We start from the raw sequence: 123,517 nt of genomic DNA on the forward strand, positions 1-123,517 counted from the left end.
AGAAAATTATATTATGACCAATGTCTGTGAAGAATAAGCAGTCAGTGCCGCCTCACTATGTAAGATCCCTTGTAACTATATACCCTAGAGCCTCATGCCATGTGCTGGTTTGAGTGTTCCTTGTTTGCAAACTGTCTTTTTGGTTACACATCATAAACTTTTACTAATAACTACTGTAGGGTAAGGTAAAAAGTTTCAGGCTTTTCTGCCCTCCAGCCATTAGGATAGATGATGGAACCCTGTGGTCCTGAATGCATGCCTGATGGTGGCACCTGGAATAGGTTGTGGGCATAGGTAGATGGGATTCACCTGGGCTAAGACTGGGCTTTTAAGGGCGGCGTCACGGGGACACAAGAAGCAGAGAAACGGAAGCAGAACCACGAGAGAGCAGAGCAGCAGAGATCACCAGAGAACGCTGGAGAGCCCAGACGGAGTGAAGACTTGCTGGGGGCTGGGAGGCCTGCCAGCCTCCCGGCCCCCCAGTACCCCTGCCAGCTGTGTACCTGGTAAATCCCAATAAAAGCCTGCAAAAGCCACTGAGGGCTCCAGGACTCTCTCCTCCTTTACCCCATCTGCATAGAATCATAGAAAACCTGCACCGTGCCCATTCCTGCCACTACAACTACTTAGGAGATTATTTGGTTTGGAGTAATTCTAGACTGGCTAGTTGTAGGGTAAATAAAAAGTGTCAGGCTTTTCTGCCCTCCCGCCATTAGGATTGATGATGAATCCCTGTGGTCCTGAATGCACGCCTGATGGTGGGCACCTGGAGTGGGGTGTGGCATGCGTAAGTGGGTACACCTGTGCTGAGAGACTGAGCTTATAAAGGCAGCATCGCGGGGATGCCAGAACCACGAGAGCAGCAGAGAACAAGGCCACCAGAGAACACCAGAGAGCCCAGGTAGCGTGAAGACTTGCTGGGGGCTGGGAGGCTGGCAAGCCTGCCAGCACCCCTGCCTGCTGTGTATCCAGTAAAATCCCAATAAAAGCCTGAAAAGCCACCTAGGGCTCCAGGACTCCTCCTTTACCCCGTCTGCTGAGGTCACAGAGATCCTGCTCTGTGCCCATTCCTGCCTCTACACTAGTCCAAAAGGGAATGTTCAATAGGATGTCATCCATTTCGGGGGAAATAGTGATTAATCAATTAGTTCATTCTTTTCTTAATCTTCAAATGTTTCTGATCTTGCGAACAAAATCACTCCACCCATAAAAGTAGAGCCCATGCTCACTCTCTTCACGTTTCCCACTCTCTTTTCCCTGGGAAATGACCGTGTGGCCTTTTGCCGACACTGCTCCCCTGAAATGGCCATTGTAAAGGTGGTCCTAGTTGGTAAACCTCATGGCTTCTACTTATCCCTTACTCCTTTCCATCTTGCTGGTGCCACCTGATCTTTCTCTTAAGTTGTAATGCTCTTTTCCCACTCCTACTAAATAAAGATCAGCATCCCTTAGCAACTCTGATTCAGTGGATCCAAAATTGAAGTCCCCTTCCCCCAGACATCTCCTTCTCTGTGATCTCTGCTCAGTTTAGGATGCTACTATAAGCCCCATCACTGGGCTGAAAATCTCTGCCACTTCTGCCTCCTCCTCTCAACTGTCCCCCAGCAGCCCTAAGCAGGGACAGATTAGCTCTTTCTCAGAAGACCCACCCTCCCTCCCCTACCACCCATCATGCTGACTGCTACCAGCGGGGTCTCCTGACCCACAGCTCTGACCATTCATTCTCAAAAAATCCAGTGATTTCACAGTATCTACTGAAGAAAGTCCAAATTCATGTGAGCACCCAAAACTTACCACAGTAGCCCTCCAAAACTGTTCCAAACCCCAATCTTTCTTTGCAACCCAAATTTCTTGCTGTGCTTCTGTGCTTACCCTGCACGCCAGACAAATTGAAGAACTGTGTTCAATTCTGGTGCTTGGTGCCCAGAATACGGTGAACTCAAAGTAAACATTTATTAAACAGGAAAGATATATATATTTATCTTGACTCTATATAGTCAAGGAGCAATTATGGAAAGTGCTAGAATTTATAAGGAAGAATCTTCCTAAATGCTTGTTCTCTGTAGAGGTCAAGATGATGACTTTTCCTGAAGAAATGATGAAGAAATTGGCACATGTACTTTCACTGCAAGGTTGAGACTTTCACTTGAAAGGAGAAATTATTTCAGATTTTTGGACAGAAGAGGGTACTTTCATAATTAGAAAAACATCCAACAGACACTAAACTGTAATGCCTTTTATAGGACGGCAATGAAACAACAAATTATAAGGACCATGGTCAGAGAGAACCAACTTATCAGATTTTTGTAATAAAAACTCAAACTTGAGGCAAGTTCTTTTGGGCCCCTGTCCCAATATAATTCCAATTTATTTTTCCATTAGCTGGGAGCAGTTCTTATATTTTTCATTTTAAGTTCATGGTGCCAGGTCCACATACTGTTAGAAGTTTCAGAGTCCGGCTCCCCAGTACTTCTGAATAGCATTCTCTCTATTACGGAACTGCAGCACAAATGTGGTCAGTGAGATAGGATTCAGGTTGGAAAATTAGAAAGCTGATAAAAAGTAATATCACACAGGCAGTTCCAATGAATGCTGAAATACAAGAGGATTTATCTGTGTCATCTCATTTTATAATGTTTTAAATTTGTGGAAAATGAATGGGAAAATTATGATAATCATTATAAGAAATAGATAATTTTTACCCTTTCTAAAGCAGTTTTAGAGTCTGTATTGATAAGTCACATATATATTAAATCTTGGCTTTGCTGGCTCTCTTGCCTGCCTTGATCAGGTTTGGAAGTTTGGCCTTTCAGTCCTCTGTCCTTTCAGTCAGTCCATGTCCAATTGCCTTAAATTCACATTTCAAAATTAAAATAAGCCTAATTACCTGTTCTTTTTTCAAGCAGTGGATGACAGAAGTATGGAATAACAGAGTACATAATATAAAATGTGGATAATCTAGATTTTTTAGATTATATAATATCCACATGATTTTTAGATTATATAATATCCATATTATATAATATATTTTTTAGATTATATAATATCCACATAGATAATCCACATAGATTATATAATATCTACCTAATATAAAATGTGGATAATCTAGATTTTTTAGATTATCCACATTTTATATTATGTACTCTGTTATTCCATACTTCAGTCATCCACTGCTTGAAAAAAGAACACGTAATTAGGCTTATTTTAATTTTGATTCCAAAATGTTTGGGGTTTTATATTTGAACCTACTTGAGTTCCTCAAAATTTAATTTTGATTCCAAAATGTTTGCGGTTTTACATTTGAACCTACTTAAGTGATCTTGTAAGAGCTCAAGTTCCTTCACAAAAAACAGTTAAGTACTATTATGAAGACCCCAGAGTTTTCCTCAAACCCCACCTCTCTACTCTGCCCTTCATATAGAATCATATGATGATTTGGGGAAGAGAAGTACTCCAAGCCTGGGGACTCATGGATAAGTTCAAGCCAGTCTGTCTCTATCCTGTCAGCAGCCAACACCCCTCATAGTCACACACCAGCTCAGCCCCTGGGACAGCTCCAGCGCTTAACTCATCTGTGCCTCAACTAAGCAGTCTCTTCTCCCTCAAACTGCTACTTCTTACCCTTTCAAGGACTTCCCTCTCTACTTTCTGGCTTCTTTGTTATCTGTCAAGCCATTCGCTGTGCCTTTCTGCTTCTGTCCTGACACTGAATTAGTCTGTGTATCTTTGTTTCAAAGGTCTTCAGAGAAGATATTTGATGAGTTCTGTTGGGCTCAGACTAGTTATCCCCACAAGGGAAGTGCTACCAGGCCTGTACCTGGCACAACAGCTAGTCTGCAAACAGCTAGTCATCTTAGAGTTTGCCCTCTCACTCCCGTGAATCAGGACTCTTGATACCTGTATCATTATATTAATAATAAGGAAATGATTACTTAATACATTTAGTTTGGTGGACAAAAACTGTAGATAACATGGAGTCCTGAAGAGGAAAACCAACAGAAACAAAGGTATCTTGGTGAGGTAAGAATGGGGCAACTATTCAGCTGTGAAAGAAGTCAACATCTGAGGAAAGCTGAGCTGGCATGCTAGAAGGTGGCTTTGAATCAGGCCTGGGGGAGTTACAGACTTCAAACCAGAGGAGTGGGTTCTTTGCTCTCTAGAGAAAGAATTCACCAGAAAATGGTGGTGTAATTAAACCAGGCAAGACTTTATTAGAGGCTTGCACATGAGGAAACCAGAATCAAAGAGAAGAATGTAGCCTGGTTCCTTGATGGCAGTTACGTCCTTAAGGCGGGCGGGCAGAGAGCAGCACCATAGGTTGTTCTGGGCTGGGCTTCATCAACGCATGCACTCATGGGTTACATTTCAACTGTGCATGTGGGCTCTGGGCCTTCTCCCTCCAGAAAATTGTGAGATAATCATTAGTCAGTCTATCACTTTTTGCGTTGCACGGTGCCTTGTGGTCAGTGTGGTAGGTCACATTGTTTGGACAAGATTTTGGGACAGGGCTCGCCAGTCCATGATTTAGTCCATCTGTTCAAACAGGGCTTGGGGTGATTCTCATTCTACCTGCTTGAAATTTTTTACCTAGGGTCTCAGGGCCCAGAGGAAAGAAAATGTAACCCATGCAGTACAAGACTTGAGTTCCTCCAAAATTAGTCCTCTATCTTTGTAACTCAACTGTGTTCAGGATTTTTGTACCTCTCTTAAAATAGTCCCTTTGCTCCTTAACTTGGAAGGACTTGCTGGCATTCCCTCTGCTTCCAGGATGAGGTTTAAATATTGCTTCCCCATTCCTTTCCCACTCAGAACTTGTGGCAGATAATTCCCAATGTGTACCCTCAATACATATTTGTTAAGTACATAAAGCAAATTGGTGTCCAAAGCATTTTAGAGAATTTTTTTTAAAAATTAATTTTATTAAGCACTCTGAAGTGTATTTTGGGATGTTTTGTCGATATTTCCATGCACTAAGATTTTATATTTATAGGATATTCTTGATTACTTATGCTTCTGCCTTCCCAAACTCCTTATGTAGAGATTGAATTCAACAAGCCCATTGAGTGGGTTTTCAGAATTCTATAAGTTCTTTTCTCTAAAGCGATAACTTAGTTGTCATTGCAATTTCTTTCTGAAATGATGTGACACTTTCGGTTGTATCTGAAACACTACTATTAGAATATTCATTTAATGAAGAGAACCATCTCTCTACTCTCCTTACCTTATCTTAAGCTTCGTGATAAGCCTGAGACAAAGATACACCAACAACTCCAAAGGGCCCAATATCTGGCAGTCCTTGTCTTGAGTGTATGCTTTGAGTAAAAGTCTTCATCCTATTTCAATGTTTGGTGCTTTCTGTTCAACCACAGTTGAATTGCTAGAACTGGTTTTATGCATGGATGGATTTCAGATGCAGGACTGTTGATCCAGCATCTTTACCTTATCTTAAGCCAGTGTGAAAATTAAAGAAGGAAACAAAATCAAAGCAATGATAAAATATTTACTTAATGCCTCTAGCAGAGGTATATAAACTGGGTATTTGGCAGAAGCTCAGTGAATATCTGATGATCCTAAGACCTGCTTTTTTTCATCCAGGTGAAAATATTGTTCGGTATCAGTAATACAAGGACTCCTCCTTCTTGGCTATTTTTACAATCACATTGCTTTCTTACTCTGAAATCTCAGTGCTTTCTTTTTTTCAGAGCTTAAAGTCCAAATCCTACACCCCTATACAATTTTCATGACCTGTCTATTCTTGTCATATACTCTCTTCCATCTCTCCTTTCCAGATGTCACAGACATCTGCTCAAATCCCGCACCAGTTCTCCAAGCCTCATATCAAGTCTCATTCTGTTCACAAACACAGACTGGCTTCCATGTGCCTGCAATATATTAATAAATAAGATGGTCTCTGCCCTCAGCAGCAAAACATGAGTAAATGAGGTGGATAAATCAGTAGATGATTATATTGGTGCTGCCCAGCTTATTTTACTTAGTAAAACATGGAGGAAATGATACTATTGATTATGGTACTCTAGGCTACCTGTGAATGGAGGATTTCAGTTGCCCCGGGTCTGACCCAACTGCTCCAAAGTCTGAGAGATACTGGAATGTGCCCATCCTCTAAAACCAGATGGGAAGCTCAGGGTGATTCTACAGTCTGATAAATCCAGAGTACAATAGGTTGTTTTTCCAGACTGGTTGGTGTGGGAAGGTTTCCTGGAGAAGTAGCATCAAGCTGAATCTTAAGGATTCAAAGAGGGTAGTGGGGTAAGGATGGGGAATGAGCTTGCTAGAGGTGAGTGCATGTGCTGCTTCACGAAAGGGAGAAGAGGACTCAGGATGGCATGGCTGGGCTAGAAAGACAGAGGCTAGAGGAGGCAGGAGGTCAGGAGGATCCTGGGTGTTCTTTCAGCTGGAATATGAAGTCCTCGAGGGCTGAAATCACATTTTACTATCCCATGTCTTTCAAACTGCTGATCGCATGACAAGGCCTCAATACAGTGTCTTCATTTGGAAAAGAAACCTCTCATTTCTATTGACAGTGTCATGACGACTGTATAGGACATGTGAATAGTCTCTTTTTAATAGTGTTATAAATGTGAAAGGTGTTTTCTAGAGTTCGCAAGAGTTCCACTGGAGTGTAAAGGCCGATTGGCTATCAGTTCTCCATTCCCTTTCATTTCCAGAATAAGCTTCTGGGTTTGCTTTAAAGAATGTCTAGGGCAGGGCCTCCGCTGGTGGTGCAGTGGTTGAGCGCTGGGCTGCGAGGCTGCCTGCAGCCTCTGCAGCGCCAGTTCGTTCCCTGGCCACTGGCGAGGGTCCCACAAAAAAAAAAAAAAAAAATGTCTAGGGCCTCCCCAGTGGCACAGTGGGTCGAGCGCAGTGTTGTGAAGCTGTCCGCAGCCTCTGCAGTGCCGGTTAGATTCTCGGCCAGCCAGGGAGAAACCCACACGCGCAGCAGACCTCTCCTGTCTCGCCCGCTGCTCCCCTCAGCAGTGTTTTCCGTCGTCTGCCTGTTCTACTCCCGGCTCTGTCTCTGGTGAATTCTCTCACCCTCTTGCGCCTCTGGCCTGTACCCCAGTTCTTGTATGAATAAATAAATAAATCTTAAAAAAAAAAGAATGTCTAGCGTGTTGTTTTATTTTGATACTGAATTTGTTCTCACATGCTGCCTTTCCATGCTCTGTTCTCTGATTCTGGGGCTGGGAGTGAGGCTCCAATAGGAACTGGCCCAGGAGTGACTTTCTCTTAGTTTCTGCCAATAGGAGGCATTGGTGGAAGATCAAAGGCAGAGGAAGGAGAGGCACTTCCTGCTCTTGTCTCAACAGTGTGGCAATTGCTGGGGGATGTTGGTAACAGCTGCAAGAGCGGTGGGAGTAGGAGAGTCCTTCCTCAGCTGCCCACGCTGAGACAGCATCTTATCAGGATGCCAAAACCGAGAGAAACAATGCTCCAATAGTGCTTCAGTAGATGCAATCTGGTATCCACTGAGGGGCGTTAACAGATCCTTGAGCAGCCATCCTGCCTCCTCTTTGCTCGTCACATTCCCTGACCCACCACATGCTTTGATTTCTTTCTAACACCTTTCTTTCTAACACCTTTGCGTGAGAGTATGAGACTCCTTCTCTCCAAAATACCTGGAATAGCTTCTGTTTTTCTTTTCTTTTTTTTCCTGATGAGACCCTGGATGATACAGACACTTACTTGTACAGGTGTATATAGTTGCTATAAATGAGTATAAGGAAATGTTGGGGCTATGAAAAAGGTGACATACATAGATTCTGTAGTCCACCCTCCCATAACTCCATATGGGCCAATATTTGGCAGTAATAGTCCCGGGTGTATGCTTTGAGTGAAGGTTTTTGTCCTATTTGAATGTTCGTTGCTTTCTGTTCAACCACAGTTGAACTGCTTGACCTGGTTTTATGCATGGATGGATTTCACATGCAGGACTGTTGATCCAGCATCTTTCACAAGTTCCAAATTCAGAGAAGAAAAAGAAAAGAAAAGAAAAAACAACCCCAAACTGCAATTCTCTAGCACCCAATTCTCTTCCACCATGACTTCTGAGTATACATCAAATGTAATAAAACCAGTGAGTCAGTTTTAATGGTGTTAATACTGGCATGCTACTTAGTCTTGGTTCCCTTGGCCAACAAAAGGAAATAAGAGTTGGAGAAGGAAAGTTTAATTAATTTGTCGACAAATGAGGGCAGCAGACCAGCATCTGAAAGACCACTGTTCTACTGAAAGAGGAAGTTAGGAAATAGGTACAGGTAGTCACTTAGGAAGAGGGTGCCCCAAACCCCCAAGCCCATTTATCAATCTGAACAATCAGCAGGAACCAGGATGGCACCCCCAAGCCCAGGTGTCTCAAACCCATTTATCAATCTAAATGGGGAATAAGCGATAAAAGTCAGGGTGCCCACCACCCCAACCCAATTAAAAATGGAAAGTTCAGGACACCAACATAATAACATAATGTTAAAGCAATAGACCAAAGCTAGTTTCAGGAGGGCAGGCCAGGTAACATGGGAAACTCAGTGGGTCTCAGTAACCTAGGAGACCCTGAGGGCCCCAACCAATCAGCAAGAGACACAACTAGGAGACAGCCAACAGCTGAACACTGCCACTCCTTGTTCACTATACTTACATAAACTCCTGCTTTTTGGCCCCTCATTGGCTACCCACTTGGGACCCTGTTCTTCTCAGAGAGCTTTCCCATCCTTTCTCTTTTCTGTCAATAAATCTCTTGCTTTTTTGCCTAACCCGGGTCTCCATGTTGAATTCTTTCCTTGCCAAAGACAAGAACTGAGAGAGAAGCCCCTGGGGTTCTCCAAGCCCCTGGCCAAATTCACTGCTCTGTAACAGAGAACAAGTTACTTCCTTGCAACTTCTGGGGTGTGGTGGGGGGAGGGAAGTGGAGGGCGGTAGCCAAGAGTCAACATGCCCATCTTTAAGAGGCTAGTTAGTTGTCCCTTAGTTGACCCTAGCTTGCTTTTGCCATCATCTGGTGGTCTGTCATTCTGATAATATCTTTGTAGCAAGGTTCTTTGCCCTCGGAATATAAGAAAAAAAAAAAATAAGGTTTGTTAAGCTAGAGGGAAAGAAAGAAAATGGGAGTCATTATCTAGTGAAACAAAGACATACATGCTTTGTTGCTGCATCAATGTGATCTTAAAGAGTGATCCCTCCAAATCTGAAATTTCTTGCCACAGAGGACTGCTGATTCCCTAACAAAGTGTGAAAAAGCATTTGTTCCTAGTAAGATGGTTGAATTCTCTTGTTTTGGGTTTTTAAAAAAATATTTTAGCAATGTCTTGTACACATATGTAAATGCCACTGGCCACAGACTTAAGTATAACAGAGTCTTATTTCTCCATAATTAGGTAGCCACACAGCTTGATTTTTGTCCAGATAACCTACCCTAGCCATGTGAATGTGAATAAATAGGAAAGGCATTTCTAAAGGGTTCTGTCACTAGAAATGAGGAAAAGTAAGAAGAGAAAAGCCAAAACTTAAAGACAAAAGTCCCAGAGATCTCTGTGTGCTTCATTTGGATGAGCCTTAATACCCACCTAGAGTTGCAAAAAAAAAAAAAAGTGGTGATTTCATTTGTATTCTCTCATTAATTTATTGGACCTAATGTGCCCTATCTGATTACACAACAGAAATAGTTTGCACAATGTATTTGAAATGTTCATTGGCTTTCACTGCCAATCTTAATCCTTGTTTTGCTATAATTTCTAGACAGACGTGATAGAGCATACTGTTTATCAAGTAAAATGAGAAAGTTACTACTACCTGTGCATGAACCACTTTAAAAAGTCAAAAAGAACTTTCTGATGCAATTCCTCTTGAAGACTTTACATTAAAAAAAAAAGTTCTACCTGAGCTGGTGGCCAAGTACCCAGAATCACAGTGTTTATAAACACTCATAAATGATGAATGTTGGATTTATTAATGCATGAAGGGGACTGGAGTGGCAAAGAACTAAAGATTTGTACTTGATTTCTCAGGAGCTGATTGCTGAGGCATGGCCCCAAGAACAACTGCTCACTATCAAAGTGATAAAAGGAAAAGATTAGTTTCCTTTGCATACTCTCCTTTTAGCTCAGCCGTCACTTTCAGGAAGCCGGTCCTCGTCCAGAGGATCTGACTGATTGCTGCATCTTGTCTCCTGTCCTACAACCTTGGGTTGTGATACTTTTGTGGGTTTAATTACTTACCCATTTCTCCCACTAGCCCAAGAACACCCATTGTTAAGTATCAGCTGCTTGATCACATCATAGGCACTCAGACAATGTTTGTGAAAAGAATAGCCACCATATGGAAGTTTTGTTGGGGACAAATTATAGAACGGGGAAGTTAGGCAAAACTTTCTTCAGCATTTCTACCCATTTACTCATTTCCACTGACCGTGTGAATTAAAGTCCTGGAGAAAACAAAAACAGAAACTGCAGTGTAGAGGAGAAATAAAAAGGGTCTGATAGAGAAGAATTGTCCTGGAAAAGATAAATATATAGGACTCTGTGGGGTTTGGAATGACTATTTACCAGATACCATAGACATTGTTGGAAAAATCAGGATTGTGTACCATGTAAAGTTGGGATGAGTATCAACCAATTGTAACCCATATCTTGGAGGCATATATTCCATGCCACTCCAATTTTTTTAAGACAATGAATTAAAATCCAAACTTTCCAGAGCTAAAATGTAAATGGTTTGTGATAAGTTTAAGTGCATCACTAGATTTCTTCCCAAGTTTGCCCTTCTGTTGCCAAATACAAAAAAGTCACTGAAAGGAAAATAGTTGTATTTTCTGCTTGCTTTTTGTGTTCTGTTCTGAGTTTTGCAACTAACCAGCATCGGTGAGATTCCTGCTGTCTTCCTGAATAAGACTAATGAGTCAGTAATTGAAGCTTCTCTCTGCTGGCTCCTCCCACACTTCCCAAACCATGTTTCTGCTTATAGAATGTCTGTGGATGCTTTTATTTTCTTCCCTTGCCAAAAGGAAGAAATGGAGAAAGTGGAGAGGAACATCTTTTTAAGATTCATCCACTCAACAAAGTTTCATCAGTTGCAGATGAGGGGTAGAGATAACATGGTGACATAGGGTACAAATCACCCAGACCTGGATTTGAATTCTGGTTCCATCATTTACTACCTATCTAAATTACTATTTTTATCTGCCAAATTAATCTCTCGGGGTCTTAGGTTCTTCCTTATAAAGCAGAGATCATAAGCACATGTGCTACCTTTTATTAATCAAACAGGCTCGTGTTGTAGGATTTAAGTAGATGTAAAAGTTTTTAGGAAATTGTTTCCAAAGGTTTTTTTCCTTTTTGTAATGTATATTTCATAGAATTTTTTGCTAAATAATGAAAAGTATTCAAATATTTACATCATTCTGCTGAAACATTAATTACTGAACTTAGGTTTACTTTTAGGGAGTTAAAGGAATTTGGATTTATTAGTTCATATATTTTGTGCCACCTTAAAAATATACCTTTAGAAATTATGAAAGTTTTCCAGTCTAAAGGATGCTGGTTAACAGCCAGCTCACAATTACTTACTTCTTGGATTTCATTAAGAAATCAACATTTTAAGGGTTAAGAATTCTAATGAAGAAATTAAAGTTGATGGAATTAATAAGGAAAACAAGTTTGTATGCACAGAAAATAGGACATGTGTGCCAAGTAAGACACAAGATATAAGGAATGGAGACGTGAGTTTGTTTGCTGAAAAGAAAGTTTTGCCTTAAGGTGAAACTGGTTATTTTGGAAAGGGAAAATAGTAAAAAAAAAAAAAACAAGAGGGAAAGGAAAAGGAAAACTTGTACAAGGTTTATGAGGAAGGAATCTTGGGAAAAGAAACTCTGTGGTCAAGCTGGATAAGGTTGAATAAGATTGTTATAGTGATTTAGAGAAATAAACTTTAATATCAGTAATGTATTTATAGAGAAACTAAATCTCAGTTTCCTTCCATCTGCTAAATGGCCAAAGTTGTCTGCTTTTGGTATGATATTATGAAATATTTTTCCTTAGCTTTTAGGTTAGCCTATCTAGAAAGTACTAAGACATTGTGTTATCAAAATAATTTCATGTGTTTCCTGTCATTTTTATTAAGTCCTAACTAAAGTTAGTTTTCTTGATTTTAAAAGAGTTAAGTTTTGTTTGCAACCATGTATGTTTCTATAACAGAGAACTCGCCATTAAAAAGGGGAGGTACAATTAATACTCACTCCCGCCCCTACCCCACTTAATCATGGGCAAGGCCAAATGTCCAGGTGAAGCTACATGACATAAAAGTTCAGGGAGACACAGGAGAGATATGTGAAGAAGAAGGGTTTGATTGTTACTCAGCTTTGAATTTGGGGGCTCAGAGAAGACATGTGGAGAAGAGGCATATAGAGACAGTTGGAAGAGACATATAGAGACAGTTGGAAGAGACACACATGGAGGCTGCCAATGGCAGCTGTTATCCCAGACTTGCTTGGCCTCTTTCTCCCTACTGGTTCCCATGAGAAGGTGCCTTAGATTTATGACAATCTTTTGGGCCTCAGCGGCCCCACTTTAGACCTACCCTATTTTATGGGGCATTGACACAGGGGAGAGGTAAATTTGGGGTGTTTTATTGGGAAACTGTTTTCCTTCTGTTCTCTATGCATATTAATCCTATCAAAGTTCTTTTACACTAAGTATGCTTTGTCTTTGTGCCTGTGGATGGCTGGACCTCTTTAGAGCATGTGAGTTTGGGGGTCTAGGGTGCCCCTCAGTCTGTGTGCTAATATTTTTACATCTGCTTTTTAAGTCTTTCATCTTCACTTTGGTTAAATGGATAATTAACAATTGTTTCATAACAATCTACGATCCCTTTTTCATCAAATGTCCAAAAACCCGTTTGAGACTTTTGACAAAGTTCCCACAATCAAACTCTAAACTCTTTGTCTTGGTAACTCTGAGATGTTTCCAGAAGGCACTCTGGAATATCTCCAGATTTGTTCTCTCTCTGTATGGCAAGAGAGAAATTATTAAGGTTTATTTGGTGTGTTCAATTGCTTAGAGGCATGGTCAAATAAGTAATACTAAACTTCATTGATGTTACAAATTGTGAAATTTCTAAAATTTAGATGTCCTGGTGTAATGTTTCAATGATCTTTATGCAAGCATTGTTAAAATTGGATTATTTCATTTACTTTAAGTTAGGAATTACTCTGTAATTTTAACTTATTCTTTTGACATCACATGTAATAAAAATGTAACATGAAAGAAATTATAAAGGTATTGAATGTAACTTTGAAGTAAGAAATGCTCTTTAAATCCTAAGGATTTTTTTGTGTGTATACATATAACATGTTTCTAATATAGTACATGCATATACAGATTTATTAACAAAGAAATTTAGCTAAATTAAGATTTGGAAAAGTGAAATGTTCTACTTTTAAAATAGTGTACATCATAGGGAAGAGTAGGAATATATCCCCAAAAATAAAAATTAGAGAAAAGTGTTCTTATAACTATCAGTTTGTGTCTGAAATCAACTAACACATCAGGCTATTTGGTACATAAATTACAAAGGTCTATAGTATTTATGTTGACATAATTTCAGTTAAAAACATGTTGGGATAATAAAAAACCCAGATATTTGTATTTTGTTTTGGCATACATTTATTTGATATCACTTTTGGAGGTATCTTAAATTTTACACTAGGTACATACATTCAGCACTTTAAAAAATAGTTTGAGATTAAAATAACTTGCACAGCAGTAATGCAGTCAATTTGTCATATCTGGTCTATATGACATTTTCATTGTGCATATCACCCCAGGTCTTTGGGGTTAATAGAATGCACTAATGGAATAATAAAAATTCAATTCGTCAAACTATTGAAATATACCAATGATCCATCCGTTTTGGCAAACATCAGCTATCCCCATTTGAAATTATTACTGGAACACCTATGCACTTGGATGAAGGGGTTTATGTACAAACCCTTCTCAAAGGTGATATCCTCCATCACTGCCAAAAACTTAAGACTCTGATTAACCTACACTAGTACTAAATTCCTTTCATAGTGTGCTCCCAGAAAACGAAGACACCAAACATCATGATTACCAATCCGGTGACTACTTATGTTGGAGAAATCACCAGGTCTAGGACTCCTTCTAAGCGCCTTGGAAGTGACCATGCCAAATACTCCTAAACAATCCATATTGCTGCTAAACTTAGAGTAATGGACTCATGGATTAATGCTTCTCCTTGCAAAAGGGCCCCTGACTCTGAGTGGACTCTCCAGCCTACAGTACATCTTCAACTGAAATTTACCTGCAATCCAGAACACCTCCAGGATTAGACCAGAGGACTTTTGGGACAACAGCTCTCTGTTCCAGGACACCGGACCAGGTTGTTCACCCTAAACCCCACTTGTCTGTCCATCTTGTTTGCTTTCTTAGAAAGGGTTATAACTGCCAAGTCAAAAGTTAAGACCTAAAAGCCTGACTCTCCTCCCTGACTCTCTCTCCCTGACTCTCTCTCCCGCCCACTAGTATTCAATTTAACCCTTTCCTTCTCCCCCCCAATGCCTGATATCCCTGACATCTTCAGCACTGAAATTGTACTCATCCTGGCTCGACAAACTTTCCACCAATCAGAATGGCACTGACTGAAAACCTGATTTACAAAAAGCAGGCCCAGCCCCGCCTCCTCTGCCGGTACCCGCGCGCGCTCCCCGGGCGCTCCTGGGGCACGCGGACTGCAGTCTGTGCCACCCTGGACTGCAGTCCTCAGTCCAGGAATAAAAGTGAGCTGTAGCACTTTGTGACATCACCAGGCTTCAGACCTCAGCATTACTGTGGTCACACTGAGGGGAGTCATCGTACAAATGGATACCGAAAAAGGTTGCAGAACACTCAAGCTTTCGATGGAGATGGTTATCTACTTGGCACCGAAGCGAATCCATGACTTATGATAGAGGGACTAATACGAATTGTGGGCAAATCAAAGGCTTTCGAATGTCAATCATCTATATTTAAAATCCCGGTTTTCTTTCTTTCTAGTCGCTTAAACTGATCACTGAATCCTGGTCCCCTCATCAGTAAATTAGGGATAAGGATGCCTGTTCCTTGGGGAGGTCGCAGGGCCCAGGGCAGACGTCGGGGTGTCTGGTGTCCGGGGCTGGGGCAGGGAGCCAACACCGGGGACCTGTCACCGGGCACCACGTCCAGGCGCCGCGGCCGGGGAGCGGGCCCGGTTGGTGGGGGAAGGGGCCGCGGCGGGGCCGACTCGGGTATTCGGGGCGCCCGTCCAGGCGGAGGCCGAGGGCCCCCCGGGGTCTTTTGTTGGCAGCCTGAGCTGCCTGTGCACACGCCAGGGAGGATTAAAGCCAGATGTGGCGGCGGGGAGACGCCGAGCCCTCCGAGGCGGGGACCCGAGGGCAGGACGCCGCGGCAGACCCCGCCGCGTCCTGAGAGGAGCGGGGGCGGGCGGGGAGATCTCACGAGAACCGTAGGGCTGCGAGATGGAGCCCCTAAATAACAGCCGGGCGGGCCCCTGCCGCGCGCGGCTCGGCCGCGTGGGGGCGCTCGCGGCCGGGCGCGCCGCCGGCGGCCAATGGCTGGCGGGGCTGCGGGCGCGGCCCCGGGGGCGGGGCGGCCGGCGCTCCAGCGGCGGGGGCGGAGTCGCGGCGGGGAGGCGGGGCGCGGGGCAGCGGCGGCGGCAGCGGCAGCGGCGGCCTCGGCAGCCTCGGCGGCAGCCGCGACAGAGCTGGCGGCGCCGGCGGCGGGTGAGGGGCGCCCGGTGGGGCGCGCGGCGCCCGAGGCGGGGCGCGCGGGCGGCGGCGGCGCGGGGGCGCGGGCTGGCGGGCGGCGCTGCGGGCCGCGGGGCGCCGGGCGCCGGGGCGCGGGATCCACCTGCTGGTAACGGAGCCGCCCGTGCCGCGGCCCGGCCGGGCGCTCGCGCGCCCCTGGCTGTTGCGGGGCGGGCTGGGCCTCGGGGCGGGGCGCGGGCCCCCGACGCCCGGCGAGCCGCCACCCCGCTCCGTCGCTGCCCGCCGCAGCCTCCGCGCCCCGCAGCCCCCCGCGCTGCGCGCTCTCCCGGCGGCGGCCCGGGCGCCCGTGCGCCCCCCTCGCCCGGCGCGGCGGGGCTTGTCGACTTTGGGGCAAAGTGGAGGAAAGTGTGGGTTTGCGGGGGTCTGACTGGGAGGGGGGGCTGCCCGCGGGACGCGCCGCCGGGGCAGGTAGGGCGGGGGCCGGGCGGCCCGGGCCGCGGGCGGGGGGCGCCCCCCGCCCAGGTGGGGGAGGCGGGCAGCCCGCTGCCCTCGGGGCGAATTTCCCGAAGTGCAGACGGCGTGGAAAAGCCCGTCCATCCCCCCGGGCCTCAGGGGCCCCCCTGAGAAAGGAAGCTGCAGGTGGGACCGTTGAGGTTGGGTCCAGGTGATTCCATCAAGTGCACAGGTGACACCTGGAAGGCGTGTTTTAGGAGCTGGCGGTCATGCCACTCCCGCGCCTGCTTTGGTGATGCCGGCGTCCGCCTCTCCCGAGCCTGTTCTTTGCTTCCAAACCGAATTGCGAAATAGCAGCAGGCAGGATGTGTGTTTTTACTGCTTTTCCATACCTTGTGCTGTTGTGCTTTTGTTGTCGGACAAGTTGGTGTAAGATGGTGACAGTGTCGTTGCCACCTGAGGTTAGAATCAAATAGGTGTTTTGAGGTTTGTTTCTTTTTCTGCATGTTTAAAGAATATATTTCTATTAACAGGTTATCTTGGCACAGGTTACTGTAGCCCACATGTGTGAATTCTGAAGCGCGCTGGACGACAGAATTACGTAAGCTCTATCTCGATAACATTGAGCCTTTTGTAAATGTAAAAGAAAATTTAAAATGCCTTGTATAAAGTCACATAGTTTAAGAGATGGATTTCATGATTGTGCCCTTGATTCTTGAGGCACTTCTGTCCTGTTGTGGGATGGTAATTGTGGACTATGCCAAATATTTAGCAAAGTGTTCTCAGCCATGAGAGGTGTGGAGTATTTCAGAGAACACATTAACATAAAGGTTTTGTATCTGATATTAAAGAATAGGATTGGCAGCCCTTAAAGGACTATTAATAAAACATTTTTCAGTTGAGTTGAAAGTTCCATTTCACTTGGGCAGTGTGGAGAAGATGACTAGTAATTTTAACAACTAACTTTTTTGTTAACAGATTCAAATGTGTTAAGTGATAGTGTTGGAGATTATTAAGCTGTTAAGATTATTGCAAATGTGGGTACTGATAAAAATATGGGTCACTTTGTCTCTTGCTTTAGGTAGCCAATCACAAGGGCTATGAACTGCCTGTCCTGGTTTGAGCTGTGAGCATTACTTTTGTTCTTTTCTGGCGTTTTCACTTGTGTAGTTAAACTTCATTAGTTTGGAAGTCCGAATTAAAAATGTATGACCTTATTCTTACTGAGTATAACACTCATGTTTTTCTTAGAATATTTCAAGTCTTGTTACTAGAATTTTTTATATCCAACCAGACCTTAATAAGTTCCTGAATGGAGTATTTAATATTCCTTGTTTTTCATGCATTATCAACAGTGCATCTCTAGCTTAATTTCATTTTAGAGTTCATTCATTTTAACTTATCTCAGTCCATTTATAGTGAATCTTATATGTGCTTTATTTGTATTTAATAAAACTACTTAAAAATATCCTTTATTCTCACTTTACCCCCCCATTATTAATTGCATGCTTATTCTAATAATCTTTATACTTTTAGGTCTTATACTAGTACAAATCCTTTCTGAAGTAGGAGAGGACTAAGTATATAGCAATAAAAAGATACAAGCATTTTTATATAATGCCACGCCAGGATTAAATTCCAAGTTATATAATTCCCTTTAGAGTTTTGTTTAAATTTTGAAAATGCCTTTGACTTTACAACTTATTCCACAATAGATCTATGTTTATTAAGAATATACTTTTTTTTTCAATTCACACTTAAGCTGTTGGGTAAAATTAAATCCTGGGAAGGTTCTCCAGCATAACTTGAGGCTTGGTGTATCCCTAGCATTTCTCTTCATACTGCGGGGTGCCTAGTTGGAGAGCCAAAGATTGGTAGATAGAGCTTACACCTTGGCGTCATGCTAATTACGGTTCTCTCTCTGTACTGATTTCCTTGTGTGTAAAAGGTTAATAATGCCTGCTTTGTAGGATTTTATGAAGATTTAAAACATTGTGGGCCCACCGTATAAGAAACATTCAATGCATCAAAATGTGTTGTTATTCATAATATTATGCCCTACTGCTCATTCTTCACTAGTGGATATTTCTAATAATGTTCAGTTCTTTGTAGTAGCTCAGATGGTAGTTCTGAATTGCCTACAAATGGCCCCTTTAATCAGCAATACTCTTTTATTCAGGGAATTGCCCTCAGGCTTGTTAGGCATTTTTTGGAGGTGCATTAACTTATCTCAGTAGAATGTCATTTAGTATATTGCCAAGTGCATCTTGTGATCCCCTTGAGGCCACCAGAAATCAATCACATCTTGAGTGCCTGGCTTGACCCCAGGTAATGAAACCAGTTGTGCATCTAGTGGATTGAACAAGTGTCCGAGGGCAGACCTTTTGTTTGGTTTAATTTTTTAATACAGTTAACATTTATTGAGAACCTATTATGTGCTAGGCAATTCTGCTTAAGTACTGCCAACGACAGACTTCATTTTATTACGTTTTCTCAATAGCTTTGTTAGATGGGTGGTGAAGGCCTGGATTTCCTGAGTTGAAGTGATGCTAAGTGATGGGTCCTCGCTCATACAGTGTGATGGTTGGATTACTTCTTTTCTAAATGCCAGATGCTTCCCAGTTTACCCACTGGGGATAGGTTAATCACTAAAAAAAACTACATTTACTTTATGATGATTATAAATAGCGATAATTATAAATATTCTAGTTTTGTGATAACACATAAAAGAGGAACCAGGACAGATAGTTTCCTCATTTTATGGGTGAAACTGCAAGACCAGTGACAAACCTAGAGTCCTGTAAGTAATAATTGAGCCATATCTCTAGGAGCCTGGTCTTCTGACCCTTATATATTGCTAGTATGTCAGTTTTCTTGAAAACATTTTTTACATGTTCTTATTGCACAATAGAAAAACTGGAGAGAGTGAAGAGTATGTTACTCTCAGGAATAATTGTGTGATTATTAGCATTTTCAATGTGCAGTCTGGCTTACTATTTATTTAATGAACCCCATAGGTTCCCCCTTTAAGGGAGTAACCAGAACTTTCTTTTCACAGACAAAAAAAAAAACAAGGAAGAGGGAATATAGTTACAAACATTTTTCCCAGAGGAAAAATGCAGAGGATCCTTATAACATGTTAAATGACTTGTTTAGATGTCAGGAACCTACACATACACTTTAACCCCGCCAAATTCTGCTAATATTGGTGATTAGTCAGGAACCTACACATACACTTTAACCCCGCCAAATTCTGCTAATATTGGTGATTAGTAATCAAGAAGCCAATTGTTTGCATTACTGAACAGGTTTTCCTCTTTTCCCACTGATTAGGAGGAAAGGGCCCTGAGCCATTCTCAACCTATGAAGACTGTGGAGACAGCCCTGCTGTGAAGAGAACCCTGAGTAACAATTGTGAATAGTCTTGCAGCTTTGCTTGTTTTGCAGAGCATCTGAAATGAGCCTCTCTTGATGATTTTATTGGCCCCAAGCCAGGAGTACTGTATTCATTTGACTTCAGGATAAGAAGAAAGTCTCAGTTATCATCATAAACATATGAACCAGTGTGATGCTGAAATGAGATGAGGCTCCGAAATGGAACTGTGGCCACTGTTTTAGTATTTATCACGTCGTTCCTTACTTTGTCTTGGTATACTACATGGCAAAATGGGAAAGGTAAGGAAAATACCTCCCAAAGTGTTGTGCATGCTGCATGCTTTCTGCTAGTGGCCCAGCAGTTTCTTTTCAACATAAAAATGAAACTGTTTTCTTGGACGGGATTTTTAATTTGAATGAGGGTTTTTTTTGTTTTCAACTTCTTGTAATTGTACTTGGAGAAACAGATACAGATCAGTGGTTTATATAATACACGATAGCCAAGTTGAATAATAAAAACTTTGTTTTGATGTTTTATTTTTATTAAATACTGCAAGTGTTTAATAAACTTCGTAGTACTGGATGTTACATAAAATGCTTAAAAGGGTGCAGTTGGCACCTTCATGAAATTTAGATGCTGACTGTCCAAATGATTGAGTGCTGTGAAGTTAAGGATTTAAACTGCTTGTGTTGACAGGTTGCTTTAGGCAAAAGTATGAAGTGTTTAAGTAGAAATTCTGATTAGGAAAAAATTTTCTAAATGTGTGTAGACTGTAAAAACTTTTTAAGGAAGGTTATCTGCTCATCAATTGGAACTACATGCAGGGATAGTGCATAGCTTTGCTTTTTTTTTTTTAGAAAGAAGATACTTGGAGTAAATTCCTACCCATGCTTCTTACCTGACTCTTGTCCTTCCATTAAAGAATGTTGTTAGCAAGAAGGATGAAGATATTGAGATGAGTACATATTTGGTTAGGGTCAAGGGTCAAGTTAGAGTAGTAATCACCTGGTTCTTCGATATTTTATTGACTTGTAATGATAAATGAAAAGACGGATGCATAATTTAATTCTTCTGCGTGTCTAGATGTGGCTATGTTCCTGGGAGTCTCTATATAATGAGCTGATATGAATGAAAAATACATGTTCTGTCCTTTGAACAATTATAGTATTTCTTTGCTTTTTTTTTCTGAGTTCAGCTCTAATTTGGGAGGAAAAATGAGTGCAAAATTTTGTGGCCAAATATACATTTTAGATTTGAGTTTTTTAATTGTATCAACAGGAGAAGACTTAGGAAGAGCTTTGACTAGTTAATCAGATACTGAGTGTTTGACATAAACAAAACAGACTATTGGCCTTAAAAGTCTACTTGTGAAATGAGAAAATTGACCATAAGAAGAGTTTATGGGGTTTTTTCTTATCAGGAACTTTATGTATTCAGAGAGTTGTAGTAATGGAGAAACGTGACCCTTCTCACTGTCTTATTTAAGGGATTAGAATAAGGGATGAGCAGTTTTGGAATCTCTGTTCTATTGATTTTGTTTTTTTTTGTGTAAAGGCATTATAAGTAGTTTTTTTTTGTATTAAGCAGTTGTTAGAATCAAAACTAATTAAGAAAATACACATTCACCATGTGCTAGTAGGTTCCCATACCAAGTCTGTTCTCTTTGATTATAACATAGACTCTTGAGCTCTGATTTTTTGCCTAGTATTTTACCCAGACTCAGGTATCAACAGAGGTCTGTTATGGTTATGTAAAATCCTGTGTTTTAATGCTATCATTTATGTAACTGCTGATTCAGGCAGACTGATTCCATGCATGATGCTCTTAGTTACTGGTCTACTCAAAAGAGCAGAGACAGAGATTACAAATTGCTGAGACACTTCACAGAGAAAGAATAAATGTAAAGGCAATGCCAGGAAGAGTAGGGACAGGGGGCAGGTCAGGTGGAGGGAACTTCATGTGCAGCCATGAAGTTCTGAATGGATGTGGAACACTTGTGCTTTGGAATTGTGAGAAACTCACTGTGATCAGCACATGGGATTCCTAGACATTTTCAAGGTTTAGCTTGTCTATCTTTTGTCATGTGGTCTTCACTTACCCCTTAGAAGAATACACAAGCTCGTCTCTGGCATTGGTATAAGTTGAAGGGGGGGAATATCAAAAATTCTGCCAAGGAAGCTGGAGGGAAGGGGCCACTTTTAGCAGAGTATACAGGATTCTCACATTAAAAATAAAAAGACATCCCAAGTAGGATGGGAACATTGTAAGCAGGGGTTTTCTTACTTGCTGCTGGGAGTAGGGCTCCAGTGAACCTCCCAGTTTGGTCAGACACAACCCAGAAGGTGGGCCAGACCAAACAAGCATTCCTAGATCCCCTGCCCATGGGACATACACTGTCCATGTATGTTTCTGTGTGGACATGTTTTCATTTGGGTATTTATCAGGGATTAGAATCCCTGGGTCATACGGCGACTCTGTTTAGTCATTTGAGTTGCTGCCAGACCATTTATCCAAAGCAGCTGGACTTCTTTCTACAGACCTTCCCTCCATCGAGGTATGAGTGTTCTGATTTCTGCACATTCTTGACAACATGTGTTGTCTGACTCTTTGATTCTACTCATCCTTGTGGTTGCAACGTAGTATTTCATTGTGGTTTTGATTTGCATATCTCTGATGACTAATGATGTCTAGCATCTTTTTGTGTACTTTATAGCCACCTGTGTTACCTTCTCTGGAAAAAAAAAATCTCCAGATCCTTCTCCTATTTTTAAAATGGGTTATCTTTTTTTAAGTTGTAAAGTTCTTCGTATGTTCTAGATGCAAATTCCTTATTGAATATAATTTGCATTTTTTCTACCATACTATGAGTTTTTTTTTAAAAGATTTATTTATTTATGCATAGAAGAACTGGGGCACAGGCCAGAGATGTGGGGGGTGAAAGGGCCTGCCAGAGACAGAGTGGGAAACAGAACAGGCAGACTGACTGAAATACACTGCTGAGGGGAGCAGCGGGTGAGACAGGAGAGGTCTGCTGTGCCATGTGGGTTGCTCCCTGGCCGACCGGGGATCAAACTTGTGCTGCAGAGGCTGCGGATTGCTTCATAGTGTGGGGCTTAACTCCTTGCGCCAACAGGGAGGCCCCTCTACCACACTATAGGTTTTTAAAAAATTTTTTTACATTCTTGTTGGTGTCCTATGACACACAAGTTTTTAATTTTGGTGAAGTCTGGTCTATTTTATTGTTTGTGACTTGTGCTTTTGGTATCACATCAAAGAATCCAAATCCAAGATCACAAAGATTCTCCAATGTTTTCTTCAAAGAGTTTTACAGTTTTGCTCTTACATTTAGTTCTTTGATTTTATGTTAATTTTTGTGTGTGGTGTGAGGTAGAGGTCCACCTTTAGTCTTTTGCAATCAGCTGTCCAGTTGTCCTAGCATCATTTGCTTAAAAGACTATTGAATGGTCTTCTCACTCTTGTTGAAAATTAATTGATCAAAGACAGATTCAGTTCTTTCTGAATCTCAGCTCTATGTCATTGATCTTCCTTGTGCTATTACCACACTGTTTTTTGATGCTTTGTAGAAAGTTTTGAAATTGGGAAGTCTAAATTCTGCTACTTTATTTTCAGGATTATTTTGTTTTGGGACTTTGCAATATTGTTTTGGGACTTTGCAATTCATGTGAATTTTAGAATTGTCAATTTACATAAAGAAGTTAGCTGGGATTTCAATAGGGTTTTCACTGAACCTATGATGGTACTGGGTATTATTGCCGTCTTAACAATGTTAGGTCTTATTCATGAACATGGGAAATTTTTCCATTTATGTAGATCTTTCATTTGTTTCAACAATTTTTGTATGTTTTCATAGCACAAGTTTTATGCTGCTTTTGTTAAATGTATGCCTAAGTATTTTATTCTTTTTGATGTTGTTTGTTTTGAATCGAACTGTTTTCTTAATCTCATTTGTCAATTGTTTATTGCAACTACAATTGGCTTTTGTACCTTGCTCATTGCTGAACTTATTAGATATAATAGATTCTTATGAAGTCATTAGGATATTATATTTATAAGATAATGCCAAAACAAAAAGACCATACCATTTATGTATAGAAGTAATCTTTCCTTTCCAATTTGAATGCCTTTTATTTGTTTAATTTCGCTGGCTAGAATCAACTTCTATTACAGTGTTGAAGATGTGGTGAGAGCAGACATCCTTCCTGATTTTGTGGAGAAAACAGCCAGTCTTTCACAATTAAGTATGACATTAACTGTGGTTTTTAAGTAGATATCTTTCTGGATAAGGAAGTTTCCTTCTTTTCCTGCTTGCTAAGTGTTTTTTATCATGAATGAGCATTAGATTTTTGTCGACACTTTTCTTGTGTTAAGATAATGGAATTTTTGTTTTGTGTTTCATTGATTATAACTTTGATTGTTGTTTAGAAATTCAGCCAACCTTGCATCCTTAGGATAAATAACACTTGGTGTTCTCTTATGTACTGGATTGTATACTCTTGTATTGCTGGATTTGGTTTGCTAGTATTTGTTGGAGTTTTTGTGTTCAAATTTTGCAGAAGGGATTTATATCAATACTTTTCTTATATTTTTCTAGTTTTGATATCAGGGTAATACTAGCCTCATAGAATGATTTGAAACATGTTCTCTCTATTTTGGGGGAAGAATCCATGGAGAATTTGTATTAATTGTTTGAATGGTTGGTAGAATCAGGAGTGAAGTCACCTGGGTCTAAGTTTTCCTTGTGGGTAGTTTTTTGATGACTGAGTCACTGTCTTGTTATAGGTGCTTTACCTGTTTCATAGTCTCCAGTTTCTGTATTTCGTGTTCTAGGAATTTGTACAGGTGATCTAATTTGCTGGTGTACAATTGTTCATAGTATTTCTTTATAACCATTTCTATTTTTGTAAGATTAGTAGTAATGTCTCCTCTTTCATTTTTTAGTCTTATAATTTGAGTTGTCTTTTTCCTGGTCATAGTAGCTGAAAGTGGGGCAGTTTTGTTGATCTTTAAAGTATTGGGTTTTGGTTTCTTGATTTTTTTTTTTCTCTTTTCTCTCTTTCATTACTTTCTGCTCTAATCTTAATTATTTCTTCTGCTTTTTTAGGCTTAGTTTGCTCTTCTTTTTCTAGTGTTAAGATGGAAGGTAAGTTTTTGATTTCAGATCTTCTTTCTTAATGCAAGCATTTGCTGCTATAAATTTTCATATAAGCTCTGCTTTATCGTACCTCACAAGTTTTGATAATTTTTTTTCTTTTTAATTTCAGGGTTTTTTTTTTTCTGATTTCTTTTTAAAAGTTGCCCTTTACCAGTTGGACAGTATTGTTTTATTTATTATTTATTATTTATTATTTAGGACAGTATTGTTTTATTTCTACATACATGTGAGTTTCTCAGATTCGTTCCTGTTAATTCCTAACTCCATTTATGATTATAAGACATACTTTTTAAAAAAGATTTATTTATTTATGCATACAAGAACTGGGGTGTAGGCCAGGGGTGCAGGGGGTGGGATGGAGGCTGTGAGAGGATTCACCAGAGACAGAGTAGGGCGCAGAGCAGGCGGATCTACTGAAATCCACTGCTGAGGGGAGCAGCTGATGAGACAGGAGAGGTCTGCTGCACCATATGGGTCACCTCCCTGGCTGGGGATTAAACTAGTGCTGCAGTGGCTGGGGATAGCTTCATAGTGCTGATATTTAACCCCTGGGCCATCAGGGAGGTCCCCTATAAGATATACTTTGTATCATTTAAATCCTTTTGAATTTATTTAGATTTGTTTTGTTACCTAGCTTGTGGCATAGCTTGTAGAATGTTCTTTGTAAACTTGAGAAGAATATGTGCTGTTGTTGGGTGGAGTGATCTATGGATTTCTGTCAGGTCCAGCTGGTTTACAGTGCTATTAAAGGCTTTTTCTTGTCAGTCTTCTGTCCAGTTAACTCCCTACACTGTAGAACTATTGTAGAACTGTATTGCTGCCTTCATTTCTGTCATTTTTTTCTTCATATATTTTAGTGTTCTGTCATTAGTTATATATGTGTTTATAATTATTAAATCTTCTTTATCTCTAGTAACTTTCTGGAGGTTCTTTTGAAGAAATTGTTTATGAGTTCAGTATTTGATATTTGTTCTGACCCCCAGGAGGGTTCCTCCTAGCTGTCACTACCCAGTTCTCTCTTGCAAACTTCCCTACAGTTTAGGCTGTATCTTTATTAAAACCACATTGTCTCAGTTCCCTTCACTGAATTTGACAGGGCTCTTAGCTTAAATCTTCCATTCCCTGCTGTAAATGAAACCAGTTCATTTGGGAAGAGATACCTTTCTTATCAATCCTAGTCCCCCAGACAGCATTTCAGAGCCAAGGCTCTGGAGGTAGGCATGGGAACCCCAACTTCTCTTGGTACCCCACCCTAAAAACTGAGCACTGAATGAAGCGGGGGGGCCTAGTAGCCTGAGGTTGTCTTGGTTCTGCTGCTCCTGGGGTGAAACCATAACTTCATTAGCCAGGAGAAGGACAGTCAGGGCCTCAGCAAGCTGCACCTAAATAGAGCGTTTGTGCATGAAAAGTTCATGAAAAGATCAGATGTCATATCCTGTTAGCTATAAAAAAATAGGCACTAAATAAAGCATTTTGTTTAAAACTATGGCTATTTGCTTATTTGTAAGCAAAAACAGTAAACTTTCACATTTTTCTTTACAAAGTAAGCAAAGCTTTTGAACAAGATATAAGGAAAATTATAGTAAGTCTAGGGTTTAGAGTATGCTATCATCAGTCCACCTCATCAAAATTGTAAAATTATATTTGTTGTGTGCCTTTTGTTGTGTCAGGCACTGTTAGAGATTTGGGACATTGTTGTGAACATACCAGAAAAATCCCCACTCTAGTGTGGGGTGGGATAGGGAAAGGGAAATAGTCAAAGAAACAATAAGTAAATTTAACAATGAGAGTAAAGTATTTTTAAATTTCTTATCTCAAAATAATTTTAGATTTATCATAACATTGTAAGACTATTACATGCAGAATTCTTATTTTCCCTAATAAATGAAAAGGTGTCCTATCTCATTTTCTATCCTGTGTTTATTTTTGTACAAACTGAGTAATTACATGAACATGTCTTATAGCCTCTACATGAAGGGTAGTATTTTACCCCAAATATAAGAAAGCAGTCTTTCTCATGGTGTGTTTAAAAGAATCATATCTTAGATTTTATGTCCATATTGTACTTTTCATTTAGCTTTGCTGCCTGCCTCTTCTCCATCATTTACAGAATGCTGTGTTTACTCTTATTGTACTTAGTGATGGAAAGGCAAAAATGATGAAGACACAGAACCTACCCTTTGAAGCAAATTAATTCAAGGGCAAAATCAATAATCAGAATAAGTGGTGTTATTCATCCTTTTATGGAGGTGTGGACACATTACTATGATAGCATATAGATAGAAACAATTCATTCTGATAAGGGGTTCAATAAAAAACTTTTTACAAGAAAAATAAGTTAGCCTGAAAGATAACTAGGAGCTTGATAGAAGGAGAAAGGTATTGCATGAAATAATAGAGAATGTGCATGTTGGATTGAACCAAGCTGTGCACAAATAGCTATAGATTTGGCTCTGACCTGATGAACCAAAAAGGCTTGACTGAATGGACCAAAGGTCCAGATGCATGAAGGATGGAAAGAGGAAAAGAAAAGAACGGGGAAAGAGAGCCAAAGGACTAGAAGCTTCTGTTAGATGAGAAGCAGGTAAAATGGTAGTAAAGGTGGTCAGACATTTGAAAAGCTAGAGAGACCTCGATGAAGAGTATCTTCTAAATAAAGAGCTAGCCTCTGTCTTTAGATTTGGTTACTTGTTTTTGTAGGTTCTGACATGGTACTTATGCATGGGCATGCGAACAATTTTTTTTCTCAGTATTTAGCTTAAAGGTGCAATTGATTCTTTGAATGTCAAACAACTCAAATCAATAGGATAAAACAAGTTATATTAAATTATCCATGCCATGGGCTTCATTCATTTATTTCTGAACCTTCCTAAAATGTAGTAATTCTTATTTTTATACCTTCCTGAGGTTTTAGAAATCTCAGAAGGCTGGAATGAAAAGTGAGTATCTTCATAGACAACTTGTATTAAACACAGTCAGGGTTATAGATCTAGAGAGTCTTGAGGTGCAGGAGACCTGGTTGCCTCTCTCAAGATGATTTAAATCTGGGCAGGTTGTTATCTAATTGGGCCTTTTTAGGTTAGGATAATGAGGTTCTTTAAGTTCATGTTGTGTGTATAAATATTAGTTTTTTTCCATACTGTTGTTTTCCCCTGGAATAGGATTCTCAAGTGTTCTCTTACCATTTGTCTGAACTGGAAGGGTCTAAAATTCAGTATGCCTTATTCAAATCATCTGATTAGAAGGAAGACAATGTTGGTTTTTTCCCCCTTCTCTTTGAGATAAGGGACCTAGCTTGATCATTTTAAGATACTGAGTATTCTTTTTTTATCCATTTTCTTTGTGTCTTCATTAGACTAACCTCCCTCCCCCCACCCCCTTCTTGTGACATTCCATACTTTGTTATAAAACTGTTGGGCTTGCACAGAATTTCTCCCTTTTCTCCCATTGCATGGTATACATAGATAGATATAAATTTCTATCTATATAAGCAGATTGGCTTTATTAGAGAAAGCAAATAATCAGTATTGACAGTCTTCTACTTACTTAAATTAACAAGTTAATCAGAATATTCTGTACCTCTTTTTTGTATTACCACCTTTTTAATGAACATTTTTTTTCTTTTTTAGTACTATTTACATCCACTAAATATTTATTTTCTTCAAGTGTCCACATTGCCATAACTTATCTACTGGAAGCCCATTTAAAAAAAACGTTTGTCTCACCTTTTTAGTCCTCTTCTTGACATCTTTGAAAGGATCCTTGCTTGCTTATCTTATTTCTGTGCTTCCAATTGCACTTGATTTTTTTTCTCTATCAGAAGATGTGGAATGCCTCACGAGTCCTAGTTTTACCCCCATAAATACAACAACAGTAATAATAAGCAATCCGGGAAATATTTAGTGATGAATAAAAGTGTTGTGTTCTTAGAAAATGGTCATTATTTGGTTTTTCCAATTTAACCAATCTTGTTGCTAAATCGTCCTTTCCTATTTATGTAAGATTTGTTTGATCACTAAGACTTTCTTCCATGTTGATGCATTCCAGCTCTCTAAAAAGTAGTTCCAAGATTGGAGTTTTGTAAGGAAACTGAGCAGCTGGGGACTTGTTACTTAAAGGAGAATCTTGAGTGAAGTAGGAAGGGTTTGCCTACTTGTTTATCTCTTTCTTCACACAGTGGCAAATGGCCAGATGTTACTTGAATTTACTTCTTTTGTTAGTCCTGGCAAGCTTCTGTGTGGAGAAACTTCACTTGGCACTTTGGTTGCTATTTCATAGCACCAAAAATATTTTTCTTTTAAAGCTTCTTCACATATCTGTGAATAAGTTATGGGGAAAGGAAGTAAATGTTCAAGGAAGTGTTCCTAAACTGGGTGTGTAATGCTTTGCAGCCATGATCAATTTTTTTTTGTTTGTTTGTTTTACTGATACCTGTTTGTTCTTCCATTGTTGCCATCACTGTCATCTCAGGAGAAAGAAGCCAACAGTTTAAAACCAAAAACAAACATAGGGTTGGCATTTGGGAATAATGAGTAATGCAGTTGTCGAGTGTGCATTCATGGTCTCCTTTAGTTCTCACAACAGCTCTAGGGAAGTAGGTGAGTGTCAGTACCCTAATTGACATGAAGGCACTCAGGCAATTAATAATTTACTAAATCCCCCTCCATTACCTGACTGGAGAGTGATGGAGACAAGATCTGAACCAGGCTGTGGCTGTTGCCTCAGCTTGTACTACCTGAAGCAGATCTTAAGGACTGACTGCCCCCGGCTTCCTGAATTGGGTCACCATAGAGGATCTTCTGTGGGTCTGTTTTGTTAGTCCCCTAAAGTGACTTCCTCATACGCTTTTTAAAAACAGTAGCTTCTTTGATAGTATTTAATCATGCTCTAGACCTTTTTATGTTGTATTTTTTTTAAGTATGAGGTTTTATTTTAAGAAATTTAGCAGAAATCCAGTTTAACTTGGTTGTTTTTGTGAAAAAATTAGTTCATTCTGCCATTAGTGAAAGATTACTTAATTCGTGCAAATAATCTGTTGTCTCCTTTAGCACTGTTCCCTTTAACCATGGTTGCTGGTGTTTCTGGAAAAGGTGTATATTAATTTGAATGATAATGGTGGATTCTGTTTTATTGCTAAATACAACCATTAAAATGCCTTCCTAGAAAAATGTGTACTATATTATCCTTTCCTCCCCCACCCCAGAAATAATACAGAATTTTAGACTTCAGGAGTTTAGGTTTATTGTTTTTTTTTATTCGATATATAAGTTGTTTCCAATTTTTTATTTATTTTTTACATCATTGTTCATTTTAAACTATTTACTACCCTCCCCTCAGGTGTAGTTCCCATAGAATTTCCTTCACCAGTGCACCATCACCACAGTCCACTGTGCTCCTCCCTCTAGGTTTATGTTTGATGCAGAGGAGGACACTTGTAAATCTGGGGGGTCTTTTAAATAATTTTTTTTTATTGCAGTAACATTGGTACTGTATGTGAGTCAAAGGCTAAGGATACACTTCTTCTGATGCATGTTACCACACCACACCTACCATCAAGACATCCTCAGCTCTCCACCATTGACTATATTAAATTCAGTATTTTTCCCTTTTATTATAGACTTGAAAGACAGCCTTTTGTTAGTTGTGCTCACTAAAGTAAACTTGACATTCAGTAAGTCACAGAGTGGGACGTGATAGGCTTGTCCTAGATATTTTGGTCCATAACAGAGTAAGGTAAATGTAAAACAGCTGGAAAAAAAAATTAATAGGTAGGAAATGTGGTTTTGCAGTGTGAAACTTGTTTACTTTGAAACAGTTTTCTATGAGTGAGTCATATTGAGACCCAGGTATACCATGGTGTGTGTGTGGAATATTTTGACTTCTAACAGATGTTTAAATATTTAGGTTAAGTCATAGAGAATATCAAGAAGTAACTTCAAAGGTAACAAAAAAATCAGCCTTACTCTGGATTAGTAGTGAGAGGCAGGATAGGTGTAGAGTTATTAATCTCTTAAGATATTGTTCTTGCTTTTCTCTGCCTGGGAAACAGTGGGAGTGTTACGTTGGAGAGAAACAAGAATCTAGAATCTTGTTTCCATCTAGAAATAAGAATCTTGAAACAAGAATCTAGAAACAAGAATCTTGGTTCTTATAGCTTGCTCTTGATATTGAAAACATCACTTTAGTTCTCCTGAGGCTTTTGGTTGTTGTTATTTTTGTTTATGTCTCTCATTCCTCTGTTAATGAGCAAGGAAAAATATTAATGATTGGGAGAAGTGCTAGAAGGCAAAATGTAGGTAAACAAAGTTATTTTTGTTTTTTTATATTTAAAGGACAAGAAGGTGAATACTGCAAATCACAGAGCTTGACATTTGGGGCAGACATTAGTTTGGTACTTTGTAGCATGAATACTTGTAAAATGAAGTAGTGATTATTAGCAACCAGCAAAAATTAAGTAGTATTGAGTCTAGACGGGTTTCTTATGGACATTGACCTGTGCTCACCTCACTGTATCCCATTAAAAAAAATTAAAAGTATACAGAGAAATATAGTGAATAATAGAGAAGTATTTCCTAGGTTTCATATTTCCTGTCTTTTCATTTTTAATAAATAAAGCATGGTCAATTTACCTAAAACATCTTGTTCATTTTTTTTAATCTCTGTGCTCTGCCTTGATTGAGGCAAACCACATCATGTATGTGTGTGCTAGTTTATTTTTCATGCATTTATTTATGTATGTACATAAAAATTGATTATATGTCTGTTTTAAAACTAGCATATTATGCAATATGTGATAGTATTATATAAGTATTCTTTATAGAAATGTCTTGCTTTTTTTTTTTTTTTGTGGGACCCTCGCCAATGCCTGGGGAACGAACTGGCCCTGCAGAGGCTGTGGGCAGCCTCGCAGCCCAGTGCTCAACTGCGGCGCCACCAGGGGAGGCCCGTCTTGCTTTTTTTTTAATATCATTTCAGTGTTTCTGAGAAGGGATGTACTCTGGAGGACTCTACTTCACCATTGTCACTTAAATATCACTCTTACGCTTTTTACACCATTCCAGTTCCTAGCAAGACTGTAGCCCAAGTTCTTTTTTTTTTTTTTTTTTTTTTTTTTTTAAACATCCCTTTTTTTTGTACCAACATGCATGGTAGATAACGTTTTGGACAGTCTAGTCACCATCTGTATTTTTTTCGGTTTATTCAGCATCTACATTGTGTCGCTCATTTTCAGTGTTTGAGTATACTTAATTTTTGGTATATAGCAATAGGAATTTTATTGTCAATTGATTTTCATTAAGTTCAGATTATTCCATGATGACTTAATCAGTTGTGTGCCTATAGATAATATTTTTATTTTTATTTTTAATTTATTTATGTACAAGAACTGGGATACAGGCCAGAGGTGTGGGAGGTGAGAGGATTCACCAGATACAGAGCGGGAACAGAACAGGTAGATAGACTGAAGTACACTGCTGAGGGGAGCAGCGGGCTAGACAGGAGAGGTCTGCTGCGCCATGTGGGTATCTCCTTGGCTGGCAGGGAATCGAACTCATGTTGCAGAGGCCATGGACAGCTTCACAGTGCTGCACTTAACCTGCTGCGCCACCAGGGAGGTCCCAAGATAATGTTTTTAATGGATATTATTTCTTTTATAATCTGGGTTATTATATAATTTATTTTCCAAATTGCTGGGGCACTTGAGAGTAAAGGCAATGCTATTAACAGTTTTGCTGGAGTAACAGTTATAAATTGGAACTGTTCTAAGCAAAGATAAGCATGTAGTTAACCTATTAAGGAAGTAAAAGACGTGTAGAAAGTGGCCATGTTCAGATGGACCAGGGAATCTGGATGCTGCTATTGAACTGATTGAATTGTGCTGGGAAACAAAATGCTTAGTGATCTAGAACTCTCTAGAATCATGGTGACCCTACCTACTGGAGAGTGCGTGATCCAGGCATTAATCAAATGTGCACTGTGTTGTAATTAATGCTTTAAGAAGGAAGTATAACCAAGGAGAGAGAAAACATTTCCTGAGGTAGTAGCAAGCATTTGCTAATAGTCATGAAAGAAAGTTACCTTTTACTGTGTGTATTAAGATCAGGATGCTTAATAAACCCTCTTCTCTAGAGCGTTTGCCCTTGTCTACCTAGTTGGATCATATAGCAATGATAACATGGGTTTCCTTATTAGAAAACTAAGATTAAAGATAGAGTGGAAATAAGATGACAGATGTCCTCCTGACAGATGTTCTCCTGTTACCTTCCTTGGGGGAAGTGACTTCCTTACATGGATTATGCCTCTTGTGTGTTTTTTTTTTTAATATTTATTTATTTATTTATTTATTTATTTATTTATTTATTTATTTATACTAGCACTGGGTACAGTCAGAAGCACGGGAGGGTGAGAGAATTCACCAGAGCCAGAGCGGGGAGCAGAACTGGCAGACAGACCGAAGTACACTGCTGAGGGGAGCAGCAGGCGGCAGGAGAGGTCTGCACGCCATGTGGGACCCCCGCCCGGGGGCCGGGGATCAAACCAGCGCTGCAGAGGCTGTGGGCAGCTTCGCAACCCAGCGCTCAACCACTGCGCCACCAGGGGAGGCCCCCTCTTGTGTTCTTTTGATGTATAATCCAGAAGTTAATCTGCTAAATTATAGGGGAGTAACTGAACAATGCCTTTATTAGTCTTAGCACTTCAACTATTGCTGTAATGAATTAGATCTTGAGGGAAATGTACTAATCCTAGTTTATAGGGTATTAGTGGTTTATTGGCATAGTGCTCTTTGATTCTTAAGTGGCTTTCTTCATGTTGCTCTCTCTGGCTCAGTTAATTTACTCATTGACCTAGTGTTAATTGAGCATGTATGAGCTACCATACACTAGACCCCCACAATGAACAGGATAAGTGACAGTGAACAGGAGCAGTGACATCCTTGTCACTTTTGTAGAGACTTTCACAGAGATGTCAGTGGGAGAGGGGAAGTTACACAATAATAGCTGAACAGACGAGAGATTATTTCAGATATCAGTGAATACTGACAATAAAACAGCTAATGTGATGGAGCATGGTGGAGTTGGGAATGAGGACTTTTTAGATACAGGTAATAAAAGAAGGCTTCTCTGAGGAGATAACAATTGAATTGAGGCCTAAATGGTGAGTGGAGTGGAGAGGACCCCCAGCAATAGAAATAGGACATAAAAGTCTGAGACAAGAATGAGCTGGACATGTTGAGAGACTATAAAGCCAGCACAGAGGTGTGTGGGAGTGTGGTAGACATGGCATCAAGAGTTCTGTGATTTGAGATGCTTGAGCTGGAGATAGAAGTTCTAGTATTATTGGTGTATATAAGAAATTTTAAGATTTTTTTTTGTTTTTGCATGAAGAACTGGGTGTAGGCCAGAGGTGTGGGGGTAGTGGGGTGAGAGGATTCACCAGAAACAGAGTGGGGAGCACAGTGGATCTACTAAAATACACTGCTGAAGGGAGAATGGCCGAGACAGGAGCGTTCTGCTGTGCCATATGTGGGTCAGCTCCCTGGCCAGGGATGGAACTCAGGCCATCTGACATCTCCTTCTCCTTCTCACATCTCAGTTTTCTTCAGGAACCAGTTTATTTTCATCTTCTACGTTATCACCATCCTGATTATTTAATATTAACCCCAAATTCTTGCAAATATTCTTCTGCAAACCCTCTTTGCCCCAGCCTTACCTGCTCCTGAGCTTCCAGCTTACATGCCTCTGCACGCCCATGCTCTGTCCCTGCCTTCAGGTCCCTCTCTTCATTGCATCAGTTTCATCACACTTTAATTCTTTAAATTTTTAAAAATATAGTTCTTGTATAGTAGTGTTTTGAAGGTTTCATCTGCTCAATTCAATATCTGGGAACACTCAGAGACTATTTCTGTTGACTGCTTTTATTTTTCCCCTCTGAGCCTGGGTAACATTTTTTTTTTCCTTTGCATGTCTTGTAAATTTTTGTTAACTGCTGTATATGTTTTAAATAATACAGTTAATGCAACTCTAAATTCTTTTTACCCCTGAAGCTGGTGAATTCATTGGCTCATTTGTTTAGCAACTTGAGTGGAGTAAATTCTCCAAATTCCACATCACATAACTATTAATGCCATCTCACCTTTGGCTCAATTTTTTTTTTTTTTAAGCTTGATTTCCTGAAAGGTTTGCACCTTTGTCTTCATGGCATAATTTTCAAAGAGATTGGTTGAAGGTTGTAGTCACACACTGAAGCAGTGATGCTCTAGTCTGCAGATGGGTCCTCGCAGATCCTGGAGCACAGTCACACATCAGGCGTTTCCAAGACTGCCCCAGCTTTATTTTCTTTTGGGTTCCTTTTCAGTTGCTCTGTTCTCTAGGCCAGGCACAGGTGGGTGATGTACCAGTGGTCTGCATAGCCTCCAGTTAGCGAGCAGTGGTCGCTTAGCCTCCAGTCAGCCTTTGAGACAAGTGATGCCCCTTTTAAGTCCCCTGTTGCTCTCTCACTTCGTGGAACTCGGTAACTCCCTAGGAGGTCTGGCTGATCTGCCAGTTTATTGCTGACCCCCAAATGAATGACATCCTCAGCCTCAGGCTAGCCATTGCCCCCCCCCCCCCACTCTCCACCTCTCACTCCCCATTTATTTTCCTTTACAATTGCAACTTTGGTCAGCAACACTCCAAACCAAATTGAGTAGCTTCTGCCAGTGGCAGTGTGCCTGCTAGTCTTGGGCCTGCCCCAGGATTGTTGAACTTCTGGAGTGAGAGAACAAAAGGATGAGGGCAGGGGCAGCTCCTGCAAGAGAGTATTGGTAGACTTAGCTGTTCTGAGCCTAACTGCTGTCGTTTCATGAATAAATGCTTTTCAGTTTGTTGTCTGGTTTGACTTCCAGAGCACTGACATGGTTGTTCTTGACTCTTGTTCAGCTTTATAGATGCTTTTTCAGGGAGAGGGTTTGTGGGACTCCCCATTCTGTTATGCCAGAAGTTAGAAGTCTCTTGGGAATTAAAAAAAAAAAAATGGTTGTCTCAGGTGATGTTAATGTTCAGCCAGCTTGGCCAGCCCTCATACTAAGGATTCTTCAGCTCTAAATACATACACATAAAATCATGACGCAGTAAAGTTTTTGTCATTTGAATTAAAAAACATTTTTAGTATTTGAGGCATTGTAAATATGCTCCTAATTTTAAAATAGGACCTAAAGAAGGGGTGGACTATAGAACTAGAACCTGCCAAGGCACTGGCAGCCTTTTTTGTTTATGTATTAAAATTGGAAGGTTTAGCCCGTGGACTTGGTATGGTATTATTTTATGTTCGGCTTAGCTGGCTAGTATCCATTTCCTAAAACAGTTTCCTAAACTTGTTTTTCCAGGTTGGAAAGCTTCTTAAGTAGTATACGTGCTGTGCTCACAGGTTGTCTGGAATCTCTGCTTGTTGTGTTCTTAACTTTAAAAGGGATATTATTCATGGCTGACATATTAGAGGAGACTAAATTGAGAACATTGGGTTATTACAGAACATTAGTAACTGAATTACCTTGTGCTGCTGTGGAAAGATTTCCAGTCATGTTTTAGGGACTTGAGTAATTGTCCAGTTTGAGACCTGAGTGTATAGAGAAGTACATGGATAAGGGTGTGCTGGACCCATAAGCCAGAAGTAGACAAGAGTAGCATAAAAAAAGAGACTAATACATCAAATTTATCAGACTATAAATGCCTAAAAATCTTTAAGTGCTAATAAAAGGAATCTAGATATGAGAGCAGTGCAAACTTTTTTTGATTTTTCTTTTGTTTTTCTGGGCTAATGGTTCTTAAAATGTGGTCCGAGGACCCATGAGGATTCCAAAGACCATTTTAGGAGGCTCATGAAGTCAAGATTATTTTTATACTGAAATATATATACATATTTTTAAATTTATTTTATACAAGCATTGGATACAGTCAGAAGCGCGGGAGGGTGAGAGAATTCACCAGAGTCAGAGTGGGGAGCAGAGAAGTCAGACTGACGAAGTACACTGCTGAGTGGAGCAGCGGGTGGCAGGAGAGGTCTGCGCGCCATGTGGGATCCCCGCCCCGGGGCCGGGAGCAGCCGGGGATCGAACTGGCGCTGCAGAGGCTGTGGGCAGCTTCGCAACCCAGCGCTCAACCGCTGCGCCACCGGAGAGGCCCTGAAATATATGTATTTTTTGGCCCTTTTCACCGTCATAAGAAATAGCAGAAGCAGATAGGAGAATTAAGCTGTATTTTAAGCCAAATAATAGAGATATTTGAGCAAATGTCACTGTACGAAAAAAAATTAGTAATAGATTTTCTAATATGTTTATGTGAACATGTAATGAGTTCATTGTTTAAAAATAATTTTAAGTAGATATGTAACATGTTTATTGGTTTCATGTCTAATATAGTAAATGTAGGTATAATTCACATAAACAAAAAGTCTTGGGGGGTCCTCCCCTTTTGAAAAATATAGGGATTCTGAGACTAAGAAGTTAGAACTATTGTACTAAATATAAATAAAATGTAATTGCCCTAAGTGGTGCATGTTATGTAACCTACACTTTTGCTTAATATATCATAGATTTTCCCCATGTCATGGTTTTTAGTGCATTCCTAATATGTAATTACCATATTAGCTTAACCTTACAAATAATGTTATGACAAAGTTTGCAAATATTATTGCTCAATTATGATTTTTTTAATTTAAGATTTGTCTCAGCTCACTGGCACAGCTACTAATTACCCGGCATTCTAGAAGGCATTGACATTTTGGGGAAAAACTCTAAAATATGACTCCTGCTGTACAGAAAAGTAAAAAAAAAAACAAAAAAAAAAACAGCAGATATGAGACTGCTTTTCACTAGAAAGTCTACTTGCAAGGTTATAACTGACTGGCATCAGGGCACTAGATTGGTGAACACAGATGTAAAACTTTCCCTAAATGGTAGGGATGACGTTGTGCTGTTTGTACAGGCTGTTTGGTTTATGCTGAACACCTGCTTTTCCCCAGGAAAGTGCCTTGGGCATGAGTCTCTTATGAGCTTCTTTTTGCACATATTGTCAGCAATCGTTGCTGGAAGGAATTAAATGTGTCCTGGCCCACACGACTGAGAAGAGCGCTGGGTTTCCCCTAGTGCTGCACCCATGTGCCTTTTCCCTTTGCTGACACAACTGTGTGCTGAGTCCTGTGAATCTTTCTGGGTGAGGTCTTAGGGGTCCCTGAAACACAACACAGGAGCTTAGTTTAGTGGAGAAAAGGATGTACTTACAGTACAGTGTAGTAAATATAAGATAGGAATATGATTAAAATAAAGATGTGTTTAACAGAGGACATTGTCAGAACTTCTTAGAGGTGGCGACCAGAGTATTTTGAAGGATGAATAGAATCTTACCAAATGAAGAAAGAGGAGGAGTGAGTCTGATAAGAGGGGTAAAGCTGATGGTGTGTTTGGAGATATCCAAGCAGATTGATGATGTTCAAACAAGAAGTGGTCTTGGGTAACATTAAGAGGTAATGTTGGAGAGTTAAGGGGGTCATTTTAAGAGTTTCCAGTTTAGAAAATTAAGCTGTTTAGCCATCCAGAAAATGGTGGGAAGGAAATGCAAGAAGGCATGAACACAAGCTATGTTCTCATCCAGGTGAAGTTTAAAATGAGTTTGCAGTGGCAGCTGTGTGAGGAAGACAGGACAGATGAGCACCACAGTAAGCAAACAGGATGGAATTTCAGAGTAGAGGAGATTCAGAATTTAGAGAGGTGAATGAATGGAACCTAAGGAATTTTTGAGAAGTGTACTCAGCCTATTGATGAGAAATTCAGGTTATTTTGTGTGTGTGTGTGTAGGAAGTGTAGCCTCTGATATTTAAGTAGTGCCATCCTCTCTGATCCCTTACCTTAGTGGCTGAGAGAGAAGCAGAGTTGGCTTAGCAGTAAGATGATTTTTTTAAGAAGTTAGAGCAGAATGAATCATGAGAGGCTTGTTGAACTTTTTACCTTGAGCCAGCATGGTTTTAATGTCTAGAAACCTCAACTTTGAGGTTTCTTCTGTTAGTGTGAGAATGGGTGAATTGTGACTGGAGGAAGTGACAATTTCCCTCAACTCAGTTTTAAAATCCTTATTTTTACCAAGAAATGCATCACTTTTCCCCTCTGAGTCTAATAGACTTCCTATATTTATTTTTATTTTAAGTGAGTTTACAAATAATTCAGAAATGAAAAAGGGATAAGTAAAAAAAGAATGACTTATTATAAATTGTAGTAAGAATTTAAACATAGCAAAGCCAAATTTTTAATTTTATGTATTTCTGATTTGGTTAGGTATATCTGAGTAGCATCCTTTAAGTACAGTTAATTGCTCATCAACTGTCATGTATGAATTTAGGACACATCCTGCTTGTAAATTCTGATTTCATATTTCAGATATATTTCTAATAGGTTTTGGCTTATTATTTCTAGTTCTTCTGAACTTGCATCAAGATGCAAAATTTTTGAAAACTTTTACAGCGATTTTGTTGAAGATATCCACCTTCTTAATTGCAAAATCTTTTAATTAAATTAAATTTATAATACCAATTAAAGTGATGTAATGAAGCTATTTTCGTTTCTACCTCATCTCTTTCTAATCACTTGTAGGCACATCAGCCTTCATCATTTGTCTATTATAAACCTTACCAGTAAATCTTGTTATAAAAGTATATAATAGACAAAAGAATGCTCTTATCTTTTCAGCAAAGCAGCATGTTTTGGTTCTTATGGCAGACTTTGTGATAAAGCCCTCCCAGTTGAATGACTAACTGGGTGAAAATGTTGTATTTCCTTTTTGTCTTTAGAAAGTCTTGTTTACTCATTGATTTTTGTGTGTGTGTGTGTGTGCGTGCGTGTGTGTGTGTATACCTTGTAAAAACTTATGGATTCTTTTTAAAAACAGCTCATTTAAAATAATGATAGAAATATAGAAAAGCTGCAAAAAATATAGAGACACAGTGTTACTTTCACCCATTTACCCCCTATATTTACTTCTTGTGGTAAGTTAGATATGTATAATACAGGAGATTGACAGTGTTACTGTGGGTGTGTTGTCATATTATCAGGTGTGCAGATTCTTTTAACTACTACCACTGAGAAGATGACAAAACAATTTTATCACCATAAAGAGGTCCCTTGATAATGCATACCTGAAATTTCTATAATGTTGCAATGCAGTGTTAACCTCAGTTGGGAAAAAAATACAACTCCTTTAGCTGCTTGGTCATGCCTGCTCCTCCATCCCCCGCCACGCTGACTCCTGACAACCACTAATCTGTTATCCATCACTCTTTGTGCTTTTGGAAATATTACATGAGTGGAGTCACACAGTATGTGAGCTGTTGAAATTGAAAACAGGAACTTGTCATCTCACTAATTTGAAGGAATTTTTGTCATTTATGTTAAAGTTTGAACTAAGCTACTCAGGAGAGCAGTGTGGTGCATTAGGAAATATTGGAGAAAATTCTAGAAGGAGTCACTAGTAACCCTCTATTTGGATGGGTGATGGAGGATAGACTGCCAGGGAGAAGAGCTAGGGAAACCCGTCAATAACTCCTTTCTGTTTACAAGAGCTGGGTGGCATTCGTTAACAGGATTTACTGGGTACTTGACCACACACATTCCTTTCATTGCCTTGGTTTTTCAATGTGAAGTTTGGGCTTGCTGTGACTTTGTGGAGAGGAACCTGCTATTTAATGTGGAAGGGTGGAGTTAGAAATAAAAGACTGATGTGAAAGATAGGGGACATGGCCTATTTGGAACTCTTCCATAGTTCTGGGCTTTGGACTAAGCAGCATATCATCTGGACCTGAACGAAAATGTTTGTGATTTTATTCAGCAGTCCATAGCTACAAGGAAGCTTTCAAAAGCCGTTCACTTTGAAGTAGCGGAGCATTTTGGAAGGCAGCTATGCTCACCACTATACCACCAACGCCGCGGAGCAAGTAGCGGAGCATTTTGGAATTAGGGGTGCGGGATCTCTCTACTAGTATTGGTTAGTTTACCTGCTTGGTGAAGATGGCTTCTGGGAAGGTGGTTTCAGAAAATTCCGAGAGAATGCATGTAGGAAAAGAGATTGCCCTCAGATCCAGCTCCCCCTTTGCCACACGAGAGCTACCGAAGGACTGAACCTCCGTGCCATCCAGTCCTCCTGCTTGCTTAAATAAAACAATCTTTTTATTTTAAAAAGTTTCAAATGAAGAGATTGTTGCAAGGATATATGTTCTCTATGTATTTGCCATTGGACATTTTGCCTCTATCATAGATGTACTTGATTCTTTTCAGACTCATTTAAGAATAAATTGCAGAAATCCTCCCTTCTTAATCTCAGTGTTTATTTCCTAAGAACAAGGAATTCTCTTACATTCTCCTTGTATAAATATAAAATTTAGAAAATTTAACATGGGCACAGTATTGTCTAGTTAGTAGTCTATGTTTCAGGTTTTTTCCCAGTCATTTTCTTTATAGCATTTTGCGGGGGGAGGGGATCTAGGATCCGATCCAGTAATGTGCTCTGCAGTTAGCTGCCCTGTCTTCTTCAGTCGCTTAATCTAGGGCAGCTCCTAAACCTTTGTCCCTGATGACCTTGACACTTTCTATAGTACAGGTTTTTTGTTCTGGATGTAGTTCCTCAAATTGAATGTGTCTGATGTTTCCTTGAGATTAGATGTAGATTAAGTGTGTTCGGCAAGTTTGTCCTGTTACTGCCCATGACGTGAACTTTGGTCAGATGCTTAAGGTGTTGTCCACTAGGTCTCTCCATGGTAAAACTATTATTTTTCCATTTGTTCATTAAGTACTTCCTAGGCAGAGACTGACATTTCAAAGATGCTCATCATACTTTTTTTAATATATCTTTTTTTTTAAGATTTATTTATTTATGCATACAAGAACAGGAATGTAGACCAGAGGTGCGGGGGATGCAGGTGAGAGGATTCACTAGAGAGTGGGGAGCTGAACAGGCAGATCTTCTGAAATACACTGCTGAGGGGAGCAGTGGGCAAGACAGGAGAGATCTGCTGTGCCATATGGGTTGCTCCCTAGCCAGCTGGAGATCAAACTCGTGCTGCAGTGGCTGGTGATAGCTTGATAGCACTGTCTTTAACCCCGCACCACCAGGGAGGCCCATCCTTATCACACTTTGACCAGCTAGCTTTGGCATCCATTTTTGGTGGTCTTTATCGGTTATTGCTATCATGGTTGCAAAATGCTCACTTTCCAATATTCATCATTCATTCTCCATTTATTGGCATTCTGTAAGAAACACATTGGCCTCATCTGTTAATTGATAAGACCTCATCGATTCTGATTTTATTCAACAGATTGTTATCCACTACGATTGGCATTTGTTTTAGTACTTAAATTGTCTGTGTGTGGTCAGTGGAGCCCCTGAAGTAACTCCCTGTGACTTTTGACAAGTCCTGTCTTTTTAAAAAATATCATTTTCTTAACTTGACACAAGAATGCTCCAGATTTTTATCTTTATTTCTAGGAAGAGTTCTAATTCTTTTCAGGGCAGATGTTTAGAAAACACTCTCTTGGGACTATGGAAGTGTTGAGAGGAGAATTCTGATGTTGCTCATATAAAGAGGAAAGAATTCAAAAGGATAGTCCACTCATGCTGATTTCGAACACAGCTTGGTCTAGCTTGGTCTGACTTTGTCCACACTATCTCGATCTGGCTGTCCAGTTGTTTAATTTCTATAACCTTATTGTATGTTCTCTCAGAGAAAGTCCCTCCTTATTTCTACTTTTGTCATTCTTGTTCAAGTAATACTGGTTTACAGCACTGTGTAAGTTTCAGCTGTATTCTAAAAAATTTTTTGGCCCTTTTGAAAACATTCTATCTTCTAGACGAATTTTAGAATCACACGTCAAAAGTCAGTTCCAAAAAAAAAAAATCATTATTACTTTGAAAGGTATTGACTTTATTATTTAACTTGGGGTAGAATTTATCTTTTTTCAAAGGTTGTCTTCCCACTTAGGATTAAAAGACTTCATTTATTCTTCTGCTATAGGCTTCAGTAAAGGACTCACAATTTTCATCACGTACATCTTGTGTCTTATTTTTCTTATAGTATAATTGTTCATCGTTCTGTGTTTTTGAATTTATCGTTTTGTGTTTTTGAATTTATAGTTTTAGGAAATTGCCTAAACTGGGAATGTATGGCAATGAATCATATTTAACCATGACTCAGATCCCACGTCACATAAGTAGACCCTTGATGGCTCTCTAAATGCCTTTTTCTTTCTTTCTTTCTTTCTTTTTTAAATTTATACAAGCACTGGGTATAGTCAGAAGCGCGGGAGGGTGAGAGAATTCACCAGAGCCAGAGGGGAGAGCAGAGCAGGCAGACTGATGAAGCACACTGCTGAGGGGAGCAGCGGGCGGCAGGAGAGGTCTGCACGCCATGTGGGACCCTTGCCAGCGGCCGGGGATCAAACTGGCGCTGCAGAGGCTGCGGGCAGCTTCGCAACCCAGCGCTCAACTGCTGCGCCACCGGGGAGGCCCTCTAAAAGCCCTTTTCTAATTTGAGATGCCTTTCCATTCCATTCCCTTCCTAAAGCCAGCAAAATTAAGGCAAATATAGCTGCATATGTGAGTATAATTGCTCAATATAGGGAAGCATGAAAGTTAAGCAAGAGAGGTTTTGTTCCCCTGCCACAGAATTCTTAAGAGATATCTTCTGTGTGGGCCTTATGTAAGAGACAGGGAACAGTATAATTGACTGTTTTTAGAACTAACTTTATGAAACATGTAGATTTATTTTTCATAGTTTTTCTTACTGAATCTAATCTTGAACTTAAAGTAGAAATTACGTAAAACACCAATCCTTCTAAGGCTTGTTTAACTGAAATGTCAAATAATAGCCTTACATTATTTAGCTTGATATTTAGAAGTAGAAAGTCATTATCTGGTTGATGGAGATGTGGGAATTGCTCAGACTATCCCCACAGCCTCAGCCACCTTCCAGCTCTGCTCATCAAGTCAGCTAATGGTTTCTTTTCTACTGTCTCTTAGATTTTGGTGCCCTGTTTTGTCCTTGGGCCTCTTCTGTGTGTTTTTCTCTGAGCTGCCTCAGGTTGTTGCTTCCTTGCCTACATTTAACCTGAAAAAATCTTTTATTTCCTAGACAGTAAATTTCCTGACCTGTAATTCTAATGTAAATGGGTAACTTTTAATTAGGCTCATCTTAACAATCTATGTGATTGAGTTTTTAGGGAACCGGAATCTGACCAAAGTCTGGTGTAGGAAAATCTCTGCAGAATAGAAAGTACAGAGGGAAATATTTAGCTATGATGATTAGAAATTGTGCTATAAAATGTTCATTATATTATCAGTACATATCAATTTCAGTCCCTCATCTCTCTTCATGCAAATAGGATCTTTATAGTTGTTTCTTGTGAGAAATGTTAATATTATGCTTGAAGTTTTAAAAACTTTCTCCCTATCTGTAAATGTCGGAAGTGTTAAGTAGAAAGTGCTCACATTAGAACAGATAGTTCAAACACTAAACTAGTGGTGGTTTTGTTTTTAACTAGTCAGGGCTCCTTATTATTTTCAGCTGTGTATCAATGAATATTTGTTTCTGTGAAATGTGACCTTAATTAAAATGTCCAGTCTTACAATTCTGTTTTGATTGTTTATTTAGAAATATACTAATAACTTTTTGTTTTGTTTCTAGAAAAACTGATTGCTTATCAACGAGAATTTCTTGCTTTGAAAGAACGTCTTCGAATAGCTGAACACAGAATCTCACAGCGCTCCTCTGAATTAAGTGCCATTGTACAGCAATTCAGACGTGTAGGAGCAGAAACAAATGGAAGTAAGGATGCACTGAATAAATTTTCAGGTACAAATAATATTTTTTGATTTATAAAATGATTATATTATTCAAAGTGTTATATGACATAATTTGTTTGAAAGTTATATAGGGTACTTGGCAGTTAGCATTTCTTATCTTTTTTGGAGAGAAAAATCGTGCAGAACTTTCTATTTTGTTAAATTGTAAAACAATTTTTATTAATTGCTAAATTTGATTTTAAGAGAATAATACTAAGTTAAATTTCAGTTAAACATAATTGACAATAGTGAAGAACCACTATCTTAAAAACATTAAAAATGAGATTAAAATTTGTGTTTGTATATTTATTTGTAACTTGTATGGCCTTAAGATGAACTCTGGAGAATCTGAGCTATGTGAAATAATTAGTGCTATTAAATCTAACTTACAGGAAAAAAATACTTAGTTTTATAATGGGTACTTTTAGGGCTATCTGACTTATTCCCTCTTTAAGACCTTCTCATGAGAATAAGATGAATTATCTTTTCTCAGTTTCTGTGCAATTTTTACTTTAATCATTAAATTTATATGTATATGTACATATAAAATCATCATTTTCCAAGATTAATACTCATTTTCATTTAGCATCACCTCTAATCCTTTGCCATTAATTCCACTCAGCTTAAAATTCACATCTTAACCTTATTTTAAAGTTTTGTGCTCCTTGCTTTCCTTTCTGATTATAAAGTTTATGACATAGCACTATTTAGTATTTTGGAATGGTACTTGTTACTATTTTTTGTTTCCTTCTAGTCTTTTTCTTCCTTGGATATTTTCTTCAAAAGTTATAATTGGGGCCTCCCCGGTGGCGCAGCGGTTGAGCGCTGGGTTGCGAAGCTGCCCGCGGCCTCTGCGGTGCCGGTTCGATCCCCGGCTGCTCCCCGGCCACTGGAGGAGGGTCCCACATGGCGCGCAGACCTCTCCTGCCGCCCGCTGCTCCCCTCAGCAGTGTACTTCGTTCCTTCTGCCTGCTCTGCTCTCCGCTCTGGCTCTGGTGAATTCTCTCACCCTCCCGCGCTTCTGACTGTACCCAGTGCATGTATAAACAAACAAATACAATAAATAAATAAAAACATGCCTCTATTAAAAAAAAAAAAAAAAAGTTATAATTGTGTGTTATAGCCTGATTTTTGAACTTATGCTGTTAACATTTTACTATGTCATTGAACATTCTTTAAAAATGTCATTTTTATTACCTATAAATATGTCAACTAATCACATCATAATATATTAAATTCTTTTTATAATTAGGAAAATAGAACTTCACTGGGTACTTGTCAGTTCAGTTCATTTTCAGTTTATAACTCTGAAGAACATCTTCAATCAATGTATATAAATCAATCACATTTTTTTTTTAATTTTTTTTTAAAGATTTATTTATGCAAGCACTGGGTACAGTCAGAAGCGTGGGAGGGTGAGAGAATTCACCAGAGAGGGGAATAGAACAGGCAGACTGACGAAATACACTGCTGAGGGGAGCAGCGGGCGCGGCAAGAGAGGTCTGTTGCGCCGTGTAGGACCCTCATCGGCGGCCAGGGCCCAGCGCTCAACCACTGAGCCCCCAGGGGAGGCCCATAAGTCAGTCACATTTCTGATAGCTATTACATCATTTTCATGATATTGTGACTTTCTTAAAAACAGGATTCATGTCTCAGTGACTATTGATTTCCAAGAACATGGCACAATGACTGGAACAAAATAATAAATATTTGTTGAAAGCATAAAAGTTATTTTCCTAAAAGAAATTGACCGAGTAAGACAGAAAGGTAGAGTTTTTGATACTGCTCTGAATAGTTCAAACATTTATCATGTTTTCACCAAAATTTAATATTATTTAATCTGCCAATTTGATACAGGTTTTTATTATTATTATTATTATTATTATTTTTTATAGAGGCATGTTTTATTTATTTTTATTTGTTTTTTTGTTTGTTTTGTTTATACATGCACTGGGTACAGTCAGAAGCGCGGGAGGGTGAGAGAATTCACCAGAGCCAGAGCGGGGAGCAGAGCAGGCAGAAGGACCGAAGTACACTGCTGAGGGGAGCAGCGGGTGGCAGGAGAGGTCTGCGCGCCATGTGGGACCCTCCTCAGGTGGCCGGGGAGCAGCTGGGGATTGAACTGGCGCCTCAGAGGCCGCGGGCAGCTTCGCAACCCAGCGCTCAACCGCTGCGCCACCGGGGAGGCCCTGATACAGGTTTTTGATACAGGTTTCCCCTGCTACCTGAAATTAAAACATTCCTATTTGTTATCATTCGATCAGTTATTTTTGGGGGTCTGGAAATGCCTTTACCAGTATTTTTTGGAAACATTTTTGGGTGTTCCAGGGACCCCAAAATAGCCTACTGTCTCATACCAAATAAGAAGAGACTGCTTTTAGATAGCAGAGGAAAGCTGTAAGTAGAAATTGCTGTCTTGTAAATTATGATCATTTCTTTACTACCCATGAGCTTAAACTTTAATGTCATGTATGACAGTCATTTGCATTTCTTCTGTGAATTTTTGATTCTTGTCCTATTTTTAATGAAGTTTTCATATTGTTCTGTATGAAACTATTATTGAGGCCATGAATTTTTACTATTAACTTTCTTAATTTAAAAGGTTAAAGTCTAGTTTAATGGATTTGTAAAACCATATTGCTTATTCTGCCAAGTTTTAATTCACATTACATTAAATGACTCATTGGTGCTTCTAATAGAAACCAAAAAACTGTTTGAAAACTAAGATCTGTATTAAACATTCTCAACTGTGCTATTTAAATTATTGTGCTTGAATTTTTCAAAAAGAAATTCTTCAGTGTTAAAATTTGGTAAAATTTGACAGCATGAAGTTAGTGGTGCTCATTTTTACTACATTTTAATAAATTTGTAGCCTGTTTCCAGTCTGTTTGTAGGACTTCGGTTCTGAAACTTTATGAAAGTGAGCAGTTGACCTTCTGCTTTTTCATGGGGTTCTGGCTGACTTTTGTGGCTCATTCAGACTGGTTTCTCAACATCATGAGTCAGAATCGGTTGAGACTCTGGTTGAAAAGCACCTTATTCACTTTAAATAGAGCTCTCATTTACCAAAGTATGAAATTAGGAAAAAAAATAAACTTTGTTACTTCTCTATTTGTAAGATCTGCAACTTCTGCAAGTAAGATATTCCTGTGACATGGTTATATTTCTGTTTCAGATAATAACCTAAAGCTATTAAAGGAGTTAACAAGCAAAAAACCTCTTCAAGTGCCAAGTATTTATTATCATTTGCCTCATTTATTGCAAAATGAAGGAAGCCTTCAACCTGCTGTGCAGATTGGTAATGGAAGAAAAGGAGGTATGTTTGCTTTGCTTCTTATTGTGGTTGAACTTCTCGTCTTCATTGTGGCATAGAGTATTACATTGGCTTTTAGAAATTTGGTAGGTAAAAGAATAATAATTCTTTATCTGTGCATAGTAACATACAATTCATTCTAAAGTCCACATTCAAAGCAGTTGGGCATTTTTCTCCGTAGACCAGAGTTGAAAAGTCAGTTGAAAAAAGGATCAGGAGAAATCTGCTTCATACCCTATCTCTGCACAAACATGTTTAAACTTCTGTAGTTTTTCTAGGTTCAAAATTTAGGAGATGACTTTCGTATCTTATTTCAATATTAATAGTTCTTAATCTTAGTCAAGAAAGATTTTCTGTCTGCCCCTACTTTTTCTTATAGAGATGTAAGTGTAGTCACTTATATTAGCCCTTCATGCAAAAATAGAATTGTCTTTAACAAATGACAAAAATCATTACTTCATAGATACTGAACTTCCTTTTTTGTGTTCATGTTTTTGAAAAGCCATTTTAGTCATCTTTTGACTCAATAAGTATCTCAGATATTTTTTTTTGGGGGGGGTCACATTTTCTCACTATATTATTTGATCTGAGTTTAAGCTTTAAATTTTTTTCATTGAAGTCACATTGCATTTTAACATTATCATTATCATCTAGGTGAGCATCAGAGAATCAGCATGTATGTATATTCTGCATTAAGTTCACCACTAAATTAGTTGTCATCTTTTTATGAGTCATTTGAAATTATACCCCCTCTTCCTAAGGAGGTGATCACTCTTAAAATATCATGTTCCATCTAACTCATTTTTCCATTTCTTTATTAATTCAAGAATACTTGCTGAATAGATGCTAGATGGACAAAGACCAAGCAGTAAGTGGAGTGTACTGTTTTCCTGAGAACATTGGTCATTAATTATTTCTGAAGTTGATAGTTTCTTTCCCTTTAATAACCATTGTTTGGATAAAATGCCCTAGTCATTCAGTGCATTTATTGGTTTAGATTGTATTTTCATTAATAAGGACATAAAATGAAAAGAAAATGTAAGTATTTATAGTTATTTAAAACTTCTCACATCTCTAATAGTTTTTTCTAATAGTGACTGTTTTATGAACGTGACATTAGCTCTTATTTTGAAGATATTTATCCCATCCCATTTGTTTATCATAGCTATAATATAATCTTGGTCAATAACTTTTCAGTAGTTAATGTTCTTATTAAGCTGACATTTTTTTCAAAGGTAGAGAAAGCACACAATTTGGGGGGAAAGTAAGAAAACCCTCAAATTTATATTTATAGTCTTCCTTCCTAAATTCTTAGGCAGTTCTTATTTTAGAGTCATAGAGCCCTTTGGCTGTTCTAGAAAAACCATCGACCTTCTACCTAGTAAAAGGCACACAGAAAAAGTGATTTTTTTTTTTAAAGTAATTTCTGGGATTTTGTGAAGCCCTAAAACCTATCTTAGGCTTTTTATATTAAGAAGTTTTTTTTTTTTTTCAGATTAAAGAAAAACTGTTTTTTGCTAAAAATTCTGTTCTTCAGTGGTCAATTTGACTGAGGAGCACCATTCAGACCACCAGCCTTGTAAGGCTACAGACAGAGAATAGTCCTCCAGGCAACTGCTAACCCTTCAGAGAGGCACTGGATTTCTCCCATCCAAATAAAAAACTGCTGGCCCATCCCAGCCACACCATCCTCCCACAGAATTTGTAAAAATAGCCTGTAGTAGTAGACACAGCACATAGAGATAGATTAAAGGTCATCTTGTACAAGTAGGGTTACCAGATTTTAAGAAAGCCAACATCATGAAAGACTTCATGTTCAAGAAAATGAAGTTTATAAAGCAAGCAGAATATAATTAAAAAATAAAACACAGTATATTTTTTAAGGGAAAGTAGGGCAACTCATCACTGACTGTTAAGGTCATTTACAAATCTTTGTTTTTATTTCAGTGGTTACATTTAAAATTCCAAGATAGATTTGATCTCCAGAATAACACAGTGGATGGTCACATTTTATAATCAGAAAGATTGAGCTGTATATTCCTTTGTGCATTCTTCTAGAATATAGTGTAAAGAGCACAAAAAAAGTGTGGTGGACATAAGTTCTATTAGTATTCATCTAATAGGAATTTCAGGAGGAGAGAACAGAATGAGTGAAGAGGGAATCAAATGATGGAGGAAAATTTCTTTAAGTTAAAGAAACACACAGGTATTCAGATTAAGAACCCATTCAGTGCTGAACAACGTGATTGAGAAAATACCCTTCATAGGTTACCCACCAAAAAAGCACTACTAGTTGGTGGAGGACAGCAAATGATTCTTTTAAGTATTTGCTGAAAAGCCCATGAACATCTCTATGTGCCAGGCACTGGGCCAGAAATTGTGGTACAGAATTAGGTGTTCGTAGCATTTTGGCTCTCCAGTCCAGTAAAAGAGAACATATTAATCCAGGAATTAAATTTGAGCATTGTACAGTGAAACTTTAGCTGGTAATAATAAAGGTACTTTGACAATAGACAGAGGGGTCATTTGACTTAATTAAGTTTGGGGATGTTTTAAAAAGTACCTTTGACCTGAGATTAGTAGAATATGTAGGTTACTGGTGAAGATGGGTCTGTTAGTTTCCCTTTGTAATTCCCAAGGAATTACCACAAACCCTGTAACTTTACACTTACTATCTTACAGTTTTGGAGATATGAAATCACAAAATCAGCATGTCAGTAGGAATGCGTTCCTTCTGGAGGCTCTAGGGGAAAGCCCATTTCCTTGCCTTTTGCAGCTTCCAGAGGCTGCCTTTATTATTTGCTTTGTGGCTCCTTTTGCTTTCTTTATCCCATCTTCTCTCACTCTGATTCCCTTCCTTTCCTCTTAAAAGAGCCCCATGGGTACCTTAGGCCCATCTGGGTAATTAGGATAATCCTCCCACTTAGGAACCTTACTCCTATCCACAAAACCCCTTTTTGCGATGTAAGATTATAATATAGTCTCAGGAATTAGAGCATGACTGTATTGGTGGGGAGGCGGGTGCATTATTCTGTCTACCACATGGGAGAAAAGAGTATTCCAGAAGATGGAAAGAGCATTACCAAAGTCCTGTGATGGAAGGGGCCATGGAATGTCCTCAAGAACAAAAGATGCCCCCGGAATCGAAGAGTGGAGTAAGTGGAAGTGTGGAGCAAGATGAGGCTAGAGACAGTATGGGGCCTTGCATACCACTGGGAGGTTTTGGACTTTTGTAAAAGCCGAAGGATATCCCTGAAGGGCTTAAGTATGACTTCTATGGATGGCTTTATATGACTTAAATTTTTCAAAGGTTACTTTTGTTGCAATGGGGAGAAAAAGATTGAAGATGTGGGAAGAGTAGATGTGAAAGGTCCTGATAAGAGAAAGTGGGAGTGATCCATTGAGAGAGGAGGAGTCTGGACTAGTGAGCAGTGATAGCAGTGGAGATGGACTTAAGAGCTGCTTGAAATGTATTGGTATATGGGTGGGAGGACAGTAATTTCTAGTTTTCTGGACTGAGGTAGAGGGAGTGGTCGAGGGTAACTTTTAGGTTCTGGATCACATAGCTGGGTAGATGGTGATGCTCTTCACTCAGTAGGGGCGATAGAAAAAGCTTTGCAGCATGATTTGCAAGAGAAGATCATAAGTTAAATTGGAAGTGATTTTGAGTTATTGTGGTGGCACATGGGCAGTTAGATATAGGGTCTCAGAGGGAAAGCTGAGGTAGGTTTTATTGTATGGGTTATATTTGTGAGTAACTGGTTGTTGAAGATACAGATGCATGAGGTCACTTGGCTTTGTGGGACTGGGATGTGAAGACCCTGCAGTTAATTTCAGGAAGGAGAATGATCATGCAAAGGAAGACAGAGAAGGTGCAAGGGCAATAGAAGAAAATGTAGTATCATAGAATATAAGGAAAGAAATCAGGAATAAATTGCTAAAAGTATTTGCCTGTCAATTAGTATTTTAAAAGGAAAGGAATTAGTTTCAACTAAAGACTGAGTAATTGAAATTTGAGACTACCAAAATAAGATTGCTCCTAAAATTTTATTACTTTAATGTAAATAAGTACTAGAATTTGGAAACCTTCCAGGAAAGCTGAAGAAAATTAGGCTACTAGTTGACAACTCTGTCAAACTACAAACACCACAAGGCAGCCTTCCTTATCTTCTGACTGTTTTAGCTTGTCCACTACATAATTGTTATAAATGCATAATTAATACTTGAATGGGAATATTGGACAATTAATCAGTGGAACCCAAATACTTTGGCTCTATTTCTGCTTGTTTCCTTGGCCAACTTTGCTTCTCCCTGAAAGGCCTCATGCTCATGCTGCTGACATCTTCCTTCTGAATGTGTTTTCTAGGTTGTAACTCCTTGACGAATATTGTGCCTGATAAGACAGGCTGGGTTATGCTGTGGTAACTAACAACCTTAAAATCTCAGTGGTTTAAGCAACAAAGGTTTTTCTTTTTTTGCTCAAAGTACATGTTCATTGGGGTTGGCAGGGGCTTGTATATTTCTCAGAGATCCATGCTGACCAAGCCATCTTCAGTGTTGCCATCTTCCAAGTTGCCATCTTCAGTGTTACTGGATGCTCTGCTGAGGAGAAATGCTCCATAGGCTGTCACTGTGGTTCACTGTGCAGTCTGCACTCAGTTACACACACCAGTGACTCATCTTCTCTGTCTAGTACATCTCCCCTGCTACTCTCACCAACGCTAAGAGGATGAGAAGTATCCTAATACCCATGCTCCCAGGAGGCAGGTCATTTTGTAAATTTCCACAGGCATGGATACGCCAATTCTGTAAATTTACCTGAAATTAGCACCTTTATTTTTAGTGATTTTAGAGTTTTTAAGTGCCTTGGTTTACACCAAAGAATTTAAACTCAGAGAGAGCTTAAATTTGGGAAAAATTACTTTTCCTCTAAATATGCTGTTTAATCTTAAAGCAAAAATAAAACAACCCAAGATTCTGGTAAGAGAGAGTTGGTTTTGTTGCTTTAATTTTTTTAATTTTTTTTTTTTTTTTTTAAGATTTTATTTATACAAGAACTGGGCTACAGTCAGAGGTACGGGAGGGTGAGAGGATTCACCAGAGACAGAGTGGGGAGCAGAACAGGCAGACGGACCAAAGACACTGCTGAGGGGAGCAGAGTGAGACAGGAGAGGTCTGCCACACCATGTGGGTTTCTCCCTGGTCGGCCGGAAATCGAACCCATGCTGCAGAGGCTGCGGACAGCTTCATAGTGTGGCGCTCAACCCGCTGCACCACCAGGGAGGCCCCTATTTTTTTTAAAAAGATTTTTATTTATTTATGCATATAAGAACTGGTGTGAGCCAGAGATGTGGGGATGAGAGGATGCATAATTGGGCTCAGCGTGTCTTGTACTTTTTTTAAAAACAAAGTCTAATTTTTATGAATTAACACCTCTTAGGAATGGTTCATTAATTATTACACTAGTAATTGATATCCTAAACATTTAAAATATTTATTTGAATTCCGTAGTCATCGTAAAGTAGCTTGGTCAGAACAGAAATCTTCTTTGGGAGCCCTGTCTGGCTTACTGTGCTGTTCACAGTAGAAGGTTCCCCATACACTCATATTGTCCTTCATTCTTCCTCTTCCCAGACTCTGTATTCAGCCTCCTTGCGAGGGTTTCCCAGATAGACCTCAAACGCATCCATTCCTCTTCATCTTCACAAACGGCCATCAATACCACGCACTGTGTGTTAATTACTGTGGTAACTTTCTAACTAAGCTCCCCTAACTGCTTTTACTCTTTAAACATTTTGTGCCTGTCCTTCACAAAATTTGGCAGTCTTTCAAAATTACGAATTGATGTCACTGCCCTGCTTACAACCTCCAGTGGCTTTCTTTTGCACTCAGTTAAAGCTAAATCTAAGGTTATATGTGATTTTACCTTTAGCTAGTTCTCTGAATCTAAGCTTATTCTGCTTTAGACAAATTCCGTTCTTGTTATGTCTTGATTGTGTTAAGTACATTTCTCTTCAGGGCTTTGCTGTTTTCTCTTTTGGAATGTTTTGCCTCTGCTTTTCCTCAGCATTAACTACCAGCTCTGTTGATCTCAGAGAGACTTTCTATTTCCAGATTTTTCTGTAGCGGTATCTCTCCCTGTCCTACCCCTCAGCCCTTTTTACTAATAATGCCACATTTTAATTTTTATAGTAAATATTGAATAAGGAAGTTAGGGAATGGGTACAGGCTATCAGGTAGGAACAGGGTATCCCAAGCCACAACCCCAGGTGTCCCAAGATCATTTATCAGTCTGAAAGAGGAACAATCAATTGGAACCAGGAGGGTGCCTCCCAAGCCCAGGTGCCTTAGGTCCATTTATCAGTCTGATTGAATTGGTGGGGAACCAGGAAGGTGCCCCAAGTCTGCATGTCCCAGGCCCCCATCAAACTGAATGAGAAATAATTCATGGGAATCAGGATACCCCTCAACTCAATTGAAAATGGAATGTTTAGGATACAGTAACAGAATGCTAAAACAATGGCCCAAAGCTGGTTCTGGAAAGACAGGCCAGATAATGTGGGAAAACTCATTGGGTCTTAGTAACCTAAGAAACCCCACAAGCCCCAACCAGTCAGCAAGAGACACCAAGCAGAGACGTCCAATGACCAAACCCCCCCACTCCCTGCCCACTATACCCTTATAAGTACCAACTCTTTGCCCCTCAGTGGTTACCTGCTCAGGACCATATGAGTGAAATCATCCAGTTTTTAGGACTTAATTATTTTAAAATTGCAAAAATACTATGAAGCCTCTTAAAAAGATGTTATTTTTTAAAGCTTACTATGAAATATAGTCCTGTTACACAATACATGCACTCCTGAAAATTCTTGCACTGTGCAAAATTGCAATAAGATGGGAGATTCCTCAGGATCACAACACTCTAAAAGTTTGCCAGTTAACAAACTTAAAAAAATAAAAAGGATAAGCACCTAGTATAAATGCTAGCACAATTTTACACATGTTAAAGGATTAAGAAATACATAAATAGTACAACAAAAAGGGTACCCTACTTTGAAGAGACCTGAGGTATACTTGTTATTGTGGGCTTCAGAAGAACTGCAGCTTGGAAACTTGTGAAAGAGTGCAAAGTAGATCATCTGGAAAGTGGTGACAGTTCTGACACCAGCTATGGCTAAGTGTGATTCAAAGCGTGCAGTGAACTGAGGCAGCCAGCAGAAGTTGGAGGTCTGTGCATATTGTATATGTCCACATGAGTTTTCTGAACTCAGTTCAAATAGGTGCAACTATCTATGTCCACCTAGTGAGTGTCCCAGAGGAGAAACTACATGTAAGCAAAGGAGAGAGTCATGTTATGCTCATATTGTTCCCAAATATATTAATCATGTTGGAAAAATTGGTGTTTCAAAACAAGTATGGTAATAGAATTAACTGTAATTCCACACTTGACAAAATTGCACAAATGATACAAAGTTTCTATGTACCTTCCCTTAGTTTCCCTAAATGTTCACATCTTATTACATAGCCACAATACAGTGATCAAAATCAGGAGATTAACATTGAAGTTATACTATTAGGTAATCTTAGATCTTACTCAGATTTTGTCATTTTCCATTGGTATTTCCAGAATCAACTTAGGATTCCATATTTCATTTAATTGTCATGTCTCCTGAGTTTTCTTTAATCTTGGGCAGTTCCTTAGTCTGTCTTTGTCAGGCCTCATCTTGATGCTTCAGAGAATGCTGGCTAATTATTTTGTGGAGTAGCCCCTTAATTTGGATTTGTTGGATGTTACTTCAGGTTAGATTGAGGTTATGCATTTTTCTCAAGAAAATCACAGGAGAATGTTGTATTTCTCATCATCATGTACTGAGGTCAAGATGTGAGACAGTTTTTAAGATGTCTTTGAGTGTCCCTTAAGTTCACATAATCACAGCACATACAGGCACAGTATATATAAAATGCTATGTATTTAGGGTCAGACTTATAAATGTAAACCCATATTTTAGTACTGTTTCCAGTGACTGTGCATTTCATATTGTAATTGACAAAGAACTCATTTTAGGTTCTGAAGACCTGAATCTTCCATATTTTATGTATTTGCCTAGGCTTTTCTTATGTATTTTCTAGTTGATGCAGGGTTGAGAACCTTGAGTGTGTAAATAATGACATGATCTAGGATCACTTCCTTGCTGGGTAAAACCAAGACCTTGTCCTACAATGTTCTTTTTTTTTTTTTTTAAAGATTTATTTATTCATGTACAGAAGAACTGGGGTATAGGCCAGATGCCTGGGAGGGTGAGAGGATTCACCAGAGACAGAGCGGGGAACAGAACAGGCAGACTGATGAAATACACTGCTGAGGGGAGCAGTGGGTGAGACAAGAGAGGTCTGGTGCACCATACAATTGTTCATTTTTAACGTGAGGTTTAAAGCCTTTATTTTTTATCAGTTCTTTGATTTTACTTACTTTCTTTTGGATAAGCCATGTGGAAAACAGATGCCATTTTATGGGTATACCTTGATATCTTTTGATTATGTTTCTTTCGGAAACAGTGTTTTGATCTGTTAATTAAACCTGTCAATTTGAGATTATAGCTGTCATTTCTGAAATCGTAGTGTTCTTCTGTAGTATTGTCTTGGTAAAATCTTTTTACATAATTGCTATCATTATTTTGTTTCAGTTTCAATAGTAATGGGAATTCCCACAGTGAAGCGAGAAGTCAGATCTTACCTCATAGAAACTCTTCATTCCCTTATTGATAATCTGTATCCTGAAGAGAAGTTGGACTGTGTTATAGTCGTCTACATAGGAGAGGTAATTATTCAATTGTCACTTTTTCTTTTTTACCACATATAGTCTATGAAAGTTGAGGTCATAATGAACATTTGAGTGTGCTTTTATAAACATTTAAAAAACTCGTGTGAATGTCAGGTAATACATTCCATCTGATATTTAAATGTAAGTCTGACTCGTTTGTCTTGGCTTCACTCTTGCAGTTATAGTGAGGAACAGTGATTGGTTATCAGTAGGATGACATTTTATACACAGGTCTTTAAGAATAGTGAGTCCACATTTCTTTAGGACCTAAATTTGGAGATTCCACTGATGATATTTGTTTGGGAGTTATGAAAAATCTGAGAAAAGTTGGCCTGTGTTGTGGTTTTATCATCTTTTTGTTCAATCCACCCCTTCTTTGTGTTCTCAGGACACAATTACCGTTATTTAAAAAGTCAAAATATTATATAAATGAGGAATATTTATTGTATTTAGAATTTCAGAATGTAACAACATTTAGTGTATCATCTGGTTCTGGCCTACTTATTCCTCGGCTTTCAGTGTTTCCTATTTCTTTTTATTATTTATTTTTAAAAATCCATTTATGCATACAAGAACTGGGATGTAAGCCAGAGGTGGTGGGGGAGTAAGGGGGTGGAAGCACAGGTGGAGGGGAGTGGGAGGATTCATCAAAGAGATTGGGGAGCAGAATAGGCAGATCCAGTGAAATATACTGCTGAGGGGAGTGGTAGGCAAGGCAGGAGTGGTCTGCTGCGCCATGTGGGTTGTTCCCTGGCTGCCAGGGGATTGAACTCCCTGGCTGGCTGGGGATTGCTGTAGTGGCTGGTGATAGCTTGATAGCGCTGTCTTTAACCCCTGTGCCACTGGGGAGGCCCTTCTATTTCTTTTTAAATGAAAATGTTCTCAGTGCTTTTCTCATTATAAAAGTAAACATCTGGGGCCTCCCTGGTGGCGCAAGGGTTTAAGACACAAGCTATGAAGCTATCCGCAGCCTCTGCAGCACAGGTTTGAGCCCCGGCCAGGGAGGAGACCCACATTGCGCAGCAGTTTTCTCTTGACTTGCCCGCTGCTCCCCTCAGCAGTGTATTTCTGTTAATCTGCCTGTTCTGTTTCTCACTCTGGTGAATCCTCTCACCCCCCCCACACCTCTGGCCTATACCCTAGCTCTTATATGCATAAATAAATCTTTTAAAAAGAATAAAAGTAAACATCTGCATACTATTCAAATCATTTATGGAACTGTATGATGATAAAAAATAACCTGCTACTCTTTTATGCAGGTGTAACTATTGATATTCTCAAATATACTTTAAGAGATTTTTCCTGTGTCTTAAATACAAATATAGTAATGGGATCCTTCTGTATTTTTTATTATCATGCATATTTTTCCATGCTAAACAGAATAACTATCAAAGAATCATTCTTTATGGCTACAAAGTACTCCATTATGTAGTTTTAACATTAATTTCTGATTGATAGACTTACAGGCTTTTCCCAAGCTTTTGCTACTATTTTCAACACTGTATTGGCATATAAATTAATGGTAGTGTACTTACATTGCTACTGACATGTGATCAATTCCTAAATGTGCAATTGCTGGGGGGTCAGAGTCCATATATGTTAAAATGTTCATGCATGGCCAAAATACCCTGAGAAGTTGAGAAATGCGTCCAGCAGTCTGTGAGAGAATTCCCCTCTTCCCATGCTCTGTGGATGATAATAGTCTTTAAATTTTTTTGCTGATTTGATGGGTAAAAAAATAAAACATTGCTTATGTTCAGGTTTCTGTAAGTGGGACTAATTAGTTTATATGTGTTTTGACCATCTGTATAATTATTTTTATAACTTTTGCTTATATTTTTATTTGCAATTTTTGATTTGTGAGAAATTTTCATATATGAGGGGAATTAACCCTGACATATTTTGTTCATTTTGTCGTTTGTGAAAACTTTAATCATTTGTCTTTTATGCTATTTTTACATTTTAAATAATCCAATTTGTCAATTAAATATTGAATATCAGTAGAAATTGGTACAGATACCTTGGAAAACAATTTAGCTGGGCTTGGAGTTAGATGACCTGTGTTCAGGGCCCAGATTCTGCCACTTACTGCACTTGAACAACTCAATTTTCCTTTCTTCAGTTTCATTTTCTTCATTTCTAAAATGAGAATAAGACTACTGCTTTGTGCTCACCACTGTTATAGCAAGGGACAGTGGAGCGTGTTAGAAATCAAATGTGCGATAGAGTGTAGCAGTTTCCCATCTCTGAAGATTCTCTTCTGAATTGCAGTATATGTGTATCTATGTAAAGTTTCAATATTTAGAAGAAAATCTGTTATGAACAGGAGAATTAGTTTATGAAATTCATTGAATTGCCTTCAAGCAATATAAGGTTATTAAGCCCTGTGTTTAGTTCTGTTTGACTAGTAGGTTTTTTTTTGTTTGTTTGTGGTTTTTTTTTTTTTTTTTTTTTGGGGTGGGTCCCTCGCCGACGGCCGGTGCTCAACCGCTGCGCCACCAGGGGAGGCCCTTGACTAGTAGTTTTAACCTATGTATATGTGAGCCTGGGATCCACATACAGCTAGTAACAAGGGCATATTTGTGATTCTGACCATAATCCACATGTGGTGGGTGGTTCCGAGGTCTAGATGTCTAGCCAGTTCTCGTGCCCTTGTTTCCACTTGCCTGCTTAATTACATTCAATTGTCTTATGGGCAACCTTTCATCTGTCCATAACAAATTAGTCAACTTTTCCCAAACTGCTGCTCTTCCTGGTTTCCCAGCTGTTAATTAAAGTTCTCTACATCATAGTATTCTTAAGTCCGTGCTCTACCCATTCTCCCCCCCCAGCTCATTGTGTAGATGGCCTGGTGTCCTCTCGCTTTTGTTGTTACTCCTTGGCCTGAAACTTTGCCTCCTCTTCCCCCTTATTACTCACCCTTCAGGTTCCAGCTCATCCCTCTTGACTATTCCTTATCCCCTCCATAGTCGCCCACTTGAAAGTAATCTGAAGTTAATAAGCAAAGGTAAATTTGTCTTTTGCCAACATTTTGAAATAAATCGGGACTATTTGTAAAAGTGTAAATTATCTCTGGTCCGTTTTAATATATGAGGAGAAAAGTAAGAGAAAAACAGGACTGGAGAAGAATACAGATAGCGTAGGGGTTGCTGATCTCTTCCCTGACTTTGTTCTTTATAGTATTTTCTTTCTTCTTTTTTTTTTTTTTTTTTGAAGGGGAGACCATAAAATACTCCTCTGGGAGGGGAAGAGAGACAGAAAAGTAATTATTTGCTGTATTTTTGTTCTTTGTTCCCCTCTGGTGATTTCTCCCTTTGGCATCCCTTGGGCGTATACGATCAGACATTTATAGAATGCAAGATTTTGAACAGTGACTGTTGATGCATTATTTAATTCACTGATCCCATTTTGGAGTTGCAGAAAGATATGAGAATGAGTTCTAGTTGCCCTCAAGGGTCTATGATATGATTCAAGTGTGGTGTGTTCAGATTTTAAGATTATATCATTTTTGTGTTCTTTTACTTAGAACTTAACTGTATATCCTTTGTGGCCTCAGAATTTCTGGTTATGTTATATATTTTATGCTATTTATTATTTATAAATACTTCTTATGCTGTTATTTGTTTTTATTCTTCATGATCATCTATGACAAAATTCATAGACTGTCCATTGTACTCTGGATTTTAGCAAAATATTTTTTCCTGTTCCGTTTTTTTATTTTTTTAAGATTTATTTATTTATTTATACAAGCACTGGGTACAGTCAGAAGCGCAGGAGGGTGAGAGAATTCACCAGTGCCAGATCGAGGAGCAGAACAGGCAGACTGATGAAATACACTGCTGAGGGGAGCAGTGGACACAGCAGGAGAGGTCTGTCGCGCCATGTGGGACTCCTGCCGGCGGCCAGGGATCAAACCAGCACTGCAGAGGCTGTGGACAGCTTCGCAGCCCAGCGCTCAACCACTGTGCCACCAGGGGAGGCCTTCCTGTTACGTTTTCTAAAAAAAATTTTTTTATTTTGTGAATCCTGGTCTCTCTCTCTCTCTTTCTTTTTTTTTAAATGATTTTTTAAAATTTTTTTTTCTTTTAAGATTTATTTATTTATACAAGCACTGGGTACAGTCAGAAGCGCGGGAGGGTGAGGGAATTCACCAGAGCGGGGAGCAGAACAGGCAGAAGGACCGAAGTACACTGCTGAGGGGAGCAGCGGGTGGCAGGAGAGGTCTGCGCGCCATGTGGGACCCTCCTCCCATGGCTGGGGAGCAGCCGGGGATTGAACCGGCGCTGCAGAGGCTGCGGGCAGCTTCGCAACCTAGTGCTCAACCGCTGGGCCACCAGGGAGGCCTCTCTCTTTCTCTCATTATGATGCATTGTCTCTCTCCTGCATGAAAATTAAAAATGCCAGGTATTTGCTTTACCAGTGCAGGCATGTGACCTGGGCTCGGCCACTTGGATATTTCTCTTCTGTTTTTTGAGTGAAGCTTTATTTTTAGATGACACAGAAAATCCGCAAGAACAGACAAATTTTTAGAAATATAGGGACATTTGTGAGGTAGCTAGCTAGTTATATTTTTATGCCAATATCCAAAAAAATATGAAAATATTTTTGGAAAAATGTTTTCTTTAAAAAAAAAAAAAAAAAAGCAGGGTTTGTGGGACCATCCCTTCTGGTGTAGGCTAGTGGTGCCAGAGCTGTCTTTCCCGGGACATACATGAGCAGAATCCAGCAGTGACCAGGCTTATGGTGCCGGGGGTTTGCTGGTTCTGGCATGGCAGCATCTGTGATATCTTTGGGTTGTTTTTCATCCTGTTTTTGTCACCTTGCTAACCTGGCCCTTTAGTCCACCTGGAGGTTCTATGAATTCTGACCCATTGTCTTTCACTAAATTGTTTTTCTATTTGTCTGTTTGTTGCAACTAAGATCCTGACTAACATAGGTTGTAATTTGTTAAAACAAATACAGATAACCTGAATTGTTAAATAACCACCACCTAAATATAACAGTGAACATGGATGTAAAGAGGTTGATGTCTAAATGCTATTCCAAGTGAAAGAAAGAGATTGAGTGAGTTTTTGAACTTGGTTTTAGGTAGAATATTCCCAAAACTATCTTCTGGGTTTATTATTTCTTTTTTTCTAATTTTCAATTTTTTTTTTCTAATTCTCGGTCTGCTTTTAACATTATTTTTTTCTGCTTTTGTTAGTTCCATTTAATAGTTTTTAAAACATTTTAACCAAGCTGTTAGATAAATTTTTATTAATACAGGATTAATTAAAAAAGCATGTTATTACTTAATGTCATAGTCTCTGAGGTATTATTTTCCCCCCACTTTTTTGTAGGATAGGAAACTGAGACTCAGGGAATTGACTGAGTTTATATTACATAGGTCATTAGCTACAGAGGCAAATCTTGAAACCTAGGTTTTATGATTCCAAGCGTAAAAATCTTTCCCTAGAGTATGGTATGTTTGTTTTTTCATCACTTTAGATATTTCTGAGGAAGTAGAAATAGTTTCTGTGTATAAGTTTCTCTTGAATTGCACACAGAAATTGAAAATAATGAAAACTTACCGGTCTTATTATTGTATTAAGTGCTCAGTGGTATGTGGAGATGCAATAAAATGCAAATCTTGTAAGTTATGTGAACATTTAATATAATATTTTAATTATTTAATTTTGAGTTTAGTACTAAAAGTTAAATAAAAATATTGTATATACAATTTTTGTTTTTCTTTCCAGACAGATACTGACTATGTACACAGTGTTGTAGCCAACTTGGAGAAAGAGTAAGTTGTTCTTAATTATGGAAATGAAAATGCTTTATTATCTCAACTTTTTGCTAAAAGAAAATACTTTTTATAGTTCATTTCTCTGTGGAGTTCAGTGTTCTTTGGGCCACCTACACTGTCATAAAGTAGGTGAAAATAATAAATTGGTATATTTCATTACAGGAAAGATTTCAATGAAATATGTATGCAACACTAGTAAATAGTCTTTTATCTTGAAGACAATGAATAGAAAGAGAGAGAGTCATAAGATTACTTAAATCTTTTACCCTCTGTTTATAAAGCAAAAAGTTTCCTGCTGTCAGGTCAGTCAGTCAGGTAGCAGTTTCAAGCCTGAGTGCTAAGCTGTGTCTAAACCTGCCTTGCTATCCTGGAAAGATTAACATTTATTGTAAGGCACATACCAGGTAACACATAGAAAGCTTAGTAAGTTTCAGATTATCATTCATTTATATATACATATATATAAACATACATACCATATACACACGTGTGTGTGTGTGTATGGCCTTAGTAGTTTTAAGAATATCATAAAAATTAGTCTAATTAAAAATTAGTCTTGATAGTGGCTTCTTCATGGACTATATGTATATGTTCCCCCCCAAAAAAAACCTTACCTTCTGTTTAAAAAAAAAAGCAACAATTATTTGCCAACTCTAGATTTATAACTATGTGACAGTGTCTGTCTATCAAATTGGTAAAATTGGAGAGTAAAAAATTATGCATTGCTGAAAACTAAAGTGTGCATTTGTTAAATTTTTCCACCAGTGTCCAGTTTCTTGCCAGCTTCATATAGGCACATTTTAACATAGACCCTTTAAATATAGGTACAGGGCAATTATTACTGATTCCCTTTCCATAGACCACATGAGCAGGTCTGTAGGGTTAATGCAGTGGTCTTTTTTCATTCCCTTCTTTCTCAATGTATCAGAAAACCAAGCCTGAGGAGAGGAAATTTGTGATTAAGTACTGAGAACATTTTTGCAAAGGCAGATAATTGCACAAGCATTTTTTTGAGATTCGCAAAAATGAAACAAGGGAGAATGCAAATGTGAAATAAATTAGATTTGAGTCAGTAGAGATGGATCTAAAAACGTAGAAATTTCCCTCCATGGTGCTGTTGCCATTTGGCCCGAGGATTCTGTAAGTGCTATCCTGTCCGCTGTGTGACAGCGTCCCACGTGTGCACCCCTAGATGTCAGGAAGAAAGCCCATACTGATGACCTTACCCAGTACACTGGTATCATCCCAACTACTTATAACTGCATTTTTTACTGCACCAATGGAATATTTATGCAGAGAAATAAAGTCCCTAGGAATGTGGTTTTGATCCAGAAGTACTGCCCACAGTTAGGGTAACCAAATGTCTTCAGACATTGTTCAGTCTACCTTGGAGAGGCAGGGGAACAAGGTCACCTCCAGAGACATTGGTTTGGAATGTTATGGTCTATAACCCACAACAAAAGCGTTTTAAAAATTGTGGAACTTTGATTTTTGCATAAATACATGTACATAAACACATGCACTTTGTTTTCTTCAATTACCTATTTTACGTGAGACCTTGTTTTTTGTTTTTAATTTTTTTGGATACTTTTTAGGAACGCATTACCTTCAGTTGACCTGAGTCTTCATGCTACTCTAAGATATTTTACCTGGTGCCAGCTTTATTCCAGTGTGCATGAGCCTGCCTTGGCTCACAGGATAGGAAATGTGAATGATGGTAGGGTCAGAAAGTAAAAGTAAATGTCAGCAGTGCATGTAAAACCAAGATACCCTAGATTTACAATAGATAGCACACTTTCTTTAGCTACCTTCAAAGAAATATTTAATTTGAAAATAATAATGTAAAAACTTTTTAACATTTTTAAGGTGTTACTAAAAAAAAAGGTCTTATTGAGAAAATCTGTATTTTCTGTTAAAATCAGTGATGAAATACTTTATGCAGCACATTGTGACCATATATATAAAGCTAACCTTTCTCATAATAGATTTTCTAAAGAAATCGATTCTGGCTTAGTGGAAATAATTTCGCCTCCTGAAAGTTATTATCCTGACTTGACAAACTTAAAGGAGACATTTGGAGACTCTAAAGAAAGAGTAAGGTGAGCCTGTGTTGTTTAAAATCTGCCACCCTTATGAACATAATATTTAATAAATGTATATCTTGTTCATTGAAGCTTAACAGATTTTTGGGTTGAGAAAATGAGAGTTAATGAATTTTGTGTTAGAAATTCTGTGGCGTTTCTGATGAAAAGGTTCAATTTGGTAAGCTATAATTTTTTAAATGATTGGCTTTATGATATTATAAGAGTATATACATTATAACCCAAAAAATAACCCAGATTGAAATCTCATGTCTCTATGTAACATAAATGAGAAATGATTCAATAAAAATGATAAAAACAATAATACTGTTCTGTAGTATTATTTTAATAATGCTTCTAATCAGTTAGATTTGTGAACTCTAAAATTGTAGGACTTAACAAGATTCATTGTACTGTTTACAACAGAATAGTCTAAGAGATACTTGGCATCAGTTTTGGATTTTCTATAACTGGAAAGAAAGGAAAATATCGTTTTGGGGAAGAGATTAATTTCTTGAATTGTGAATTTGTCCCAGAGACAAGTTTGTGCACATACTGGTTAATTGTTTCTCATTAAATGTAATATTAAAAAAGTTTTGTGTTGAATTTGGTAAAAAGATCTAAGTAGTCTAATTAAATTCAAAACTACTTTTTTTAAACTTTTTTTTTAAAGATTTATTTTATTTTATTTATACATGCACTGGGTACAGTCAGAAGTGCGGGAGGGTGAGAGGATTCACCAGAGACAGAGGGGAGCAGAACAGGCAGACTGATGAAGTGCACTGCTGAAGGGAGCAGCGGGCGGCAGGAGAGGTCTACGCGCCATGTGGGACCCTCACCCGGTGACCAGGGATCGAACCAGTGCTGCAGAGGTTGTGGACAGCTTTGCAGCCAGCACTCAACCGCTGCACCACCAGGGGAGGCTCAAATTCAAAACTACTTCTAAGATCAATTTTGGAGATGTTTAGTATGACTCAAAGCTTTGTTTTTATTGTATTTTTTTTAAACTGACTTTTAGAACTATTTCTCATTTAACATTTGTCACTGTTTCATGCAGGTTATCAGGAATTTACTGAAAATGCTTAATATTATAAAGTTTAATATGATATTTTGGTATTTCATTTTTTAGCATTCATATTAACTTATACACACACACACACACACACAGTCCTAGGCACTAGAGCAGTGCTCCACAAAGTCTAATTTTTGAAGTGCCAGTTCCAGAAACATTAAGATGTTACAGAAAAAAGGATCTGTGGGTCAAGGAAGTTTCAAAAATTGGGGATTAAAAATATTTTTCAACAAACGTTTTTATTGCTGGGTATTTCAGTGCCACTGATACATGTCTCCGGAAGGGAAATATGTGCATAGTGTCACCCAAACTTACCTGACCTGAGTCTCCCTTTGGCGAATGCATTTTGATAAAGGCTACGCTAGAGGAAGTGAATTCTTTTTCACTTTCTTCTAAGTAGACATATCATGTATGTCTTTCTATAATAAATCGTAGATATATCATGTATGTAGTATGTGTATAAATTGTTCAAATATGTGGTGTGTGTATTATGTTATAAAATATCATTCATCTAATAGGGATATTTGCTAAATTTGTGTCTGATTCCTAACTTACTTTAATAAATTTTTATTTCAGATGGAGAACCAAACAAAACCTTGATTATTGTTTTCTAATGATGTACGCTCAGGAAAAGGGCATATATTACATTCAGGTAATTGGGTTTTTTTTTTTTAATCTTGAATGTTATTTACACTTTTAAAGAAAAAAGGAATATGAAGGGAATATTTTCATTGAAACAGGGATTTTTGAAAGCTTAAGCTCTCTAAGACTCTAACCATCTGAAACACCCGGCACTGCACTGTTGGGGCTGTGGCTGTCCTCTGGGTTAACACAGACACTGCCTCTCCACTTAGTGCTCTGACAGTAGCTGGTCACCCACTTCCTACTCTCTTCCCCTACCATTTCTTCCATCCCCTCTGTCATTTATCCTCCTCCTCACCACTGTTAAAAAGAACTAAGATTTAATCTTGGGGGGGTGTAATTTTAAGGAAGGATTTTCTCATAAATTTTTTAGTGGTCCTATGGCACGATGGTTCTTTCTTGTATACTGTAATACATTTACATTTATATTGAAGATAGTAAAACTGATATTTAATTTCCACAGTCTGAATCTTAACAGCATGACCATAATGTTGTACAAGTAGATAAATTCAATAATATACTGGTTTTCAGTTAACTATGTAGGCAAGTTAAATAATTCTAGGAAGCTCTTACTACTTCCAAATCTCATTCTTTTTAATGATTGAAGCTTACATTTCATTATTGGAATTTTATCTCTTTAACCAAAAAAGATCTCTACCTTAGTCTCCTTTGACATTGTACTTCATGCCAGCTTTATTGCAATGTGGATGAGCCTTGCCTTGGCTCACAGAGTAGGAAATGTGAATGATGTAGGGTTAGAATGTAACAGTGCACGTGAAAACAAAGATATCCTAGATTTAGATAGCATACTTCTTTACCTGCCTAAGAAAAGGTATTTTATTTGAAAATAATAATTTTAAAATATTTGAACATCTCCCAAATACTACTATAGTTGAACCTATAGTTGAACCTATAGTTGAACAAACCTATAGTTGAACAAACCTGGCTGGTTTGTTCTAGGGCCAATGTATAGATATTAATATTATGATCAAGAACTTTATTGAACAAAGTTAAAAGTGTTACTTCTAAACTTTGTTTTAAATTTCTCTCCCAAAGAGATACTTCATGGAACCTTAAAGCTTTATTTTGGTGGAGTTTAGAAAAAAATATTTAGTAAATGAAGGAGAGGATGGAGTAAGAAAAAGGATAAGATAACTTCCCTGAGGCAGAGTCAGTATATTACAACAATAGCAGTAGCTATGAAGTAACATTTCTTTAATGCTTACTTGGGGTCAGCAATTGTCCTTTACAGTTTATGCTCTCCATATATTCATTTAATACACACCTTCCCTCCACCCCGGGTTTGTTTTCCTTTATAAGAACAGGATCATACTGTGCATACTGCCTTATAAACTTTTGCTGTCATTTAACATTTTGTGGACATCTTTGTTTGCCAGTAATTAGATTTGTATAATTTTAATTTCCTCTTGATGTACCATTATTATTTCATAATGACCACATTGTCAGTTATTTAGACTGTTTTTTAACTTTCTAGCTGTTTCAAAGATGAATCTAATGAACATTCTGAAAATACCCCTCTTTACCCAAAAATTCTGCATCAGAAAAATAGGAGTTTATTTATATTCAGGTCATTACATAATCTCATATGTAATTTCTCTCAGTTAGTTCATTGCAATCTACAAAATATTGGTGGAAAAACACATTAGCCTGAAAAGTTCTCAGCTTGTCGCTGGAAAAAAACTAGAGTGAGGGAGGAGGAAACGAAGGAATTTAACCCACACTTCACAGTTGTCCTAGGGGTGTGACTTTCTGGCTGCCTGTGTTGGAGTTTTCTCACACCTAAGACTTTTAATGAGTGCTTTAAGAAAGGCACATAGATGATTCTTTGATTGCCACAGACGTACATCTAACTGGAAAAGCATTTGTCAACTGTCCTAGTGTTTGTGGAGTGGGATGATGTTACCAGTAAATAGCATCACACACAGTTCATAAAGTACTATATCAAAATGACTTGGAATTGAAGACAGTGTCTTCTGGAAAATTGTTAGATCATTCAGGCTCTTCTTAGGTGGTACTATGTAATTCTCACTGTATCATGCAATGAGAGATACATTGAGTCTGCTTGTTTCACTTTCACTGACGATGAAATTAATCAGTGCTTTAGTTGTGCCAGCCTCACTCTCCTTTATAAAGCTCCCCAGGAGCTATTCCTCCTATGGGGTCAACATCCATCAACTGCTTTCCCCTCTATCAGTTATTGCACTAGAGGTTGCCAAGGGGTAATTTTTAATTCTATATTTTTTAATGTTCTTATAAGCTAAGTTTTCTAAACAACTTTTCCTTTTTAACTGTTTGGTTACCTTGAAAAGTGGTCCATAAAGGAAAGGCAAAATAAAGGCTTCTGTTTTGTTTTTTTTTTTTTTGTCTTTATTTTTAAAGTAGTATTATGAACTCAAGATTTTAAAAATATATTTGATTCCCTGAGTCCTTACAATCCTTATTCATGTTGATGTTCACATTTATACATCATGAGCCCATTGAAATCTTTTCAAATTGGCTCTTGGATTCTGTCCATGTAGTCTGTTAACCTGTGATCACTTCTTTGCTGGCTGCACATCATGCACATTTCCCATCGCAGATCTCGAATCAGCCATTTCCCCAAGGAAGCCCTGTTTTTCCGATCAGAGGTATATGGTATTTAGGGCCACAATTTGGGTGGTCCTTCAGATACTCACTGTTGTTTCTTTGCTTCTAAGCCTTTCAGCAAGGAAGAAATATTTTTCAGAGGAACAAAACCACAAGTTTTATTATATTACCAAATCAAATGTAAGCTCCTGGGTTTTTCTGTTAACATTTTTTAGTTTATACATGAATTTCTTTTACACTTGGTTTTTAATAACATTATCCTAATAACACATTTCGTTAATTCTATGGTATACCTAAAATAGATTCAAAATAATGCCATCACAAGGCTACTGATCTAATTTAAATTTTCTTTGGGCTTCCCCCCCCCGCCCCCCTTAGAATACATTCTGGTATGGATAAACAGTCAAATTTCTATGTTTGAAAGTCACTTGAAGTGATTTTTTATCCTCTGAGTCTACCACCAACCTAATGTGAAAATAGATTTGTTTCAGTTTGTAGGATTTTTTTTCCTTTTTATTTGTCAAAAACAAAACATTCCACAAGTAAAAGTTACATAAAGCAAGATGTATACACAGAACTCTCAGTTTTATCTCTCTCTACTTTACCCTGTTTCCTTCATCCCCCCGGGTAACCCCCATTTGTTTTTGGTTTCTCCTTGTACATTTAAAAAAATTAGGCAAATATGTGTATATAATATTCTACCTCTAATACTATGCTTGCATACTGTAAACAACACTTTGCATCTTTTTCATTTCCCTCTGTAAACTTAGTCAATCGTTAGTCACTAATGAGATATTTGTTAGATTTTTCAAAGAGTTGCTCTTGCTGTGACAAAACACTAATATAGAGAAACAGATTCCTTAGAACCTGTAGACAAAAGCCCATAGCAGCTCTACTCATAAGAGCTCTAACCTGGAAACAGCCCACACATTTGTCAGCAGGTGAATGGTTAAACTGTGCTACTACATTTCGAGTAGGCAATTTGACTGTTTCATCTGCATCTTTATATGTTCACATTCGTCCTAAACTTGATTTTGAATTTACTTACTAGAAAAATTTGGAATGCTTCGTGTTAGGGATCGTCTTTCGTTTTGGCTTCCACAGAGGCTTGTGTGTAGGCCTCTTCTAGAAAGTAAAGTTAGGTGCCAGCAGAGCTCTTTACTCTGGTTAGTTTTTCCTCTAGTGTTCCTGAAAGTTCTCTTTTCTGTTCACTGATGTATGCCCAGGGTTAAATGCAGTGTTTAGGACGTAATAGAGTCTCAATGAATTTTATGTCTCTCTAAATACTACCTGTTTCTTCACAGAGAACAACATTTATAAGACTTAAATACATGAAAAATCTAAATGCTAAAATGAGTAAATAGTACTTAGCAGTTAGCTAGAAATAATAATGTAAACTAAGACAAGAAAAGTTTTCTTGGGATATTAAAATCATCTTGTGACTTTAAAAATTTTTGAAAGGAGATTCTGGGGAGAAAGTCTTTGCATATATTCATGACCCCTGACCTCTATCACCTCCCTTTTGAGCTGGAACATTTCCAAGCATAGGTTACATGGTGCTGGTGGAGCACATGGGGTTAACTGGCACCCTGAGTTGTTACAGCTTCTTAAGTATTTTCAAGATATCTTTAAAATATTAAAAGGGAATCTATCCTCCAGAAATAGAAAACACTAATCGGCAAGTATGAGCATATTTATTGCAGAACTGTTTGTATTGATAAAAAATTGGAAACAACTTGGGTGTTGGCCTGTGAACAGCAATGAGTTGAATGAATTATTGTATATTGATACCCTAATATATTATGTATCTGTTATAAAGTATGTATTCAATATGCCCTTATAACCCTGGAAAGATATTCATGATATATTAAGAAAAAAACATGGTTTCATAATATGAGCCCTTTTTTTTATAAAAATGAAAAGGGGAATGGGAGTTATGGGTGGGTCTAGATGTGCTATGTGTTCATCCAGAAGGTGTCAAGTGTATACATACATCTTTTAACATTGGTCATCTCAACTAGCTGGATAAAGTGCAAAACAGGAAAACTGCTTGCATCTTGTTTGAATTTCTCTTTGAATTTGGACATGTATTATGTAAAAGCAAAAAAAAAATATTAAAAGGTCTACTAAAACCCATTTTCTTTTGAAAAGAAAAAAGGATATTGTGAAATCTTGTCAGGCACTGTAAAAGAACCAGTAAGGGATAATTTATGGAGTGCTATTGTTATTTCCCATGGCAAGGAAGTGGTTTGTTTGACTTGCTAATGCATCTTTCATTTTACTTTTAATAACATTTTTTTCTATTTTCATCATTTTAAGCATTGTTTTATGACTTTCGTTATTATAAAACTGATTTTTTCTATATTGAAGAATGTCCATCTTAAATCTTTCCTTCTGATTTATTAATGTAACTATTTAATATTCTTTAGCTTGAAGATGATATTATTGTCAAACAGAATTATTTTAACACTATAAAGAATTTTGCGCTTCAGCTGTCTTCTGAGGAATGGATGATATTAGAGTTCTCCCAGCTGGGCTTCATTGGTAAGAAAACTGTCAGAGTCATCTACTTTTAAGAAATAACTGTGACTTTTGCAGTCTTAGACTAATTTGTTTATAAATTACAGTTGTATTTTTCTATGGAAAATGGATTGCTTTTGAGAAAATTGAACCTAGGTGAATTTATGTGTTTGAAATGATGAACATCACCCCAAAATAGAATTTCGATGTCTAAGGTTATACTATTTACTCTGAGGCTCTAAGAGACTATTCTGCCAGCTCAGGTCTGCACATAAACCAGCCAGATCCTGGTAGTTGACCTTGACTCCTGACACCTCCAGTTCCACATATGTATAATATATCCCAGTGCTTTTGCAAGATTGGTGTGATTTTAAGAAGAATGCCAAGCCAGTGATTTTCTGATGTGAATCTGAGTGTTTGATGTTCTGGTTAACTTGTATTCATTTGCTACTTTCATTGACTGATCAGGGTGCTCATTTTAAACTTTTTTTTTTGTTAAAGTTCCTAAATTATCCAACCAAAGAGAGTATGCTTAAAGTTAAAGAACTGAAGGACATCTACAGGTTTTTGAAAACTCCCAGAGGATACCATTTTAATTCTTTTGGCACTTTAAACTTTTAAGTTATTAAAAAGTAGACCTTTGGTCCTGTTGATTTTTTTTTTTCCCCCTCAAGTCTTGATTCAGAAAACACCTTTCCTTGTGAAGGTTTCAATGAAGACAGAATAAGTAGTCCTTGTTTTTTTTGCATTTACTAAGGTTTTCTTTAACCACCTAAACCTCTTTTTAAAAAAAAAAAAAAAACTTAAAAAAAAACTATTAAAAAGACACCAGGAAAATCTCTGACTTGCTTTTTGAATCCTTTCAACCAATAGGTGTATAGGTGACAACTCAAGAAAATGTTAAAGTACGTTCATTTTTGATAATACAAGTGGGAAAATTATTCACGGTGATCTGTAGTTGAAAGCATAAGTTTTAGTCTATTTCGTGTACAGATTTCATTTTATATAAGGCATTTGATCCTTGGTTTCTTTATTACAGCTCTTGAATATCTTTTTTAGGTAAAATGTTTCAAGCACCAGACCTCACTCTGATTGTAGAATTCATATTTATGTTCTATAAGGAGAAGCCCATTGATTGGCTTTTGGACCATATTCTCTGGGTAAAAGTCTGCAACCCTGAAAAAGATGCAGTAAGTTAATTTTTTATGAAGGCTTTTCTATATTTCATTAAAGTAACATTTTGGGATCCAGATTTTGTAAAATGAACAATTAAATAGGAAACTGGGAGGGGGGGAAAGGGTTTCCACCTAATGTTTCAAGTGCTTGCCTTCTTTCTTGAGCTGATAGAAAGTTAATTATATTAGAGGAACATTTTAAATATCAGTGGAAAATCCTGTAAGTCAGGAAAGCAGTTCGTATATTGCTGATGAATGTTGGTAGTGTGGTTAGGCCCTGGTGGCTAGTTACTGTTGACTTCAGATGTTGAGCTTGTCTGTCCTGTGTGAGGTATTGTTTCTATTTGTTTTCTTCATATTCTTCGTCCATTTTCTTTTTTCAGATATGTTAGGGGCACTGTCACCTCTAGTCTAGTGTTAGTAGTAGTGCTGATGGTAAAACCTCTTGAGAAAAATTAGTCATTTAACATCCAGTGAATTATGGAAGGTCTTTCAAAGTGGAAATGTCTCACAAATGTCATTTGTAATGTGTTTTTGATCCCAAACTTCCAAAAGTCATTGAAAACAGACTGTACAGGCATGACAAGATAGCCATGGCCATCATGAAGCACTGAACCAGCATGCACCAAGGGCTTCTAGCATCATGGGGTTTTTAGTACTTCGAATCCATCACCTGTAGTCAAGCATGAAGACAGGTTGTCAACTACATTCTCAGCCATAGGCACTTTGAGTTGAAACATAGGTATCCCATAATTGTGCTGAGATGGATTTGTCTGGAACTTTTAATATAATTTACTTGCTTGAGGTGAAATTATCGCCTCAGATTTTCAAATAGGCTTTCATGCAACAAAAGATGCCTTTTATTATTTGCAAATTCTTCACTATTTGATTAAAGCCATTTTGTATATTTGAGCCAATCCTCTACTTTATATTTTCTGCATTTTTTTTAATTTTTTTTTTAAAGAACTTTTATTTTCTTACATGTTAATCTTTTCTTTCTTTCTTTTTTTTTTTTAAAGATTTATTTATTCATACAAGCACTGGGTACAGTCAGAAGCACGGGAGGGTGAGAGAATTCACCAGAGCCAGAGCGGGGAGCAGAGCAGGCAGAAGGACCGAAGTACACTGCTGAGGGGAGCAGCGGGCAGCAGGAGAGGTCTGCACGCCCTGTGGGACCCTCCTCCGGTGGCCGGGGAGCAGCCGGGGATCGAACCGGCGCTGCTAAGGCTCTGCGCAGCTTCGCAGCCTAGTGCTCAACCGCTGCGCCACCAGGGGAGGCCCTGTATATTTTTGTTTTTTTTTAAATTTATTTATTTATACAAGCACTGGGTACAGTCAGAAGCGCGGGAGGGTGAGAGAATTCACCAGAGCGGGGAACAGAACAGGCAGACCGACAAAACAAACTGCTGAGGGGAGCAGTGGGTGTGGCAGGAGAGGTCTGCGCACCATGTGACCCTTGCCAGCGGCTGGGAATCGAGGCTGGGGATCAAACCAGCGCTACAGAGGCTGTGGGCAGCTTTCCCAGCCTGGCGCTCAACCGCTGCACCACTGGCTCCCCATTTTTATTCCTGCATTTTAATATTAAAAGTCAAGTCTTTATTGACATATCTTGAAGGACAGTTGAAATAAATCCTTAACTTTAATATATACATCTTGTCTGTTTCCAAGTAGGTAGCACATCCATTAATGCCTCAATGAGGACCAAAAAAATTTATATATGTATATACATATGAGACTTGGGATTATGAGCTGATGTTCGGATTTTCTTTTCAGTATTCTTCTAAAGGACTTCTCATTTTTCAGATGAGGGCAAGATTGCACTTTGTAATATAATACTAACATGAATGTTCTTTGAATATTTAGAAACATTGTGATAGACAAAAAGCAAATCTGCGAATTCGCTTCCGACCTTCCCTCTTCCAGCATGTTGGTCTGCATTCTTCACTGACAGGAAAAATCCAGAAACTTACGGTTGGTGATTTGATTTTATATTTCTCATGGACATACAATTTGTTATTTAGTGTATAGTCATTTTTCATCTACTAAAGTAAAAATAAGCTAGATGTTGTCTAATAGCATATATCTTTCTTTCTAGGATAAAGATTATTTGAAACCATTGCTTCTTAAAATTCATGTAAACCCACCTGCAGAAGTATCTACTTCTCTGAAGGTCTACCAAGGACATACACTGGAAAAAACATACATGGGAGAGGATTTCTTCTGGGCTATCACCCCAGTAGCTGGAGATTATATCATTTTTAAATTTGATAAGCCAGTCAATGTAGAAAGGTTGGTGATTATTGAGAGAGTTACAAACCAGGTCTCTTATTCATAATGTGACTAAGGATGGAAATTTTTGTGTGTATAACGGATGTGAGGAGACAGTGCATCCCATGCGGGTTATAAATTACATGTCCTACAACTCAGTAACAAAATGGGTGTGCTATTTTCAGATAGATCAGCATTTAGCATGTTTGAAAAATTCTCTTTATAAATGTATATTTAATATAGACTTTTAAAACTTTATGTAGAACTTTATGTAGAACTCTCCCTCAAAATCTCAAATTAGTTTTCATGTTCTTACCCTAGACTATCCCTTAAAATGGAAAACTTTAAAACTTTGAGAGTTTATTGATTAGTTCAGCAGTTTGGTCAAAATATAAATCTGATAGACTATATATACAGTTCATAGTCAGTGGTTCTGCAAATGCTGGGTTATTTTTAGTGCACTGTGGAAGAATTTGTTGTTAGTTTTGCATATAGACAAGATAAGAATGGCCTGTGGTTATATGAACCAGTATCCTAAGTCAAAGGTGCTTTGTAAAAAATAACTCTGAAAATGCTGGAATTGTTGGTATAGCTAAGGAGGAGCTTCTTAGTAGGGCTCCCTAGCCTATGCATTTGAAAATCAAATACTTATCAAAGATGATTTCTGCCCACAAATACCATATTTGAACTATTTTATAACATTGCTGTAACTATTGCTTAGTGGGTATTTTTAACATGCATTGTGCTTTTTGTCAGTTTTCACAAGCTTCTTGGTACAGTCCTATTAGATAGATGGGAATGTCTCCAGGGTACAAAGGAAGCTCAGGCTCAGAAAGCTAATGTTTCATGCTAAAGGGGGAGATTCTAGAAAATGACAGACCCAGGATTTAGATCCAGGTCTTTTTAACTCCTAATCATAAACTATTAAGTTCTAGAATTAAAACTGAAGTGTACTTTGTATGCCCTATCTTAATTTCCACCCTCTCCCACACAGTATCAAACAGTGAGAGCATTATACTCACACCCAGAATATTTTATACTTACCACAGTATGTCTTGTAATCTGTCATTATTCAAATGTTTGTTAATAGAATATTGACAAATGGAATTATTCAGACATTTAGAATTGCCTAACTTTCAGTCTGCTAATGTCTAAAATTATTTGTATTGGATAAAACTAGCCTTTGAACTAGCCATGACCAGTACCTGGCCTGATGAAAATTTTCTCTGATATGATGAAATCACTACAATTTTGATTATTACTCTTCAGATGTTTTATATTTAAACTAAGGTAAATATTGCATTTAAAGTAATGTGAAACTGTCATCATTAAAAATAAATCCATTAAGTACATTATTAAGGAACAAGCAAGCCCCTTCCTGACTGAAGGAACAGCCTATCACCCAGGAGTCACCCCTGGACCTGTAAGTCCCTGCTGAGTGACATGCCCTTACCCCAGACCCGGTTTCCTTGGCTCCACAGTCAGTGTGGCTTGGAAAGCTTTCTCTGAGTCAATGCTGTCATCTTAAATCTTTTGTAAAGTCTAGTCTGATCCCTTATTTTTATGTTTGTATTTTCAGTTATTTATTCCACAGTGGCAACCAAGAACATCCAGGAGATATTCTGCTGAACACAACTGTGGAAGTTTTGCCTTTTAAGGTATGACTAAAATTTTTCCTTACTCTTTCTTAAAACTAATACCTGTAGACTTGGTCTGAGGCTATTCTTATTAATGAGGCAAAAGAAGAGTCCATGATTGCAGAAACTCAGTGGTAAGTAATACTAATTTTTTAAAAAATATGGAACACCTACTGTGTTGTCCTGTTTGCCTTATTCATAGAAAAAGCCTTTATGTTGTTTCCTACTGGGAAATAACTTGGAAATTTGCACTAGAAAAGGAAATCTTTTTTCTACTTCAGGGTTTACCTGCTGTTTGTTTTTTGAGTCTCAAAATGCCATGTAGTTTTAATGCCGATTGATGAATATACAGAATTAATTTATTGGTCTCTAAAGAATGCTTCGGGGCCTCCCATGGTGGTGCAGTGGTTGAGCGCTGGGCAGCAGCACTGGTTCGATCCCCAGCTGCAGGCGAGGGTCCCACATGGTGCAACAGACCTCTCCTGCTGCGCCTGCTCCTCCCCTCAGCAGGGTGCCTTGGTCCTTCTGCCTGTTCTGCTCCCTGCTCTGGCTCTGGTGAATTCTCTCACCCTCCCGCACTTCTGACTGTACCCAGTGCTTGTATAAATAAACAAATCTTTTTTTAAAAAAAGAATGCTTAGAATTCCAGAAGGTAGCACACACGGTTGTTTAATTGTGAATATGTTTAATGAAAAATAGTGTTCTGTTTAACTGACTTAAATTTAAAACAATTAAAATAAAATCTCACCACCAATATGTTACAGACTCAGATGATGGTTACAAAAAAAAATACTTTTGTATTGATGTGCCTTTTAAGGTTCAAGACTGAGATGACATAGCTGTGCCACAAATGTCAATTTTATTTTTATTAAGGTATTTTGACTAACTTAACTTTGTTCTTAAAAGTAATTATTTGTAAAATTAATTTTTTTGTTCTATTTTAGCATGACGGTTTGGAGATAAGCAAAGAGACCAAAGACAAACGATTAGAAGATGGTTATTTCAGAATAGGTAATACCTACTTTAAACTAGTAAAATATCCTTTACTCTCCTTGACTTTACTCCTGAGTAATTTTAAATTCTTTGCAGATGTTAAACATTTTAAGGATTGCAGTTAGCACCATACTCCAAGTCTTTGGTTCTTGTGTTTTAGTACTTATGTTAGTTTGACCAAAATAAGATTTCAGATAAAGGGTTCATTTACTGGTTCTTCTTTCTCCTTCTGCCAGTTATTTCATTGTTGATACTCAGTGTGGATAATCTGCCCTCAGCTGGATCTGCAGCCTTATCCTCGGTAACCTTAGCTACTCTCATTGGCTTAGCAACCATGTACCAGAATCTATGCTGCTAGCCCTCCCCGCCCTCCTGGCCTTTAGATCTACTTTGAAGTGCCGCACATGGCTACCTGGAGGCCACATAGCCACCTCCGAGCATCTGTAATACGGACATTTCCTTAATGGTCATCACATTTTTGCTTTCACTCTTCATCTAGTCACCTAACCTTGGGAGATAGCCCAAACACTCACCCGACAGGACCTGAGCATTAGCATAAAATACGCCGTCTATTTATATAGTCACCCTCTCAGTGCTGTGGTCCTCTGCCTCTGTTTCTGAATCAGTACATGGTTATGTATTTTCTTTTACTTAAAACAAATTAATGCTTTTCTTAGTGGTAAACTAGAGAGAATATTGGTAAATTAATATTGCAAGTATAGTGTATAGATACATTCTTATAACTCTCCAGAGCAGTTTTACATTGGATGAGTGACATTCGGTTGTTGCCGCAATGCTTGTACCATAACCCTGACTAATTTCAGTGTAATTTGGTAGATGAGTTTAATTACTTCCATATTTGGGTTGTATCTTATCTCACCTATAGAAATATTCGTAAAATTAGCTGAGTATTCTGGCATTTATAACCCATATTGTTGACTATTTAATTTCTGAGAATGTGTTCTAGATCATGAAAATTGCTTAGGAAATTGAGACTCTATGTTAAATATCTGTGCAGAAATTTGAGGATAATGACTAACACATAAATTCATAGGTCTTTGGAACTAGAAGATAACTTATGGCTCATCAAACCTAAAACCTTGTGTATCAAAAGCATCAGAAACAAAGAGCAACTAATTTTTTTTTTTAACATAAAAAATGTCGCCTTCTCCTGACCCTGCCTTAGGGAACAGGTGTGTGAGGGACTTTGCGATCTTCTTCCTGGCAAGACAACCATAACTGGTGAAAATTATTTAAAAATATACAACAAATGGAGAAACATTTACTCATGAAAATCTACGAAATTTCAGTAGGAGCATTAAGAATCTGGCCTGTAAGCCGTGACATGCTCCACGTTGCCCAAGTTCAGTGAGACAGAAGCCCTGCTGTCGTGGGACCTAGGACCAAGGACACTAGACTCTCGCTAACTCCTGTCTGGGGCGCATTGGGTATCTTCCTAGGAAGGCAGGTCATCAGCTGTGTTCCAGAGCTGCCCCCCTTCATCCTGACCTCTGTCCCAGGGCAGGAGCTCTGTCGCAGGCACTGCAGGTGAGCCTGTGTACTCAGCCTTTGTGGCCCCCAGCACACCTGTGTCTGCACACTGGGAGGCGCAAGCCGAGAAAACGAAGGGCTGCTTGAAAACCTAGTGTTCTGCTCATGAACCAGAGTGTTCACTCCAGAAGTGGATGGCTGTGCCTGAATGTAGTGTAGAGACTTTCTCCAGGGGAGAGGCAGACCTTAGCGCACACAACTCTGTTGCTCTCCCTAAAGGGAATGACTTATTTGAAAAAGAGCTTGGAAAATTTCAGGCCTAAGGGCATTGTGGAAAAACAGTGGGGATTTTTGGTAGAGATCAATTAAGAGGAGACTGGTAGCAATGTTCAAGCTAAACTTTAGCCCATCCAGAAGTTTGACACAGAGAACCAGGGAGAGAGGGAGCTAATGAGAGCCTCCTCTGGTGGGGACTAGTCAAAAGACTGGCCCTGCAAAGGATCTGGACTGAATTGGCTCAGACTGTACAGCAGCTTAAGCCTGAAGGTGTTAAAAACAATAGACAATCAGCTGGTAATCAGCGGTTGAAGCTGGGGTAGTTTAGACAGGTGTGGTGGGATAGCTGAGGGCAGTCTTGTGAAAGAGATGCAGTCGTCCTCCCTCCTCTGGAAAATATGTTTAAGATTCCCATGGATGCCTGAAAATACAGATAGTACCAATCTCTCTACTGTCTCTTCCTATACATGCCCACCTATGATAAGGCATGATTTATAAATTAAGACACAGAAGAGATTAATAATAATGACCAGCAAAATAGAATCGTTATAACAATATACTATAATGAAAGTTTTGTGGGTGTGATTCTCTCAGTATCCTATTGTACCTTAGTATTTTTGGACAGCTGTTGAACATGGGTAACAAACTATGGAAAGCAAAACCATGGATCGGGGGTACTGCCTAACTGATTTACTGTATGGTACAATTAGGAGAAGGCAAAAGAGTCTTCTACAGTGAAAGACTGGGAGTGGAAGAAGGAAGGAATGGGCCACCAGCGAGAGTGTGGCGGCAGGAGGTCCACAGAGGGCATGACCTCTCAGTGCCAGGATTTGGGAATTTCAGTGTTTAGACACTTTCTCTTCATTATTCCCTTCTTTCTTCTCTTTTAACACCCACCTACTAGCCATTGGGTTACGGACAAAAGTTAAATTTGTTTGGAAATATAACGCATGCACGAGGCACCAAATGCAGATTTAAAGGGGTGAACATAAGTCTGCTGCCCACATCCCCTCCTTCCCAGCGCTCCTCAGGCAAGTCCTACAGTGTGTCCCTCCAGAAATGCTCAGACACAAAAATGAGAGTATATTCTTCAAGACAAACATAAGTAACATACTTTACAGCCTTGTTCTTGTTTCACTGAACAAAATGCAAATGTACATGTGCAAAGATGAACATTAAAAAATATATATTTCCAATGCACAAAAACGCATGCCTATCTAGATAGCTGAGGATTTGCCAGGTTAGTTGTTTTTCCCTAATATTGTTGTTCCCCCTTCCACCAAGGGTGCTACTGTTCTGAATTTTGTGGTTACCATTTTCACATGTGGCTTTTATTATATGTGTGCAGTATATCCCGAACAATACACAGTGTTATTTTGTTTGTTTTTTAAATGTGACATAGTAGGACTCTATGGTTACACTTTGTTTTTTCTGTCACCATGTGTGAGATTCACCCATGTGCAAGTGTATCCTTATGGCTCATTCTCACTGCTGTGTCCATTTCATGGATGAATGTATTTCTGTTTAGTCATAAATTTGTTTCCATCTTTTTGCGATTATATAACAATGCTGAGCTGAATATTTATGCACATGAATGGGAGCTTATCAACAGTATGTACTTAGATTTGGAAGCAAGACTTCAGCTGCATTACCATCAGCTTAACTTCATTCTTTTTCTCCTTCATTCTTTTATTTGACTGTTATATTCTCTTCTACTAGCCTATCATAATTTAGCCAGGTTTGTAGTGTTGGGCAGATTGTTTGCATTTTTTGCTGCAGGGTATATGTATTTCTTTTGCACATGTAAGAGTATATTTACTGGATAAAATTGCTAGATGAAAGTGTTTTAATGAGGCCAGTTATATAATTTGGTAATTATTTTTCCAATGTCATGAGCCTATCAGGTGACAGTATCAGATACCTCATTTGTTCAACTGTTTCAAGCTTCACAGTGCTTTTCAGCCCTGAGTCCCCTAACTCAATATTCAGTACTACTTTTGTGTCGCACATACTCCACCCTATGTATGGAGACACTTTAATGAATTAAGTCTATAGTAATTTGAGTACAGAAATAAGAAGTTTGTAAGTTTGACATTTTACATACAAATGAAAGCAAACCTTTTCTGGTAAAGTCTTCCATTTGAATGTATCTTACCTTGCTATCGGCCTGTAAGACTCTAGAAGAGACTGCATCATTGTTAGCACGATGGTCACAAGTTAGCCTTTGGGCCCTAACTGGCCACTGCCTCTTCTACAGTCCCTGAGCTGACAACCTTTAAAAGATTTTTTTTCATTTTTAAATGGTTGGAAAGTAGAGTTATTTTAAATAATAAACGCGAAAATTATATAAAACTAAAATTTCAGTCTCCATAAATAAAATTCTGTTGGAATACAGCCATGCTCATTTGTTTATGTATTGTCTGTGTGCTTTACTGCTACCCCAGCAGGGATGAGTAGCAGAGATAGAGGGGGTGTTCTCATTGCTTCCAGCAATGAGACTTTATAAGTCACAGTGAAGCACATATAATGTGACCCTGTTTTCAATGTCACACATACCATCATATTGTGATATTTTTAAAAAAAGTACCAGTGCTTTTTCATGTCAGAACAAGAGAAGTGGACTTTGAATTCTGTGCTTTTTAACACAGTGGGATGTGGATTATTTTATAAGATGCAGTATCAGGTCATTAGAGTGATTGTATGCAATGACACAATAGCTAAAGATACAATTCCATACTGTGCACCCAGGATGGCATTCCCAACTCACAGGATAGAAATGACCAGAAACATTAGAAAATGTAGTGTCTCATCACAGCAAAATCTTTGTACAAAAATAAAAATTCAAATGAGGCTACACCTAAAGTGAGCTTCCGGGTGACTCATGTGTTAGGCAACCAGGTTAAACCATTTACCAATGGTGAATTAATTGATCATGTTTCGTTGTAGCAATGAACGATATGTGTGCAAAGAAAATAAACTCAATGAAACTATTGGCTTTCTACAGTAGCAGTTGTTTGAAGAGTGAGGCCATTGGAAACAATATCAGTAATGAAAAACAATACAAGTTATTTTGAGTACTTTTCCTTGACTCTTGATGAATTGACAGATACTTCCCAGTTGTTATTTGGAGACAATGCCAAGTTTGAAGTGACTGAAGAATTGGCCTCTGAATAGTCTATGTGGAACAAGTGTAGGCATGAATATAGTCAAATACAGTCGAGAAAACATAAATTCAGTACAGCCTGAAGTGGAAGCTGCTAAGAGGTGTCACAGCAGATGATGGTAAAAATATCTGGAGAAGGCTTAGTTGGATAAATTTACAAAGCTTGTGAAAATGTAAGATGTTTAAAGCCTATGGTTTATTATTCATCAGTAGGTACTTTAAAGACAATTGAATCTGTCATGTATCATTACTTTATTGAACCAGAAGTGTCAGCTGTGAATTTGATTCACTCTCATGTGCCTTATCATCATTGCTTCTCAAAACTTTTGTTAGAAAAAAAGAAAAATTAGGCACAGAACATGTTACTTTTAATAGAAATTCTTGGTTAGATTCTTATAGGAGAATTTTTTTAGTTGTATTTATAATGAAGTTTTATGTTGGAACTGTCTAGAGGGGGTGTCACTTAATTCTTTCTAGGTGTGACCCTAGAATGAATATATACCTTGATTGAGCTGAAGGCCAGCCACTGAATGTATGTTGGATTAAAACATTGAGGGTTAAATTCAATAATAACAAATTTCAAAGAGGTTAGACTTAGTGATGGTGGAGAGTGATATTTTGGTAAGGTTTGGGTAAGTCACATTTTGCTGAAAACCTGTCTGCTAAAACATTATTGATCCAGGAACAACTATAATTTTGTTTTTTTGAAATTTACTGTAAGAAAAAGTATAGCTCTGCCTAGTGAAATAGGTTGCTTCTAATGTTTAAGCATTTACTACATGAAAATTTGAAAAGCTGAAGAAAACTAGAAGAAAAAAAATTCATCCATGCCCTGTCTAAAGACATCCACTAGAAGTGTTTTGATATTTTCCTTCCCAGCTTTCACTGATATTTTATGTGCAGTTGTTTTAGTGTACCCAGCAAGTGTTGATTTTTATTTTGAAGGAAAATTTGAGAATGGTGTTGCAGAAGGAATGGTGGATCCCAGTCTAAACCCCATTTCAGCTTTTCGACTTTCAGTTATTCAGAATTCTGCTGTTTGGGCCATTCTCAATGAGGTAAGACAGTATACTAAATCAATGAAACAGATACTATATTTTAAACATTTTGATTTCTTGTTTAAGGCATTTTGAAATTCAGAGTTGATAGCTTTATTGTACTTTTCACTCTTGTATTTCAGATTCATATTAAAAAAGTCACCAACTGATCATCTCCTAAGAAACCAATACATTTTTTTCCTGTGAAGCTGTTAAAGTTCATTAAGCATGTACCTTTTTTTTTTTTTTAAACTTGAACACTACCTCTTGTGAAATCTACTGTAGATAAGATGATTGTCATTTCCACTCGGAAAGTGAATCTCCCATGGATAATTGTATTTGTTCGAACCTAAGCTGTCCTCCAATTTTAACTTGACTCAAACATTTTACAGCTATGATAGCCTGTTAATATGACTTGTACTATTTTGGTATTATACTAATACATAAGAGTTGTACATATTGTTACATTCCTTAAATTTGAGAACAAATAATGTTAAATACATTTTATGAAGGGGGTACTTTTGAAGTTCATTTATTTTACTATTATAGACCCTCTTTTATAGATTATCAGGGATTATATATATAAATATATAAATATATAAATATACAGAAAATGCTATGGAGTTAATTTATTAGAAAAACTTAAGAAGTACATATTTTTGTGCAGTAAATTTTTGAATTGATACTTTTTTCGAAAACCAGTTCCTTGCTTTTTTAAGTTCTTTCTATAATTTTCGTTGTAAATGCAAGCATTACAAATTAATGCCATTTTTCAAATGCACTGCCATTTAAGAATGATTCTAGGTTGATTTCCTAACTGAAGTACTTTTATACTCACAGTGATTCTCAACAAAATATTTTCAAAGGCATTTGTCATTCCGTAAAGCCAAGATTTTAAAGACCAATGTCCTTCTTGAGGGTTATTTTACTATACTGTGTATGGTGTATAGCCACAAAAAAAAAAATTGGTCTAATAAATTTTAACTTGCAGGGGTGATGCTTTCAACACAAATGATCATAGACTTAATGCTTTTCCTCTGATATGTAAAATGACAAACTCTTCTTTGATTTTAAATCTCTGTCTTTAATCCATGAGTTAGATGCATTCTCTCTTTTCTCATTGATACTTTTGTATCTATTCTAATGAGTTCAGACAAACTTTTAGAAGTAATGCTAGTGTATTGGTTTAATTGTAATGGGCTTAATTTTAAAGAAAAATTATAACACTGGGTTTTTGGTGAAAATAATTGTAGCAGTTGTATGTTTATTCCAAAATGATTTATTCTATTGCATTATGAACTATAAGCAGCTTACTAGCATTATGACTGTGTCCAAAGAGGTTACTATTCTTAAACATGCAATCCCAAATATTACTATCATAAACAACCTTAGCAATCAGTGATCTTTATGAAGTATTTCACTTAAAAAAAATACATGAATTATCAACATAGTTCCCAGCTAGCCTGCTTTGCTGTGCTCAGACCTCAGGTGTTTGGAGGTTCCATGCCTTTAGCCGGAAGAATGTCACCCAGTTACGCAGTTTCCTGAACAAATAGCTTCCAGACAGCCTCGTTTTTTGTGCCATGTTAGGAAGTGAAAACGGTTGGGGAACACTGATAAAGTACAGTTATTTCCATTGCTCCACATTAAGATAATTTTTAACTACTTTTCATAATTAAAAAGTTACATGTTGCCAATAATGACTTTAATGTCCAAGTTCAGTTAAAAGTTTTTACTGGGGTTTTGAAATTTACTTTTCATTGCTTCTCGGCCTTTTGGCTAAGATCAAGTGAAATTTACTTTTCATTTTGTCCTTTATTCTCAAATGTCCTTGGCCCAGTACCTGTGGGAAAATTTCATTTGAAAAGAATAAAATTCATTATAAACATGCTAAATTATTGTTAAAACAACTAAGTACCAGGAGGTAAAAAGCTGGAGTGGTCTTAGAAGTTTCCTTGTTTCCTTGGTCCTAAGTAGCCAACTTGGATCGCAGGAAGAAAGGCCACGCTCTGAAAGTCTCGGGAGGGCCTAGATTGTAGCTTCTTACCATTTACTAGGACTTCTCCATCTTCAGACCGAGTTGTTATCTAGCCAGCTTTTTCCTCTTTTCATTCTTAGTCTCTCCTCTCAGCTCAGCTGTCCATCCTGATCCCGAGAAGGCTTTCACCCAAATTTTGCCCACCTTGAAATGTCAAGACACTCTTGTGCCCTCCTCCTGTGACTTCATATATTAGCAGTGCCACACAGTGCTGGCACCTGCACATGGCAGATGTCCAGGCATTGTTTGGATGAGGGGACCAACTCACACACTCCAACCCCACATTCCATTCTTCTTCTTAACCCCTTTTACCTACTGCCCTTGCCCCATAGTTTACACATGCTCATCTATCCAGTTTTTGATTTATGGATCTGTGAATGTGCATGTACATGTGTGCACCTGTAATCTGACCAAACTTTACCTCCTGAGGGCAAGCCAGTAACTCAGGCTGCACCAGGTGTTCACATGGTCTCATCGTTAGCTAGCTGCTCTTTCCTCCTGTTCCCACTAGACTGGTAGAAGCAGCCGTGCTTTCCTTAAGCAAAGTAATTATAGCCATCGCCATTAGAGCTCTGTTAAGGAGTGAAGTATTAGGACAGGAGATTAGAGGTGGCGAATACCCAGAATTGAAAGTTAACACATGACATTTTGAGAGGCCACTAAACCACTTGTACCAAAATGGGGAGGGGGAAAGTGTCAAATGGTGGGATGAATCACACGTTCTTATGGCGTGGCTTGGGCATTTGCTATGCATTGTGTATCAACTATTCAGATACTAGGATTGTATTCTCCTATATAATAGCCACTAGACACATAGTGGCTATTTAAATTTACAGTAATGATACCTTCAGCTTCTCTGTCATACTAGCTACAGTTCAAGTGCTCAGTAGCCACGTGACTAGTGGCCACTGGATTGGATTTCCATCATTGCAGAGTTTTCTGTTGGACACTGTCAAGATTGCTAATATGAATATTTTAGAAACAAGAATAGTGACTTCTAATAAAGAGGTATTAAAGACAGAAATGCAGACTATATCATAATGCAAATGATGATGAGTGTTTTGGGTGAGAAGAGAAGGGTGAGAATCTATTTCTAGGAGTTTAAGAGCCAAGATTCCTAAGTTCTTCATTACAAGTCTCATGCATTCTCTATAGCATGCACCGTACCATTCGTGTAGTCAAAAAAGAGCAACAGTTTGAGATAGTGTGTGTGAAAAGCTCTGGAAAAAGTAAATGCAAATGGACTGCCTAGCATAGAGGCTTTAAAGAGCCGTATATATTAACTCAACCATTGGAGATGTCTTTGAACAAAGATAAAACTTTTCAAGTCAGTGCCTATACCACTAAATAATTTAGTCACATTATTTCAGAAAACTTCAGCATGTTCTGAAGCTTGTTTTAAACCTGTCATAATGGGGAGGGGGGAAGTCCCATAACACTTCTGTCTTCTAAGCTTGGTTATATGGAAACAGCATGTTTGGAGAGAGTGCTCTAATTAATAGCAGTGTGTATTTGTAAAAGCCGGAAATCTAAGAATGACAACCCCCCCGCCCCCCAGTAACCTTGTGTAATATCTTAGCCCGTTGAATATGGGTGGAATATGTGATTACAATCCATTAATTCTGTTGTTACACAGCCAGAGGAGATTGTCTGGGGGCAGCTATTCTAATCATGTGAGCCCTTAAAAAGCAGAGTTTTCTCAGACTGGTAACAGAAGTTTGAAATTCAAAGCAGAAGGACTCAAGGCAGCATTGCTGGTGTAAGATGGAGAAGGCCACATGAGAAGAAATGCAGATGGCCTTAAGGAACTAAGAGAAGCCTCAGCTGGGGAATGGAAGGGAATGGAAGCTGCAGTCCTGCTGTCACGGGAACTGAATTCAGCCAACAACCTGAATAAGCCTGCAGATGGATTCTCCTCCAGCAGGGGGGCCTGTCCCTCCAGCACCTTGGTCCCTGCCTTGTGAGACCTGAAGCACAGAACTCAGTGAAGACTGCCTGGAGTTCTGGCCTACAGAGCTGTAAATTCATGATGATTTGTTATACAGCACTAGAAAATGAGTACAATAATAAAATAGGAAAAGGCTTCATCCTTAATTCCCTTTAGTATGTTGGATATTTCCTGGTAAATGCATGAATAAAGTCTTATGTTGCCAAATCATGTACCTGGGCCTCATCTGGGATTTCTCTGCCAGAAGTCGTAAATAGTATTTGTTGGACGTTTGCTGGCAGAAACTTGCAGCATTTTTATAGTATTTCATAAAGGAATTGCTAGAACGTGATTATAGGAGTAAGATACAGTGTATAAGGAGTCTCTTTTTCTATTCAGGTTATTTTTGCTGATGTAGCCTGCTCCGAACTTGTTGGTATTTAAGAATGGTGGAGAGTGGCATTTTAAATATATTACTAAATTTAGAGAAAAAAAAAAAAACTTCTGTCATTGCGTAGGCTCTCGTAATCTACTCTGCATGGATTTACTTTTTTTTTTTTAAATCCAAACTTTTTTGTGTTAAGCACAGATCAAATTTATATGTACCAATAAAATTTCTGTACTTTGCAAATATTTTCCAAAATACCTGCTCCCACGCCATTAATTGCTAATGAATCTTAGTTTGCCTAGTAATTTTGTGCTTATGTTTACAGTATTGCCATTGCCTTGAAATAGATGGAAAATGAGAGGTTAAGTCTGTTATATGTCAGAAATTTGAGCCAGTCATATCTGAGTGTTCTAGGAGGACTAAATGTCCAATCTCTTATAGGAAATTTCCCAAGCTATTTAACGGTATTTATAGTGTGTGAAATTTAGGTTAACTTACTAGATAGTTGTAAAATTTTAAATTACTAATCTTAACACATATATGCCATAAGTAGTATGCTTACTTTATTTCTTTAATGCAGATGAACATACATGCTGAAAAGGCTACTACCGTAGTATTTTTTAATAAAGATTCTGTTATACATAACCATGTCAGTATCCGCATATAAACTCTTCTTACCTGAAACATACACTTCACCAGTTTGGGCACTAACTAGATCATTTTCAATGGAACAAAGAAGGAAGAGCTGGCACTTCAGAGTGTTCTGAGTTGAAAATTTAGAAGACATTGCTCAAGAAAGTCAGCTGAGTGTTGAATGGAAAGCACTTTCTGCAAGGGATCATTCCCACTGTTGTTAACACTGAACTAAAAACGTAAAGAATAGTGGTGCTAAAATTGTTTAAAAATAGAATTGTTTTGTTGTTTGTATTTTAATATTCTTGGACATCAGGAAAGCTAGCTTATCATTTGTTCCTCATTGTCTCATGATACTAGTATTCAGCAAATTGCTTGGAATCAAAGGTTTGGCACTTTAATTAGCATTCCATCATTTATTTTAAATGCTCAGTTTGCTGAAATTGGGTGAAAAATACCTTTGAAGACATAGTCTCTGAGCCTTAAAGATGGCTGATATGGACAGCACTATAATATGCACTGCCAACAGATATGATACTGTGAAGACAGTAATGTTTCCCAAGAAAAGATCTGGATATCAGCTATTGTAAAACATAATTTTACAATTATGTTTCATTTATGAAATGAAAAAAAGTGTTTTTTTTGTTTTTTTTTCTTTTCGGACAACACTTTCCTTTAGAAAGGTCTTCACATTTGGGGATGTTTCTGGAAAGCACCCCTTGGAGAAGCTGCCTGAGGAATTACTTTTCCAGGTTGTACTAGGTTTTTATTCCTTCTTAAATGTACATATTTTCCTTAACAATGTCTTCATTAGTTGAATGGACACTATCTGTAGTAATATTTTAGGGTACCTGTTGAATTAAAGGAAGATTTTCAAATTGCTGCTATCATTGAAAATCTAATAACTGGTCCTGTTGACTGTGCCTTTCATCACTATTTCTCTGTGCCACACCGTTCATGTGTATTTGAAATAAAGAAGTTTAAAAAGCCATGCCGAATTCAAGATTGCTTCTAATAGGTACAACTTGATGAGTAGCAAGACTTGTATTATTTTCACACTGATATAATAAAGAAAACAGGAGTGAATTGTATATGTGGGTTTTGGAGCGTCTTTGAAGGAAAAAAAGGCTAAATGTTCATGATAATATCCAATATATGAGAAGCTTACCACCTGTATTTTCTTCTAGGAGTTTTATATTTCAGGTCTTATATTCAAGGCGCCATCCTCGTTAGCATAGTGTAAGTATCCCTGCCTGTCAGGTCTTACATTCAAGTCCGATTTTAATCCATTTTGAGGTAATTTTTTTGTGTATGGTGTAAGTTTTTCCCACACCCTGTATTGAACGCTGCCCTTTCCCCACTGGATTTTCCTGTCTCCGTTGTCATGCGTAGAAGTTGACCATGTATGAGTGGTGGTTTTCCCTGGGTCCTCTGTTCTGTCCCATTGGTGTATGTATCTGTTTGTGCCATTACCGTACTGTTGTGATTCCTAGTTTTACAATACAGTTTGAAGTCGGAACACATCCCTCCGCATTTGTTTTTTTCAAGATTATTTAGGATATTGGGGACTTCTGTGATTCCATACAAAATTTTAGTACAATTCTAGTGTGAAAAAATGCCATTGGAATTTTGGTAGGGATTGCACTGAATTTATGTATTGCTTTGGGTTATTGCGATATTTAACAATATCCGTGCAATCTGCAAACACAGTATCTTTCCATTTGTCTTTTTTCATTTTCATCAGTATCTTATAGTTTTCACTGTTCACGTCTTTCACCTCAGTTGTATTTATTACTGGGTATTTTAATCTTTCAAGACTATTGTAAAGGGATTGTGTTGTTTCCATTTCGGATAGTTCATTGTTGATGTATAGTAATGTCACTGATTCTTGTATATTGGTTTTGTGCCCTGCAACTTTACTGAATAACAGATTTTATGGAGTCTTTTGGGTTTTCTATATATGAAATTGTATCCTCTGTAAATAGTGACGGTTTACCTTCTTTCCAATGTAGGTGCATTTTTTTCCCCTCCCCCTTGCCTAATTGCTCTGGGAAGGACTTCCCATACTATTAAAAGTCAAGAGGCAATTAGGACAGAGCATATTATTTGGAATCAAAAATTTGCAATTTGGGGATAATTGCAACAGGGTCCCAAAAAGGAAACACAAAGGTAAGGGGTTTTATGGAAATAAAAGAGGAAGATCAGGTAAGTGGTTTAATAAAGACTTACTTGGTGCTAACAAGTGTAAGGTCCTTTGGGCTATGCATAATTGGTTACTAATCTCTCCTTGGGCAAAAAGGCCATAATCCTTATAATCACTGTGACTCTTGCTTTATGGTTTCTCTAAACTGTTGTGGACCAATACCAGCAAAATGGTTTCTCTGGAATAGCTGTTCTGGCTCCATTTGCTATCAAGTTTATTTTGCGGTTGAATCATCCATGCATCGCCAAAATAAATCCCATTAATCACAGTGTATAATCCTTTTAATTTATTGTTGAATTTAGCTTGCTAATATTTTTTGAGGATTTTTTTGTTCATCAAAGATACTGGCTTATAGATTTTCTATGTGTTGTCCTTCTTGGTTGTAACATCAGAGTAATGCTGATATCATAAAATGACTTCAGAAACTACGTCTCTTCAAGATCCTTTGTATTTCAGTGATATCAGTTGTAATCTTGTTTCATTTCTATTATTTATTTGCTTGTTCTTTTTTTTCTTGGTGAGTCTAGCCAGAGGTTTGTCAATTTTGTATTTTCGAAGAACCAGCTTAGTTTCATTGATCTTTTCTGTTGTCTTAATCTGTATTTCACGTATTACCTTTTGTATTTCCCTCCTGCTCACTTCGGGCTTTGTTCATTCTATTTCCTATTTCCTTTAGATATAAAGTTAGATTGTTTGAGACTTATTTCTTGAGGCAAACCTGTACTTGTAGCTTAAAACTGGCTGTATCCCACAGATTTTGGTATATTCTATTTACATTTTTATTGTATATTTTTGACTTTTATTTCTTCATCAACTCCATAGTAGTTGAGTAGCATGTGGTTTAATTTCAACATTTGGGTTTTTTCCAATTTTTTTTTTTTTTGGAATACTTAAATTTCATATCATGGTGACTAGAAAAGATTTTTGATATGATTTTAATCTTAAATTCATTGAGACTTGTGTTACAGCTTAACGCAATCTGTTCTGAAGAAAGTTCCATATGCACTTGAGAAGGATGTGTATCCCACTTTTGGGTGGAATGTTCTAAATAGCAGATCCTCAAAAATATTTTAAGGTTGATGTTTCATATGTGTCTCTTATGCTATCTTCATTTTTTTTTTAATTCCCATTTTTTGACTCTCTGCTTGAGTGAGATCCATCACTCTTTGTTCAAGCTCTCTGATCCATTGTTCTTTTCTCATCTGCTGTATTTCTCAGGTCAGTTATTATATGCTTCAGTTCTGTGACTTCAGTTTGGTACTTCTCTCTCCATTTAAATTCTCAGTGTTCATTCTTCCAAGTTCAGTAAGCATCCTTATGACCATTACTTTGAATTCTTTAATGGAAATAAGCAATCTACCATGTAAGGTGCTTTCCTGAGATTTTTATCTTGTTCTTTAATTGGAACATCTTCCTATTTGCTTATTTTGCCTGACTTAGTATGTTTCTGTATTGGGCAAAACAGTGGCCTCTTCCAGTTTTGAAAAAGTGGCCTTGTGTAGGTGTCAAACCTCATTGTTTTAACTTTGACCTAGTTTTTGGTTGTGTCAACTTTTATGATTGTTTAGGCAGCCTGGTTTGTGCTTGTAAGATCCTTGATGAAGGTGTGCTGAGACGAGTCAGTATACTAAGGGGAAGGATTACTTACTACCTCATTTCAGGCTGGGAGGCCAGGTCCTAAGTAATGAGTCTTTACAGTATGCCAAGCAGGTATGATCCTTGTGGGGCTGCAGTTGTAAACCCTGCTGGCCTCCAGAACCAGTGGTAAGTGTCCTCTTGGGGTAGCTTCATGAATTGGGATTCTAAACAAGTATCTCAGAGATAATGGTGAGCTTCAGACGGGCTTAGAACAAGCACAAATATAGCATCCACTGGTTTATGTTCCAAGAGTTTCTTTGGCTCACTGAGGCCCGCTGTTTAGCTTGGGGGTGTATGTGTAGGGGGTTTGGTGGTAGGGGGCACACAGGTGAATCTACCAACTGTAGCATGATAGTAATACATTAGAACTGCACCTACCGTTCTGGCTCAAGTAGAGGCCAGTGACTGTCCACAGAGAAATTTCCAGTAGACCCCTGCCCTCCTGAGTAACCAATGAGTCTCCTTGTCTGATTTAGGCACTTTTCAAATTGCTTTTTTTTTTTAAAGATTCATTTTTATTTATTTATTTATACAAGCACCGGGTACAGTCAGAAGCCCGTGAGGGTGAAAGAATTCACCAGAGCCAGAGGGGAGAGCAGAGCAGGCAGAGTGACGAAGTACCCTGCTGAGGGGAGCAGCGGGCGACAGGAGAGGTCTGCGCGCCATGTGGGACCCTCGCCCGGTGGCCGGGGATCGAACCGGCGCTGCAGAGGCTGCGGGCAGCTTCGCAACCCAGCGCTCAACCGCTGCGCCACTGGGGAGGCCCCAAATTGCTACTTTTGCCTGGTGCCACCAGAGTGAGTCTGTGGTCCTACGCTCTTTCAAAATTTTCTTAACTTCTTTCAGAAGTTTTAAAATTGGGTGGTGTTTTGGTTTTGGGGGTGGTGGGTGAGTGGAGTGGCTGTCTCTTCTAATGCAGATCCCAAAGGTTGGGGTGCCTGATGTGGAGTAAGAACTTTCCTCAGCAAACAGTTTTGTTTATGAGGTCTCTTCAAATTGTAGATTGCTGTGTCCAGGGTGAGATTTCTTGGCTAGACTGCATCTGGGCATCATGTGTTTGTGTGGACTTTTGTCCCTTGTGCAGTAGCTGTCTAGCTCATTTTCAGATCTTTCGTGAAGGGAACCATTTCACAGGTACCTGTTTACTTGGTGTGTCCTATGCAGCACCTTGAAGCCATCGGCAAGGCTTTTGAAATTTAGGCTCATGTGGCCTATACAAATGTTTAGAATATAGCCCTTTAGAAACGGGGGCTGTGTACACCTTGTCAGTATACATACATACATATCCGGAGTGAGGTAAGGATAATTACTGTGGTCTACAAATAAAACCTTTTAATATGAAGTATTTTTGAAAGTATCTGTTTTTCTCACTTTGTAAATTATTCTTATGGAGCCATGAAAGAATGAAATACAGGCTTTAGTTTAAAAATATTTATTATAGAAATGTACATTTAGTTTTAAGGAATGTACTTGACAATGGTGTGTCACTATATTTACTCAAATTTGCAAGCTTTATACCTTTTACGATATCTACAATGATAGTTTATTTACAAGTTTTATAAGAAATCATTACTTCATCAATACTGTTGACAGTTATAATGAAATAATCTCACTTTTCATTTCACTCTGTACTTGTAGAAGGAACAGAGTGTGTGGGTAAAGTTCCATCCTAGAGCTAGTGAGAGTCCATAGAGTAGAATGAGAGGTGCAAACGGGTAGAGAAGAATTACTGTATTTTTCAAATCTGGCAATGCTGGAAAAGACACAAAGTTCATTTTTTTAGAGGACACATAGTACACGGACATTTTGAAAGACATCTCTTACTACACTATGTGGGGCCAACAGTAAGGTGATGCGTATACAGCTAGAAAAGAATGTTCTTACAACTCTGCTTTGTCGCTCCCTTCTCATTCATTGCTGTGCAGAAACCAAAAATGGGTATTATTTCAGCACAAAGGCTGCGTGAGAAGCAAATCTAGGACTAAGTGGTTATTAATTCCCTCTAAAGCACCATGAGCCCAGGAAAAAAAACCTAGCAACTTGGGATTTCCCCATGTAGAAAGCATTGGACCGCTGCTTGAGAGAGGCTGAGATCGCAACTAGTATCCCAAGCTTATGGAAGAACTAAACTTTTCAAATGGCTATTTGGGGACAGATTTTGTATGTTTCTTACTCATTGCTTAGTTAGTGGGTCCCTGCCCTATGCAGGCTAACCTACATATATCTCCTACACTGAAACTGAGCTCTACTCAAACTGTTCTGAATTGTAGGGAGGTACCAGGAGGGTGATCAAAAACGCAAGGAGAGAAACCATCATGTGGTGGTGTAATGGACTTTAATGACGCTTTCTCAAAATGTATAAAAATCATTAGAAACTTTAATGTACCATGTTACAAACATTTCCCCTGAACTAGAAGGGACTCCTAATGCCACAAAGAAGGCATAATTTAAGAAGAAGGTAAGTGGTTTCTGGCAAAAGCAGCTCAGGGGGGTAACGACCACTCTGAGCTGAGCACAAGCAACAGTGCGTATGAGTGGTTCGTATTCACGGCAAGGACCCAACCATGCAGGGGACAAGGAGGCTCTAAAAGTAAAACATGCTAATAATCGTTAAGATTGCTATTTAATTCTATTTAGTGGAGATCAATTCTTAACATAGCTGAAGAATAAACTGGTAAGAGAATTTCATGATAAATTTGCAGATGCCCCAAGATCTCCTGTGAAAATCTAGAGAACTATACAGTGTTTATGAGCCCACACAGCGGACCGAACCCTTTACCCACTCGGACCTACTACTACTGTAACCCAGAACCTGAATGCCAAGAAGAAATTGGTCCTGAGTTCAAGTAACTTTGAGATAATTAACATGGTTTAACGTCTTGAAATTAGAAATTTTGTATCAGCTAAGCCTCTTTCTAGTTGCATGATCATGGGCAAAGTGATCTCTCTCTGCCTGTTTACTCATTGGGAAAATGGAGATAAACCTATCATAATGGGCAAGTGAAATATTCATAAAGAATACTTGGGACAGTGCATAACGTAAATCACCAGTAGCAGTAAAATAGTGTTTCCCATCCCTGTTATTTTTTTCAGTTCACAAAAAAATTTACTTACCACTGTATCCTAGGAAGGTTACATAGATATAATAGCCAACGGCAACCAACCATAAGGTATTTCCAACTAAATATCCAATAAATGTGTCGGTTAAGATAACATCTGCCAAAGAGATGCATACAATGAATCTTCTCAATGCATACAACGAAGGCTGTTTCATAATATGCTGAGAAGTTACTGCTACTTACGGTTGATGAAAAAAAGCTGGATAAAATGCAGAATGACTAAGAGTGGGTAAAAAGCATTCAGATGAACATCGAAGGCATAGCCCCACTCCACATCATAGTCTCTACTCTGCCGTTTCACTAAGTACTTATTAGAGATGAACCTGAAGAGCAAAGTTAAAATTTCTTGTATGATTATACAATAATATTTACTGATGACTGCACAAGCATTATTCCAGCTGCTCAAGACAGGTAAAACAGACAAAACTGCCTTAATCTAGTGGGAGCAGACTGATCATGTATGTCAGATTGGGGGAAAAGGATAGAGGATGTTAACTCTGACTAGCCGTATGGCCACTGTAGGTGGTCCCTGACTTCACTCCCTTTCACAAGAAAGTTATTCAAAGACTGAATAGCTTAAGGAGAGGCTGAAGTACCCCTCTGCACCTCAGAGGGCAAGACTGACTACATCTGCCCCTCCCCCAGGCCATTATAGTACCAAGGGGGGGGGGGAATCCTCGAGTCTCTAGCTCCACGGGCAAAAGAATAATACAGGGGGGACACTAGCCTCCCACCCCACAGCACTGTGCATTGCCATGTGAGAGCCCTTTCTCTGTTCTTGCACCACGGAGCCAGCAGGGGAATCTTTCGGGCTAAACCACTAGGAATCTGACCTGGACAGAGGCGAGGCTTGCAACAACTACACAGATCTTGACAGACCTACTTTACACCCGTTGTGCCCAAGCCTCAATCCCAAGCAGTGGCTTTGCTTTTCTGCAGAACCAAGTTGAGAACTCACTGACCAGGGAACTCAGCAGGGTGCTTACCTGCCTGATTCAGATTCTCAATAGAGCAAATGCCCGGAAGACGGGAGACATAACCACCCACTACAGAGGGCCTGCCTGCCCCACTCTTAAGTAAAACCTTCAGCCTATTTGACCAGCAAATGTAGGGTACATGGGCAGATTCAAGGCCTACATACAGCAGCACATGAACAGAGCAGTCCGTGAGGTACCCATCTAGAGAGCCGATCCAGTGGCCTCACCTGGAAAGAATTCAGTGCACAAAGAAGGCTGATTCAGACCCACACCACCTTGATAGGGCAGGGAAGATAAAAGTTCACAGCCCTATTGCGGAATAGTAAGCAGCTGTAACCATGTAGTAAGCCCGACTAGACCAAGGTTAGGCAGAGCCTCCCTGGTGGCCTAGGGGGTTAATCTCTGCGCTATCACCTGCTATGGCCTGAGTTCGATCCCTGGCCAGGGAGCTAACCCACATAGGGCGCGGCAGGCCTACTCGTGTCTTGCCTGCTGCTCCACCTTGTGGTGTATTTCAGTCTGTCCATTCACCTTTCCCGCCCTGCCCTGCCCCTCCCCCCCAACCTTCCCTGCTTCTCTTCCCCCCCCCCACCCGTCCCCCTCCAATCCAAGCAGTCAGTGGAAGGCCAGACTGATAAAGAGATTTCAAAAGTAGACATGACTGTATAGAAGAAGATATGATATCAGAGTAGAGAAAGTTAAAGATTTCTAAACAAGCATAAACCTGAAGAAAGTTCATACTAAAACAGAAGTAAAAATTAAAAAAAAGCATAGTCAGATTGTGCAACCAGTTTAAAAGTTACAATTAAAAAACATGCACATTGAACAGCAGAAGAGTAGGTGGGATTTATCCCCTGCGATGCAAGCATGGTTTAACCTATGTAAATCTATTAATGTGATACAAAGAAAGAATCATGATTATCTCAAAAGACAGAATAAAGCATTCGACAAAGTTCATCCATTCATGATTATAAAACTCAGCAATGCAGGCACAGAAGAAACATATCTAAACATCATAAAAACCGTATATGACAATTCCATAGCTAACATCATAATCAATGGTGTGAAGGCTGCAAAGCTTTTCCTCTAAGATCAGGAGCAAGATAAGGATGCCCACTCAGCACTCCCAATCTACTGTACTTGAACTCCTGTGCAGATTAATCAGGCAACAAAAAGAAAGAAAAGTATCAGAATTGGGCCTCCCTGGTGGCGCAAGGGGTTAAGCACCGCACTATGAAGCAATCCGCAGCCTCTGCAGCACACGTTTGATCCTCGACCCGCCAGGAAAAAACCCACATGGCGCAACAGACCTCTCCTGTCTCGCCTGCTGCTCCCCTCAGTAGTGTATTGCAGTCAGTCTGCCTGTTCTGTTCCCCGCTCGTCTCTGGTGAATCCTCTCACCCCCACCCCCCACACCTCTAGGCCTGGTACCCCAGTTCTTGTATGCATAAATAAATATTTTAAAAAAACAGTATCAGAATTGGAAAAAGATTATATTTGCAAATGACATGATTTTATACAGAAAATCCTAAAGACTCAACCAAAAAATTATCACCTCACACCTGTTAGAACAGCCTTTAAGAAAAAGACAAGCGATAACAAATGCTGGTATGGTTATGGAGAAAGGGGACCTCTGTGCACTTATGGTGGGATTCTAAGTTGATAAAGTCATATGGAAAATAGCACAGGATCCTCAAGAAATTAAAAATAGAACCACCATATGATACAACAATTCGACTTCTTGGAATATATCCAAAGGAATATCTGCACTCCCATGTTCTTAGCAGTTATTATCTACAAAAATTAGTTATGGAAATTTCCTAAGTGTCCATCAATGAATGAAGAGGGGGTGATCTGTCTCTTGTTTGTCTATCAATCATGAAATATTACTCAGCAATAAAAAAAAAATTAGGAAATCCTAACAGTTACAACAACATGGATGGACAGTGAAGGCAGTATGCTAAAAGGAGTAAGACAGACAGAAAAAGACAAATACTGTGTGACCTCACTTATATGTGTAATTTTTAAAAAATTTAACTCAGAAAAGAGATCAGATTTGTGGTTCCCAAAGGTAAGGAAGGGAAGGGGAATATGCAGGAAGGGAGTCAGAAGATGCAAATGACCCATTATATATAAGTACTAGGGATATAATATATAATTTGATGATGAGAACGAACAATATTTTATGATACATAAGAAAACTAAATCTTAAAATTTCTTGTCACAAGAATTTTTTTTTACTGATATCTATAATAGATGTCAAGTGAACCTACTGTAGTAATCATTTCACAATAGATGTAAATAAGACAATCACGCTCTCTATACGTTAGTGATGCATATAAGTTATTTTCAGCAAAACAATATGGTCATAAGGAAAACAATAAAGATTAAAGAGTGGTAAAGGGAATTATCTGAGTCAGGGCATTCTAGGCGGAGGTGATGGTATAGAGTGGACGTGGCCAGATGCTTGGCCTGTGTGAAGACTGGATAAGGAGGGCAGTGTGCCTGGACGGGTGAGAAGAGGACAGAAAATGCAATCGGACAAGAACTAGGGAGTTGGATCTTATGGCTCCTGTGGCTATTTTAAGGCCTTTGGCTTTTACTCGTAGTGAAATAAGAAGTCACGGCCCAGAAGAATATCTGACTTAACTGCTTTGACAGTCTCCTGTGGCTGCAGATCTGAGAACTCTTGGAACAACAGTAGAAGAGAGATCAGTTGAGGGAATGCTGCTAATAAGAGCAGAATGGTAGCAGTGAGGGTAGTGACCTGTGAGATAGATGACAGAGATTACAGTAGGAAAGCAGAGTCGATAGGACTTGTGAAGTACAAGGAAAAAAGTTAAAGATGGCCGAGTGATTTCTGTCTTGAACAAATGGAAGACTGAACTGTCATTAACTGAAATGGTGTGGCTGCGGGAAGAGTGGTTTGCAGGTGGGAAAGAAAATGCAGGAGTTTGGATGTGGCCCTGTTAATGCAGAAGAAGCCTAGGAGTATGGAGTAACAAGTGTGTACAGTCCAGAGGAGTGGTCCAAACGGGAGAGAGAAACTCATCAGTGCACAGATCATATCTGAAGCCATGAGAATGAACGAGATCACCCAAACTATCATCAAAGAAAAAGAACAGGTTCAAGGCCTAAGACCTCAGTCTTCACCTTTTTAAAAGGTTAGGGAGTAAGTAGGAGCCAGTAAGGAAAAAAGAGTGTCACAGCTACGTCACTACTCCACAGTATGGACTACTCATCCAGTTAAATGATGAATGAATGAAAAGTAAAACATCCAGGTAATTGAAAAATATATCTTCAAAGAAAAAGAACAAAAAGGATTATCTGATTAAAAACACAGCTGTGGAACTTTTGTTATCAGTGATTTCATCTCAAGAATACAGTTAAGAAAATGCTATGCCCACAACAGAAATAAAATTTTCAAATACAAAGGATCATAATAAAACAGTCCGGCATTCAGTTATCTGAAACTATCTAATATTGCATCGTGTGAACACCTTCTGTTTTAGCCAAGAGCGTATGTCATTAAATTGAGCAGGATACACATCTAGTTCACTACCCTTGAGTCCCCAATCTGGCTCTCCTCCTGCTGCTCTTAGACCCTCATCAAATTTCTTAACTGGGTATATTCCAGGTGTGTGTCCTTAGTCCACATCTTACCTCCAGAACAGACATTTCCTCTGAGAGAGCTCAAGGACAGCTGTGGTTTTCACTCCCCCTCCATATTAATGTGCCAGTCATGTCTGTATCTGGGGCCAGATTGCCGTCTGGGTTCAAAGTCCGTCTACTCCAAAATCTACTGAACCTTTATTCTCATTAAATATTTAACAAGCCACCTGAACTCACCATGCCCAACATGGGATGCTTCATCTGCACCTTACTCCTGAACTAAAAACTTGCAGGCCATCTCAAAAGAGGCCTCAGACTCCTTTTCCCAACCCTCATCATACCACAGGAAGTTCCCTAATTCACTGCTCTCCATCCCGCTTCCTATCATCATCACATTAGTCTAGGGTCCCTCGACTCTTTCCCAGGCCACAGCAATTGTATCCAATTTTGCTCATCTTCTCCAGCTCCTCCTCCTCCTCCTGCACTTTCAGAGAGATTTTTCCTAAAGTGTGAATTTGGTATTTCTTTACTGAAAGTCCCCCAAATCCCTCCCTCTCTCACCCTCCAATCCACATATGCAGCCTATGAGATAAAATTCATCTTTTTCCTGAATTGCACTCAAGGCCAATTTCACTAATCACACCTCCCAGCCAGGCAGTATCACCCTATGCTCCCGGGCCTGACATGCAACCCTTCCAAACTTCCATGCCTCTGTACCGCAATCACTGGTACTAGGAACCAACTATCTCATTTCCCCAAAACACATCCTAATGCTGGTTCCTGTGGTGCCTCTAGAATGATTGCAAATACATGTCAACACTTTCTATTTCTTCATACAATTTACAACACAAGTTCTCAAAAATATGCTCTCCTTTTCCTTAACTCAAACTGTTAAAGATTCACATTGAAAATTCTAAACTCCAGGATGAGTTAGTTTCTGTGGGCCTATGATCTCAATGCTTCCCACAAATTAAAGTGTTCCTTTGAAAGTTTCAGTAATTGAGTTTTGTTTTTTTTTTTCACATACCACCCTTTTCATGGATATTTGGACAACAAATTAGGCTACATTACCTGATAGTACTAATTTCAGACCAGATTTTAGTACTTTAGGTTAATAATGCATAGCATTTACTGGTTACCTACTGGATACAAAACCTGTACTGTATGAGTCAAAGGTTAATGGAAAATAAAAAGCTGGTATCATCAGAGGCTACAGTCTAAGAATTTTGCCTAAAATATTAATAGCTACCATTTAACAAGCACTTACTATATGCTTTTCATCTTCTCAAAAGATGAAACACTGCAAAACACATCACTAACTCTTTTTTACAAAGGAGGAGAATGGGCCTAATAAAAGTTACACAATAAATGACTGAGCCAACATTTGAACGCAGGACATGAGTACTTTTAGCACTCTCACTTTGAATTTGTCTGATTGTGAAATGTTCAATAGTATTTTCTTTGACATACAGTCACCCCATTCTATTCAACCACTGACTCTCTACTGAGGTCGCTTGCCATATCCATTTCTTTCATCCAGTATGCCAACCACATAGGAGTACTTTACCTATTCAAAATAAAAACCAAACACTAGATTTATACTCACTATATATTATTACTGTCAAATCAAACTAGACTAAGAATAAGAATCCTTTCAGCAAAACCTGTGTCAGTGTGTTAGCATAAAAGCGCCAAAAATTTAACAACAAAAAAATCCCTGAGGGGCCTCCCTGGTGGCGCAAGGGATTAAGATGCAACCTATGAAGCTGTCTGCAGCCACTGCAGCATGAGTTCGATCCCCGGCCAGGAAGCTACCCACATGCTGCAGCAGACTTCTCCTGACTCGCCACTGCTCCCCTCAGCAGTGTATTTCAATCAGTCTGCCTGTTCTGTTCCCCACTCTGTCTCTGGTGAATCCTCTCACCACCCCCATCTCTGGCCTGTACCACAGTTCTTGTATGCATAAATAGATCTTTAAAAAAAATCCTTGAGTATACTTCATTTTATGCCAAAGATTTAAAGATCCATGAAACAGCCCTCAGATACTACATATTCAGAAGTAAACCACTGACAAATTCAACAGAAAATTGCACCATCAACCAGACAACTTAAGCAAAATTGGCTAACTACAGTTTTGCAAAATCAGGGATTTTGTTAGCATATAATCATTATTTCAATTCCTTTATTTGCCACACTATAAGACCATCCTTTGTAGTATCTTCTAATACAGGTACTGACACAGGTGTGCAAGTTACAATCCTGGCAGTCAAAATTGATGTCTTCAGGGCCTCCCTGGTGGTGCAAAGGGTTAAGCACCACACTATGAAGCAACCAGCACGAGTTCGATCCCTGGCTGGCCAGAGAGAAACCCACATGGTGAAGCAGACCTCTCCTGTCTCGAACGCTGCTCCCGTCAACAGTGTACTTCAGTCGATCTGCCTGTTCTATTCACCACTCTGTCTCTGGTGAAGCCTCTCACTGCCCCTGCATCTCTGGCTTGTACCCAGCTCTTGTATGCATAAATAAATAAATCTTAAAAAAAAAAAAAATCAATGTCTTCAGTTCATTTATGTTGTTTCAATTTCCATTAGTTACTCTGTGTTTGACAAAATCCAATGGAACTCTACAGCAGTATCTAAAAATAACAGAGTTATAGTACTTACCACATTAAAGTTGATATGAGAAGGCCAACACCTACACAATCTATGAACACAACCCAAAGGAGAAGCTTTATCGTCTCAAAAAATCCCATGTCCAACACAAAGCCGAATCCAATAGTGGACACTGAAAGAAAGATTAACAAGATTCATTCAGGCACTTTACTAAGTTTGAGGGACATGGGGCACAGTCCCTGCTCTCCAGATGCTCACAGTCCACTGGAGAAGACAGACATGTAAACAAACCCCCAAAGATGTGTTACATGTGATTAATGAAGAAATGCATACCACCATGAAGCACAAAATGGCCACTGAGATATCTTAAGTTTGCTTATCTGTCTTTGGCTTTAACAGGGCAGCACCAGCATTTAGATTAGAAGCAGTACTAAAAAGATACATATTTTAAGTACAATTAAAGGCGAAAAAACCTTACACACTTCAATACCCTACAAATGATTAGGGCCCTTTCACACTACAGATAATTTAAAAGTAGTTGCTCAAGATCTTATCAGTACTTCAGAACTCTCACTTTGAATATACTGAACTCTGAAATGCAATTTCCAATCTTGATACTCTTTTTCATTTCTGTATTATTTATTATAAAAGACATGGAGAAACTCTATCCTTTGCTTTTCAAAGTCCTGAGGTAACAGGTTACTCAGGCATCTGCCTAGGACTTGTAAACCAGGAAGAATACAACCCTTTCTCTTGTAAGATTTTTGAAGCTTCAGAAAAGCAGCAGCAGCTTCAAATATTCCCAAATTCTGACTACAACACATTTATAACAAAAGATCCCCCAAATGACAAGTCCAATCTGAAACATTCGATTTGTTTGACTCCATGACAAATAAACTAACACTTACCACAGAGCCAGATACTTAGTAAGACCAAGAAAGCAGGGTCATCTCTGGCCCATTGATCCTTTGTCTGTTTTCGATAATGAAAGTTTCTATAAACTCTCTGTGGAGAAGTGAACAGGTAGAGCATCTGCCAGGCAGCAAACTCAAAGTCCATCTGACGCAAACGAAAAAGTCTTCTCAAGTATTTGTAGCGTTTTGCTCCAGCTGTGTGTCTTGCTGCATCTCTGGAATTCAATACTCCATTCCCCTGCCCTAGGGAATTCATTGAAGTACTTGGCAACATCCTCCTGGATGGAATAAAAAAATTTTTCTTACAATTAATCTTCAGAAACTGTGGGCTACTAGTACCCCACATCTGAGTTATTTAGGAGTAAGGTCACTTTACATTTCCTCTCCAATCCTTGAGAGGAGTAGGGCATCAAAAGCAAACGGAATTGGTTCTGAGACTTGGGGGCTTCACAACTGCTTTTTGCACTCCGGGAAAAGACATCATCATGCCTTTGTGAACCATCATACTACTACTTAAATAGGGCCCAGCTGTTTCCTACACACCTTCCTCAATCCTCAGCACTCCCAGGTAGCTGCATCCAAGGGGGAGAGAGCAAACAGGAGCACTAAGAAGTGACCTCCGCAGCGTACTGAAATAGTGATAGGGTCAAAATTTGAACCTTCAAGGAAAAGCCTTTTTTTAAGCCCTCTGGAAACTCTTACTGAAGAGGTAAAATAAAATTGCCTATTCGCACAGGTGCATCAATCAGGGCATGACCAGCAACCAACTCATTCAATAGAATCTGATATGAAAACAAAGCAAAACTAAAATTCCCAGTGTTTTTACTCCCAGAGTACTTCAGCAGGGGGAACAGCAGTGTGAAGGTCTAGCCCAACAATTCTCAAGCCAGGTGAACGCAGGTCAAGGCCCGGTCCCCACGACTCGGCAAGTCTAGTGTCCAGCTAAACTCCTCGGCCTCTGAAATGCAGCCTGTCAGAGTTTGAGGGCTGGGGCACCAGATTTAGCAGATAAAGACAGAGGACGCCCAGTTACATTTGAATCTCAGATACTGGAAAAATTTTGGTATACGCCTGTCCGAAACATTAAGTGGGGCATACTAATACATTATTCGTTGCTTGTCTGAAATTCAACTGCGGATAGGCGTCCTCAATTTTTATCTAGCTACCTTCCGGCAGGCTGAGCAGCCGGACCTGGGCACGGTCATTCCAGGGCTCAGGAACGCGGGCCGCGAGTTGCCAGAGAAAACAGCACCAGGCACGAGCCCGAGCCGCACGCGGACAGAGCGGTCCTTAGGCCTCACCTGGAGCCCCGGGGCAGCCTCCTCCGGGGTCAAAACGACCCGCCACCTCAGCCAACAACCCAGCCCAGCAGCCGCCGGGACAACTTCCCTTTCCGCAACGTAGCGGGCGCTCGGGGAGTGACGTTTCCCGTGCGCCCACTTCCGCCGCGCGCACTGCCTCTCGGGCCCCGCCGTACTCCACAGGGCCGCCGGAAGTTGTTGCTGCTAGTTTCCGGTTCCGTCTGTGCGGCGGTCGTGTTCTCCCAGCTGGGTCGCCGCGCTTGCGGGGAGAGCGGGTTGGGGACGCCCGCCCGGGGAGGCGCAGTCATGCCCCGGTATTACGAGGACAAGCCAGAGGAAGGCGCGTGCGCGGGCGTGAAGGAGGACCTGGGTGCATGTCTGCTGCAGTCGGACTGTGTACTCCAGGTAGCGCGGCCGGGTGCCGGGGTGATGCTGACGCCTGGAACGGGGAGGCAGGGCCGGCGAAGGTCTCCCCATCCACCTGCAGTGGCGGCCCACAGACATGACTCGGAGCTAGCCGTCCCGGGTGTAGACCACTGCTCCAGTTTACAGAACTTGGGCAAATCCACTGAGCCGTGGATTTCAAGCCTCAGTTTTCTGTGGTGTTAAATTGAAGATAACGAGGCACCCGGTTAGGTTTTTATGAATATTAAACCATTTCGGTTCGGTTAACCTTGAATTCTGGTACTCTGCTAGGTTCTGAAGACAAAAAGAATGACATACCTTGCGCGATAGAAAATGAGACTTTGGAGTAAAATATTAGATACATCTAGTGTGTTGACTAGTAATTTCTCCTTCCCTTTGTTCAATACTTACCTTGGATTTACCTTGTGTTGACTTGCATTTGTTTCTGGGTTGCAGTTCTATACATTTTCCGATAAATTATAAATGAATTGGCTCCCTGTTTTTTGTCTTGCTTCCCTACACTCTTCCTTCACTGCAGGCACAGGTCTTCTCTGGAGCCGGTCTGAGTGCAGTGAGATTCAAAGTTAACTGGTGATCTAGGTCCTGGCCTAGAGCCCAACTAAAGCACAAGTACCGTTTCCAGTTACAAAGGCCCGATGAGCAGGCAGTCAACTCTGTGCAACTGGTTTTGCTTCTAGAGACGTTACATCAGAAAGTTGCTTACGTTTCAAAAAGACAACTACCCCTAAATGGACATCCACCAGAAGGCTATATAAGTAGTTCTGCTGATTTACGATTTGCATTTGGCTCACTGATTTAAGAGTCATCTGGGCTGGTCTCCTACTGTCTCGTAAAATTTCAAAGTTCTTACATATTTAAAAGGTTATCTAGTCCAACTTCCTTACACACATGAGACTGAAATGCTGTCTTCAAGCTTCCCTGTCTGAGGCTGTTTTCTAATCTGCTTGATTGGTGCACATATATTCAACCAACTCCTAGTAAATGCCTATTAAGTAGTACCTACCACCCCCTGTAGATAAAAGATTAATCAGTTCCTGTCACAATCTACAAAGGCTTAGTTTGATGGTGTCTTGTGCAGGAGATAGCGTCCAGTGAGTCTCAGGTAACGCGTGATCCTGGACATTAACTCAGGGTGAAGTAGACCAACTCATTATAAAGTAGAAAGTAGCATTTTTTTTTTCCATTGGAGACCTGAGGCACATTCACTTACAACCCCACTCTGACAGTGACTGTCTCTGTCACTAAGGAACCCCTCCCCAATACACTCTTTATTTTTATTTTTTTTTTTTTTTATAGAGGCATGCTTATTTATTTGTTTGTTTGTTTGTTTGTTTGTTTTTGTTTATACATGCACTGGGTACAGTCAGAAGCACGGGAGGGTGAGAGAATTCACCAGAGCCAGAGCGGGGAGCAGAGCAGGCAGAAGGACCGAAGTACACTGCTGAGGGGAGCAGCGGGCGGCAGGAGAGGTCTGCGCACCGTGTGGGACCCTCCTCCGGTGGCCGGGGAGCAGTCGGGGGATCGAACCGGCGCCGCAGACGCTGCGGGCAGCTTCGCAACCCAGCGCTCAACCACTGCGCCACCGGGGAGGCCCCCAATACACTCTTTAGATGAAATAAAGTTTTCACCACTAACAAATACTTTAGGCTAACAACCCTGTAGGCTAATGATACAGAATCCATTGTGAAGAGGTCACGGGCATAATATCCATGAGTTCAAGAGCTGTAATGACCTCATGAAAAGAAAAAAGCGAGGACTCCAGTCCTTTTATTATGCTGCCATTTTATTAAACTGTTTAAATATAGAGAGCTTTCACCTGTTTCTCGGAGAGCAGCAAACAGACTGTGTCCCTGTGGTGGTTGTGGGGAGAAGCCTGAAAGGATAGCTTGTGCAGTCAGGGAAATGTGAGAAGGGGCCAGGAGAAGCTGGTGCCTTTGGGGCCTGGAAGATGTGGAACGTGAGACGGCTTAAGAGGAAGGTTGCCCTAGGTGAAGACCCTTGTGTGTCAGAGTGAGCAGATTTTGTCTTGGCATTCAGTGTCAGGGAGGTGATGCAGAGGAGCAATCTAGAAGGTAAAGTACACAGTAGGACTAGAAAACTGCAAGAGGAGGGTACTGGTGGCAAGGACAGTAAGTTGGTGTTTTGTAATGACTGATTCCTTTATTTAGCAAATATTTGCACACTAACTAAACTAATTCAGGGGACATACAGATGAATGGAACATTCACTTCTGTGTAAAAATTGAATCTCTGGAAAGCTAGACAGCTGTCGGCAGAGGTATTGACCAGGCAATATGGCACAGATTTCACTAGGTATATGGCCTTACTGGTGCAGAATTTGATGGACTAGTATCCTGATGTTAATAAACAGTCCCTTCAGTGCAAGTGCATTTAGTATGTTAAATTCATCCTAAATGGTGACTTCAATTGGAGTGTGAAAGGGCAGTGCTGAGGTGAAACATTGCATATTCTGATGCAAGGCAATCGCCTACCTTCTTACTTGGTATCACTGGTATTGCCTACCCTACCCCACTAGGGACTCTGAAGACCAACGGAGGTTCTATTGAAGTCTGCGCCTGCTCTGTATGACCATCTCACTTTAAGATTTTTCATTCCTTCCTTAGCTTCTTGAATAAAGAAGTTAGTTTAATCTTCTGGTAAAAGATGGATGCTCCTTACCAATCCTTAACTCACTTGAAAAGTTGCTGGACCTCAATCTCAGGAGGAATTCAACATATTTAGATCTATTGACTTTGATGAGCGATGGGGAACTATAGTGACTCAGATCTGTTCATTAATGAATAACGATGATTAGGATGTAAACTCAAGTGGAGAAACAAGGCAAAAGCAGATTCTAAAGGCATCTCTTATTGATAAGTGTTCTTAGGATTTTATGACTCCAGGGAGATCAAAAAGGTTGAAACTATGTCTGAGGAACCTCATTCATCACATTATCTTTGTATCTCAACAGCTTCCAGACATGCTGACTTCATCAGAATATGTGGGGATGGAGGCAGAGTGCTTAAAAGTACAGATTTCACTGCCCCCCGGCCTTCCTTTCAGTCTTGGCAAAAAACTCGAGAGTGCATTAGTTAGGATATATATTCAGGTACATAGTACAGAGACCCAGAAGAATGGTATCTTGAACAAGATAATCTGTTTTTTGCTCTTGTGCCTAAAAGAAGGGCTGGCTGGCTCCTTTTAGTCTTTCATGGACCCAGACGACCTGGACCTTTAGGTTTTAGGTGCTGTGATGGGAAATAAGATATTGCTGTCACATTCATGGTCCAAGATTGCTTTGCTTCCATATCATCAGGCCTAGAAATGTGATACATGGGGAAGAGGGCAAGGCATGTTCCTTTCAGGACCAAACGAGAAGTTTTACATTTAATCCATCACACTTTCCATTGTATGGAACCCCATTGTAATCATATAACCACATCCTGCTGCATGGGTGGCTAGGAACTCTAGCCTAGCCATATGCCCCACTAAAAAGAAAGAGTGGATATTAAGGTACAACTTGCTGTGTGCCATTTCAGGGTGATGAAGGTAGAGAAGGAGGATGAATTAACTTCTCTTTTCTTAGTTTAGTGTAACTACATGGACCTTTCCACTAGGTAGTTAGCAGATGGGTTGAAAACTTGTAAAAAAAAAAAAAAGATGACAGATTAGGTTCAGGAAGCATCAGTTTGTAAATATTACATATAGCCATAGTCTTATATAGTTTTGGTCTTTCATCTGCCTCCAGTGTCTATTTGGACAGCACACCCCGTCAGCAGCCTTTCATTACAGTTTGGACGAGGAACATAGTAGCGTGAGGAAACTTGCTGCTGTGTTCCACTTGGGAGAATCATTTATGTGGGTGACAATTGAAATCGAGGACCCAAGCAGATGTAGACTAGAGAATGTCCAAGATTCTTGGGGATTAGGAATATTATAGGGTGGCACCCTGTAACTGTTTTTCACAGTAAAAACTAGGGGAGTATATCTGGAACTTGCAAAAGAAAGGTTGTGGGAGTGGTTGCAATGGTGAGGTTGGTGTCAAAATCTGCTTGAAGGGAAATTCCTGATAATAAAGAACAGGTGAAATCTGAGCTACATTTTTTTTCTGATGCCAGAAGGTCCCAGATGTTTCTATTTAAACAGTAGTATAGTCTACCTTCTTAACATCTATCTAAAGTGCTTATTTCTTGCACTTTAGATAGATGTTTGAATTTGAGGATAGATGTTTGAATTTTAGATAGAAATGTTTGCATTTGAGGACACCTAATTCTGGCTGTTTGAGCTTTTAAAGTCAACACTGAACAGGTCATTTTTATTCTCAAGACAAAATTGCCTGACTACATTGCATCTCCCCTCAAATAGGAAAATTTCATGATCTTCCTTCATATAGTCAAGCACTGCATGAGGTCAATATTTATAAACTGTATTTTTAAAAAGATTTATTTATTTATGCATGCAAGAACTGGGGTAAAGGCCAGAGGTGTGGGGAGTGAGAATATTCACCAGAGACAGAGTGGGGAACAGAACAGGCTGCTTGACTGAAACACACTGCTGAGGGGAGCTGCTGGTGAGTCAGGAGAGGACAGCTGCACCATGTGGGTTGCTCTGTGGCTGGGGATTGAAGTCATGCTACAGCAGCTGCGGATAGCTTCATAGGTTGTGTCTTAACTCCCTGTGCCACCAGGGAGGCCCTAAACTGTATTCCTTTTAAACTTTCATTAATACTTAATAGTTAGCATTTGTATAGGAGCACTTTCTTTCCTACCACCAACAAACTGCCCTGGGTAGGCAGAGGGGGGAGGGAGAGGGAGACAGAGGGAGAGCGATGGGGGGAGAGAAAGGGGGGGGGGAGAGAGAGAAGAGAGCGAGAGAGCGAGACCTTTGTGAAGATTTAGTTACTTAGACAAATTAGTCAGGTTGGGTTTCAATTGGAGAAATTTGGCTGCAATTAATTTTAATCTTGCCTCTTTGAATTGTGAAATATGCTTTCTATAGATTCTTCCATGCATCCAATGTATTCTTCGTGCCTTTTTGTTAACTGTGTGGCAGTACATATGTTAAACATTTCATGATAGAGTTAGTAATAGAATTTTTATTCAGTATTACTCATGAAAGGAAAATACTTATTAAAAATTTTAGCTCTTACCTATTTTTGCAGCTATTTTGTAAATCTGATTTTCAATGGTTGTAAAAAGTCTTGTTAAGAAACAGAAATAAGCATTTCTCCTGTGAACATTCTTATAGCAGTGTCCTACCTTGATGGCTGAAAAGGAACGGTTTATTTTTTATTTTATATTTATTTTTAGATCATTGTTCATTTTTGTAAGTTTGACCCCTCCCCTGAGGTATAGTGCCCATAAAACTCCCATCACCAAATCACCCGTGAACCGTCACCATAGTCTCTTGTGCTCCTCCCTCCCCTTTTTTGACTCCTTTGCCTGCAAGTTTGTCTTTTTTTTTTTTTTTCCCTGACCTCTTGTTTGGTTTCCTTATATTCCTCCTATAAGTGAAAGCATCTGATATTTTTCTTTTTCCTTCTAACGTACTTCACTGAACATGATCCCTTCCAGCTCTGTCTGTGTTGCTGCAAATGGCATGATTTTATCTTTTTGATTGCAGAGTAGTATTCCATGGTGTATGTATGTTACATCATCTTGATCCAGTAATTTGTTTTTGGGCATTTAGGTTGTTTCCATAACTTAGCTATTGTAAATAGTGCTGCAGTGAACATAGGAATGCAAGTTTCCTTTCAAATTAATGTTTTTGTGTCCTTTGGGTAGATTCCTAAGAGTGAAATTGCTGGGTCATATGGTCGATCCATTTTTAATAATTTGAGAGTCCTCCACATAGCTCTCTATAGTGGTTGGACCAGTTTGCATTCCCACCAGCAATGTGAAAGGATTTGAAAACTAATAGTTTAATCCAGTTTTCTTAACTCTCTTTGAGCCTTCCGACTCAGACTCAAACCTCAGACTCACACAGAACTTTTCTCACAAGCATATGTAAATTCTGCTAACCTCTCTCTTTCCGATTCTTAGTTCAACTTTTCAGAATACAAACCCTGTGTGGTTAGGGGATAGAAAAGGCAGAGATGTGTTGGAGGTAAAATTGTTTGTATTAAAATTATATAACCGAATACTTTAAAGCCACTTGATAATACCTTCCAGAACAAATCATAAGCATTCCTGCTCTCTCACCTGCCCTTTCTCTCACATAAACACTATTTCCTCTCTGCCTTTAGGAGTCCTTGGGTGAAAATGTTTTTAAAATGCTGAGGAAACACCACTACTATCTTCACTTTTATTCTTTCTCTTTACATATAAGGAGTTAAAAGAGATCATCTCTAGATTTTTATATAAATATGTTAAAGTATTCCATGAAAACCTGTTTTCAGGAACACTTAAAGGGCCAAAATTACTTGATCCATTTTTCCCCTGCATCCTTTTCTCTTTAAGCAACAGTAGTCAAAGTGAATACATACTGGTTCTGATGTTATTCTTTTCTCTTTTAACTTTTCAAAAAAATGTAATTTCAGATTGTTATTTTGTATTTTGTGAGATTTCCCATATATTTACATTAATTTTGTGTCATAGGAAGGAAAATCCCCTCGGCAGTGCTTAAAGGAAGGAAACTGCAAAGCTTTGAAATACTCTTTTTTTGAATGTAAAAGATCAATGGTAAGTGGTTAAAGATTTTTAAAAGTTTATGCTAAAAATTAGCTTTCTGGAGTTAAACATGTGAGTGACTTAGTAGTTATAATTAAATTGCAGTGATATCATCTGGGAGAAAAATGGATGTAGATATTTCTTAACTCTAATAAATGAATGTTAGGTGGCACTCATGAACTCAACACTAACTGTTCAGTTACTTGACCATTGTGCTAACTACAGCTGCTGATCTTCATGAATTTCTAAAAGTATGAGGATAAAATCTTGCAAGAATAAATGGTAAAAGCTGATATTGGTCACTGTGAATTCATTTGGCAGTTACACACAAACCCGTAATGTGAGGCTTTAATTTTAAACACAGTGCCTTAAAGTGAAGATGTGATTAAGGCAAAATGTTCATATCTGTTTGAATTTTTGGGGTGATGGTTGTGGAAAGAGAGCCTGAAAGGACATTGTAAATTTCTAGGTTTCCATTCTGACAGTCTTTGATTTAAAAAATTTACAAAGACCTTTGGAGTGGAAACTGACAGCTGTCTCTTTGTGAAACGTAAATATAAAATCAGAAATATGAATGCCACTTTAAAGAAAGCAATAACTTGAACTTGCTTTTGTTTAGAAACTGCTGTATACTACTTGTTGACAAGAGAAGCAAAGCATATAGGATATTTATGACCTGGGAGGCCAAAGAACTCGAGCTTGCTTCTTAACTGATCAGATCCAGGGTGTAATGTATAGTTAGATTAAATTGGCCATACTCCTACTAGAGGGGGAAGGTTGAGGAGTGGGGAACAAAGGAAGAGGGAGCCACAAGTCTATGGTGAAGGACTATGGGTGCTTTGGTGATGGGTGTGGTGTGGTGACATACATTTAAGGAGGTATGACCCTGTACCCCTAAATCATATTCAGTGTTGTAAACTAATGTTACCTTAATTTAAAATAATGGCCTTGCTCTTGCCTTTCTTATGTGACACAATTCTCTGTCATATTGTCCTGTCAGTATACAAATAAGTATTTTTTTTGCCTTCTCTCACAGTTTGCTTATCCATGCAAAATATAAGCCTTTATATCTTTCAAGAATTTTATATCATGTTTAGGTAATTGAGTCATCATAAAGAATAGTTAGGAGATAATGGTAAATTTTACTATTTAATTGTATAAATAAACTCTCTGAAATTCCCTGCCTAAAAATCAGTCTTTGAACTCTGAAAGTCGTAAGAAATAAGAATTTCAAAAGATTTCACTATTTATCTACTTTCTGCAGAAACCTGTGGCAATCTTGAAAAAAAATTAAAAGTACTTCTGACCATTTTTTAGTGTATATATATATATATATATATATATATATATATATACATGACAAGCTTTACTTACATTTTGACACTGCAAATTTAAGTTTAGGAAACTTTCTAGTAAACTGAGTCTTATTGCCTTTGTCCAAGACTGTAATTCACTGTTAGTCCTCCAAGATAGTGGAGTCATGTCCACACATAACTAGTGCAACCTCAGTTATATACACCTGGCAAAAACTCAGAACATAATAAATTATGCTGTAATTTTTCTTAATAATTCATCATTGCAGGACCCAGAGTGAAGGTAAGATGGTAACTCTTCCCTCATATAAGCATCTCATCCTGATATAATTCCCATATTCAAATTTATTTTTTTTAAAAATATGGTTTAGATACACTTATGCTCAGATGAAGAAATAACTAGTTACCCAACTCTGAGTGTGTTGAACTCACTTATAGGTCTTTTTCCAAAATAATTCTTTTCTGTAGAATTTCTTGATAGTGATTTTTGGTTTTCTGTGCAATTTTGCCTCATATAAATAAGTGGTTGCACGTGAGGCTCAGTTAAAGAACATGTTCTCAGCCAATAAAGAGGTAAATTAAGGCCTTTTCAGATAACAAAGTGGCTAACAGTTTTCAGGGCTATTTCATCTTTTCTTAGTTGCTATTTAAATACATTTGAATATCAGCCAAACAAAATTTACTTTGTAAGTTAAATTTGCTAGAACGACATATTGTTGAGTGTATTTCAGAGAAAAAGGGAAATATAATTTGGATTTGAGAAGAAAAATCTTTATTGTAACCTTAAATGAAACTTTGTTTTTAATTGTCACCTTTATTTTTTTTCTCTGTAGCTAACAATTGCCTTTTTGATTTTATTGGAAGCTACTCTATTTCTCTCATGTAGTGGCAACCTTACCACAATTGTGTTTAATTAGCTATACTGTATAAAACTTGATTTAACTGTGCACTTATTTTCAGTTGGATGCCAGGTCAAGATTCAGAGGACGAAAAGGATATTGATACTACTATGTTGAAGCAAGATGAGATCAACAAATATCTTTTCCATGGTTGTTAAAACAGAGAACCCAAATAGGAAACATTTGCTGTATCTGTTTTTTCCCCCTCCATGGAATACTGGAAAAAAATGGATGAGCTTTGTTTCTGAACATGTATGATGATTCTCTTGCTTTAGGTTATTTTTAGAAGAAAACTTTATTTATGGGCTGGGAGCATAATAAATGTGTTTAGAGAATTGTTCTAAAGCACGAACTATTATTAAACTTAACTCAAAAATGACACAATTTGTATATCTTATGTGAATATTATGAACACCACTGGTGGGACTATTAGAATCAACATGGAGCCTGGTGAACTGTCTGCCAACAAATTTCAGGACAAAACCTTACTTTACTCTATCTGCCCTATTTCATTCTAAAATAGTGTTTGATTCCTTGAAGTGCTTCATTTGATTCACTTAAGTAACAACCTCAAAATTTTAACATCATGCATTAGACATAGCTGGATGTTGCCAGTTCTTTGCTTCCATCTCTTGATGGTTACTCTGTTCCCTGGCTTAATTTTCAAGCTGGCCCTCTCCACATAAGGGTATCAGTCCAAAGCACATATCCTTAATATCTCTGATTCAAAAAGAAAAGAGAGATCCTCCTTGTCTAACATCTACTAATCAAATCCTACAAAACGAATGTCTTCCCTAGATCACCTGCCCTTGAATTAGACCATCCCTTTGGGAAAAGGGTAAGGCCTATGACCTTGTCAGCCCTTGACCTTGTGCACTAGAATTGGCAACTCCCATCAGAATCATACAGGAAAAGGATTCAGGGCAAACTGAAAGAACAGATGTTCACTATAGAAAGCAAGAGTGACAAATGCGAAATGTTTGAAAAAGCTTAGAATCACAGTAATTCTATATTATTTAATAATAGTAAAGAAGGCCTCCCTGGTGGCACAGCGGGTTGAGTGCGGCGCTGTGAAGCTCTCCACAGCCTCTGTGGCGAGGGTTCGATACACTGCTGAGGGGAGCAGCAGGCAAGATAGGAGAGGTCTGCTGCGCCATGTGGGTCACCTCCCTGGAGGGGGATCGAACTCAAGCTACACTGGCTGCTGATAGCTTCATAGGTTGCCTTTTAACCCCTTGCACCACCAGGGAGGCCCTCTTGATGGGTCTTTTAAAGACAAGCTAGAACATGGATGAAGCTAGAAGAAATCATGCTCAGTGAAATAAGTCAGAAAGAAAAAAAAAATACCGGATGGTCTCACTCATAGCAGGAATTTAGAAAACTTAAATAAGAGACCAGGAAAAGGACTAATCAATACAAAATAAAAATCAAAATCAACAAGCAACTATAAACCAGAGACACACTAAGGGGGGGGGGGGCGGTCGGTGGCGAGAGGAATGGCTAGAGTCAAAATAAGGGGGGGTGCAATTGTATGGGGAATATTACCATAATGAAAATGCATACATTGTGCAAAGATGAAAGATGATGTAAGAATTATATAAAATAAAATATTTTTTAAAAATAAAGACAAGCTAGTGGTTCTGTGATACACTTAAAAATAATTTTCATTCCTGTATTAATAATTATATTTTTAACTTGTGGTATAACAATAATGTATAGTAATTCCTCTTCTGCAACCAATCTCCAGAATCCTTTTCATTATTTCATGTGTTTGTCAGTCATTTGTAAATCTTCTCTGGAGAAATGTCTGTCCAACTTCTTTGTCCATTTCTAGGTAGGTTTGTTTTTAGCTCTTTTGTTGAGTTGTAGGAGTTCTCTGAATAGCTATACCCCTTAGCAGGTAGGATTTACAAATATTTTCTTCCATTCTTCAAGTTATCTGTTCATTGTGTTTTGTCCTTTGATGCAGTTTTCAATCTTTGTGTGTCTATTTTATCTGTTTTTAGTTTTTCTTACCTGTGCTTTTCTTACCTTGCAAGAAATCATTGCCCAACCCAATGAAGCTCTCCCCATAAGTTTTCTTTTAGTAGTTGTAAACTCTTTCTAGTTTTTTTTTTAATCTTGTTTGAATTTTTTTTTTTTTAATATGGCATAAGGGAAAAGGTCCAACTTAATTCTTTTGTATGTGGAGGTCCTGTTTTTACAATATCATTTGTTGAAGACACTGTCTTTTCTTGACTTACTGGTCTTGGTACCTTTATTGAAAGTCATTTGACCATATATGCCAGGGTTTATTTCTTGTTTCTTTATTCCACTGGCCTCTATGTCTGTCTTTATGCCAATGCCACACTTTTATTACTATAGTTTTGTCATAAGTTTTGAAATCAGGGAATATGAGACCTGCAAAAGTTCTTTTCAACATTGTTTTGACTATTCAGAATCCCCTGAGGATTCTGAGATATCATATGAGCTTTAGGATTTTTCTATTTCTGATAAAAGAGCCACTGGGATTTTGATAGGGATGATATGGAATTTAAAGATCACTTTGGAGGCCTCCCTGGTGGTGCAGGTGGTTGAGCGCCGCACTATGAAGCTGTCCGCAGCCTCTGCAGTGCGAGTTTGGTCCCTAGCTGGTGAGAATCCCACATGGTGAGGCAGACCTCTCCTGTCTCGCCTACTGTTCCCCTCAGCAGTGTGTTTCGTCAGTCTGCCTGTTCTGTTCCCCGCTCTGTCTCTGGTGAATCCTCTCACCCTCCTGCGCATCTGGCCTGTACCCCAGCACTTGTATAAATAAAATAAATCTTTAAAAAAAAATAAACATCACTTGGTATAGTATTGGCATCTTAACAATATGAAGTCTTTCAACCCACTTACATGGATATCTTTCACATAGCAATCATTTTTCTTTAAGCAACATTGTGTAGTTTTCAGTGTATCAGACCTTGCCTCTGTATTTTATTCTTTTTGATGCCACCATAAATGAAACTTTTTTAAATTTCTCTTTGCTTACTGAATGATGGGTTAACATTAAATTTTTATTGTTAAATGTAAGAGATATGCAGAAAAGGCATATGCTGTTCGTATAATGTTAACAAATAATTATAAAGTAAATCATCATGTAACTCCATTCAGAACCACAGGACATTGTGTAAACCCTCTGAGAGACCCTCCTGCTAACTCTCATAGTTGGTGTTTGCCATACTCTGCACCTAAGTTTGCTTTCTCCCTTGAGCTTGCTTAATTTGGTTCCTTGTAATGTGATCAGAATACCTGATACTGTGCAGAGAAAAGCAACATGTCTTACCTTTGAAGAGGAAAGACTTCAAATGAACATCACAAATATCTCACCTTTTCATTCCATAAACTTTTTTGAGTAGTGCCATGATAACAGGTATTAGATTTGCTACTATGATCACAAAACGATACACTAGACAGAGTGAGAGATAGTATGATGGATAGGATATATATAATAGTCATATTCGAAATTAAATGACAGAAATGTCTTTAATGGGTCAAGTCATTCTGTGGAGAACAATCTCCATGGAAGAGGGTGGGCCTGAGATGAGCTTTGAGGGAGGAATATGAAAGCTGAGGGGCAGTGATCCTGCTGAGAAGGAAGAAAGAGCAGGGCTGAGCACATGTGGATAGAGATTTTGAGCTGAAGAGACATGTATCTTGGTAAGTTAGGTCATGTGGAAGGGAAAGGAAGGGAGAATGTGACTCAAGATGGCAGAAGGGGTCACTTAGTAGGGAGTGCAACCAGCTTGAAGGAGGGAATGCATGAGTTTGGTGTTGACATGCTGTTTGAAATGTGGATAAGTCACTCAATTAGAATGACTAAGATATGACGGGATGTGTAGATGGACCTAGACCTTGAGAGAGAATGTGAAACAGACCTAGAAATTTGGGAGTCATTAGCAAACATGTGATTTATTCCACAGTAATGGCTAAGGCTTTCCAGGAAGAGCATCCAATATAAAATAGAAGAAAGTTATGGTCAGAAACCTGGGGAACACCATCATGTAGTGATGGGTGGCAGATGACAAGCAGATCAGAGTGAGAATGAATGATCAGAGGTAGGACGGCCAGGAGAGAGGACATACATATATATATGTCAATTGAGGGATGAGTGGCAAGGAGGAGGATGTCATGAAGTATAATGTCCTTCTAGATCGCTAATATATATTCTTCCCAACTGTGGAAACATAAGCAAGTTTCCTCCTATCCTCTATCAGCTTTTTTTTGTTGTTGTTGTTGTTTTTTAGTCTAATAAATGGTAAAGAGTGATAGCATCAGAAAGGTCTATACTTGAAAGCAGACTTGCCTGGACTGGCCAAAAGAGCCCACTGGGAGTCTGGTGCAGGAAGAAATCTCATAAAGATATTCCAAGGGGGAGTTTGGAGTGTGGATATTCTGATCCTACAATCTCAGGAATCAATGTCATGGGTAGTTAGAACTGTAATAAAAATAAGACAGTTATTACCCCCTGGTAAATGTTAGCACAGAAATGGGGAAGGGGGATCTACCCATGGTGGCATAGGCTAAAGTAGCAGCCCAGGGCTAAGAAGGCTGCTTGGTGGCTGGGGCAGGTGGGAGGCACCTGTGCTGGCTGACTCGTGGGATCCCACTGCAGTTCTGAGCCTTGTGAAGCCCCTACCTATTCTCCCCACTTAAAACTCATCATTTGCCTTCCAGACACCTCGCGGACTGACCAGAGCTGACATCTCCTGGTTCAGTGTGTCTGTCCTGGCCAGAGTAAGCAAGTCATTAAGCAGTCAGTTGTAGTTGGTACCATTTGGCTTCTAGGGCCCCAGTGGGAGCACAGAGCGTGCTAAAGAGGGGCATGTTTTCCTCTCTACAGTTCATATATCTCCCTCACAGAGCGCGTGGCTGCTTGTTGCTCCTGGGAATGGAAAAAAAAAAGTCTTTGGGGTTGTCATGCCTCTCAGAGATTTCTGTTTGTATTTTTTTACCTTACTATTCTCAAATATTGGATTTTATCCACTATAAATGTAGTTATTCCACTTTTGTAATATAAAGGGCCTTTGTGAAGAAGGTACATTTAAAAATATAACAGCTCTGGGTCAGCTCTGTCCCTCCCTCTGTTCAGGTCCTGGTGGGCACTATGGGGATGGACCCGGCAGCTAGTGCTGCTCCTCCCAGGGAAGCTTAAGCCTCTGGCCTAGAGTTTCACACACTGCAGAGCAGTACCTCATATCATCTCCTAAGAGGAGCTTGTAAGGAACAATATTTTCTTTGCAGGGGGCAGGGGGGGAGTTTGTTTCCAAACAGAGTTTTACAAGGGCTTGCTAGAAAGTTCTGATCTGGATGGGCCCACCCTAAAAACCTAACAGGACATCAAGGTGTGAGGCTAGGCCCTTTTGCTGGCCACAGGTTCCCAACATTTCCCAGGCACTTTCTCGTCCTCTCCTGCGAAGAAATGGAAGCGCTGGGAGCTCTTCAGTGTGACTGAGGGGTTGCATTGCCCAGTGTACACTGCACCCAGGAAGATCAGTCTCACGATTGCAACCTGAGGTACACACAATGCTGATGAGATTTCATAAGAAACCTATCCAAAAGTGGTACCAACTTGTTTAATGTTGTTAGTAAAGAAATAAGGGAACCCATTAGAAAACAAGCAGTAGCCCAAGGGCCATCATCTTTAGCCTTGGAAAAATTAAAAACAAGGAGACATCAACCTCTAGCCCCTTACCTTGCTCCAATGCAAAACTTCCCTGGGCAAAGCCCCTAGACCCACACAGCCAGGCTGAATTGAGCCTTCTGCCAAGTAGAGGTTGAAACAGAAACCACCACAGGGAGAGCAGCAAAATGGCATTGAGGTGGCAGAAGAAACTCACGGTGACCGGTGGCTGGGTGTCCTGAAATGTCCTTTTCTTGCTTATCTTTAAAGAAGCAAAAGCCGGGCTGGGGAGTATCTTTGCACTCCCCTTTGCGGGGGAGTCACTCTGATCTTAGCAAACTCTAAATATGACACCATTTTGTGCCAAAATAATTCCAGATGAGTTCATCTAAATGTAAAACAAACTATTAGGTACAAAACTAAGAAGAGATGAATATTTTAAAATCATCGTGGGGTGTGAAAACTGCCAGAACCATGAGTGACATTACCCTAAACAAGGTGGATGGGACGAGCGCAGCAATGCAGGCCCTCTCTCAGGCACAGTGCCAGCTTGGTCAGTGGCACCTTCAGTGGGGGGGAGGGGGGGCAGGATTAGAATTCAAAACAAGCAAAAAATGGTACATTTGAATACATAAAAATGTAAAACTTCTATATATGCACTATAAAGAAAACCAAAAGACAACTGTCAACCAGATTTTTGAAAACTAACATATGACAGAGGGGTCAGTATATTGCATATGAAAATCACTTACTTCCAATAAAAAAGACTGATACTCCAATGAAGTCACAAAGGTAGAAATGTCAGTAAAAGTACGATGTTCTGTTTTCACAATAATCAAAGAAATGGAAATTCCAACAAGGTGACAGACATTTCCAGCATCATGAGAATAAAAGGAAAAAGGCATGTGCTTTTTTTAAGGTAGTAGCTTAACTTTCTGGAGACTTGCTAATATATAAATTCAAACATTAAAAACCACTTAAATTATCCTTGTGGGAGTTTATCCATCGGAGATCATTGGGCATGTGTGCTCAGAAAAGAGTGCAAAGATACAAGATACAGTCCTGATTATAACAAACAACTACACTATTTGTTGAAGTACATTTCATCAAGTTATACAACAGATGACCTGGCACGCAACCCACAGAGAAGATGCAATCGGAGTTACAGACTTAGGAAGGAAACATCACCTAGCATTTAGGAACATCTAATTCCAAGACACCTCACATGAGGAATGCTCTGCTGTATCCATACTTTGCACACAAGGAGGCCGAAGCTCAGAGAGGGCTAGCAACTTGCTGTGAGTCACCAGCCAGCAAGTAGCAGATGAGGATTGGGACCCAGGCCTGCTGAAGCTGAAGTCCATGCTCTTATTCCAACTTCTTGCTGCCCTTCTGCTTTAAATTAAGTGAAAATAAGGTTAAAAAACACAAGTCTTTCCTGGTCTTGCATTTACAAACATTTGAGCAGTCCATGCGGTTTCCCTCAATGATGGTCCAGTCAGCTACCAGCCACAGAACCAGTCTTCCTTGTGTAAGAGAAATGAATCAGGCAAGAGCAAAGTTTAATGTTTGTGTCAGTTTTTTATTATTTGTCATTCTAAAGACTAGCACATTTACAGCATACATGGCTTTGAATGAGCTAAGAATATATAAAACAGTAACTATATGTTTATATATATTAATACTGCCCAAAACAAATAAATAAAAGAACTTTAATGCACTAAGCTTGGCAAATACAATTGTGTAGGGACAAAACTGTATTATACAATATTTATACATTTTTAAAGGAAACCAAAGGCAACTGTGCTGCAGGTGCTTGACAAAATCCGTGTCAATCTGGGTTTTCGGTAATCTCAACATTTCCTTTTAAATTGGGGGTGGGGGGCAAGGCCTTTAAGGAACACTGGATGGAACCTCTATTTTATGGCAACCTGTAAAACTACCTGTCTTCTGCAACTGAAAACTCACAGCTCCTATATGACCCAAGGGGCTGCTATCCACCACGACCCACAACGTGTCCTTCACTCAGCAAGCCTGGTAAGTGCGTGATGCCACCATGAAAGTATGTCACACCGGAGCCCAGCAGTAATGCTCAAAGATAATGCTGAAACCTGAAAATTTTCTGCATGATTAGCCAAGTCTTAGAGTTTTATGGCGATCCATAATATGAAGCCAAAACTGGGGAAAGAATTCCCCACATGCAAAGTGCTAACAGGTGACTCAATATTTGCCATATCCTTTTGATAAATGCAGCTATTTAATGTTTTTCAGACAGAACAAAATCTGAAAACATCATGGATAACATTTAAGTTAAAAAGATGGGGAACATTTTTTTTAAAGTAGTAATGTTAAAATAAGAAAAGATGGAAATATATAGGTGCTAGAAAAATTATAAATAAAATGGTGGAGAAGTGCAAGGCTAAATGAGCCATACTGGAAACTACATATCTTTGAACAGAGACAAGTGGAGAATCTGACACCAGCTGCTGCCACCTCGCAGAGGATTTGGCAGGCAGGGGTTCTCTGTTCCTCCCTCCACAGGGAGTGCAGCTTTGAGAGGGAATAATAAGCTGTGCCCACCCTCACTGATGTGTCCCCTACACAGTCCACACCCCACAGGTAGGACCTCTCCCCCAGCAGGAATCAAGAGATAGCAGGCTGTCTGCGTAGTGACTTCTGAGTAAGGAGGGTTTGGGAAGGTCATCCAGTTTCACCCCTACCTGATGCCATGCCCTCTGTGTCCCCGCCTAAGGACGGTCTGGCCTATACCCAGCTCCCTAGGCACAACCTGTTATATGTTTCCAAGTGGCATTACTAAAGGAATAATATCTGGAATTATAGACATGGGAATTTTCTAAGGATTCACAAATCATTAGGATCAGTATCATGAATATATACCACATATATTTTTACAACCTTTTTAAATAACACGTAAACATAATCATCATAATACACATAATTAATAAAACATATAAACTAAGAAAAAAACTCTGCTATGTGCAGATAAGATGCATCATCTCATAATAGATGACCGGGACATAATTTTCTATGAAATTTCTATGGTCCATTAATCCCTTTCAAAATATCACTTGAAGAGATACTTTCGATTTTCTCAAGAGTCGTCTTATAATAACAGAATGACAAAGGATAGTAAAAATTATTGCAAATCTAAAAAGACACTATCAGACATTCAAACATGATTGTATTGTTTATAGATGATAGATTGGGAAACCCCCAGGAGGACCTCTGTTCTGAAAATACTGAGGCTTCCACTCTACAAGCATAAATGCTACTGTTAGTCTGAGTGGCATCAGCTGTACTACACAGGAGGTCCTGGAGTGACATAACTCAGCATCCAGAGAGAAAGGGAGACATACCCTGGGGGTGCCTGGGGACTAGACAGGGAGCTTAGAACAGGAACCAGCCAGATTCACTGTCTGCAGGCAGACACTCTATTCTGTTGACTCATAAGGGACAAGAGAGGCTGACTGCACTGTGTAGGTGGTTTTCAATGTGTTACTTTCTAATGTAGTTTTATCTCAGGCTGATGTTTTAACTTTCACTTCAACTTCTGGTTTCACGGTGACATTACATTACAGATAGCATATCTATTATACATTATAGCAGGATATTTCACTGCAGGAGAGAGTGCTAGCTACTTTACCCAAAACTCAAGTTAACATTTAAAATTTATTGGT

At 38.9% G+C, this 123,517-nt stretch overlaps 3 protein-coding genes across 6 annotated transcripts; 2 read left to right on the top strand and 1 right to left on the bottom strand.

Moving 5' to 3' along the window:
- Positions 1-19,806: 19,806 nt before the first annotated feature.
- MGAT4A (alpha-1,3-mannosyl-glycoprotein 4-beta-N-acetylglucosaminyltransferase A) lies at positions 19,807-83,681 on the top strand (the record flags this gene model as incomplete). 4 transcript variants are annotated; one of them, XM_084235661.1, is made up of 15 exons in its annotated part: positions 19,807-19,921; positions 44,470-44,637; positions 47,803-47,943; positions 56,625-56,758; positions 62,500-62,546; positions 64,535-64,648; positions 66,279-66,354; positions 71,381-71,495; positions 72,531-72,661; positions 74,510-74,617; positions 74,742-74,935; positions 76,494-76,572; positions 77,496-77,562; positions 83,420-83,532; positions 83,655-83,681. In XM_084235661.1, 15 exons carry the CDS (start codon positions 19,807-19,809, stop codon positions 83,679-83,681), a joined length of 1,629 nt encoding a protein of 542 aa, XP_084091787.1. The 4 variants fall into 4 exon arrangements, with proteins under 4 accessions (XP_084091787.1, XP_084091788.1, XP_084091789.1 ...); XM_084235662.1 differs by having other exon boundaries at positions 19,807-19,900; positions 44,470-44,643; XM_084235663.1 differs by having other exon boundaries at positions 19,807-19,900.
- Positions 83,682-93,954: 10,273 nt separating this feature from the next.
- Positions 93,955-103,846, bottom strand: UNC50 (unc-50 inner nuclear membrane RNA binding protein; the record flags this gene model as incomplete). The annotated part of the gene is made up of 5 exons (XM_084235193.1): positions 93,955-94,091; positions 95,453-95,554; positions 95,641-95,780; positions 102,710-102,830; positions 103,567-103,846. 5 exons carry the CDS (start codon positions 103,844-103,846, stop codon positions 93,955-93,957), a joined length of 780 nt encoding a protein of 259 aa, XP_084091319.1.
- Positions 103,847-105,179: 1,333 nt separating this feature from the next.
- Positions 105,180-114,390, top strand: COA5 (cytochrome c oxidase assembly factor 5; the record flags this gene model as incomplete). The annotated part of the gene is made up of 3 exons (XM_084235273.1): positions 105,180-105,278; positions 111,895-111,978; positions 114,240-114,390. 3 exons carry the CDS (start codon positions 105,180-105,182, stop codon positions 114,279-114,281), a joined length of 225 nt encoding a protein of 74 aa, XP_084091399.1. The 3' UTR covers positions 114,282-114,390.
- Between the last annotated feature and the right edge of the window lie 9,127 nt (positions 114,391-123,517).

This window comes from Talpa europaea (genome assembly GCF_964194135.1).
Source record: "Talpa europaea genome assembly, chromosome: 6".
NCBI lineage: Eukaryota > Metazoa > Chordata > Mammalia > Eulipotyphla > Talpidae > Talpa > Talpa europaea.